This window comes from Glycine soja, chromosome 10 (genome assembly GCF_004193775.1).
Source record: "Glycine soja cultivar W05 chromosome 10, ASM419377v2, whole genome shotgun sequence".
Lineage (NCBI taxonomy): Eukaryota > Viridiplantae > Streptophyta > Magnoliopsida > Fabales > Fabaceae > Glycine > Glycine soja.
Genome location: NC_041011.1, coordinates 41,280,897 through 41,412,545, shown reverse-complemented (window position 1 = coordinate 41,412,545; position 131,649 = coordinate 41,280,897). Strand labels below are relative to the sequence as shown.

General features: G+C 32.5%; 12 protein-coding genes, 2 long non-coding RNA genes and 1 pseudogene across 29 annotated transcripts in view; 6 read left to right on the top strand and 9 right to left on the bottom strand.

Moving 5' to 3' along the window:
• Nucleotides 1–20,761: 20,761 nt before the first annotated feature.
• Nucleotides 20,762–22,773, top strand: LOC114371967. Its single transcript, XR_003658089.1, has 2 exons — nt 20,762–20,909; nt 22,183–22,773. It is a non-coding gene; the product is annotated as an uncharacterized LOC114371967 (long non-coding RNA).
• Nucleotides 22,774–25,853: 3,080 nt separating this feature from the next.
• LOC114371965 (phosphoribosylaminoimidazole carboxylase, chloroplastic-like) lies at nt 25,854–34,502 on the bottom strand. Of its 12 annotated transcripts, none has more exons than XM_028329313.1 (19): nt 34,376–34,502; nt 34,157–34,268; nt 33,031–33,203; nt 32,478–32,738; nt 32,092–32,307; nt 31,903–32,014; nt 31,642–31,704; nt 31,409–31,547; nt 31,155–31,210; nt 30,581–30,654; nt 30,263–30,410; nt 29,955–30,128; nt 29,493–29,580; nt 29,211–29,327; nt 27,780–27,877; nt 27,574–27,691; nt 27,401–27,495; nt 26,557–26,663; nt 25,854–26,439 (listed from the first exon to the last, which is right to left on the bottom strand). In XM_028329313.1, exons 4-19 carry the CDS (start codon nt 32,675–32,677, stop codon nt 26,343–26,345), a joined length of 1,902 nt encoding a protein of 633 aa, XP_028185114.1. In that variant the 5' UTR covers nt 32,678–32,738; nt 33,031–33,203; nt 34,157–34,268; nt 34,376–34,502; the 3' UTR covers nt 25,854–26,342. The 12 variants fall into 12 exon arrangements, with proteins under 12 accessions (XP_028185114.1, XP_028185116.1, XP_028185113.1 ...); XM_028329315.1 differs by having other exon boundaries at nt 32,478–32,790; nt 33,031–33,162; XM_028329312.1 differs by having other exon boundaries at nt 34,157–34,297; nt 34,376–34,496.
• Nucleotides 34,503–39,687: 5,185 nt separating this feature from the next.
• On the top strand, nt 39,688–40,443 carry LOC114371769 (annotated as a pseudogene).
• An 879-nt stretch (nt 40,444–41,322) lies between these two features.
• On the top strand, nt 41,323–45,380 carry LOC114372564. 2 transcript variants are annotated; one of them, XM_028330195.1, is made up of 3 exons: nt 41,323–41,643; nt 42,542–42,657; nt 42,806–45,380. In XM_028330195.1, exon 3 carries the CDS (start codon nt 42,907–42,909, stop codon nt 45,163–45,165), a length of 2,259 nt encoding a protein of 752 aa, XP_028185996.1. In that variant the 5' UTR covers nt 41,323–41,643; nt 42,542–42,657; nt 42,806–42,906; the 3' UTR covers nt 45,166–45,380. The 2 variants fall into 2 exon arrangements, with proteins under 2 accessions (XP_028185996.1, XP_028185994.1); XM_028330193.1 differs by lacking the exon at nt 42,542–42,657.
• A 962-nt stretch (nt 45,381–46,342) lies between these two features.
• On the bottom strand, nt 46,343–46,973 carry LOC114372567. The gene is made up of 2 exons (XR_003658220.1): nt 46,750–46,973; nt 46,343–46,596 (listed from the first exon to the last, which is right to left on the bottom strand). It is a non-coding gene; the product is annotated as an uncharacterized LOC114372567 (long non-coding RNA).
• A 669-nt stretch (nt 46,974–47,642) lies between these two features.
• Nucleotides 47,643–49,740, bottom strand: LOC114372566 (uncharacterized protein At2g34160-like). Its single transcript, XM_028330199.1, has 5 exons — nt 49,537–49,740; nt 49,357–49,405; nt 48,430–48,492; nt 48,272–48,336; nt 47,643–48,035 (listed from the first exon to the last, which is right to left on the bottom strand). Exons 1-5 carry the CDS (start codon nt 49,648–49,650, stop codon nt 47,928–47,930), a joined length of 399 nt encoding a protein of 132 aa, XP_028186000.1. The 5' UTR covers nt 49,651–49,740; the 3' UTR covers nt 47,643–47,927.
• A 10,806-nt stretch (nt 49,741–60,546) lies between these two features.
• Nucleotides 60,547–64,586, top strand: LOC114372565 (protein WVD2-like 1). Of its 3 annotated transcripts, XM_028330196.1 has the most exons (8): nt 60,547–60,788; nt 61,034–61,123; nt 62,057–62,534; nt 63,091–63,176; nt 63,413–63,503; nt 63,586–63,657; nt 63,784–63,894; nt 63,997–64,586. In XM_028330196.1, the coding sequence occupies exons 2-8, from the start codon at nt 61,098–61,100 to the stop codon at nt 64,297–64,299; spliced, it is 1,167 nt and encodes a 388-aa protein (XP_028185997.1). In that variant the 5' UTR covers nt 60,547–60,788; nt 61,034–61,097; the 3' UTR covers nt 64,300–64,586. The 3 variants fall into 3 exon arrangements, with proteins under 3 accessions (XP_028185997.1, XP_028185999.1, XP_028185998.1); XM_028330198.1 differs by lacking the exon at nt 61,034–61,123 and having other exon boundaries at nt 60,547–60,779; XM_028330197.1 differs by lacking the exon at nt 61,034–61,123.
• A 1,184-nt stretch (nt 64,587–65,770) lies between these two features.
• Nucleotides 65,771–66,717, bottom strand: LOC114372531 (histone H1-like). The gene is made up of 2 exons (XM_028330135.1): nt 66,527–66,717; nt 65,771–66,442 (listed from the first exon to the last, which is right to left on the bottom strand). Exons 1-2 carry the CDS (start codon nt 66,602–66,604, stop codon nt 65,948–65,950), a joined length of 573 nt encoding a protein of 190 aa, XP_028185936.1. The 5' UTR covers nt 66,605–66,717; the 3' UTR covers nt 65,771–65,947.
• Nucleotides 66,718–82,227: 15,510 nt separating this feature from the next.
• LOC114370946 (receptor-like protein kinase ANXUR2) lies at nt 82,228–85,542 on the bottom strand. The gene has a single exon (XM_028328350.1). The coding sequence runs from the start codon at nt 85,095–85,097 to the stop codon at nt 82,509–82,511; it is 2,589 nt and encodes an 862-aa protein (XP_028184151.1). The 5' UTR covers nt 85,098–85,542; the 3' UTR covers nt 82,228–82,508.
• A 1,735-nt stretch (nt 85,543–87,277) lies between these two features.
• On the top strand, nt 87,278–88,753 carry LOC114369407. The gene is made up of 2 exons (XM_028326639.1): nt 87,278–87,934; nt 88,243–88,753. The coding sequence occupies exons 1-2, from the start codon at nt 87,427–87,429 to the stop codon at nt 88,320–88,322; spliced, it is 588 nt and encodes a 195-aa protein (XP_028182440.1). The 5' UTR covers nt 87,278–87,426; the 3' UTR covers nt 88,323–88,753.
• A 3,345-nt stretch (nt 88,754–92,098) lies between these two features.
• Nucleotides 92,099–93,400, top strand: LOC114369883 (PRA1 family protein E-like). Its single transcript, XM_028327154.1, has one exon. The coding sequence runs from the start codon at nt 92,272–92,274 to the stop codon at nt 92,842–92,844; it is 573 nt and encodes a 190-aa protein (XP_028182955.1). The 5' UTR covers nt 92,099–92,271; the 3' UTR covers nt 92,845–93,400.
• Nucleotides 93,401–95,379: 1,979 nt separating this feature from the next.
• On the bottom strand, nt 95,380–96,994 carry LOC114369745 (probable prefoldin subunit 4). Its single transcript, XM_028326993.1, has 3 exons — nt 96,869–96,994; nt 96,655–96,765; nt 95,380–95,927 (listed from the first exon to the last, which is right to left on the bottom strand). The coding sequence occupies exons 1-3, from the start codon at nt 96,875–96,877 to the stop codon at nt 95,667–95,669; spliced, it is 381 nt and encodes a 126-aa protein (XP_028182794.1). The 5' UTR covers nt 96,878–96,994; the 3' UTR covers nt 95,380–95,666.
• Nucleotides 96,995–98,461: 1,467 nt separating this feature from the next.
• On the bottom strand, nt 98,462–103,922 carry LOC114372349 (E3 ubiquitin protein ligase DRIP2-like). Of its 2 annotated transcripts, none has more exons than XM_028329853.1 (7): nt 103,376–103,922; nt 102,657–102,756; nt 101,406–101,685; nt 100,691–101,193; nt 100,554–100,604; nt 99,704–99,776; nt 98,462–98,910 (listed from the first exon to the last, which is right to left on the bottom strand). In XM_028329853.1, the coding sequence occupies exons 1-7, from the start codon at nt 103,491–103,493 to the stop codon at nt 98,737–98,739; spliced, it is 1,299 nt and encodes a 432-aa protein (XP_028185654.1). In that variant the 5' UTR covers nt 103,494–103,922; the 3' UTR covers nt 98,462–98,736. The 2 variants fall into 2 exon arrangements, with proteins under 2 accessions (XP_028185654.1, XP_028185653.1); XM_028329852.1 differs by lacking the exon at nt 103,376–103,922 and adding an exon at nt 102,885–103,344.
• A 2,707-nt stretch (nt 103,923–106,629) lies between these two features.
• LOC114369657 (pathogenesis-related protein PR-4-like) lies at nt 106,630–108,766 on the bottom strand. The gene is made up of 3 exons (XM_028326896.1): nt 108,730–108,766; nt 107,309–107,526; nt 106,630–107,018 (listed from the first exon to the last, which is right to left on the bottom strand). The coding sequence occupies exons 1-3, from the start codon at nt 108,764–108,766 to the stop codon at nt 106,848–106,850; spliced, it is 426 nt and encodes a 141-aa protein (XP_028182697.1). The 3' UTR covers nt 106,630–106,847.
• Nucleotides 108,767–131,472: 22,706 nt separating this feature from the next.
• Nucleotides 131,473–131,649, bottom strand: part of LOC114369562 (pathogenesis-related protein PR-4-like) — a 1,043-nt gene continuing 866 nt past the window's right edge. The window contains exon 2 of the mRNA XM_028326791.1: nt 131,473–131,649. This exon is cut by the window's right edge and continues 224 nt beyond it. The gene's annotated coding sequence lies outside the window, so the exon portion shown is untranslated.

The window sequence follows — 131,649 nt, the reverse complement described above, 5'->3', positions numbered from 1 at the left end:
TATAGACATCCATGTGACACTAGAAAGAACAATGTTCGGGTAACAATGCATAGTTATTCATTTAAAAATTTGCTTAAATTACAAATAAGGTTCACGCAAAGCATTTCTTACCAGATCAAGAATTCCTGAACTTGGTTAGGCATCACATATAATTTCATGACTGTTTGTGCCAACAATATCAACCCGATGCAAACATATAGATTGAATCCTTTATTTATAATATGAGGGACCTATGTCGATCAAGTGACATTGATCAGGGCCATGGCTTAGGAATTAGATGAGATTCGTTTCAAATAAACATTTCATATACATAATTAAATAAGTATTAATTAATAAATATTTGTATAGTATCAACAAATAGTAGTTTAACTACATGAGATTCTCGAGCGGTGAGGTTAGACGAGAACATAGTCATCATCTGCTCCTCCTTCATGGTGGCTACTTGTTGTTGTAAGTACTCCTCTCACAATTACGTTCGCATCTCTTCCATTTCATCTCTTTTAACCATTGCTAGACTCGAATGGTGTGCAAGTTCACCAATGTATTGTTGGATGTTGACTATAAGGAGATTTCGATCTTTCTCTCCCTATAGTCACAAAGAGTATGTTGTTGTGTTTGCATTGGATGGTGGTGTTCAGCTTCCCTGAGAGCATTATTTTTTCAAGAGAATCTTATTAACATGCATGCAATTAATTAACAAATAGCATGCATTTCAGCAAAAATAATAATAATAATAATAATTTACGTTTATTACAATTCTCTCCACAACAAAACGAAACTCATTCAGGTATACTCCCCACAAGCTCTTTGGCATGCCTTTCTCCCTTTTTACTTGCTCCTAATCAAGATTGGAGAAGAAATAATATCAGATAGGTGAAACTCAGTTGTTGTTTGTTGTTCAAACTTCTCCTTCGTCATTTTTCTTCAAACAATTCATACCTCCAGTCCCCACAAAAACAAAAAAATTTGTGGAAAAATAAATCTTTACTCGATTCTTTAATTTTTCTTTTCTTTCCTTTATCCTGTCGTTTACTACTCTCACGAAACATTATGTGGGAATACAACAGAGACAAAGACAGTGATATTTAAAAATTAATAAATATCAATAATTTTTTTAAGATACAACTATATTTAAGTAAATTAATTTTTTAGTTCATTATTCTTATCTGAAGTTATACATAACAATAAAACATGGAAAATATAATTTATAAATGATTAGTATTTCTATTTTTTTAAAGAAAAAAAATTGATCTCGTGTTTGATTATCTTTCTATATATCTAAAAATTATTTTATAATTCTTTTATAAAAATAACAGGCAAAAGTGATTGATAAGCTTTTTGAAACAGTGTTGAGTAACAACTTATCTTCAATTTCGCCATGTCAGAAATTTAGTCAGTGTTTCTGAAATCAGCCCTCCGTTGGAGCAACACTCTATCTTTAATTTCTAACATGTTTGTCGCTATTAGGAAGCATTATATGAAAGAAGTAAAGCTATGCATGATTGAATAAATGATGTTGAAATCTAACATATCGGTGACCAGTGAAGAGGAGGAGGAAGGGCATCTTGAGGTGAGAAGGTGGAAGGAAATTTAACGTGTTTTTGAAGTGTTGGGGTTTAAGAACGTTGAGAAGAATAAGATACATAAAATATAAAATTTGTAGAGTTGCAAGGTAAAATATAAGGTGTGTTTAATATACAATCGGAATTGAATTTTTATCATTGGTTAGGTGATTTAAATGTAAAGTTAAAAATTACATTTTATTATAAGAAGACTATTTGAATGAATATATTGAAAGTTATTTTTATTTCAACTTTCACAATAAATTATTTATTATAGTTAATAACAATCTTCACTATAAATAGAGAAGATAATTAGTGGAAAAGATACATATGAAGAGAGTGTATAAGAAGAGAGATGGCTAAACAAAATAATTTTGTTGAGAGAAATTTTTTTTTATGTGTAAGAATATTATTATTTTTTATAATCATTGAGTCGAATTTGTAGAGTCATACATAATTTAATTTAATATGAATTACAATTTTGTAATCATTTTTGTAAAAATAAAATACTTTTGAGATGATTTCGTAAACTTAAAGAATGTCAAACCATATTAAATTGTTGTTTACGTTATTATTTTTCATACCATATAATTTTTGTTATCTTTTCATAATCAGTGTAACATTGATTAACAACAAAATTGAACCTTTCTATGTTTTTTTGGATTCTTGTTTTAATGGCTAATTCTTTTTTAAATTAATCATTAATAAAATTCTTTGTCAAATAAGTTTTTTTTTTAATAAAACTATATTTGTCGAGACATGATAATTGTCTTACAATTTTTCCATACAAACTAAATTTGATTTAGATAAAAAAAAACTATATTTTAAGATAATAAATATTTTTTTCTGTCTCAATTTAATTATTTGTTATTTAGAGTAATATACACATATATTATCGAGGATATAAATTAATTGATATGAAACTGTTTTAATTTATCAGATATTTCTAGTTGAAGTTCTAGATGTAATTATCTTAAACATTTAGATTTATTATTTATAATAATCTTATTTACATGAAAATTTTGTTTTTAATAAGTTTTTTTTTATAAAAATCTTATTCCAATTGAATAAAATTTTGTCATGAAAAATATTTATGATAAAATAAATTACCACCATTTTTTATGATAAAATATTTTTTTGTCGTGAATAAAATAAATTATTTTGTATCTTACTAAAATGTTATAATTCATAAATGAGTAACTGCACCTCTTTGCTGACTAAGTGACTATTACTAACTAGTGTATTTATTTCTTGAAAATATCATTGAAAAAGCAATAAAAGAAAAAGCATTTCCTTACTATTTTAAGGTAACAAATAATGCCAGAGAAATACTCTAAATTGTAAAAATGAGAAATAAAACAAGACTAGGAAGTCCATCTTTATTTTCCGATCCCTTTCTCAGAAAAACAAGCCAAATTAATAAATTATAAAGTGAATAAGTGATGGGGAAGCATAGGAATTTGAATCCAAAAATCTTCTCTTACAATAAACATGACACACTGTGCAGAGGGTTATAGGTCTCACACTTATTAATGTTTGATGATGACGTTGGACTTGTGTAAGAGATTCCCACTATTGCAATTTGCATCATGCGCTCCTCCTTCTTTAGGAATCACCGCTAATTAACCTTCAGTTCTTCACCTTTGTGCAAATCATCGCTAACTAGCCATAGCTTCCTAATACTTCATCCTTCTCATATGAATTCTACAGTTTTATCTTTTGAAAACAATATTATATTTTTTAATAAAATATTTTAATTTTCACTCTTCCATAAATAATATTACTATTGTCTTCTGAGACTTAATAACATATTTATTAAAATAATTACAAAATGTTACTTTAAATTTATAATACGTGAATAGTTTTAAAGAAAACCAATTTAAAATATCAATAAATGTAATACATAAATATTCTTTCTATTTCAAAATAAATATCTCACCTGAAGAAAATTTTATCCAAAATAAATGTTATAGTATAATATTAATTATTTTTATCAATATTTTTAATAAATATTAATTTTTTAGTATAATATTAATACTAAAATCTAAAATAACACTTGCTTAAAAAAATAGTATTCTCCTCTTTTAATATTGAGTACTACTACTATGGTTTCATTCTTAAAGATGCTAATTTTTTATCTAGTCAGACCCTTTTCTTCTTTAATTCCATGCAGATGTTTGTCCGTTTCATTCATAATCTCGAGTTTTTTTTTATTTTGGTGAATATTTTAATCTTGAGTTAGTACTACTTTAATCAATTCCCTTTCGCCGTTCGTCAATGGTTAAACAAGTATATTTGAGCGGTGATTAAGAGGCCTCGATAATTGGATTAATCAGTGCATGTATGCTTACTCAGATTTTCTTGGGAGAATTACTCTAATACAGAGTAAACCAATCAGAAACACATACAGAGAGTTATTCGAAAATTTTAAACAATCTTAATTATTTTAATTAGAACATCATGGCATGCTTTTCTTATAATATTTACTTTTATCGTATCGATGAATCACTGTCGCAATCCCCTCGTGCAGTCATGCTTGTTAATTTATTTAATTAATTTCCAGGAACCATTGTATAAATGAATGTAGTGCGGTGTTTTACTCCTCCCGACTCAATTATAACTAAAAACAAATAAATATTTCATATTTCTTTAAAAATTAATTAATTTGTTAAATTAAATCATTAAGTCTTTTTTAAAATTGATCCTTGGTCAAAACTTGATAACAAGTATCATTTTTTTTACCTTATTAAATAAAACATAAATACTTAAAATTTATTTCTATTCAAAATAAAAATATTTTTTTATTACTTATATCCGTGATTGAGAAAGAAAAAAATAATACTACCAATCGACAGAAGATACAGAATATTACTAGCTTGGTGAGATAGGTAGTCAAATAATTAATGTGTATGCACGTGTCACCTGTTCTCCCTCTTTCATTTTTTTTTTTCCTTTTCTTGTCAAGCGAAAAATATCACCAAATATACAAATTAATAATGTAAAAAGGTGAAGTAATAGATCCCTTTGATTTCTTTTAAGAACTGATTATTAAAATGAGTCTGATTTAAAATATATTATTGATATGGGCTTTTTTTTTTTTTTCTCAAAAGATTGAGTTAAACTGATAATTTGACAAGAGTCCAGATCAGCTTCACAATTACTAAAAAATATTAAAATTCATGTGCTTCTCTGATACTCAACAAGAACCAACAAATACAAATTGTTGTTTCAACTAGCAAATCCACTTTTTCATTGCTGCCACGTGCTGAAACAGCAAATAGAAATTTCTGGTCTCTCTTCCGTTGCAAATAAATTATACTAACAAAAATTGATTTTATCTTATGAATTTTTAAAGTAAATACTGAAATGTTTAGTCTTAAAGGGAGAAAAATTGACTTTTTTTAAGGAAGAAAAAATGGCTTTTAAGAGGCTTGTTATACTAAAAGAAATTGAAATATAATATATATTTTTTTAAATAAAAAAAAAGTGGCCCGAAAAGATAGTCGGATGAGTAAGAGCTATCTATAACAGTTTTTTTTTAATAATTGCTTTATTGTTTTTAGGGTTAATTAAGTTTTTAACTCTTAAATTATGAGAGTTTTGAATTTTTTATTTTTAAATTGTTTTTTTAAATAGTTTGTCATTAAATAATATTTTTTATTATAAATAATTTTTACCGTTAATAATAATCTTTGTTAAGTATTAAATTATCTATTTAAGTATCATAAATTACTCACAAATGATAAATAAAGAAGATAAATTATTGTTTCATTTCACAAATCTTTTCATGAATGATTATTATATGTTCACGGATATTTCAAGTAATAAGGTTAACAATATTTCTTTTTTTTTTATTTTAATAACATAATATTTAAATTATTTATCTAAATATAATGAAAATTTCCTCATATATATGTGATACCCCATCATTTAAACATTAATGATATAGACTATTTTTTAATAACAGTAAATTCTTTAAGGGTTAAATTTTTAAAAAAAAATAATATAAAAATAAAAAATTCAAAAATATTAAAGAGAACTAAAAATTTAATTAACTCTTATTTTTTATATATATATTTTGCTTCGACGTTCTAATCCAAACTTGCACCCGTAAAGATTAATATTTTGTAATGTTCCCCCAAACAGTAGAGACAGCCAGTGTTGTGAAAAATGTCCAATTATTAGTTAATTATATATATACATATATATTAAAAAATAAAAATATATATATACTATAATTAATAAATTATAATTAATTTATAATTTATAATTTAATATTATATAATTATTTATTATTAAAAGTATTATATTGGATATTATATTAAATTGTTACAAAAACTTTTGTTATTTTTCACAGTTAAATATAAAAATTCTCAAATAGTTATAAATAAATACAATAAAAATATATAAAACACATGAATATTAAATCTTATCAAAATTAAGATAATAATTAGTAGTTTATCATATATTATTATTAAGATTAAAATAATATTATAAGAATATATTATATATTAATATTTTATAATTAATTATTAATAGTTTAACATATTTTAGAAAAGAATTGCAAAAAAAAAAAAAAAAGTTGATTGATCGGATCAAATCACTTCAAGGTCATCGATTTTGGCTAAATCTGCGCATTTTTTGTTTGATAGCTTAAGCAGACTTGCTAAACCATCGATCGGTTCACAACTTTGGAGACAACAATACATTTTAATGATATAAACAAATTACTTTAATATTAGTATTAAAATTTTCCTTTTTAATTAACGGGTCAAACAAGAATCAACAATTTATCTTTGCTGTTTCAACGCATACCGTACTAGACGTAACTGAAAAGGTGGATTTGCTTGTTGAAACAGTAATTTATATTGTTATTTGTGTTTTAAAATATGTAATATTAGTGTTATTTATATTATTATTTAATTATATAATGTTAGCGTGACTTATATTGGTAAAGAAAAATTATTTAATTTAATTTAATAAAATATCATCTAATAAATTCTAAATATATTTAATAAAATAATATGATCTAATTATATTTAATAAATTAATATTTTAATTATTTTTTATTTAATATTAGAATAAATATATCTTTTATTTATATTAGAACAAGTATATCTAACAAAATTTGTTAATGTGATTATATTTGATTTAATTAATATGTAATTAAAAATATAATTAATCTTTTTACAGTGTAATTATATTTAATATGATAATAAATATTTCCAAAAATCATAATTAAAAGCATAATACTACATATTTAATGTGTAACTAAAAATATAATTAATCTTTTTACATAACTTTAATGTAATTATATGTAGTATGACACTAAATATTTTTTAAAATGATAAATATATATATATATATATATATATATATATATATCAAATACAAAAATACTAAGTACATATTTTAAAATTTATAATGTAATTAAACACATGCATGACACAAATATAAAATCTACTATTTATTTAATTTGAAATCCTATAAAATCATTTTTACTTATAAATCATATAAAATAATTTTATGAATAAATACTATTTCTGAATAATATTTATATTATATAGTTGAAATATTTATGCTGAAAATTAATTTAAATCTAATTAGTTAATATATTTATTATAAAATAATATTTTATCTCTATGTTTAATTAATAACTTTATATATGAAACTTTTGTTAACTAATATTTATAAAATAAGGTTAAATATCTTTTTTATAGGATTATATAATAAATTATAATATTAATTGATTAAATATATTTTTATTACAAAAATATTACATACGGAATAATATCATAAATTAAATTAATTATTATAGTGTTGACATTTTTTACATAAATACATTTAAATAAATTACATAAGATTCGTTTCTCATTTTTTTCCTTTTATTATAATAAAATATTTAAATATTTATAATTATCATAATTAAAACATATACATGTGTGATAATAATTAATTTATTCAAATTTTAAATATGAAGATATAATTGCTATAATTACCTTGATTATATTTAAATGATTTTTACGAACTAAAAAATAGAAAAAAATATTTATATTTTTCTAATAAATACATAATATTTTCCTCTTTAGCTTGTTTATTATAAAAAAATAAGATAAAGATAAAATAAATAAATATTTCAAAATTTTATTAGATATATTTATTCTAATTTTGATAAAATATATATTTGTTCTAATGTTGTATAAAAGATAATTATAATATCAATTTATTAGATATAATTAAATCATATTATTTTTTAGATAAATTTAAAATTTATTAGATAATATTTAATTACAACTTATTAATTGAAATTTGATTAGATAAATGATCTTATGATGATGTGAGTCAACGTGATATTATATTATTATTGAATAATATATAAGTCATATCAAAATAATGCCGTTTGTGATAATGATAAAGTTGACTTGTATTGTTATATTGTCAAAATTTCAGTTTGACTTGATTTGCAGAAGGAAAAAAATAAACAAACCATACAAGTAATATATTTTAAAATAAATCCATTTTAGTAATCAATTTCTAAAAGAAATCTAGAAGGATAATCACTCTAGAAAAGTGTTTGAAATACTAACATAAAATAATGATGTAGAAAGGAATTCATTATTTTCATGGACGCCATAAAGTAATATTTTAATTGAATTTCGTCCATAGTTATACTATTATCTAATTATGAATTATTATACAATTTAATATTTGTGATTTTTATGACATTGATGTTAAGAATTTAATTAAAAATTAATAGTGTATCAAATTTATATAATATCGTCTAATTATTAATTTTTATACGTGTTAAAATTATTATATTATATAATAATTACTTTAATTTTATTTTATTTTCATTTTAGAGACTCTTCTACCTATCTCGTTACTCTCTTTTCAGAAACTTCTTAGCCTACTGACTCTGATACTTTCACATCTTTTGCTCTAACACACATACATGGTGCATCCTCGATTTAGAGTCAACGTTGCCCCAAGGCTAATAGGGTGACCTTAGGCTTCTATCATGTTTTTAATTTTTTTATATATACATTTAAAATATTTTAATTTAAATTTTTCGACAATAAATTTTTATTATATTATTCGTACTTAGCTTATTGGTAAGATTATATGATTTTAAAGTTATTAATTATTTATTTTTTACATCCTGATTTAGTATGAATTAATCTATCAATAATACGTCCAATCATATTTTTTTATGAAAATAGATACATTGGTCTATTAACAGTGAAGTACTCCCTTCGGTTTTTTACTATGCATGAAAAAATTAATTAACTTTATATTATTTAATAAAATTATCTTTAAAATGTTTTTTATTTAATGGGACCAAAGATTATTTTTATATTTGATATCAAGTTTTAATACAAAGTAATTTAAAAAAAACATATTTTTATTTTGAGATTAACATAATTAAATGAAACTAAATAATTTTTTGATAAGTGTGAAAACATGTTATTCACTTATAACAGAGGAGGTATTTATTAGTGAAAAAGGTATTCCTTGAATCAAATAAAATATAGAGTAATTAAATATACTTAATGTTTTAAACTATACTGTGATTCAATAGATACTTTTAGAATACAATTTTAAATTATTAAATTAATTAATTAAACTATTTTTTTTATCAGTATTGATAAATGAATGATTTGCTTCTTTATGTAAAAGATGGGAAGAAGTATAAATGAATCAGTAGAGTAATTTTGAATCATTCATTTGATCCCATTAATTGATCCACATTCCTCGAGAGGGTTGGGACCCAAGGGCGAAGGTTCACATGGCCTATATTGAGTGTTGTCCAGTCCATTTCCAACTGTCATTAGAACAGGGCCCTCATTACGACTACAAAAGGTCAAACTGACCTTATCCTTATACCCACACGCACACACTCCTAAGCTATGTGATGTAATTGTAGGTCACATAAATAAAATCAAAGGGAGACACCATGCCAACATTTTTAAAAAAACTACTGAGACTCATTTGAGTCCTAACATCAAATTAATTCTTTAGGACCGCAACACAATCCTAATTAAGATCACTTCCCATAGTATTTATTCATAATTTACCGCGATATTAATAAATACAACAACAACAACGTATCTGTACCTTCCCACTGTAGCTTTTGGGCTGCCTTTCCATTTTAACTAGAGGCGAGGGTCCACTTCTTAAGATTCCCAGATCATAATAATGGATCATTAGAAAAACAGAACGAAAAAAGGACTTGGAAAAATAGTACATATAATATTGGGACAAATTACATGAGTTTGTCTCGAGAAGATAATAAATAAAAAACCTAGTTGTGCCAAAATAAATAAATAAAGTACACCAAATGTGGTAAGATATTTTTTTCGTGGATATGCCAAATTCAAATATAATGAGAGAATAAATACTACTTGAAAATATCTAATGATAATAGGTGTATAAATAATAAGTGGGGTATTTAATTATTATTATTATTATTCTAAAAAATAGAAGTACGATTACTACTGTATTGGTTATGAATGGAGTCAAATAAAAAAAAAAAAAGCAAGAAATGTGGTGCTCCCAGGTCTTGAAACATGATGGGTGGTTAGGGTGTCTCAATTGATTTTATGTGTGCATAAATCCCAATCCTGTCTTTTCATCACCCTGCTGCTTTCCATCCTATGTACCTCTCATCTCTCTTTTCCTTTCATGACGCGCCCTCCAAAGAAAGAAATATGCCAACCTTGTTCATTTCTTACATTAGATTTTGTTTACATTTTTTTTTTACCTTGTAAGAGAGAGGGTGTGAAGCAATAATTTACACTACTTGTTTTCTTCAATAAATTGTCTATCTTATATAATATATTTTTCTTATAAACATGAAAAAATATACATTATCATACATAATAAAAAACTATTTATTTTCTCCTTTCAGTTCAATTAAATAAACGTAGAAATAATTATTTTTAATTTAAAAAACTTCTTTTTTTTCTCTGACTTTTTTCGTTTACTTTTCTTTCCAATGTTTTTGCACGTCCTATAAGACCGTAAATATGTAAAGCTAATAACTTATTTTAAAGATATTATAGAATAACTTATTGATACATTTTTTTCAGTTAATATATACTAAATTCAAAAAGTTACAAAAAAGATCCATACTTTTTTTTTCTGTGAAAACGAAAAAATATATGATATACTATAGCATTTTGTGGATGAAGATAAATGTATGACATGTTTCTAAACAAACAGAATTTAATCCTAGAAGCTTTCTATATAGAAAGTAGGTGGAAATGTATGACATGCTTTTTTAAAAAAATAAAAAACACAACATTACTTGTATTATTTTATGAAAATGAGTAATTAAAGACCAACTCCCAAAATTTGAACCTCAGAATATTTGAAGTATAATAAAAAGAAATAGCTCCCACAAAATAGTACAGTATTTTACAAATCAGAATGCAAGGAAGTCTATTGAATCACCCGAAAAGGAAATTAATAATTAAATTAATGCAGTCAGTACTGTCGGTTGCACCCAGAACCATCATCACAATGAGGGGATAATACTCCAAAGCATGTAGAACATTTTATTTAAAAAAAAAGTGAAAATTTGAGTATTTAATAACTAATTAATACTTGTAACAGATCTAAATTGATTAACCAGTTTGAATATCCATCCCTTTTTCACGGTTCAGATTGAATATTTTTCGAGTAAGTCATTTTTTTCCCCCCAAAATCATACAATATACGTATAATAACGCGTGGGTTTGGTAGTGACAGCTGCTGCGAGAAAGGCTTTGAAGAATTATACAGTATAGTTTTAGGGGTACGTGTTGATGAGACGCAATTTAACGCGTTTGGTGTTGGTTACAATGGCAACAACATCAACCCATGACCTTTTTTGCATTAGTTACTTGCAGTGCACCTCCCAAGTCTATAGCTCTTTGCCTTGCCTTAAATGACTTTGCAATTATGTGTGGTACCATCGTAACCCCTGTCTTTGACCATGTGACTTGTTCATACAATTGCCCCCACACATTTTTGTCATTTTTCAAGTCTATGTTTCCATGTTACTTTGACGGATTCTACTGTGCCTAAGTGAATATATTTTTTTCTTTTTCTCTGTTTTTTCGGATATCTCTCACATTCTAATCATCCAATTTCAGTCAAAACTGTGCAGAATCGCCATCAATGACAATACCTCCACCCCTTCCTAATAGTAACACCGGCGGACCACTGCAATCATGCCACCACTATCAAACAACAACTTTCTTCAAATGCACACTTCTAATTTTAAGAATAATGGTAGTTTAAAAACAATGCACTACAAAGTAGATTCAAAACGGAGGATCCAAAAGAAGAACAATGACAGATCCAGAAATTAATGCAGATTCAAAAGAACAACAATGGAAGATCCGAAAATGAATTACAGTGAGAAAAGATCCAAAAGAACAACAATGACATGTCTGCAAATCAATTACATAGCAGATTCAAAAAAATCCAAAAATAAATCACATGGCAGATCAAAAGTAAATGGAGAAATAATCAAATTCAGAAAAAATCCTAACCAAACAAATAAAAAAAATCTGCTTGTTTCGTTTCTCAGTAAAAAAACGACGACGCGACATTTTGCTGCCGTGCTTGTAGGATCTCAACCCAATCGTGCTCACACCCAGAGGGAACCTCGACGATGCTGCACTCGCTCTTGCAATTACATCTCAAAAATAATTTAATAATTATTTAAATAAATATATATTTTAATAAAAAAAGATAAATTAAATTATTTTAATATATTAAATTATTATTTTTATTTTCAAAAGATGTTACTATAATAATATATTAGATTAGTTACAAATAATTATAAATATCGATTAAATAAATTTTAAATTATGTGTCATTTTTATATAAGGATAAATAGTTTCTTTTCCTTAAAATCATATACATAAAAAGTCTCTTTTATTATTAATGAGTTACTCAAAGATTGAAAGAAAAAAAAAAGTAGAAATTTTTTTCAATACAATTGATAGAGAATAAAAGAATAACAAAAAATATAAATTTCTTATTTTAAGGGATAAATAAAATAAGAAAATATGTCTTCTTGAATATTACTAGTTATAAATTAATACATTTATATTTGCATAAATTGATTCATGTGGTGTTTGCAAGAATTTAGGTTTCTTTGTTATTTTTATTTATATATGTCAGCGTACATTAAAAAGGAAGAATTTTAGATTTAGTGTTAGCGATTCCTTAATTGTGGTGAAAGGATAGTTAAAATTCATTTATATAAATGCATTACGAGATTCATGTCCACCAACATATAATTATCTTTAGATATTACATATATGTTGACATGTAAGATGCCTTAGAATTTATACATTATATATGCTATAATGTACTTATGTGTATGCATGGATGTTCATATATTTGCATTTTTAATCAGAAAGTATGAGGTCACATCATTGTGATGACTTTGAACGAAGTTGTTGAATTTACTTGATAGTTATTTAAATGATATTATTTTTATTATTGGGAAAGTTAGTTATTACTTTTTGGAAAGAAATGACATAAATATTTTATTCTAAAAGTAAAATAATAAATACCTTCATGAAAGAGATTATAAACATTTTTATATATTTATGATGGAAAAGATAATCAGACATTATTATATAAAATATAAGTTTATAAATTCTTTAAATAATATGATATTTATATTAATTTTTAGAATTAAATAAATGTCATTAAATTATATTTGTTATATTTATTTATATGTGTTAAAATATTGTCATTTATTTAAATATTTTATTTATTCAAAATGTTATGTATTATGATTGTTTTAATATGTTTTTTTTATTGATATATATATATATATATATATATATATATATATATATATATATATATTTAAAATTTATTGTAGATTGTGGATATCATGACTAATTTTTTGAATTATAGTCTCAATTAAGAATAACATTATTTGTAAAATAATTTTAGTTGTTTTATTTATTAATATTATCATCTCATTATAAATATTATTTTTAAAATATAAAAAGAAATTATTAAGTTTGAGAAGCTATTTTTTAATTATATTTATTTTAGTTTAATTAATGAGACTACTTTTATTATATTTTTAGTATTTATTTAATTTAGATATTATGTTTTGATGGTAATTTTTTTTATAAAAGATTTTTTTATTTAATTTATTTTATTATACATCAGATATTTTTAGATTATTATAATTTTAAATTTTGACATTTTTTAATATTTTATTACGGATTGTTTTTGCAACAAGGGTGGTACACACGACGCACCTCCGTGCTCTCATGGAGCCTCGATGTTGGCGAACTTGCGCTTACAGGGAGCCTTGATGCGGCCATAAAGTTCGCGCTCGCAAAAACCTTACTGTCACACCTCTTTGGGTTCCTCGACGAGCCAATCACGTAGAATAATGAAGCTCCTCCATGTTGTTTGGATCTTTGTCTTTCATTCTCAAATCTAAAAAAAATGCATAGATCTAACTAAATAAACTAAGTTTTTCACGGCATCTCCACACCAAGTCGCTTCTCTGGGCCAGCAACCCTTCGTGCGGCACTTCGAGGTCCGTCGCCTGCCGTGGAGAGATGATATTGCCGGATCGAAGAGGGGAAGAAGATTAAGGGAGAGAGAAGATAAAGGTAACAGAAGAGGAACAAAAAGGGAAAGATAATCAAAGAAAGATAAAAAAATAATAAAAGAAAAAATTTAAAAATCAGAATTGTCACATAAATACTAAATTAAATCGAACACTCAAGATACACCGTGCAAAAAATGTTTAGCTTTCGCACGATAAAATTGTCTGTTACTCAATAGAACTTTCAAAAACTGATAAAAGAAATAGAACTTTCAAAATAATAAAATTTTATATTTATTTATGGAACATTTAGATGGCCTAGCCCGACAGCTATATTCAGATCGAACTTACATAAGAAAATATAAAGATCGGGAAATTCTAGTCTTATAGAAAGAAGCATGAGAGAATAAGTAAATGTTAAAAAAATGCAACACTATACTATTAATATGATTTAGCGTTGGATTATTCTTTGTTGATATAGATTTTATGTAACGAAAAATAAATTATTGATACATATATTGTGAATTTTATTAATAGTAATATATATTATATTAATAAATAATTTATTGATATAAAATATTGATATATTTAAGAATATATGGTATATTTATATATACTACTTACTACTTTATAGATATTGTTAGTGCAGTTCTATAACAATTTATTTTCCATGAAAATTATAGTACTACTTAAAATAATCTCAATGCTTAAACAGTTTTTTACATGTTCATAAATGATTTGTTTTTAGTCAAATGAAACCTAGCTGGAGCTTCATCTTCCGTTTTGTGGAAGGGAAATTGGTTCCAATGAAAACAACGCATTACTCTATAGTTAGAAGTGTGCTTTTGCTGTCAAAGACAGTGTTATTAAAACTAGTTCCAACCTGTCCGAACTAGTTACACGATCCGCAATGTTATGGAACTGACATAATTTTATGTGATTCGTTAGGTTTTCTTAGTGAATTGATGGTGAATTTCTTTGGCTTCGGATCTTGCTTAATTTCAAAAGTTAAATTATAGTGACAATTGCTTTCTTTTATTTTTTACAAGAGAGTGAGAGTTCTTAAAAGAGAGGTCCTACTCGCTATTCAAGCATGATAATTTCTTTGGTCCAGTCAGAAACTATTTTAGTTATGTCACTATATATATATATATACTTCAATCGATTGAATCGGTTAGAGTAACCCAATATTTGTTTTCGAATAAAGTGGTATTGTAACTTTTTAAGTTTTTTTAAGATGTAATATGAGTTTTATTTATAAATTTTTAAAATATGAATCTTGTAGATTATGATTCTTTTGAAGAAAAATATCAACTTGTGCCATTCAATCAATACCTGATTCAACCAGTGACCTATCATATCTATATCGTGAGCGTAGGTCTGATATAATATTGGTCAAAGACTATACGAGATTATTAATAGAAAAAATTGTATCTATTCCTTAAAAGTGAGATATAAAATTCATTTTTAATTATGAGTTCATTTTAATCAAACAAATAAGTTTTGACTTAATAAAGAATTATTTAATATTTAATATTAATTACAATAATAATTTCGATAAACATATTTATTTTAATTATAATAAGATTGTAATTCATAAGATAATAGAGTACCTTTTGATAAAACTGTTTTTATTCAATGATTAGTTTCTAAATAATTTTGATAATAATAAAAAATATGAATTGAAAAGTCAAGTTTTGAAAATAAATAAAAATTAAAAAAATAAAAGATTTAAAAATGTGTACTAAAATAAATAGATATTAATTCACAAAAGTGAAAAATTGAATACATAAAATGAACTAAACCTTTGTAAATTTTGATATTAAGCTTGTTTGCTGGAAATTAATGATCAACAATTTTATTTATAGATTTACAATACTAACACTTAAATTATATTATTTTAACACGTGTTTTGGCATAACTTATCCATAACCATGTACTTAGATTTATTAAAAAATAATTTGTTTTTCTGTACTTTCCAATTCACATGCGTGAAATCATCCAAATGAACAATTTCAATCCAAATAAATTTCTTTGATTACACAATTAAATTTCTCAAATTTTTCTCAATTCTACTCGTTTTTCAAATCCATTCATCTTTAAGTAATTACATCAAGATTTCCATAATTTAATCAAAATTTAGATAATAACAAAAACAGGAATATGAACAAGAAGTAGAAGGACAAACTCAAATGACATCCAACGAATTCAAACACTTGGGCCAATTTGTGCCACTAGAAACTAAAAAGTGTCTGATTTTGTGTTTATTCGTACTATTCAAACGGACAATCCAAAAACTATCGAGTGCTCCAGCAGAAAAACAAAAACATACTATTATATTAGTTTTGTATTTTTTTCAGCTTTGTAAATCTTTATTTTTACATGATTAAAGTAATAATAATATATATAAATATTTAATTTATATTACTATATATTATAATTAAAATTTATTATCAACAAATATTTTTGAGTAAATAATTTGTATTTTAAATTTATAACAAATAATATAAAGTTATTTTTAATTATTAACAATTTTTTACAAAAAAATACTAAAATTCAATTTAGATAAAGATCAATTAGGTTAATTGAAAACGATAACAATTAACTTGTCAAGTATAAAGAAAAAGATATAAGGAGAGTGTTTTAGATGGTTGACAAATGTTTGTCTAGCTAGTTGAATAAATAGTATGTGAATTGTATATTCAAATGAGAAAGAGAGAAAAATACTAAAGATGTCTGATTAAGAGATTATGAAGAGTGAAAATCTTATTCTCTAAGTTGCGTATTATATTTTATAATATAAAAATAAAACAAATAAGTAGATAATTATATCTTTAAAGTATGTTTACTTTTTTTAAAAAAAATTGAATTCGAAACTTAAACAATAAAAGGCTTAAATATGCTTCGAATTCTTATGCTTTACTCACTTTCTATTTTTTTTTATTTCTTTTTAAAACACCCATATAATGTTCTATTTGATTGGTCTTTCTGGTTAAGAAGTATTGATGTGACTATTGAAGAATGATGTTGTCAAGTATTACATTGTGTAGTGTCACGTTAACAAAAGTGTCATGGCACCAATTTTGTATTATTATTTTATTTTCCAATTATTTTCTTAATTTATTTTTAAAATACAATAATATATTGCATAAACTAAAAGTATTTTTCTAAAGGAACTAATTTTTTTAAAATAAAAACTACAAGGGACTAAAAACAAACAAATAAAATATTTAAAATGATAAAAAAAATTAAACCTTAAACTAAACATTAATATGAAATAAAAGTTTAAATTGTAAGAGGATATTCCTATTTGGTATGAGAAATGTTTCGTACGATATCACGAATGCGTTTATTTCAGTTAAAATTCATTTATATATTTTCTTCATATTTTAATTAAGATGTATTTCAAAGAAGATTGTTGGTCGTAATTTATAATTCGAGTGTTTGGTCCTGCTATTTGGTTTCGTACTAAACAAAACTAGCTGATCTGAAAATACCTCCTATATATCCCCTCTCTGGCATTGGGCCACAAGAAACACTTTTTTGTACTTTGGGTTACAAGAATTGAACTTTAAGGCCTTGTAAGCTTGTTTGCTGATGTTTTTGTTTTTCGTTTTTGAAAATTATTTAATATAATTTTTTTATCTGTGAAAATTAAAGATAATACTATCAGATTTACAACACTCTGCTTAAAAAAAATTGTCATGCATCAGAATCCTCTTAAAAAATATTAACCTTTTAGCGTACTATTGTTTACGTATAATTCAAAAAGTAAAAATCTTCTATAGTTTGTATGGTAGTCTTCTAAAATGTTACAACATCTACAATACATAATTACTACTTAATGAGTTATTTATTATAATTTTGTAGGTCTTACAATTTCATATAGATTTAAATATTTTAAATAAAAATTTATTCTAATGTTAAAATTATTAAAGTGAGTGCTTAAGTAGGTTCTACAATGTTTAAAAATATGTTATTTATAATGTAATGTTGTCTATGTTTATATAAGCAACTCCACCTCACCTCATATGTTTTAATGGAAAAAAAAAACTTACAAGATTACTTGAAGCTAATCAACTCATATAAACATCCTCATTAGAGATGTTGTTACTAGTATTATATTATTCTTTCAAAAATCCATCCCGTCCCCATAATTAATTTAATCTCTTAAAAGACATTTAATTCATTACTTAGTTAATTCCTTTTAATGCCATTAGCTACTTTATCCTAATTATATAATAAGAATGAGCATGGTAATAATTTAGAATTTTCAAGAACTAATGTTCTGGTAGCATATTAAAAAAGAATTAATAACATAATGACATTTTATATATTTTGATAATCAGCAATCATTTAATGTCCAAATTTTATTAAAAAAATTAAACTCATCAAATGATGTGTGTAATTTTGAAAAAAAAAACAACTTATGCTTTTCCTGATATATACAAGAGTCGTGTATGAAAGGTGGATCGATGTTTTATGTTAAAGTCAACGCCTCTTTATTTAATTAAAGTAGCGAAAAACTTGATAGTTGTCAAAACTTATTCTAGGTCAAGATCAATTAGAATCTAACATGGCATGCATGCATGGCAGCCAGCAAATTTGACGGCAAGATCTATGGATGTAATGAAGACCACGGCACAAACAATATAATCAATAAATGTTAAAATAAATTAAATCGAGCGAGAGAAAAAAAATAGAATCAAAGTGGGAAAGCCAGAGAGCTAAGCAAATTAAAGAATGAAATTGTTTTATTTCAGTTAAACCAAAAAATTATTACATACAAATCATCCATAAAGAATATGGTACGTATGTATACATTCTATATTGTGAATGGAAAAAAAGAGAATTCCATAAAGATGATCAAATTCTTCAATAAAAATTAGAAATCAACAAAAATTAATAATTATGCCATGTGAATGTGATGGTAACCTAAAAAAATATTCTATATTCTATATATATACATACACACAAACTTTGATTTAATGAGAGAATTATCATAAGATATCGAGGCCTAATTCGATCAATCAAGAACTTGAGACATATTTTTTAGTCTCTCACGAGCTAGCAGTATATATATATATATATATATATATATATATATATATATATATATATATATATATATATATATATATATATATGAATCATAGTGTGGAAGAGGGTGCTGATCCGAACTAATTTGCATCTTCTGGTGGTGGTGCATGAGCAACATAATCGACAACGTTGATTTCAGAAGTGCAGCGTCCATTACTGCGCCCAGGAACGGTGGAGCATGGATTTCTTTCGGAATGTTGCACGGAGCCTCTTTGTAGTGATTGTATTACTAGCCTCTGCTTCAACCATTGATCCTCTTTTAATGGCCTAAATGCCCATATTTGTTGTAAACCCAATAGCAATATTGTTGTGAACACCATCATCTTCGAGTAGCGACCCATTAATTGGACTCCTATATGAGATTTTAGCTCTTGATCGATGGAACAAAAGTAAAAGAATTAAGAAGGTTTCTCAAATTCAAAAGAAGAGAGGAGATTTGAATGGTAGGGATGTGGCAATGACGGTGAAGAGTATTATGTATGAAATATGAATATGATGGAGTTTACAGATAGATGTTTGTATATATAAGGACACAATAACAAAGTATGTTTTGGTTTGTTGAACGTAGGTTTGGTTTTGACCCAAAACCCCAGGGTTTCAAGATTATCAGGAGAGTAAATTATACGGTTCAAAACCAATAGATATTTAAAACCAAACACATTAGCCCGAAATTTCCTTGAAATTTGCAAGTGCCAAGTCCTAGTTGGGTAGTTGAATGAGTCCCCTGATCCATAATTTAGTTTATTCACGTTCAACATCTAAACTTTTTGTCATGCTACTTTATCACGCTACAAGTCTTCGTTCGCCACGGACCCTACGACCAATGACTATGTCAACCAGCCAAGATCATTTTGTTCCCGCAATAAAAACGTACGTGAAAAGTTGGGCTCGGGCTTTTGTTTTATATAGCCCTTCATGGGATTGCCTCCATGAGACGAAACAAGAAAATGTAAATGTTTCCATTGTACAACTCATATTTACAACAACAATAATAATTGTATTTTCCATTGTCTTAAAAACATGGTTAAAGAATCAATCAATAATTCTTCTTTTTTTTTTTTAATTATTTGAGATCGCTGTAAAGATGCATTGATAACGTTATAATTTTTAATAAAAACCTTCGTTTGTTAGCAAAATAAAATAAATTTACCCAATAGGAATGCCTTGTGGTAGAAGTTGAGTAGTTTGCATAAAGACATGGGTTTTAACTTTATTGTTGCCATTCTAAAAAAAATAAAATCTAATCAGTACCTATTGTTCAATTTCAATCTTTTTTCCCTGAGATTAGGCTCCTCTAAAGTGTAGGCTACACTTTATAGGGTAAAGTGTAGAGATCCCAATCTTTTATTTTATTGACAGCTTAGATCATTCCATGTCATTAAAAATTACCACCTAGATTTATTTTTTAAAATATAACATTAAAATAAAATAAAAATAATAAAAACCAAAGAAATCCTTTTCTCTTTTTACGTTTACACCTTTTCCCGCGCTTCAGGTTCGTCTATGTTCTTGTTGGTTTGCATTAATAGGGGTGGGCATGCCTCAATCATACAACAATGGAGAACTAGTTATCAACGTTCTCAATCATACAACAATGGTGTCGTGTATTCAATAAATAATTACAAACTTCAATTGGGCAAGGAAGGAAGATGGATCCAGTCTGAAATGTAAGGAATTACTTCTACCGTCACACTCTATTCAATCATCTCTCAAAGTTCTACTTCTTTTTCATATTTTGAAATATAAATGAACTAGCTTTATAGTTAGATTTCATCTATTAATTAGCAAAATCCCAATCTCTTAGTATTGGTTATGCATATGATTTCCCATGCTTTATCCTTTTTATTTTGGTATTTTGAAGTCAATGGTCTAATAGTGGTGTTGGCGTGCTGTTATCTAATTAGTTTAATTCTTTTTTAATTTTTGTTGGCTACCTATTTGATAAAAGGCTTAAGCCATTAATGTCTTATTTGGAATTGTTCCTGAATAGAATAATGTGATGTTTCTTTTTTGCTTTGTATATTTGTGGTGTAATAGAATAAAAGAAGTAAGCTAGTATATAAGCCTCACAAAAAAAACTTGTCTTGGCTTCAACCTGTGTGTCGTATGTGTAAACTAGATGACAAAATGAACAAGATAAATGATGGGTTTGGGTTACCGGTGGAAAACTTGTTTATACTTTTTCACAATTTATAAAAATATAATTGGTTTTATAAGTTGTGTAAACTTTTCTTACTTACTATATTTATATTTGTTTTTTCTTCTTTAGTCAATTTCATTTTACAATTTGTCTGAACGCTTTCTTGTGTTTTTCCCCTTCTCCATAAGCCTTCTATGATTTCTATAAATATTTTAACTTGATTTTATTTAAAAGCTCGACAAGATGGTCTTTCAACTTTCAAGTTCATTATATTTGGTTATTTTTACTGTGCACGACATTTTGATTTTTCTACAATAAAATCCCTAAGGTTATTACAAGTCAACGTTGGTTTGTCCAGAATGTGGCTTGTTACTTGTTAGTGCTTCTGTGATTGCAATAAGAGAAACAACAAGAAAAACATTTATGAATTGTGGCTTGGTTGGAATCAACTGGAATTGGAATTTGAACTAGGTTGGCTTGGGTGAGTGAATTCCAAAAGATATATGAGTATCTTTTAGTGAGCATAAATTCTAATTGGATTTTAACTTGCTTTATAAGGATGTAACTTTTGTTGCAGGACAAGTTTGCTTAGGGGTCTCTAAAATTTTAAAACAAGTAGTGAAACTTCCATATTGTGGAACCATATGTTCCTCAATTCAGAAGAAAATAAAACATTGTGGACATTATTTTTTTTATCCATAGGTTGCACATCATGGGTCTGATGCCTATGTTGACTTGAAAAACCTTTTTTTACTATACTTACAAAGTTTAACATGCCCACATACATTTTCATGTTCTAGGAGTTTGCAGAAGAGGAGCTCAAATGGCTATCCAAAAAAGATGCATTTCCTTCTATTGAAACGTTTGTTGACCTGTCATCTATTCAACCTAGCACAACCAAGAACCAATAAACAACCCCAGTACTTGAGTGCAGGACAGGTAGTAGCAACATTAATAACAACACTAACAACATTTCCCTCCTAAACACCTATGGTCCCCTTAAGGTCTCAGTCTGTGCACGGAGCAAGAGTTGCAGTAGGCATCGCCCTAGCATTGCTGATAACTCTAGTCAGCTAGTTTGGTGAAGACAACCAAGTAACAAAACTTCCAAAGAAGACGAAGGGATGAAAATCTCACCCATTAGGAGCAAATGATGGGCGGTCCCCTTGGGCTGAAAACACTTTGTAATGCATGCGGGTTAGGTTCAAGTGCAAAATGACTCACAAATATTATAGCCTAGTGTTGGATGCAAATAACTTAGCTTTTACTTGTAATTTACAAAATAGTCCATTATTTTAATTTGGTGAACATGGTTGTAATTGACAAAGAAATGCGATTGTGTTTCATTATTAGTTGATTTATCAATGAAAAATGAAGTTTGTTTTCTTCCAGATTTGTGTGATATGATTCCTGATTATAATAAATTCATGTAATTTGGTTCTAAGAATAAGAAGCCTCAACTGTAAATAAAAGAAAATAACATTTTTGTTAGGCAAATTGAATTTATTGGATATGACAGCAAATGCAAGCACAAAGAGTGCCAAAACATAGCCAAGTAAAGAGTACACAACAATTGCACAGAAACACTGTATCAGCAAGAGTGGCCTGAGGCCTAAGTAGATCGACCAAGAACTCGAGACATATTTTTGAGTCTCACGAGATAGAAAGCCATTAATATATATAATGTAATATAATATAGTAGAAGCTGCTAATTGGCAACTTCTGGTAAGGTTGGTGCTGCATGAACAAAAGTGCAGCTTCTACGACTACTGCGCCCAGGAACGGTGGAGCATGGATTTCTTTCGGAATATTGCTCGGAGCCTCTGTGTAGTGATTGTATTACTAGCCTCTGCTTCAACCATTGATCCTCTTTTAATGGCCTAAATGCCCATATTTGCTGTAAAGCTAGTAGCAGAATTGTTGTAAACACCAACATCTTCTTGTAGCCACCCATTGTTGCCATGAGGGATTTCATAATGTTTCTCAAATTCAAAAGAAGAGGAGATAATTTGAATACCAGGTATGTAATATCTATGAATGAATATGATGAATTTATAGACGTGTTTCTATGTGTGTAACCACGTAATAAAAGTAGATTTTGATTTTTTTTTAATAAATAGGAATCAAAAGATAAATATCGAAGTTTATAATAACTTATATATTATGTTCACTTATAAATCTATATTGATAGGTGTGGGAATAATTGTCCTCACAAGATTTTTTTAGCAAAATATTTAACAACTTTTATTTTTGTTCTCATAAAAAAAGTAGTTTTCCCATAAGAATTTTAAACAAATATATAAAAGTTTGAAGAGATAAAAGAGATAATAAATTAAAATTTTATCATTTTATCTTTCTAATTTTTAATAATATTAACAATGAAAAAATATTCGACATTTAAAAAATAAGAAAATGTGTAAAGAGTAATTATAATTTATAAAAATATAAGTATTTTGAAATTTTTTTCTCATGACATTATGTAAATTATGTAAAAGCTTGTGATATTTTTTTCTCAAAAATATTATGAATTATTTTTTTCCTCACCAAGAAAAATTTATGGATTCTCTTTTAATCATGTATAATTAAAATTTATGGTTATATTAAAATAAGAAAAATATTTTATTTTAAATGGGAAAATTATATATTGAGTCTTTTTATTAACCTATATGACGTTTTTTTCGAATAAATATAAGCTTTTTATTGGTGAATCTAAAACTTTGGTTTAATTGTTTTACCCTTACATGATGTTGTTGATAGTAGTCTGGGATTAGATAAACGTTTTGAAGTTTGTGAGCAAATTAAGGCGCAAAACCTGTACATATATATTTTAAATCAAACACCCTTAAATTTGTTTGCAACAAGTCATAGTTGAAAAGTTTATTCAGATGAATTAACATCGTTATATTTCTTTGTCGTCATGCTACGTTATCACGCTTAAGTCTTCGCCATTGACCCTACGACCATGACTAAATCAACCAGACCAAATCATTCTGTTCCTGCGAGATGAAAAAAGATAAAGTAATTGTCTGATCTCGCAGTAGCGCGTGTTTGGTTATACATTCACGTCCATAAATGTAGAAGCTACTCACAGTAGTACTTTTTGCTTCTTTCTAATATTTGATGTGGAAATTAACAATTTAACATCGCTCCATTGTACACGTGATGTTAACTATAACAACAATAATCTTATTTTCAATTGTTTGTACGTCTTAAAAACAATGGTTAAAGAATCAATGAATTTTTTTGTTAGACATCACTATTGAGATGCAGTGATAAAATTAAATGTTATAATTTGAAAAGAAAAAAAACCCTTCAATGGTCAGCTAAATAAAAGAAATCAATATTGTACAATTTCAATCTTTCTCCTAGACGCTGCTTTGGTTTCACTGACGGGTGATGAAAATGTCAATTAAATAATGGCAACAAGAAATTTTGTTTGGATAACATATATATATATATATATAAAGAAAATAACAATAAATAGTAAAAAAATAAATTCATAAAAAGTTCTTTTGCTACTTAATATAGAAAAACATAAGTCATATTGTTATGGGTTTGTGACCCAATTTAAAAATTAAATAAAAAACAAATAAAACAAAATAAATAAGGATGAAGTATTTTAATTGGTAATGACTAAGGGTGTGTTTAGTTTAAAGGTGAGAAATAGAGGAGAGAGAAATGAAAATAAATTTTTAAATTAGAGTATAAAAAGTATGGATTCCATGAAATAAAATAAAAAATTTATTTTTATCTTTTTCTACATTATATTTGGAGGCACCGATATTTTCGGGATAAAAAGAGAGGTTGAGTGAGGTTGGGGGGGTATGATTTTTATTCTTTTGGGGTTTGAAAAGTATCAGGGAGACACGTTTTGTCCATTTGTGCACGTTATACTCAGCCACTCCCTTCTTACTTTTTCTTCTATTCATTCACACACACTCTGCATTAGGATGATAACAGGTAGGATTTGAGTAGAGCATGACACTAATTCTATAAAAAGATTACAATTATTTTTACAAGTCTACGTAAATTTTATATAAACTCTTCAACACTTGCTGGATTCGTTACCCTAAAAGCACATGGATACCCGTTATTAGTCAGGCCAATGTTTAAGGGTATTTTTTTTCTCATTTAATACTAACGAATGTTCATAAAATATCTAAGTGTTCCACTTTTCAGAATCTTAACTGAATCAATCTTCTAAAAAAAGCAAAAAAACTGAAACAATAATTACATCAACAAGCACCGAAACTGCATAGCCGAGTGATCCCATCCGTTGATGCTGGAAATCTATGTTTGAATCAGCGGCGAAAATAAAGTCAATTCAATCGCTTTATAAAGTATGCCAAAACATTTGCCAGAATGGCTCTTGCTCAGTGTCAGTGGACAACGCACTACAATGTACATGTAACCAAGCACTACCCAAGCTAGAGAAAGCTAGCAACTTTGAAAATGAGAAGGAAAAATAAAATCCAAGTCAAATAATAACCGGAAGATTAACATTTTCAGTATGTCCAAACATCAATACACAATGAAAGTTATGATTCATAAAACCAACATTGTGGATCAAAAGGAAAATATAAAACCAAAATTTGTTCTAAACTTAATCTAGCAACCAAATAAAATACAAGTTGTGCATTTTGGCTCATCATTTGCTTTCCAGCTGGTCAAATCGATCCCACGACACTGACAGGGACTTATTTTGATAACAGTCAATATCAATGTGAATACAAGGCTTTTCTGCCAGATTACACATTTTTCCTCTCTTGCTATGTTAGCAATAGAAAATAGAAAGCCTGTTGATATAGGTAACAAAACATATAGCTCGAATTATTCTTAACCTACTTATTGATACCCTGGGTCTATACACCATCCATGTGAAATCTTTTCTATCAAATTTTGTAGTTGACCAAAAATGAGAAACGAGCCTACAAAATAACCACCAAATTAATGGGGATAATTAACTATTGTTTAAGTAGGATTTCCAACCATGTTTTTCTAACTTATCTCCTTTGTCCAATACGCTTTCCTTTTGGTCCTCTTGATATCGACTCATCCTGCCCAATATTGTAAATGGAAAGTGAGATAATGTTTCAATTTCTTTTATTAAACTTTACTTCAATGAACAAATTTTATATCACAAATATACAGAAAGGACGAGGGGGAAGGGGAACCTTGACAGAAGATCATCATTGGCAACACCCAACATCCTCACCGCCAGTAATCCAGCATTAGTTGCATTATTAACTGCAACAGTGGCAACGGGGACACCTCTCGGCATCTGCACAGCAAACAAATGTATTTGTTAGAAAGAAAAGACTATGGTAGTGTTTGGTTCAATCTTTTTTACCTCTAATTTTGAGCTTTTGTTCATTATATATATATATATATATATTCCCTTCTTTTTGACTCAACTTTTTTCTTTTCTTAAAAGAAACTCAAAAACCTGAGCCAAACACTATTTCCTAAGCCCTACCCAATTGATGCAGTCACTGGCTGTTAGAGCCTAAACCAATTTATAAAGCCCAAAGGATCATCTGGTTGACTGGTCCAACAATTGTTACATGGACCCAAGGTTTGGAAGGTTTACACTAGGAGATGAAAAAGGAAAGTCAGGAAGGTGTGAGGTGGGGTGCTGTGTGGTAGAGAGAGAGAGGAGAGTAACTGTTTTTGGTTAACATATAAGCTGTGGGTGTGGGAGATTGTGTTGGTTGTGGATAGAGAGCAGTAGCTCTCTGTAGGAGCCTCTCTCTGGCCTTACTCATTAGGAATACTCTTCCACAGTAATTCCCTCATTTCATGAATAATACATCTTCCATACCTCTCTTGCATTTTTTACTGTTTAATTGATTTGGTGACTCTGGTTCACTGACACTGAATTTGGCAATGATTCCACTTCTTTGGTTAATTCATATCAGATTACTCAAAACAGATATAAAGCAAGGCAAAACAAGGGTAAACTTTGAAGATGGACAAAAGGAAACAAACTCTAGCACCAACAAGACTGAACCAACTTACCTGGACAATTGACAAGAGTGAATCAATCCCATCCAAGGTAGAAGCACGCACAGGAACGCCAATAACAGGCAAGGGAGTAAGAGCAGCAACCATACCTGAGATTTGAGGCTTAATTAATGGCAAAAAGGCACTACCTAAGGATAATTATATAAAGCAAAATTTAAATAATTTACCAGGCAAGTGAGCTGCACCACCAGCACCAGCAATAATGACTTGTATGCCTCGTTCATGAGCAGATGAGGCATAAGAAAACATCAATTCTGGAGTCCTGTGAGCTGAAACTATTCTTACCTGAAATTTGATACATATATACATTATATTTAAGGATAAACAACTTCATACACAACAAACCACCTCAGGGTAATTAGAACAATTTTACCTCGTGAGGCACACCAAACATCTCCAAGATTTCAGCGGCACTTTTCATAACAGGTAGATCTGAATCAGAACCCATTATGATCCCCACACATGGAGCAACTACAATTATAAAACAAAACAAAGTATAAAGTGTGAGAATAACAAAATTTTAACTTCAAATACAGCTCCTCTCCAGTTTTCTTAATTATAAGAGAATGGTTAACGGTAGTTTCCGATCTTCGTCAAAGAGTAGATACCAAAACAAAGAAAGGATGACTGAAAGCAATATAAGGATGAGACATAATAATAATAAAAATAATGTTTTTTTGATAATCTTATTTTATTCTTTGTTCATTAGCCACTAACAACTTTTTAGTGAAATATGAGGAAGAAACAAGTAATTTGTCTCATCAGAGTCATAACAAAATGCAGGTAACATTCAAATTTGTAAGATTTCCTTAGGAAAGTTTCACTAAGATAATAAGACATAATAATGTTTCCTCATAGGCTAGAAAATCAAAAAGAAAAATGTCAGAATACCAAATGACTAAAAAAGTGAAGAAAAAAACACAACTATATGCAAAAAGACTAATTTTGCTTTAATAAGACAGAAGGGGGCAAAGTTCAATAAAAAAAAAAGTAATCAACCTATTTTCTGCAATAAAAAGATATATTTTCTTTTAAAAAAAGATGGCAGTTAAGAAAACGAAAACTTATTTGGTTGGACAGGTAGTGCTTATTTTGATTGACTAGTGGAAGAATTGGCATAACTACAAATTGATAAGAAACACAAACTCCAACACAGACACTGGACACTCCAACATAGCTAATGTCCAAAATACAGGACACAAATGTGTGCGGGTGCATGTGTGGCGCACACTCAAGTGTGTGTGACCAAAGATCTGATTTGATAATCAAGATTTCATAATTCATATTCAACTTCTTAAGATAATGAGCCTCACCAAAAAGAAAAACAACTCATTATTTTCAATATTCTATACAATTTAAGCTGACCTCTCTGAATGTTAAAAAGAATTGATTTTTTTAAAATACCAGTGTCTTGAAGTGTTTGGCTGTACGGAGGTGTTTGCTCAAGTGTCCAAGTCAACAAAATATAAATTTAATAGGATGCCTAGTAAGAAGTGTCCAACAATGTCACATAGGTGTTGGGGAGGTATGTTAGAAGCATGTCTTCCACTACAACATCTAGAGCAAGAAGAGTGTTCGTGCTTCGTAAACTGATAGATGCTTCAAATATTACTCATATCCTTAGTCTAACTAAAGCAGTAATGTAGCTATGAACTACTCATTGTACATGTGCAAATTACTACATGAGTCGATTAAGATATTAAATGGAGTTGACTGTGAAAACCATCTTCCTTCAATGGTCTAGCACCATAAGATAAATAACTACAAAGATAAACTATAAGGGAATAAAGTCTTTGTCACTAACCTGCAGTCTTGTCATCTAATCTTTTCCCTTCCACCACTACAGCAAGATTGCTTTCAATATTGCTAAGGGAAGGCCCAACAATGGTTATATGGCCCATCTTCCGTTGCTTTCTCATTTCTGACAAATTGTCATGATGTGTTATTTACTAGTCGTATAAGTGATTAAATAAATGCCTTTAAAAAAAATACAAGTGATTAAATGCCTTTTAAAAAAATACAAGTGATTAAACAACAAACAAGAGGGGAGTAATCAACCAAAATTGCTGCTTAGCTAGAAGTTTACCTGGCTTATCATACCAATGAACAGTAGCCCCAGGGATGGTCAATGCCCTTTTGATCAATTGATGAGCTAATTGAAAACCAATATCCCCCTAAAATCATTTAGCAAATTTAACAGACTAGAGTATGAAACAATGGTAACTAAATAGAACGATCTTCTCAAATCAAGTAAATGAATTAAAGGGAGCACTCAGCAGACAGCAGCCTTTAATTGCATAACCATCATCCAACTATGAATCAAATATATAACACGAAAAAAAGTCAATCATTATTTTTCAGGTTCATGACAGCAGAAATAATAATAATAATAATAATAATAATAATAATAATAATAATAATAATCATAATAATAATAATAATAGCATCACCTCAACACGTATAGGAGAAAACCAGACTTTTTTTTCAGATTAATGACAAAGAAGGTGAAAGGAATGGAAAATGGGGAAATACTCTATGCTGATAGTACCTCTTCTTCACCTAATATATTGTACATGATAGCAGCTGGAGTTTTCAGTGATGGATCACCAAGTGGAAGACCAACAACAGCCCGCAAATGTTGCTCATATTGTGAGGTATAGCAAGATTCAATTGTGTGATGCCCACTATTGTGAGGTCTAGGCGCCACTTCATTTAATAAAATCTGTGAAGAAACACAGGCATGGTCACTATCAGGGGATTAACAAACAAATTTACTTGTAAAAAGAACTCAATACAGCAGTCAAGAAAAAAAAACATTGAGGCATATCCAGAGTTGATGAAGAAAAAAGTCAGAACCTGCCCATCCTTAGTCAAGAACAATTCAACTGCAAACACACCAGCACCTTCTAGAGAGTTAACAGCATTGAAAGCAACTTCAGTGGCAAGCTCCCTAGTCTTCCATTTCACATTAGCCGGAGCCTTAACTATGTGACATATGTTGTCCCTAGAACAAAACATAAATCTTAAGTAGTATATAAGGAAGCTGAAATGGTACATTGCTGATCAGAATAGTCAATAGTGAGATTACCATAACCGAGGTTTTGAATTTAATCTGTGGGAACTCTTTATTTAAAATCTTTCAAATTAATAGAATGTATGTGTTCTGCAAGTTACCTGTGTATAGTTTCAACAACAGGATAGCATGAAATTGAATTGTCTCTTCCTCTCGCCACAATAACTGCTAGCTCCTGTCATTATTTTGGGAGAAAAATATGTAAGGTCCATAAACTCATAAATAACATGACAAAATTGGGAAGTTTTAAGAAATAAAAGACATTTTTTGAACAATTGAAAGACATGTTTTAGATAAGTAAATTGCATGAAAGCACTATGAAGTATAATATAATTCTTTGAAAGGGAGGAGATTTAATAGTAAGAGAATTTTGCAAGTGAAGCAAGCATATTATGGCATTGGGAATAATTTACATTCATGAAAGGAAAACAGTTATCAAAGGTAAATACAGTAGAGATTATTATTGAAAAATAAAAAGAAGAGGGCATTATTATCTGATCAATAACCATAGCCAATAACAGAAAGAATCCTTTCAGATTCATAGAACTTAATAAATTGACCACAATATACAAAAACTCAAGATTTGTTAGCTTAGCACCAGCAGTATTGCCTCCCAACAATTAGTGAATCATGGAATAAAAAACACTATCAGCAGCAAAAATATATAGACTTTACCTTGACAAAAGGCGCCCATTTTTCAGCATATAAACCACGACCAAATCCTCCAAGAGCTGCAAAATCGGGGGGGGGGGGTACAAGAAGAAGTGTGAAACATGAAAAAGTGTGCGCATATCAAATAGGCAGGGAGATGTTTTACTTTTTTCTTTTGGCAAATGAAGGACAAGTATGAATTCAAAGATGAGTTTTTCCCTGTTTTCCCTTTATTGAGAAAAGAAAAAAAAAATACACCAGATAAAAAAACCAATTACCATCCACAGCAGAAGGAAGTTCCTCTTCACTTTTGACAACAAAATTTCCTCGCCCGTCATAAGCTAATCTCCTACTCTTGATCATAAGAGGATAGCCAAAGAGTTCCCCTACTTTCTTAGCACCTTCGTGATCATCTATCTGTTCAAAACATATTCACTTATCCTCAATTCGTATCCTAAAGATGAATTTTCAATTTTCAAATACTATTATAACCAAGATAAACAGTACAAACCTTCATAAATTCAGGAAGTGGAATGCCATGCTGGGAGAAGTGAACCTTTTGCTGATACTTATCCTATAATATGTTGAATAGTCAAGTCAAGGAAACCAATCAGATAGCATTACTCTTATCTTTAAAAATATTGAAATTATCAAGTCTATGTAAGGTGAAAATTATCCTACTACAATGGGCAGGCTTTGTGCATAAGGTGGAAATATCTAGTTATTCATTTTCTCAATTAATAACACATGCGAAAACCAGAAAAATAATCACCTGAATAATTCTTACTGTAGAGGCTTTGGGCTGACAGTCAACTCCTTGTTTCTCAAGTTTTTCCAATGTATCAACATCGACATGTTCAATTTCAACAGTCAATACTCCACATCTGAACATCATACTTTCCAGTAAGTCACATAGAAAATGACAAATTCAAAACAACATCAATTGCACAAAAAATTGAACCTCTTGGCAAATTCCTCCACTGTAGTGCTGTCATCAAAGCTTCCAACCATATGATCATAAGAAAGGGAACTAGCAGGGCAATTCTCCTGTGGATCCAAAACCATGACTTTAATGGCCATCTGAGAAGCAGCTTGACATATCATTCGACCAAGTTGCCCTCCTCCCAGAACCCCTACAACCACTTCAGTTAGTCCATGAACAGGTGACTCATCATTCCTGCACACACCAATACCAAATTTTGGGCTTTTCATGAGATTTTCAGGTTCAGAAACTTCTAATGACCAGAAATTTTACATTTATCTTCCTAAGTTGAAGAAAGCTGAGAAAAGGGTCAAAACCCCTACAACTAGAAAACAAGCGCCAAAAATAAAAATGCAAAAAATAACCTTAGAGAAACTGCATCATCCTGTGTTGTTGCTTGACAAGCAAGATGGGGTTGGTCACACTGTTTTAGCTTTAAAGGAGGAGACTGTTCCATGTATAAACCGAGTGAAGAGGTTGTCTTAATAGAGGGATTAGAAGGTCTGAAGGCAAAAGCTGAGATGGAGGTGTGCCCTGAAAAGACTAGGCGTGCACTGTGAAGCATATTCAAACCTTAGTTTTTGTCACAAACACCTTCCTTGTCTGTGTGCCTTGTCTTGAGCTGACTTTTTCATATATATAACACAAACCAAAAACCCATTTGGCTTAGAGGGAAAGCTGAAAAGTGATTCATTCCAAAATAATAATAAAATTATATTCTCTTTCTAAGTTCTAACTAAACAGGATTGTTAAGTTTCAACTTTATTTGCTACTGCTTACAATGATAGCAGATATAAAAGAGAAAATTCCATTTTCAAATACAAAGAGCTTTTAGTTTTTAGGCAAGCCAATGCATATAAATTTCCTTTATGATACCAAGCAAATTTAAGATTTACTAACAGGATCTGCTTCTATTACCTAAATAAGTAGTAGGCCAAGGCTAAGCAATGGCTGTAGGAATATAAACACAGAAGAGGTGGGAGGGAGACACGTAACTGATTGAAGTGAAGAATGTTACTATTGTTATCTCATGAACTGCATTAGGTGTATCTGCAAACAAGGGGAAGGCTTCAGAACCCTGTCAGTGGTGCCTGAAGTAAAGAGCGACATTATAATTAAACAAAATAACAACAGCTACATATATGTACCCAAAAAGAGGGAGGCTAAGACCTTGCAAACTACCATCTTATTAGAAACTATAAATGAGAGCTATGAGTTCAAGCTGTTTGTTGCAGCAATCATATAAGCCCTATAAATACTAAGACAACATGTTCTCCAAGTAAAGCCATTCCTTTTATCATTGAGACTGGGTGGGGAACTAGTAACTCAATCATCCAACTTCCTGCTGTAATATGTTCCTTTGTAGTTTCTATACATAAACATATCTAATAAACCACACTTGACTTCATCACTAGATTGAGAAAAGAAATTAAACTAGTACCAATCAAAGACATGGATTTGGCTCATTTAAGGATGAGAAAGTGTACTTCAGAAGATAAAGTGCACTTACAACAGTTGAGAGTTGTGATAAAATCAAACGCATACACAACAAACTCTGAAGTTAGTTACAATCTCATCTGTTGTGATTATTAATAAACTCCACTCCACTACACTCACATTAGATGAGTCAAATCCAAAGGTAAAAGCCCAGTTTCTCACTTCCTAGCATACAGTGTTTCAATAGGATTACTAAGTAAACTGCTTAAATCTAAAATAACATAACGTTGATCTCAAACTGAAGCAACCTACCCCAACCCAACTTTTCTTACTTGGCACAAGAAGAGTAGAGTTGCTCCTGTGATGAAAACGAGTTTTTATTAATCAAACCATAGTTTTTGCCTCAAACACCATTTTTCATATATCTAAACTACACAAACCAAAAACCCACTTGGCTTAGAGAGAAACCTGAAAAGGGATTCCTTCCCCAAAAAAAAAATTAGGGCATTTTGATTACTACCTTTAAAAATAGCTTTTAGTTTCTTTTTTAAAATTAAAAAAGCTTTAGACGAGAAGGTGAAGCCGGAGAGAATCTCCGGCGAAGTACCTGCAGGGGCAGCGGTCGTCGGCGATTAGGGACTGAAGGACGTAAGGTGGTTGGTGATGGGCAACGACGACACCGTTTGGTGACCGGTTCCAATTATATTGGGAGTTTATCACTTGCAGTCGCAGCAGAATACAACATTTTCTTTTTAAATAACCTTTTCTCAGCTCGTCAAAAATATTTTCCAACAAAGAAATATATATATTATTTCTATTATTTTACCTTTAGAATGATGCGTGGCTCAACTTGAGAGCTTGGCAACAAAAACAACGATTCCGTCCCTTCCCGCCAAGCTTTTGGTGTCCTCAAACAACGTTAATGTGGTGGTAGCTCTGCCTCTTAGCTGTGTTCACTTGTTTCATCGTAAATAATAAATAAGAATCTTATTATTTAATTATTTAACGTCCCTGATTCATTAAAAAATATTCGGAAAACATTGTAATTCACATCTTTTTTTTTATGATTCATTCTTTTTTAAAATAACTTTTGTTAACTATAATGAGACTAGTATTTTAGAATTTAGAATTTGTAATATACATGATAAATATTTTTTTATAACTGAAATTTTTATAGATAAACATTTTTAATGTATATTTTTAAAAAAATCAAATTCAATTTTAAAAATAATGATGAAAAGGATAAATTAAAATATGAGTTTAATTTCTATGCATTATTTTTTAAAAGTCAATAAACTTATTTTACATGATGGATTATGATTAGATAAATATATAAAACTTTTTATAATATGAGTGTATAATTATTTTTCTCTTAAAAGATATAAGCGCTAAATATATATGTATATATATATATATATATATATATGAGCTCAATTTAAAATAGCAAAAAAAATAGTTAAGCTAAATTAAATTAAAAATATATATATTTTTTAAAAATAAATATAAGAAATATATTGAACTAACATAATAACATTAAGGATAAGACAAAATTATCACATCATGATTCAATTAATGTAACAAACAATTAATTACAACATGATAAGATGGATAATTATTTTATCATATTCTAATCACACCAAACAAACATAATAAGAGACTCACCTTATAATGTTTCTTAACTCAATTCCTTCTCAAAAGGATATGAAAAAGTTTAAAAAAATTATCATATCCTATTGACATAACAAAACTCATATTGAGGGGAGTTTATTATTTAGATGTTGTCAACAATTATTTGTTTTGCACTTCGCAACTAATAGTGCATCCTTCCCGATCCTTTTGTATTACAGAAAGGTCCTCTCAATTATGGAATGCCCACATCAAATATGGACCGAATTGTTCCATGACATTTTGAACCTAGTTCAATTATTGTCTTAATGTGTGAACAACCCAACAATTGAAACATATAACAGCCTCGAGTAGTTAATGTGACACTCTCTACCTCACACATGTATGTATTAATAATAAAAAGAATAAGAATGTAAAATTAATTAAAATTTTTTGAAACACATTTAAATAAAAGTATTTCAAAAGGGTAAAAGATTCACGTTCATCTTTCTAACATCATAATAGAATGTGCCCAAATAAATAATAAAATCATCTCGGCTCAAAACAAGATCGTCCAATACTTCATGCAATTAATATAGAAACCTATATGCTCCAATGTCATATCCTATCAGGGCATTGTGTTTCAGTGTCCTCTAGCATGAAGTTTTCTATAGCCATCCACCTAACCATCTCCTCCTACAAACACAAAGTTCGAGATTATCATAGGATCCAAACACAAATAACACATAGGGAGTGAATATCACATTCTTAACTAATAGAGAGAAACAAAACAACATATATATACATATCATATAAATAAAATACAATTTACTTAAACACAACTCACGTCATTTCACCACTTATCGCGTGACATCACATCTCAACACTACATGTCTCACTCATTCTCACATTATTCATGTACTCATGAATTAAACACAATATCACTCAACCAATCAATATCGATCAATACACAAGCGTTATGCAACAAATGTACTAAGACTCAATCCTATATTCAATGCAGTATCATGTTAATGAAAAATCTCGTTGGGCACCTAGGAGTACATGACAAGACAAATCACACATTGGTATGTTAGGTCATTCTCACTAGGTAAAATCATAGGGGGATCAGTCAGGGTCACTCTGTTAAGCGAGAATGCTTCAACCATATGGGATCAACATAGGTTTCAAGGAACATTCAAACCGAGTGTATTTACCCCCAAGGCCTACACTCCGAAGAGTTCATCAGGGCCTCTCCCTCCTGATTCAGGTCCAACCCAGAAAATATTTTATCACACAGACTCTATTTATGAACTGTACAAAACACACGACTCCTCAATTATTCTCAAAATAATTTTATCTCGTTGCGCTTGTGATTAAACTCGTTGGGTCCCCACAATGGTTCCCATCACAATACTCATCGCGTATTAACTCGTCGCCCTTAAAGGGTCTTATAGTTGTATGATTGTATAGTTCATAGCACATAACCCAATTCATACAACATCTCAATATACATGTATATTACAATTCAATACATACTCAATTTATTAGATACATTCAATCTCAATCACAATGTCATAATTCCAAAGCAACATGTTATCACACGTCATGAATCATATACACATCACACAATATTAATATATACATGATACACACATAGACTTTACCTATGAAATATGCAATACACACAACTACACAATTGTTTTCAAAATCATTTTAACTCGTCGCGCTTCAAAGTGATTTAACTCGTTGGGTTTCCACAGTGGATCCCATCACAATACTCGTCGCGCAAAAAATCGTCACCCTTAAAAAGTCTTACAATTGTGTGATTACACAATTAATAGCTCATAACTCAATACATACAATATCTCAATACACATGTATCTCACAATTTATCACATATTCAATTTATCACTTACTCACATTTTCAATCACAATTTCATAATCCCAATATAATAATTTATCATGTTAATCCAGTAAAATCTTGTCCAAAATACAAATAAATTATACAAAAATATTTCTCACAACATGGGGAGTAAAACCCCTCAAACAATTTCACATAATTATATCAAAATCAAAAGAAGAATTATAATACAATAAACATCCCAAAATAAGTTCCAATTTGATCCTCTAAGGATTTCTACACTTGTTCATTCTAACCTCAATTGCGATAAACTCATTCCTTGCCTCTAAGCAGGCTCACATGTGTAGTCCGACAATTATAGCAACATCTCTAGCGATTTCCTAAGATTCTTTAAGTTTTTCCTACGGTTGCATCTGCTAGGGTTTCCAAGCATTATGGGAAGAACATTTCTCCCTCCACAGATATTATTTTGCAAATTCCAATGGTGGAGTTGTGCGTAAATGAATTCTAAACCCGGTATTCAAATTTCATGATGATCCAATAGTTAACGAGTGTGGGATATTAGTTTTACTAGGATAGATTGGAGTGCTTGCGTGAAAAAAGAGAGCCTGGTACGAGGGACATTTCTCGCACCACATACATTATTTTACAAATTCCAAACAGTGAGGACGTGGGAAAATGCATTGCGAGCCTCGTGTCCAAATTTCACAATGATCCAACGATTAACAAGTTTGAGATCGTAGTTTTACTGAGATAAGTTTGAGTGTATGCAGGGAAAAAAAGAGGGATTTGGGAGAGGAAGAAAGAAAAACGAAATTGAGAGGAAGAGAAAGCGTAGAGACGTATCGTTAGTCTGAAAACTGATCTAATATGTCTCTATTCATAGTTAGGGTACTCTCAACCTATTATTTACTTTTTTTTTTATTTTATAAACAAAAACTCTATTTTATTTCTATCAAATAAATAAATAAAATATCCTTTTTTTTTTCCTTCAAATCAATATTTTAATTAATAAATTTATTTCTCCTTATTTATTTAATTATAAAAACCTTATCATTTTTCTAAAACTATTTATTTTAAAATAAAAATCATTTTAAATTTATTTTACAAAAAAATGGGTGTTACATTTAAGAGTCGACACCAAGGTGCCAAACCTTTGATACGTGGTTGTTGCTAGCTAAGGAAATTTTGCACACAAAGACAATTTTTTCCATTAAATAAATCATTCTCTCATTTGTGAACGCAATGAGATCTTATATCATTGTGTCAATTATATAGATTTATCTTTAATTTAATTTGAAACTGAATAATATTTATTTATTTAACTCTAAAAACCCTTAAAAATCAACAGCATGTGGTATATCAATATCCGTAAAAGAAATTTGTATGATGTAGACTTTCTAATAACTTATTTAATTCAATTTTTTTATAAGATTAACAATGTGTAAGGCTTTGCAAAAAAAAATGTTTAAGGTAAAATAAAATTTTAAATAATAATATACAATTAGGCTAAATTTTATATTTTATATTGGACTTAAATATATTTTTCATACATGAAAAGTGGCTCATTTTTAGATTAATACCTCAAATTCACTTTTGATAAATTATGTACCTGAAATCCTTTTATGTTTTAACGTATTACCTACCGTTAGTCTCATTTTATTAAGTAATGATGTGACGGACAAAGTGTCACGTCATCAAGTCTAATCACTAACACGTCATTGTCATGCCATCTCATTCTTCCCCTTCTCCAATGAAAACCACCACCATCGTCGTCCAACCTAGTGCCATCACTATTGGTTGCCTTGTCAATCACCACCAACGAAAACCTAAGCATATGCTGAGGGAAAATTAAAAGAAAATAGTGGATAAATTGGATACTATTGGGGAACGTAAACCGACGTAGTAAGAAACCTAGTCAGGGCTTTCATTCGTTCATAGCCACAAGGGTGGAGGTTCGTTCAAGTTGATGAGGATGTTGTGCCTAATGAGCCCCAAAAACAACGCCGTTGGAGAACTCTCCATCACCTGAACTCCACCGCCAATGGGTATAGCTCTGTCGTGGGGATTTCGACGAGCAACAACAGCGATAGGTGGGAAAGGTTCTTGGGGCAGGTCAATATCTCCAAGAACAGTGGTGTGGAGGAAGTCATTAAGGACAAGGTTGCATGGGGGATGTGGTGGGGCTAGCAGTGATCAGAGGAAGGGACGCTGAGGTTGAGGTAGTGGGTTGGTGCCGGAGGGAAGTTTGTCTTGGCCTTGGCGCCACGAAGGGAGTGGGTGGCGCCGTCCTAGGTGAGGGTGACCTCCTCGGGAGTATTGAATGTGCCCAGCCAAACACGTGCCTTCTTCCACGGGTCTTTTATTTTTGCGGCATAGCATCCCTATGGTCGCTTCCTAACCCCTTTGTAGCGGTGGTGGCGATCGACGGCCCGGTCGGCGGCGGTGGCGTTGGCTTTGACGGTGCTGGTGGCGCAATGGTGGTGGTTTTCTTTGGAGAAAAGGAAGAAGGAGATAACATGACAATGACATGACACTCCGTCTGTTATATCACCACTTAACAGAATGAGACAAACAACATGTAGTACATTGAAACATAAAAAAATTTCAAGTATGTAATTGACCAAAAGTGAATTTGAGTTAATAATGTGAAAATGAGCTATTTTTCAGGTATGAAAAATATATTTAAGCCTTTATATTATTATAACAAACTAAAAAGGTTCATTGTCTTTCATCGATGCAACACTTGTGCCAATATAATTACATTTACAAAGACATCAAGTTCAATTCCATCAAGGAAGATGATGTTATTGGCAAGACATATATGGGAATAATTCAAATATTCAGGTTCTACTTTAAATGCATTAGTGCTCAGCTGAGGTTACATTCAGATTGTGTGGTTGAATTCGGTGCGACAGAAATTTTGAACCTTGGCGTGAAGCTAAAAAGATGGGAGGAGAGATGCTATGAAATCGTTGGAGAATAGAACCCCAAATTCTTAAAGGATGAGATGAAGCCAATGAATGAAGTCTAGCCATGCAACTGTCACTGTTGATGAAATGTTGGAGGCTCTGCAGCGCACAACACCTGACAAGGAAGAAGAAGATGAAGCTATGATAAATCACTTGTCTTTCATAATTCAGAATGTTATGTCAAAAGAATTCGTGAAAAATATATTGAAATTGAGGAGCAATTGAATGGACATGGCGAAACATCTAATTCTAGTCCAAGCAAACCCACTGACACTTTCACAAAAGCTACTCTGGATGATTATGGCAAACAAGAAAATTCATAACGGTGGAAAGCTTTATTCTTTAATGAAGATTTTTGTCATTAATAAACCGTCGACTTATAATGTTTAAAGTCCTAAAGAGCCACAACCAATATCATCTTTGTGTCGAAACTATGGAAGTGATGATGAGGATTAGTAGTCATAAATGTTGAAAGACTATTTTGTTTTCCATGTTGCTCTCATTGGATTGTAATTGCAAGAAGTTGTTTTTTTTATATGTAAGTTGCACTTGCAAGAATGAATGTCTTGTACATTTTTAGGAGTTTTCATCAAGTGATTCAATCCCATAAAAACTAAAAATCAAGTAAACCAAGAATCAAATGGATAAAAAATTTGAAGAATGATTTTTTATTGTATTGGATTAGATGAAATTTCACATTTAATTTTTAAAATTGATCTAATCTAATCAATTCGAATCAAACATGCACATATGTGTATATTTTTATTCATAATTCGATAATATCATTCAAGTTTATATTATAAAAGTACCACACAACTTACATCTATTTATAAAAAAATATATTTAATTAAAAATATTTTTATTAACTATTTGAGTTAAAATGCTTAAATAGAATAGATATATAATGACATATAAATACTTGGATATTTTAAGTTAATTTTATTATAATTCGTATCATCTATTTAATATTTTATCAAAAAATAAAAGTATGATTAAAATAAAAAATTAATGAAACTGAAAACGCTTTATATTGGATTAGGTTAAAATAAAATTTTAAACAAGATTAAAGTAATTAAATCAAATGATTTTTTTCATTGATCCAATTCAATCTACCAAAGACTCCAATTTATTATGACTAGAATAGTAAAACAAGGCTTGTTATCTTGTTTGAGAGGAAGGAGAGAATGAAAGAAAAGAAGCATAAATAGGCTGATTTATTTTATTTGTAAAAAATTAAAAAAATTAGAGATTACTACTACTAGTGTGGAGTGGGGCAAAACAGTAATTCGACGAAACAGAAAAAAAGAAGAGGTTGAATTCCTTTGACCTAAATACCCTCTTTTTGTGGATAGCCCCAAACCTGTATTCCCTTCTCAGCCCTCACAAGCGATGCTTCTGCTACCCCTCTAATTCCCAATCTTCCTCTCCTCTCCTTACCCTTCTTCTTCTAATTCCGATTTATTCCACTTCCCCGCCAATTTTTCTCAAACTCTTTTCAAATTTCTCTTCCTTCTCCTTCAATTCACAAAAACCCTTCGATCCGCTCTGAACCCTCGCCCCAGTACCCTTACGAGCATTACCCATCTCCCTTTTATGTTTTTCCAGATCCTAAGGCCATGGTTTCGCACCCTTTTGGGAAAAGGTGAAAGCTTTCAGGTAATTTTCCAATATTATGAATCTTTAATCATCTGGGTAGGGAAATTCTTATGGGTATTAGTAAATTCTTCTTTTTTTTTTCCAGTCAATTAAATTGTGGGTAATGGATGTGATTTTATGTTTTCATGAAAGCTTGTCTCTTTTTTGTTAGTTCACTTACCTGTAAAGCTGTTCCACATTACACTTCTTATTTTCCCTGTTCTCACCGTATCCCAATGAGTTACTATAGTCCAACTTAAGTTATTTGGAGTGTTGAGTTCAATGGATATTTTGTTTTTCTTGGATAGTGTACTTGATTTTAGTTTTTCATGAATGTTACACACATTTTCTGTAATTAAAAGGCGGTGATTTTCGTTCTGTGGCTTAGGAATTTAGTTTGTGTAATTTGGACTTGTTTCTGGATGGTTATGAAATAATAGAAGCGTGGATGCTTATGACATGGATAGCAACTGGATATCGATACTATTTCTATGTAACCATAGATGATAGATTTGTGGGTTTGCACCCCCAACTGTGCAAATATAATTGTAAGTGTGTGTGTTTTGGATGAGCTTACAAAATTGGCTTTAATTTGAATTGGTTTTACAGAATTGATCTTGAAGTGATGTGATTTATGTTTGAATGTATTTACTTAAAAAGCAAATTAATAGTAAAACTTGGTATATAAAATTTCTGATCCAACACAAAAGATACCTAAAGTTGTTTCAACTCAAAATCAGTTCTAGAATCAATTCACCCAACATGTGAACATTTACCTAAAGTTGTGTTCTCTGGCATTTCAATAATTCAGTGTGACTATGTAATTTGTGATTTATGATGTGCGATGGCACTTAAACTTGCTAAGGGCGTACAATGTTCCCCTTGTTTCATTTGAATTATTTATTTGCTGCTGTTTCAGTGTAGAGACCCGACACAATTTAGTTGATTGTAGCTGTCTAACTGTACATTTGTTGTGTACTTGAGGTGGCGTATTCGAAGAAAGGATAGAAAAGTGAAAACAAGGAGAAATAATTGGTTTGTTTCTGGCATGCTTTGTGACTGGTTGCTGAGATGATTTTCCATTATTTCTTTGTTTCTTTCTAGTGATGCATACAATTTAGGACTTTTAACTTTAATGGGCTGGACAGAGGATTAATATCTGACTAATCTTTTGTTATTGTAGGATCTTGCAACAGTGTCTCATCCATAAAGCCATTATTTAAGCTGAACAGCGGTTCTTCTTGTTGTTGGCTTGTCGCTATATATAATGATTTTATATCTTTGATGGCCAACCATGATTTGATACTCGGTCAAAGTCACAATTTAGCACTTGGTCATGATCAGCAATTGGTGCTGGGCCATGACCATAATTTGGGCCTCAGCCAGAACCATGAATTGGAAATGGGATCAGCCCATGAGCACCATTTAGATCTGGGACAAACCCATGATCATGAACTAGGCTTGGGGCATGCCCATGATGAATTGGGATTAGAACAGAACCATGAACATGAAGGTGATGATGGTCACACTTACGAGCATGAGCATGAGCATGAGCTAGCCATGGATCAAAAGCCCGAACATGATGACCACGACTTGCCCCTTCCTGGACAAAATCATGATTTAGTCCTATCAGAGAACAATGATTTGACTGTTTCAGAGAACCAAGATCTTGATGAGAACACGGCCCTGTCTGTGGTTCAGAACTCAGACATGGGAATTGATTCTGCAAATGATATGGATGTTCAACATCCACAGCTTGTGGCTGTTTCTACACCCCCTATAATTCAGGCTCGTACTGCAAGTCCTAGTTATGAATTGTCAGTGGGGCAAGAATTCCCTGATGTCAAGAGTTGCCGAAGGGCTTTGAGGGATACAGCAATTGCTCTGCACTTTGAGATGCAGACTATAAAATCTGACAAGACCCGCTTTACTGCTAAATGTGCTAGTGAAGGATGTCCCTGGCGCATTCATGCAGCTAAGCTCCCAGGGGTTCCAACTTTTACTATTAGGACAATCCACGAGAATCATACATGTGGAGGAATTTCTCATCTTGGCCATCAGCAAGCTTCAGTTCAGTGGGTCGCTAACTCTGTGGAGCAAAGGCTGAAGGAGAACCCTAATTGCAAGCCAAAGGAAATATTGGAAGAAATTCATAGGGTTCATGGTATCACCTTATCGTACAAACAAGCATGGAGAGGCAAGGAGCGTATCATGGCTGCAATGCGTGGATCTTTTGAAGAAGGTTATCGCTTGCTTCCACAATACTGTGAACAGGTGAAACGCACTAATCCAGGCAGTATTGCATCTGTTTATGGAAATCAAGCTGATGGTTGTTTCCAACGTCTCTTCATCTCCTTTCAAGCATCTATATATGGCTTTTTAAATGCTTTCCGGCCACTATTGGGGCTTGACAGAACATATTTAAAGAGCAAGTATCTTGGAACATTGCTTCTTGCTACTGGATTTGATGGTGATGGGGCTCTCTTTCCTCTGGCATTTGGAGTTGTTGATGAGGAGAATGATGATAATTGGATGTGGTTTCTGTCTGAACTTCATAACCTGCTTGAGATTCACACTGAAAACATGCTAAGGCTTACTATTTTGTCTGATAGACAGAAGGGAATTGTGGATGGAGTGGAAGCAAGTTTTCCCACTGCTTTCCATGGATTTTGTATGCAACACTTGAGTGACAGCTTCCGTAAGGAATTTAATAACACCATGCTTGTCAATCTTCTATGGGAAGCTGCTAATGCTCTTACTGTAATTGAATTTGAAGCAAAGATTTTGGAGATTGAAGAGATATCACAAGATGCTGCATATTGGATTCGAAGAATTCCACCTCGCCTCTGGGCCACTGCTTATTTTGAGGGGCATAGGTTTGGTCATTTGACAGCCAACATAGTTGAATCTTTAAACACTTGGATATTGGAGGCATCTGGACTTCCAATAATTCAAATGATGGAGTGCATTAGAAGGCAGCTAATGACTTGGTTTAATGAGCGCCGGGAGACCAGTATGCAGTGGACATCGATACTCGTACCATCTGCCGAGAGACGTGTAGCCGAGGCTCTTGATCGTGCACGCACATATCAGGTTCTTCGTGCCAATGATGCTGAGTTTGAAGTGATATCTCACGAAGGAACAAATATAGTTGATATCAGGAACCGTTGCTGTCTTTGCCGTGGCTGGCAGCTCTATGGTTTGCCCTGTGCACATGCTGTGGCAGCACTTCTCTCCTGCAGGCAGAATGTTCATAGATTCACAGAAAGCTGTTTCACTGTTGCAACTTATCGCAAGACGTACTCACAAACCATACACCCAATTCCTGATAAATCTCTCTGGAAGGAGTTGTCTGAGGGGGATGCCAACGCTAGCAAAGCTACAGAAGTTGTTATCAATCCACCCAAATCACTCAGGCCACCTGGGAGACCAAGAAAGAAGAGAGTTCGTGCAGAAGACCGTGGACGCGTTAAGCGAGTGGTGCATTGTAGTCGTTGCAATCAAACAGGCCACTTTAGAACCACATGTGCAGCTCCCATCTAAGTTGCTGAATTAATAAATTGGACAACCTTTAGTTATGTTATGTTCTCTTTATTATTTATTTAGGCTTGATAGCTTAGACTGGCGAGTAAATGATCTCTGTTATTTACTTTACATTAATGTGAATTAATTCGTACAGATGCTCTATGTGTATATCCTTCAGTAATTGGCATTGTTCTTCAATAACGCATATAGTAATTGCATAATTTTTGTTCTTACAGTTTTGTAGAGATGTTAAAAGGTGGAACCTTAATTGTTTTGGGGCTCTTGGAATAAGGCTTATAGTGAATGATCACTAAGCCGAAAGCCTCGTGACTTTTCTTAGAGCTGTTTTACTTCTGCTACATTCAATCCGTGAACTTTGTTCCTTTCGGTCTTTCAATATAAGTACTTGTCTGCATCAAATTGGTCTCTTAATATACTTTTTTAAACCAAATTAACCTTTAAAATGGTATGCAGCTGGTCTCTAAAAGCAAAATTGTTAGGATTAGGTTACTATTAAAAGAATTAATGTGTTATCACATGTAATTTAAAAGGATCAAAAGGATTAGTATTGACTTTGCTTTTTAGGTCGGAATCGTTATTTATTTATAATTTTTTTTTCCGTATTGAAGTTATGTTGATGCAAAAGAGTATTTAGGAGTTTCAATAAATAAAAACACGTCGCGTGCAATGATTCTCCACTGATAAAGCCAATAACCCAAATTGTGTGTTACCGCTTGCTGCAATAGGAAAACAATTGCAAATTTCTAACTGTATATTTTTATAATAATGCGAAAAAGTACATAAATTGTATAACCATTTTTCTCCAATCATAAACTGTTTTGGTAAATAAAAGAAGGCTAAAAATTTATCAATGTGGAGTATATTGGGCTTTTTTTCCTTCTGCTCCTCAAATCAGGATTAGAATAAGAGAGTTACTGTTGGCACTCACCAATGACTATTTAGATCCTCACCTCTTTAGAAATGAGTTTTTTTAATGAAAATATCTGAAGTTGGATACCTTGTAAGTTGTAACACAACGGAAACAAGTTTTTGTGATATATACTGAAAAGATGCAAAAAAAAAAAAAAGTTTCTGTTGTGTTATGGGAGAAATTATAGTTATATGATTTACTATTTATTTGTTTTTAAGAGTTTAATTAAACAGTTTCTTAAACTATGAAAAATAACTTGATAAATATAGATAAGGCGAAAATATATAATGAACCAAATTTAAATCATCATAGCTACACATCGCGATGTTGAATAACAAAATACAACTAAATACAAAAACGTAAATCATCGGAAAGTCTTCCTCCTCCGCTATGTGCATACTACTGAAGTGTTCGCCTATGTCGGCCTCAATACCCTCTCTAATCTCTATATCCTCATAAGTGTCAGTGCGAAGGTCACTTTCTGCAAATCTAATATTGTTTGAAGATCGCAAGTGATGCTTTCAAACATCGGCCACAAAAAATAATATAAGTACAAAGCAATAATATAATACAAAGAGTAGAGATCTAAAGATACTTTTATGAAATCATGCTGATCGTAATAAGTTTTTGTCAAATTCAAAATATGTATAAAAAAAAGCTTCAGAGCCCACCTGACGGAGATCTCGAACGAGCTCAAGGAAGATGACAATGACGAACAATGATTGAACATAACAAACTCGAACAAGCTTCAAAGAGGCATAACAATGAAGGCGACGACGGTAAGGGAGCTTCAAAGGAGAGAAATTGAGATATTGGAGGGTATGGAGGTTAGGGGTATGTGACTGTTGGTTTTCTAAAGGAGGGGGGTGTAGGAGAATGCGTGGGGATATATAAGTCTTTTTAGTTAGTTGGGCGGTTTGAATTGCAAAGATGGGGTACTAATAGTAGGATCCCTATATTTATGTTACGGGATTTGCTATGTGCTCAGCTAATGTCTGTTTCAAGAAGAGTAAAAAAAAAAAAGAGAGAGAGAAAAGATTTCATATATACAAATTGGGTTCGCAGCATTCTTTATTTTTTCTCGTTCTTGATTTATTTTGCTTTGTCTCTGTTTTGAGGCTGTCTTCTTATCTTTATAGATGCACTTTCTCTCCTTTTTCCTTTAATAAAATTCTTTTGCCTTAAAAAAACATTTCCCTTTTAGTTTGTGCTTATTGAGTAATTCAAGATTGTTACATGCAGTTATACTTATGAACAAATGAACAATGTTACTCAAAGAGTATATTAACAATGGTATTGGTAGACGTGTTAAGTATGAACAATGTTGAAATTATTAATCCAGAAAATCGTGTGTTAAAGAGTATATTTGTTTATAAACGAGAAAAATTAAAATCTGTATCACAGGCAAACTGCAACAGAATTATGTTCGCTTTTTATTGGTTGAGTTTACGAGATGACTAAATGAGTGGTTTCGTTTATTTTTGTTAACGTAAGCTCACCTCTAAAAAGTGATTAATGGGAAAAATCGCAGATAAAGTGGAAATCTCTGTAACACCTCAGAATAAAAAAAGCAGGTTGGCTGAACTGAATAGGATAATGAGCGAGCTTAAGAGTCACCCACCAGTCATGTACTCATCATCACAATCATATATGTGCAATGAAGAAATACATTCTAAATTGATGATGAAAATATGTGCTCTACAACTTTGACCACACACAATGCTGCCTTATCATTGTAAATTTACGACCCTTTTCTACTCCCCTATTTACGTCTATGAATGCAAACAGTACAAAAGACTCAGAATGTAAACTACAACAGTTTTACATTGACTGGACTGTCTTATACTTGTCACTCTTTTTTGTCATCATCATCAGCTGCTGCTTCTTCTGATTCAGTTGGGGCAGGAGGAGACATCAGATTGTCAAACTTGTCAGATTTCCCCAGCACAATTTCAATCTAAAACATCAAGAAAAAAGAAAGAGATAAAGCACCCAAACAAAGTGAACAGCTTAAGCCTTATAAGTAAGTAAACTAAGTGTGTGTTTGGTTAAGCGTTGAAACCACGTTCAATGGAAAAACAGGCATTCCAAGGCACACAATAGATAAAGCAATGTGAGGGAAGCTTTTTCTTCAAAGCGAACGCAACTGGTTCGCAAACAGACCCAAATGTCTAAAACTCATTGGGAGCTCACCTTTGCCTTCTGTACCAGACGACCTTTGTTCTCATCTTTCATGCCAACTGTAGATGTCAATACTTCTGTTCCATTGCAAGATTGATATTGATTAGAGTGGAGTAGCTACAATCATCATCATACAGATGTGAGTAACAGAAAAGAGGAAGAAGCCTTACTCTTCTCAGTGGCAAGTCCATTGTTCTTCAAAATCTCTGCAATTGTGACAACGGTAGCTATAGCTGCACACATACATGTCAACATTTTTGCAGAATATTATATCAGTTTTGGACTTGGAGTGGAAATAGATGAAGCAGGGAACATTTCATTTGTTCAATTAATGGAGGATGTTATATCAGTATGACAGAATGTGTGCAAATTAACTCATATTTTCAGTGTTTTAGTATCAAGCAAAATAAAATAAAATCATGTGAACTCTTGGACGTTATGCCAGCCATGTGCCATGATTTTGAGAAACAATTACAGTGAGATGAGAGGGTACAGATATAACTCCGAATGCATAAACATTGGACACAAAGTACAAAACAATACTAACACCGTGGTAAAAAATAATGGCATGCATGATAATTTAATCAACTCGATGAATGCCATTATTAGAGACTAAATCCCTTTTATTACATATACAGCTGAGCAAAACATACCGAGAGACTGCATAGACTTTTCAGCTTTAAAAATGCTTAAGAATGTAATAATATGTACTAAGTAACAATCAACCAAAAAGTCCAATAATTGGGCGTGCAAAATATCTCGCATGGGAAAAAGTTTTTTAAGAAAACAGTCTGCCATCGTGATTTTGCTCGCAAATTCAAGGATTTCAAGTGTCTGCATTTGCAACACGGTCATAATCATGGCCACATTAATCACATTTGTACAGAACTGCTAGCCGTATCAATAAATGAAATGAAATTGTGACCATAATTGCGACTGATATTTAAAACCTTGGCCGTAGGATTTCAAGCTCAGCTTTATTCAATTCCTCATATTTGAGTCGCTTACAATACGAAATTTATACAAGGAATGAGAAGCATCTTTAATTTTGTGTTTTGTCCAAAAGAAGGGAAAGGTGAGTTTGAGAAAAGAGGTACCCATTCCAAGAGCAGAAAGCTCAACCTCATTGTGCTGCTGTATGTACCTCTGCATAAAAAAAAAAAAAGAAAAATCATTTCAGCTAGCCATTAAATTGATCATAATTCATAACTCTAAATTCATGTACGTAAATGAAAGAAAGAGAAATGAAATTTCGATAAACATAAGAAAGTGATTACCTTGGCGAGATTGACGTAAAAGAAAAGAGGTTTCTTAGTGTTGGAAACCTGAATTCTGTTCTTCTTGTGGGAATCGTTTGCAGTTAAAGCAGGAACAGCAGCTACAGTCGCCATTGTAAATTGTACTTGTATTTCTAAACGGTAAAGTAGCGGAATGGGTTAGAGACTCACTTATATAGGTGACGATGACACAACACGTGGCGGCATATTAGGGGGGCGTGGACGGAGTAAGAGTAAACTGTAAAATTAGTTCCTTGGTTAAATGGTAGCAATTGAGACGCGAAAATCTGCATGGTCGTTATTTTCTTTGTCTGGGTTGCCGAAAATGCCCCTCACCCCAGTGGACCGATTCTTCTGCTCCCTTCTCCTACTTCACCACACAAGCATGATGGAGCCCTTCCACAGTTCCACCTCACCCTATTATCTTTTTGGTCACATTAGCATTATTCACGCAATGTTGTTTTGAAGAAAATATATTTTGGCATCATATATTGCAATTTGATAGATTGATACAGAAATTTATTACACCCATTACTTGTTTTCTAATTTATCTTTTTTTTTCTTTTCCTTCTGTCATTATGCGTGTCTTGCATGGTGTGCATGGCTACACCTAAATGACCATCAATATAATTTATGGACATACTTCATCTTTTACCAGATCCAAGATGAAGAATTATGTGAAGATGAAAGAGTTATTATTATTAAATAACTTTAATTATAGGAGAATATGAAATTGTTTTTTTTAAAAAGCAAGTAGGATTTGTTTCTTTAAAAAAATATAACAGTTTATTTTAAGTAAAAATAGTTTAGGTCGTTACAATCAACTAAATCATTTCTCATTTTATTATGTGATTCTAGTTCGTTCCTTATTTTAAATAACAATTCTAAGATATTTTTTTTCATTTTCTTGTTTTATTTTGTGATTCTACCTCGATATGAGTCATAAGGAAATTAGAGTTGTATTAGGTATGGTGAGACATGACTTAACATAAGTGTTTATTTTTTTTTTCTTTTTCAATTAAGTGAATTTTTGAAAATAGAAATCATTCATATCCTCAATATTGTTTTCCTCTTTATAAGAGAGTCTAATTAGTCAAATAATTGAACAATTTTTATACATAGATATATTAGTTGCGTAACATGATTAAGATCCTTTTCTTTTCTTGCATGTAAATTTTTTATTTTATTTATTGATAATGTGAAAAGAATATTAATCAATTAAATGATGCCATCTATTTGATTATAATTTTATCGACAAAAAAATTGATTATTTTTTGGTTTAAAAATATGATTATTTTAATTTTTATTTTTATTTTCTAATATTTATATTCGATAAAAATGTCTCCTTTTAAATTCTTTATTAGGAACTGGAATTTTCTAAAGACTAAAAGTAATAAAATAGAAATATAAATTAATTTATAAATGGCATGTTTTTAAGGATCAAAACACGTTTAAATTAAAAAATAATAATTACGATGATATTAGAAAACTTTATTTCTTAATAATAAAATAAATCTAAATTCACTTGAGTGAATGCGACATCTTCTTCATAATAATAGGCACACGTGCATTTTTTGGTAGAAAACACGTGCATATTTAATTTCACTCTTAATTTGCAAAACCTATTATAATCTTTTTGACAACTGTACATGCATGTAGGTCGTGCTGCCACATTGGTATGGTGGTCCAGACTACCTAAAATTATTCGCAGTATATCCATCACAAAAGAGTAGCGTTGTTTTAAATAGTTGAACAATATTTTTAATCCACATAATTGATATTTGTTTTTTATTTACTATTTACAAAAAATAATTAAACTTTTATATGCATAAACTTTTTTAATGTAATTCTTATCATTTATTGATGTAATAAAAAAATTAAAAACATATATTAAATAGAAATTATCTTATTTTCAAAACTTTTTAGAGACTAAAACTGAACTTCAATTTTTTTAAAGGGATAAAAAAATATTTTATCTTATTTTATAAAAACAAATTAATAGAAAATCAAATACATCTAATATATTTAAAATGTAGAAAAATAAGTATTAAATTTGTGTGTATTTATAATAACTTTTAAGATTTGTTCTTAACATTATTGTGACTTCATTCATCTTCTTTAATCTCCATAGGAGAGAATGAGAGACAATTCAAGATATTTTGATAAAAAAAAAACTAATGCAGAAGATAATTAAAATGAAATCTTATTAAAACATATGAAAAAAAAAAAATCAAAACTATGACTTGTAACTTGTAAGCAAAAAGATTTGACGGCAGAGGAAGATTCATAAATTGTTCAAATGTAGGGAGGGAGAGGATCTATTTCCACACGTGCGATCAATAAATAAATAGGATTATTGTAAAGCTCAGTTCCGTGGAAGCAAAGGCCTTTTTGCACTACTACTAGTCCTTTTCTTTGTGACAATTCCTCTATCTAACGAAGCTGACTACTGCATGAACATCGCCACCAGCTACCTTCACCATATAATTAAACACAACAACAACATATAGCAGAAAAAGTCAAATTTGGTAATATCAAAACGATTTGTCTCTCCCATATCATGCATAAATAAATTAAAGCCATTAGATATATGGGTTAGCTTAATCATGTCTAGCTTAATCATATAGCATGGGTTTTTTCCTTTTAATTAAACTTCTCAACGTGCTTGTTTGTTGATGGATAACCCAGTCAACCCACCTAAGCATAATTAAAAATGATTATTTGTGATAGTACTTAGACTATATAAGAGTTTCTAACGAAATCTTTGTTGCATCCTAGTAATTACACTCCTTAGTTTTTTTTTAATAAAATTAGTTTCTATTTTTCTTGTAATTGTTTATTTGTTTTTTTTTTAATATTTACTATAGGTATTGTTTGTGTAGAGATGGGTTGGTACTTTATCTTTTATATTATACCAAACTGATTAATACGGATTGCAAATAATGTTCCTATATTAATTAGTTCCCTTTAACATCAACACCTAATTGTGTGATAATTCATATCTTTTTTCTTATTGTACGTGCGATTGATTAGTTGTACGTGAGAAAAAAAACTGCTATTTTTTTTTTTTAATTTTAAGGACAAGTTTGATCGATCATTAAAATTTTAAGGACTAAATTGATTGATAAATTACAATTTTAATATTATTTTACCATTTTATTTATTTGAAGGATCAATTTGAGTGTTTATTATAATTTCAAAGTCTAAATTGATGGTTAATGTACATTTTTAGGGATTATTTTATTAATTTTAGGAACCAATTTGGTCTACTGTTATAATTTTTAGAACTAAATTGGCAATTCATTCTTATAATTTTGGAAAATATCTATAAGAATAAAATAAAATTATAAAAATTTAAGATTAACTTATATTTAACCTATTTATATTTTTTTTGTCTAACATTAGTAGCGGAAATCAAAGGAAAAATTGTATTGTTTGAGAGGTCATGCTTTAAAAGCAAAAAATTAAAAGATAATTTCTTTATTGTGAACTTACACATACAAATATATTAAAAGAAATTTGAGGTGGCTAAAACCCTTCCTTACCATTTTATTATTTAACTACACGTAATATTTATTTAACTTTTTCTATAAGTGTCTATAATTAAGAATCGGATATTTATCTCAAGTGAAAAACTTTCGCAAGTTAATTAGAAAATAATTATTGTCCATGATTCTCTTGAGAATTACATCTTTTCAGTTGAGCGATAGAGACGGTTGATCGGCTAAGACATCAGCGTGGGATACCTTGTTGATGAAATTAACTTGACAAATTAATTGCAGGAAAATTGATTGGCAATGGTTCCATCTTATAGGTTTGGCATATGTAAAATTTTATATCATTTTCCACAACTGTATAATCATTCATCGGTTAAGCTTTCATGTCTCGTCCTCATGATTTTCTAATTTACATATAAATATTAAATACGCATGTTTACGGGCATATATGGAGTACTATAGTACATGTATCATAGTATAAGACTAATTCGAGATTTAAAAACGTGTTATGACGACGATTGATATGATGATCCTCCAAAATAATGCATATTATCATACAATATTTTTGTTTGTTTGCTTGGAACATGCAGGTCAACCACAGCATAAAAGGTTTTTTTTTTATTTACAGTAACAACAGCATAAAGGTAATCTACATATATAAAATCAGGCTTTTTTATATATACAATAAGAATTTAACTACATAATACTCCGTATAAAGAGAAACCCAACTGTGCACAGATTAATTGAAATAATTATTCTATGATAAAACCTGTCCCTAATCTGAAACTATCATAGGGTGAGGGGTTAATTAAGTTACTGCACTAGCTAGCCTCCTAAGATCTCAAGGCATAGAAAATTGATTGAAAATAACATGTGTTGGGTGACACTTATTTGTCCATAAAATATTAAAGTAGTATATACAATTAAAACCCACGCGTTCCATGTAATTATTAACGAATAATGATGCGTTAGTATGCACTAATTAATTATACTCAAAATAGAAAAAGGAAGTGTCGGTTGCTTAGGAAATTCATTTGGAAAGCTAGTTGTTGTTGGTTTTCTATACTATTATATACTGAACTTTTTTTTAATACAGAGCATTTAGTGATTTTAGTGATAGATTTTGATAGAATTTACATAAAAAATTCTGACGCATCACTTTTGGTGTATTTTTTTTTCTTATTCACATTTTTTTCACTTACAAAATTTAAATTTAAAATCTTAGAGAATAAAATTAAGTAATATTTAGACCAACTATTTATAAGTTATATATAAAATGAAAAAAAAATTATATTTAATTTGAGTTACTTAAAAATACAATAAAATTATCTATTACTTTTTATATAAAAAGTATGTATAAGAAAATGTGTACATATATTTTTCTATATAGAAAAGTATTTATGCGAGAACAATTAATTAAAAAATAATATTATATTCTCCTACAACACCTTTTTATTAATCTTTAAGTACTATTATTATAATAAAGTTTTAAATAAAAAATGTATTTAATATCATTAGAAAATATTTAACATTTTCTTTATCAAGTAAATTAGATATGTGCTTGAATGTCATATTTAGCTAGTTTGCTTGTATTTGAGCGCTATACTTTATAAATAAAGTACATCCAGTGTTGTCAAGCAGACTGTGTTTCCGTATTTACAGATACTTACGTACATAATCTGATTAATCTCCTTTAAAACTCAACACCATCAAATCAACTTGAAGATTCACCATGCTTGTAGAGATGCCAAAGGCTCAACTATATGATCTCATACTATTATCGTAAACTTTGCTTGGGATCCAATTTGCTAAATACTGACCTCGCTCAACACTCTTACTTGGGCACAAAAATGCTACAATAAACCTTGAAACAAAAAAAAAAGTATATATTGGTTTGGAGTGAAGTTACATTTCCACTACACCAAAATAGAATAATATTTCTCTTTAGAATCGTTGAGTTCTGGGTTAGGAAATTCAACTCATTTCAACCTTCTCTCATTATAAATACAACAAATATCAACAATGTTAGGTATCTAATTACTATACACGATCAGTCTAATAAAAATTATTATAATTTAGTGTTGGAATACTTTTGCAAGTACTTTAATCTTTGCCACAATGCCATATCATATCTCACACGCTTTGGATATTAGAATTTTCGTATGTACACTTCACATCTTAATCACTGAAGGACGTACCTCGATTAAAACAATTACACAATTCAATCAAAATTAATCATTGTACCTCGGACATAACAAATAACATAGTATGTACATGCCATGGATCGTGAGGCTTAAGTTTATATATCAAATAATTTAAAACGTATTAGAATTTTAGAAGTTAATACTTAATAGCAATCGAAACCCCTGCCTACTTCTGGTTGATCTTCCAACCCCTTTCAGTCATCCATTCTATTGCTAACATAGACTCGTTGTTTATGCCATTAGTTTTGGGTGCAGAAAAAAATAAAGTAGTTCAAAGAGATCGTACATGAATAATTGAATCAATTAGCTTGTAGAGACAGAGGAGGTTCCATAAGATGGGAATTTAAGTAAAGGGAGCCATCCTATAACCTATAATTAATTCCCCATGACAACTTACACTTCGGAATTTTCTTCAATTATTTTCACACCGTCTAAACTGCTGTACATCACTCAGCAATTAGCCAATAAGTCATGTAGTTTGAATAGATTAAGGATAATTAAGTGGAAACGTCTATTAAATACAAACGAATGGTTCAACTTTTTTTTACTTTGTGGAAATCATGAAAGGAGAAAAAAATTGGACTATTATAAAGTGAGGGCCAAAAAGTAGGCTCGTGTTTGAAAATAAAGGTTAATTAAATTTGGTCAATACTTGTAAACTTATTTATAATATGCATTACTTTATACTATTAATATATGTTGAGAAAGGAATTTTTTTACGAAATTAAACGATTAAAATGTAATAGTATCAAACATTAAAATAATGAGTACCATATGCGAGGAAATAAAAAAGTAATAGGACAAAGCATCTTTTCCAAGTCTTCCTTTTCCTCGTCGGTGCAAAACCAAAGAATAAGCAGCACGGTAAAGCAAATCTTGGCAAATCATAGTATAGTAGCATACTTCATGTTCAAAGTTCAAAGGTTCTACATTGTTCCTAAGCTAGGAACTAGTTACGAAGAGAATAGATTCCCGTAATAGATAGACATTAAACAATAAGACACAAGTCTCTATAAATGTTCACAAACCACAACCATATGTAGAGATGAGGTACTAATACAAAACCATATCATAGATCAATAAAGAATGTCTAGAGACAAGTGACTGCGAAGAGTGTCTCATTGCCTCTTATTACAACCATTCTGACAGAAAGTTATATATTCGGTCTTTGATCAGTAATTTTGACCCTCTCTAGTTCAAAGATGATATACATATAGCAGCCGGAGGTTGATATTGGTTTCAAACTTTATGATGGTATATAACAATGTATGCAAGGCATGAAGTAAAAGCTCTTAGAATATAGGTAATGAATAATTTGGTCAATTAATTTAAGCCAGTGCAAGATGTTATCCATGATTGATACAATTTTCTACCATCGGGTCGATTGAAGTTTTTGAAGATCCACATTAAATAACAATATTACCAACATTATGCTATTATTAAACAAACAATTAATACGTGGGATTCGACTCATACTCTGCTGCCAATAAGGAACCTCCTTTTTTAAGGCTTTCCTATCTACCTACAAGTGCCGCAGTATGGTTACTAAATAATATGATCAATAAATTGATAATGAAATTATTATTAATAGTTCCCACTAACTAAAATCCACAAAGTTTTTAATAGGGGAATTTGAAATGGACGAGTATCAGTATCAGATAGATACAGTTACCTCCTTTGCACCTTCAAATTCAAAAGGAGAAAGGCGGTTTAGAAGATGAGCAAAACGAGAAAAAAGAGAAAAAGTGTCCTTGCTTCTGTGCTGCAACTATATAAGAAGGTGTGGGAGCAAGTTATAATGAAAAAGCGCAGAAGTTACCAATTGAGCTAGCTCATATTCAAAAATTGAACATACCTTGCGATATAAACTGCTTTGTTGGCATTTTTGTCCTGTGATTTTAAGGCAATGATGTAGAATGTTCATTTCAAATTTTCTTTTTACAAAAGCATCATTGTTTCTCATACTATATTACTTTTTCAAGGAACCAAAGTAAATTTCCAGTGTTAAAATTGTGTTTTTATAGTGAAGTATAAGATTAATTTCTAGAATTGATGTGTTAAAATAGTTTCGCATATTATTAAGTGTGTGAATTAATTGGTAAGATTATTTTAACTTAATAATTTTAAGTTTGAGTCTTTAAGTATATAACTGCGTCAAATAATTGAATATGTTAACTTATGTATAATTGTTATATATTTTAGTCAAATTAATTGCAACACGTACCGGTATTAAGAAATAATGTAATTAACAGCAAAAGTATTGTAGACTGATAGTGTATTAAAATCAAAACTCTTGAGAAGTAACATTCACCTTGATGATGCTTTGTTAACAATTATCGCAGAGAAGAAAATGTTAACTTTTGTTTACATTAATTTGGCAAATATCTTTCAACGTATACTCATCCGGAAGAAAACAAAATGGTGTGTATTTTTCATTGATTGATTATATACCTAACTAACATTAAACATTACATTTTCAAGACGTTACTTTTTATCTTAAGAAAGAAGCTTGGGATTTTTTAAGAGATCAAGAGGACTATGAATCAACCATCAATCATATATATACATGGAATGAAGGTTAACGTGCACTTTTCTATGGCAAACAGAACTACTGTCATATTTTTGTGTCACATTTCTATACATATCTTCTAAGGCTGGAACGCACGCATCTTTCAATTGATATCACTTGAATGACCATGTTAATGACATCGAATCTTCAGTTTAGTGGCAGGGTCGTTTATTGAGCATGATGCTTAAGTAGCTAGTAAGTGTCACGCAAATTTATCAAGCCTCAACCTTGTCCACACCCAGAGAGACACATTAGAGGGAAAACATAGGAACAGATTTCAGGTCCATAATAACAATACTCACGAGTTAGAAATGAAAGTTACATTTAATCTGTCACGTGATTTTACAATGTTGTTCCACGGTAGCATCCAGTACAAATTATTGGGTCTGAATTGCGTGAAAATGGTTGTAGCGGTTGAGTTGATGAGTATGCATCATTCTTAGTTAGTAGTAATTGGGTGCCTAACGTAACCTTTTTTTTTTTATTTTAATGTTTGGTCAAATGGCAGGACAGTTATTAAACAGAAAGAGAGAAGAGAGGGGGAAGTAGAACAAACAAACAAACACCCCACAAAAAAGAAGGGAAAAGTAAAAAGAAGGTTGATTTGCTGTTACTGTGGCCACCAGCTACCATTTTTTATCCCTTCCGAAACATACTTATCTTAGACAGACTGAGAGATTGTTGCTTAAACCTGTCCCTGAATATGATGACTTTTAATCATTATGATCGTCCTATCAATTCGCTTTACTTTCAAGAAACAAGGAGGTAGAATACCCAAACAAGAAATCCACTTCCTTCAAGTTAAAAGAAATATCTATTTTCTTTTGTTCTTTAATGTTATAAAATAATATCAAAACAATATATATCTAGAAAACTGAAGGATTGACGTATAAGGACCTGTTCATCTAACAATGATTTATTTAACCAGAGCATTACTTGTGTTTAATTTTTTCATCATATACAAAATTCTTTTAGGACAGTGGTATATGATCTAAGAAAAAATGAATATAAAAGAAAAATTAAAAAAGAATTAATTAATAAACCATAATTGGATGTTTATTCAAGTTTCATATAATGATTAGATTATTGTCAAAACTATTTAAAAGTAACTTCACATTTTAATGAATGATATACTATATATGATATAAAACTGAATTGAAGTTTATGTAAATGAAATACATAATTCTAATGAAAAATAAATAATTCTTTCATATATTAGTATAGTATAAATGTTTGTTTTTAAAAAATTATATTTAAGATTAGTTATTCAACGGCTTCATAACAGAAAATTCATTTCTCCTTTTCAACTACCTTTTTCTTTGCTCACAATTGATATCCTGTAATCACGGTCTTATACTTTATGTTATGATGTTGATACGACATTAATTTGAATGCCGAGTAAAATATGAAAATATAACATAACATTTAAATTGGGATATATCGCTTTTTTCTTTCAGATGAGCTGATTGTATTATTGAATAATCAAATAGGGATATATAATTAAGAAAGAAAAAAAAAAGCAAATCACATTATAAAACCACCTAACATGGGCATTAACTAATATAAATTTATTTTAACCTAACTCATTATTTGAATAGAATTGTTTTCAATAAAAAAATACACATTATCTATATCGAAAAATCTAATTTTACATAAATATAAAATGTCAGTCCCGTAAGATTCGGTATTTTTTAATGTAAAATTATGATTTTGTACTTTCCTCTCTAATAAACAGATTTAATTGTCTAAAAAAAACAATTTAATTATGTAAAGAAATCTACACTCTCAACCAAATAAGTGTAAGCATGACATTTTAAGAAGTTGTTATAAAAATTAATAAATTTATTATATATGTCAATCTTAACTAATAATAGCAAAAAATATTTACATTATTAATACATTTTGAATATTTAATCATAAATATAAAAATCTTTTAACTATAGACTCAAATGTCACATGGCATTTCATAATTTTTTATTTTTGTTATTAATGTGACAACTTTGTTTTTTTAAGAAATATGAGATCTTTGTTGATAAATGGTATACAAAATATCTTTATAAGTATGAATATCTTATTCTTAATGAGTTCCTCAGTCTTAACTCACCTAATGTTTCTACCTACTAAAAAATGGTATTTCATTGCTTTACAACAAAATGAGCATATATAAAACTAATATTTTTCAATAAAAAAACTAATATTTTAGTTTATTATTTTTATCTATGGGAATGAAACTTAGGCATTAGAAAAAATATAATAATTTGTGCATATTATTTAACTAACTAGACTTCTTTGGTACCAATATTTTAATTTAACTAAATATTGAACATATAACTAATTTTTTTTAAAAAAATAAGTTGATCGAGGTAACCATTATTAAGTGTGGAAAAATGTAAAAGAAATTGGAAGAAAGGATAGTGCATTATTTTTGTGCAGATAATGGTCTACTAGTCTATAATTGTTTGGCTATATCTAGGTATATCTATAAGACTTGAGCATAGATAGTTAGATACCTTATCTGTTTGATGACTGTATCATTCGTTTCCCTTTTACTCTACATTTTAATTTTCATTTGACTTTAACCTCACTCTGGTGAAAGTTCACCCCCACTGTGACACTGTCATTTAACGCCGTCAACTCCTCGGTTCCGACAACCAACAACGGAGAAAAGTGCCTCGGTGAAAAATCGCCGTTAAAAAACCATCTATAAATAACCTTAAACCAACGAAGGAACAAAAACACAAACGGACGGGGGAGAGTGAGAATAAAAAAGAAAGAAAAAGAAGGGTTTTGATAAAGCAAAAGAATATTATTGAAACATAAATTTTGGACTTTCTTTGCATTTGGCACCCACCCCACAACGAAATAAAACAAAACAAGCACACAACCAGAGACACACACACGCATATAGAGAGAGAGAGAGAGAGAAGAAGAAGGAAGCAGAGGAAGAAGAAGGAGGAGATCTTGAGAGATCAGGTCGCAACTGTAAGCTACATTTCTCACATTCTTAACTTATTCTGTTACCGTTTTCTCTTTGGTTTTATTCTGCTTTACAATGTGGGTGTCGATCTCTGTTGCACTTAACTCTGCTTCGCGCTACTGTGGACAGATTTATCTGCCATTTCCACTCTCCTGCGCTTGTTTCTGTGATTTTTTCGATGTGGGTTTTTTCTCAGCGTGTTTCCTTTCTTTGATCTTTCTTCTGATTCGTTGTTTTTGACACTCACCAGTACTTGCAGCTCCCGAGAACCTCATCTTCTTTCACCGCCAAAGTGTGGCCTTTTCCTTTTCAAAATGGGGATACGCGTATTGGGTCAAAAGTGGAATTCGATTTCCTTTTTGCTTTTCTATGTTTTTATTTTTTCACCTATTGTTATTTCTTCGGTTGATTTCTTCATTTGTTGGGTTCATGTTGTTTCATTTCTCTTAAAAAGCTTTGATTTTCAGGTTTATTTTCTAACTCGAGTTATCAAAACATGTAAATGTTGAATTCAGTTTATCGAATTAGTCCTTTTGCGTCTCCCTTTCTGTTCTTCCGACCAAAGGGAAACGGTTTTATTTTTTTTTTTCATTTTCCATTCACTTGATTACTCTACAATGTAAACATGTGTTTTCTTTTTCCTTTCATTTGAAGATCATGTTGGAGTAGCTTCTTAATTTTCTTTTTGGCTCTTAACATGAAATTTAATTGCGTTCTTCTGAATTGTTATGCAGTTATTTCGTAGAATTATGCCTTATAATGTCTCCTCTTGCCGTTTACTCTTGTTCCACGTCAAAGCTCATTTAAGATGAGGAGTTTTTGTAAAAAGGAATGGAAAAAATTAGCTCAACATTTGAAGGTTATAGGGCGGTTGATAAAATTATCTAAATCACTAATAATAGTGAAATATATTCATATGAACAACTTTTTCTTATTGAACCGGGTTCATTCCTGGATCTGTTTATAACTTATTCAGAAGCAGTAACTTCTATCTGCCTTTTAATTTTTTAATCTCTATAAAGATATTCAGTTCATTCCTGAATCTTTCACCTTCGCTTTAAGGGCGGTGTACTAAGCTGACCATAAACATATGAAGTAGCTTTTTGTTTGGTTTCTGGCAGGGCGTGTATATATAGTCTTCTGTTTTAATTGTGTAGTATTTCTTGAACTTTTAGTGCTGATAGAAGAAACCTATTCCTTTACAAGTAGAACACTTCTACAATAATCTTTGTCTGAGTCTTGTGTTACTCACCCTGTAAATTATATCATGCAGGATCATGGGGAGAGAAGTTACAGGAATGCAAGTTGTGGACAAGAAGCCAAATGGCGTAATACCAGCTTCAAATGGTAGTTCTAATGATAAAGTGTGCATTTCTCCTAAAAGGACAGCAGCTAAGGTTCAGGCGAAGGATCACGAGGTAAATGAATGTACCAAAGCTAACTCTTTTGTTGAAAAAAGCCAAGAGAAGATGGATGGTTTGAGTGCCAAAGCAACAAACTGTAATACTGACTTGCCTGAGGAGGAGATTGAGATATCTGAAGTGCAGAAAATGGGTGACAGTAAAAAGTTAAGCTCGCCTGCTGCAAGAAAAGAGCATACTAGTCACCTTGTTACACATCCATCTGATTTGGTTACTGAAAAGCATGGATCCCACACACAGATTGTTGATGCTGAAGCTGATGCAACTGGTCTGAACTTATCACCAAACACTAACAACATGCTCTCACCTATCTCATCAAAGAATTCACAGGTAATTGATGGTCCTGCTTGTTGTCATGCCATCACATGTTGATCTTGAAGCATGAATCACTTCAATTCATAAGTACTCTTTTTGACAGAGCCATGGATGCTTAATGAACCTAGCACATGTTGTGCGTTTAAGTTATTAATAGGTTGTTTCTAGTTTTACTTTTGGAATGAGAAGGTAAAGTTGTTGGCGAAATACAGAACTAGGATCTTCCTTTTTGTGTGTGATATGTGTATTAGACAGAGGATTAGTTTCTCCACCTGTTGTCATTTAAACAAGTAAGCATGCTAAAAGAATTTTTTTAAGCACAAAATGAAGATAATTTATAGGCCATTCATTAAAATTTGAGGCATGCATTAAGAAGCTCAAAATACCAGGCCAAACAAATACATAAATGGTTTTATTTGTAAATATTGCTAATTTGTTAAGGTTTATGTTAACAGATTTACCTATTTATATGTTTTGATGTTTGCCATGGTGTCATGCAAGTTGCCGTTGTGGCTATTTTTTTTTTTTTTTTTATGAGATTACTGACAAAATAAAAATTCCATTTTTTCAGCCAAACTCTCCTTTTTCATCAAGAAAGACTTTGCAACATGACAAGAAGAACTATGATGATGAAGATAATTGGTCTGTCGCCTCCTCGTATCCTAAATTTGGACATTTTGATGGCTTATTGTTAACAAAGCAAGTTTTACGTGCATTAGAACCATCTTTGATATAGTGACGCTTCTAAAATCTCAAACATTTAGCACTTATTTATGAGTTTTAATGGAAAATTTGGATTATGAAACCATCCAAATGTAGTCAAGACATTACCTACACATAGTATAATACAACTGTTATTCCATCATTATGTGTTCCTTAACCACAAATATTAGTGCTATGTCTATGCGCACAGCTAGATCTAAGGTAACTCATGGTTCAGCCCCTACATTTAGATGCTCCGAACGTGCAGAGAAACGTAGGGAGGTATAAAATTTACTGACAAGTTAACTCATTTCTATATTCTTTTAAGACAGATTATTGATCCATGTCTGATGTATCTTTCCAGTTTTATCTGAAGTTGGAGGAGAAACACCGAGCTCTTCGAGAAGAGAAAAACCAGTATGAGGCGAGGTTTAAGGTGCAGTGGTCTTTCTCTTGTAATTGCAGGACGCATACTTGTTTTATGTTTATCCTCCCATGTTACCTTTTGTTGAATTGATCAAACAACTTGTTTACTGTTATATTTCGTAATTAACAATGATAGGAAGAACAAGAGGCAGCCATCAAGCAGTTGAGAAAGAACTTGGTAATTAAAGCAAATCCAGTACCAAGTTTCTACTATGAAGCGCCTCCCCCTAAGACTGAACTAAAGAAGGTATGCATTTGTTGTCATGCATAACATTCATTTTGGGTTCATTCCAATGTGAAGAGTTTTTTGATTTAAATGATTCATTGAGTTTGGCGTGGTGAGTGACAGCTGCCACTGACTCGGCCAAAATCACCAAAGCTAAGTCGGAGAAGGAGCCTTGGGGATGCTCTGAACCCATCTCCTGAAGTTTGTAGTCGAGGGCGTCACAGCACTGGAGCTGTAGGTCACACCAAGGGTGGTTCAAATGCCTCTTTCCCTCACAAAAACAACATTCGACGCAACAGCAATGGCGTTTGCAAACCTAAAGAACGAACAAAAGAGGATAAGGAAACAAAAACGGCTCCTCCTAAGATCACCGACCACGCAAATGCAGACATTCCAGTTCAATCATGTCCGTTGAGACCGAAATAGCCTTCATCACTTCATTTTCATGGGGACTGACTTTTGTGACTTGCAATGGTGTATATGTTTTGTAACTTATAATATTGCTACACGGTATCTCTTCCTATTATATAATGAGAGTTATTGATGTAATATGATGATGATTATGATGTTTCCCAGACTAGTCCCATAAAGTAGCTGCTTTCTGCAGGAGCATTAGGGTTCTTATTATACGGATTTTTCTATGGTGCTAAAATTGGGTGTGTTTTGCGTGTTCTTATCATGTGATTATGATATGCACCTTTGTTTTTCCACAATTGGACATTTTCTTGTTTTTATGTTCTACGGTTTTAGTTTTGTATTTTCGAACAGAGACTAGGATTCACAAGAAAAATTAAATGAGATTACGTGTTCGAATCTTAGATTAGTATTGCTATTAAAAGAATATCACGGACTTATGAAGAATGAACACACACTGGCACATAAAACTATGCATATGCACTGGAGCTTGGGATGGGACCCCGCCGATACCAAGATTAATGACAAATGATGGTTTTTAATTGATCTTAAATAAGTTTTTGCACGGTTTAAAATTTAATCTCAAAATTATTAAATGTCATTAAAAAATAAAATGTATTTATAGTAATATAAATTAGAATTTTAGTTTATTATTATATAGGATAAATATTTTTTTTTCGTATAATTAAATTCACAATATGTATTGTTCAATAAATAATTTATATTTTAAATTGTTGCACAACTTGTGCTATGAGGTGGTTTTAATAAGATTTCTGGTGGCATTTTAAACAAAATCGTGATAACAATTTTAAAAAATTGTTTTATTTAAAATTAGAAATTGTAGATGAATTAAAAGAGATGGACGTTTATGATAATAATAAGTGAAATAAAGAAAATATTTTATAGTAATTGATAAGCAAATTTTAAGATTTAATTATTTCTAGGATAAATATTCAAAACAATTGATAACCGAAATAGTATTCACCAGTTGGTCATGTACTCTATTCTATTCATAGTATAATATTAAAATCTACATTTTTTTACTGGGAATATTATTAACAAAAAAGTAAACGGGCTACAAACTAAAAAAATACAGCAAACAGGTTGGGCAACAATGTTCCACTAGTTACCAAACGCTGCGATATTTAAGCCAAATATTCCTTGTCATCACCGCTAACCTTTGAGAGAAATTGTACACATCTTGCTTTTACGCTAACTTTTCTGAATTTCTGTTGCGAACGCTATATCTATTGCAAGATTAATTAATTCCTGCTTATGCCACCTGACTGCATAAAGCACATAACGAATAAATAACATTTGACTGTATTTTTTATAGTTTAAAAAATAATCATAACTTCAATTTATCGAAAAAACCATCATGTTTATCGGGGCATTATTGCGAACAATTGTAAATCGCCGCACACCGCTACTAAAATGCAACAAAGGATCAATTGGGTAAATCATAGATAAGCCTTCATACAACTTGGACGTAAAGAAAACGAAATTGTATTCAATGCAAACAAGAACACTTGTTGAATTTCTAGAAAAAGGAATTTACATCAATACTCTTCTAAAAATATATTCACCTATACTACTACGAATGAACCCGAAATGCATAACACTATAACGCCAAACCAAAACCAAACCCCAATCCAATTCATCACTTCTTAGTCTTAGCCTTAGTCTTCTTCGCTGGTGATTTCACGCTCTTAGGTTTCTTCACGACACTCTTGGGCTTCTTCACGGCCTTTACGGGTGTCTTCTTCTTAGCTGGCTTAGCAGCGACCTTCTTGGCCGCGACCTTAGCGGGCTTAGACTTGGGCTTGGCAGTGGTGGCCGCAGCTTTGGACTTGGGCTTGGCAACAGCCTTTTTCTTAGGAGTAGCAGCTTTGGGCTTGGAAGCGGGCTTAGTGGCAGCTTTGGTTGGCTTTTTGGGAGCAGCGGCCTTAACCGGAGCAGGCTTAGTCGGTGCGAGCTTAAAGGAGTTTTTCACCTTAACAAGCTTGCCAGCAGCAACAGATTTCTTGAGATGAACGAGGACAAGCTTCTTGTAGGTTGCAGGCAACTCCTTGTGCTTCCCTTCGATGTATTTGGTTATCGCGTATTGGCTCGAACCGGTTCTCTCTTTCAGACTCGCAATCGCCTCTGCTATCATCTACAGAATAATCACATTAAATACAATTGGAAAAGAAATAAACTAAGAGAATTGATTTTGAAGGAGAGCATTTTGGGAAAGTACCACGGCGAAGGGAGGGTGGGAGAGGGGCTTCTTGGACGACGCCGTTTTCTTGGCCTTGGGTTGCGCTGCGGTAGACATGATGATGGCTTGATTGAAACTCAAAACGAAAAAGGAGAAACCGTTGTTGAAATTGAAACAAGAGATAGATAGAAATTCTGAGAGAGAGAGAGAGGTGTGGATGAGGGGGATTGAGGTGCGAGGCGTTTATATAGAAAAGGATGAGAGGGAAATGGCGAGCGCTGATTGGTGCAAATCGGGGTTACACGGATCGGGAACGTTTCGCCAATTTTAAATGTGGGCCGTTTGATTAAGTCTTATCTACGGTCGAGAATCTTAGTCAGCGGTGGCACATGGATTCATAGCGTTAACTCGGTTAACCTCGCTCCAGTTGCTTTGCTTTTAGGTTTTGGGGTTATGGGTGTGTTTTCCTCTGATTTTCATTGCCTAATAACATGAGATTTAGCCCATGGATTTTAACAACATTTTTTATGTTCTCCTAGCGTTGCATCTTAGCTTTTTAATTGTTATCTGTTTGCCCTATCTGCTTTAACAAATTGGGAAAAATTTTCCCTGCAATTACTCGTGTTTCGAACATTAGGTTTTCTGTGAGAGTGGATTGTAATTCTTGATTTAATTCCTTAATACAAATCAATGTGATTTTGATCTATTTTTCTATTTTGCAACCCATTCAAATTATGCACATTCGCATGTTTCTAAGATTGAACGTCAATTGGTTCTATGAATTCCCCCCCTATCAAACTTCTGGATTTTGTTCACAACTGATCCTAGCCACTTAGTTTCACAAAAAGTATACGGTTGCTGCCATGGTTTTTTTATTTGTTCTTTGTGGCTCTTTCACGTGATGTTAAGTTATATTAAAAAAAATTTGAATTAAACATTGAAACCTCGAAATTGTATTCAACTCTTAGATATGATTTACTGTGTGTCTGTTTTACAGTTCACCTCAACATGACCCATTTTCATGAATAGAACGTATCAAAACACTTGTAATTAGTTTATGAATTGAACAGATCACAAATTTTTTGGTGACAATTAATGCAGATTAAATATCCAAATGAGAGTAAAAGGATAAAAATAATTGTTTATGATTTAAATTTTTATGTTATTAAGGAATAAGTATTCTTTATCGTCAAACAAAATATCAGATCGCTAAGCGTTCTTTAATAATAATAGAGATGTTGTTTTGATTGTCTCGTATTCTTGATTCTTGATTTAAACATACTTTTTTGTTGAGAAGCAAAAGGTTTTTTATGGTCATATTGGTACTTGTGATTATCCAAAATGAATTTCTTAACCAAGTTCAAGGATCTGACTTTAGAAAGATGTACACCATTCTCTTATCTATTTATAAGATTATCCAAATAAGTCTTTTCTTCGTAATCTCATTGGGGTATGATAATTGATAGGTAACATAATAATATCGAAACACAAAAAAATATATATTACTTGCATTTTCAATGCTAATATATTATATATTTTAAGAAAATGATTTGATGTTGAACCATGGTGAATATTTTTTTATTTAAACCATAAGTATCATTTAATTATTCCAAACACATCTAAACTTCATTTCCTATTCATTTTCTCATAGAGTAGACTTTAGAAAAGAAAAAAAAAACTGTCATCGAACTACCTTCAAATATTTCTTTCTTCATCTTAATTTTCGATATCAATTGCAAGAAATGATTTTTTTGCAACGTAAGATGTATTGTTTTTTTTACCAGTTAAGATGTGTTCAGTAATGTGAATTAACATGTTACTGTAATTATATAATCTTATTGATAAAGTTTCCATGAAGTCGACTTTAATGATTTTGAATCAACATGTATGGTGTGATACGAATGTAAGTTTAGATTATAAAATTATTACAAGTACATTGAATATATTGTAAGTGGTTGAGTGAAATTATAAATTTCTCTGTGATATATCTATTGTTTGAGTTTCTTACGTCATATTGTAAACTCGTCAAATATTTACTCATATATATTGTTTTTGTTGATAATGTATATTATTTCTTAGTCTATTTGTACTTGGCTTGCACAAATCCCACTCACTTTATTTTCGTAAAAATCATTAAAAAAATGTATAGATTAGCATAAGCAAGCAAGCTTTATGTCAAATTGCTTTGGTGGTATCAAGTTCAATTAATGATCTTTTATAGGAGTACTAGCACGGTATCTGTGCATTTGCACAGATTATTACATAATTTTGTATATTATTTAATTATTAATTTATTTAAATGTTTTTCTTATAAAGATTTGATAATTTTATACCCACGATAATAATTAGTAAGTGAATTTTTTCAACCAGTATTAGTAATTGATATAAATTTTAGCTCTTATAACATAGTCATTTTAAGTTGTCATAAAATCAAATAAGTTACAATCACACTTAGAAGAATAACATTGTGCGTTCCTAATCCCTTTAAACAGGGATGACAATAAGAATCCAACATGCATATACAGGCAAATTTCCCAGACTAGGGTTCATTTAGAAAATATTTTTCAGACTAGGGCTCTTTTTAAACAAATACCAGAGGGGTGCTGTTTTTTACGTAGGAACAGTGGGATTATTCATGCAAATCGCTAGCATGAACAGCGCCACACTCAGGCACGCGACACGTGGCTGTGTCGCCTCTGCCACTGGCGACAACAGTGATGTCGCCACCTGCAATGGCGCTTTGGCCATGCAGGGTAGAGTCGCTGGTCAAACCAGCGCTTCCCTATGCGTAGCAGGTGCAGCTTTTGCAGGTCTAGTGAAGGTGCAGTGCAGCAGGGAAAACGCCAGGGCCTTTGGCGATTTAGGGTGAAAACGCCAGCTGCCTTGGCGATTTAGGGTCTTCAAATATTTCGTTTTGTGCTTATTCCTGCAACTGGTTCATTTCATTTTTCTTGCAAACTACTTCATTTTCCTTTTCTTGCAATTGCCAGAGGTTTCATTTTAAAGCTATTATCCGTGTTTTGTGCTTATTCTTGCAACTGCTTCATTTCATTTTTCTTGCAAACTGCTTCATTTTCCTTTTCTTGCAACTGCCAAGGTTTCATTTTAAAGCTATTAGTCGTGCCTTTGAGATTGTTTCTGTTTTGTTTTGGTGGATTTAGCTGTTCAAAAAACTGTGTGGTATGAAATTTTTTTTAAGTTATTTTGTTAGGTTGTAACTTAATTTTTGTATATAGTATTTATTTATTTTAAAATTAAATTAACGTTTATATTTGATATGCTTGTTTAAATGTGTGTTTAAATGTCAAAAATAAAAGAAAAATTGTGTAACAATATTAATTTGAAGATAATTTTTTGAGTGAAAATAAAAATATTTTGAATATGAAATTTGTAATAATTTTTTAATTAGATTAGGTTGGTGTTGATAATTTGTACAGAAATCGCGTTTAATTGCTTCTATTTTTTCTTCCGTGAACAATTTTCGTGAAATAAATTTATTTACATCTTTGTTAATAAATTTATTTGGTTATAACTTTTTTTTTCCAAAATAATCATAGATGTTGATTAAACGTGTACATGAATTATTTGATCCATAACTAAATTCTTGCATCGTCCCATCGGATATGTCATATAAATGTGTTCTAGATTCAAAATTTGTTAGTATGTTAAAAATTGATGAATGTTTGAACTTTGAATAAAAAAAATTTGTAGATTATATTTATTTAAAGTAAATATTTTGAGTATGATTTTTTTTAAGATGAAGTTGTAGTATTTTTTAATTAGATTAAGTTGGTTTTTGGTGTGTTAAAAATTTATAAGCGTTCAACTTGAAAGTGTTAAATATTTTATTATATTTTTAGCAATTTTGTAATTAGTTTTTTCCATGTTAAAGCTATTAATGTTAAGATTAATTATTTATAATACTAACTTCGTTCATGAATTATTTAATTTTGTGTTAAAAATGAGTATCTTGAAATTGTTCATTTTTTTAAGTGTGTCTCATGAAAGTAATTTGAAGTTAATTAAAAAATTTTAAAAGAGAAATTGAATGTAAAGTTCCAATAAAGAGATATTTTGGGATTACACTTTAAAAGAGAAATCTAGTGTTTTCGTGTTAAAAATGACTATCTTGTAATTTATTTGACGTGTTAAAATATTTTTTTTGTAGGTACAGGATGAATTCGGTTATAACAGTGTTGTATTTCAATGGAAGTGTATATGAAGATAATGATGGTGTAATATTTGAAGGAAGTAAAAAAGCGATTCAGATTAAACGTGGAATTAGTTTCAATGCCTTGAAGAAAAAAATTGGAGATAAGGTAAAGTTACAAAATAATGAAATTATTTCAGCTATCAGCTGTAGATTTTTAGTGTCAGGAAAATATATTGCCTTGCAAATTTGTGATGACGAAGACGTTGAAACGATGTTAGAAAGTTTTAAACAACAAGACCAAATGTCAGTTTTGGAATTGTACATAGAAAAGGATGTTGTTGGTGGTTCAATGTTTCATTCTGCAAATTCGCTTACATCATGTGGAAATTATTTATCTAATGATGAGACACAACCGGCAACAAATATGAGCAATTTACATATTGACGAAGACGATGATGATGATGATGATTATCTTGTGTCTAACTCATACGTTGAAGAGTCTGTAGACGAAGATGACAGTGTTGACGGTATATCTGAAACAGACGATGAAGTCACCGACATTCCTCAACCAGTAAGAATTGTTCACCCAGCAGAAGGTATAATTTGCTGTATAAAAAAATTTGACAATACATTTATTATTTGATGACAATTGTATTTAATGGTAAATAAGTATGATTTGATTTTTTATTTTGAACTGTTAGGTGCACAACGAATTGAAAATCCATTTTGGAATGATGCTTTTCATTATAACAATATCAACTGGAGTTATCCTGATGAGGAGGACATTTGCGGTTTGGAGATGCCGTCGACCTTTAATGTTGGCCAAGAATTATATGTTGGCATGGAATTTGATAGTAAAGATGCGGTCAAAAATGCAGTCAAACAATATGTTATGAAGGTGCATCAAAGTTTCAAAGTTGTTGAAAGCAAATCGAACAAGTATGTGGTTTGTTGCTTGAATAAGAATGCAGAGTGTCCTTGCCCTTTCTATATGAGGGCAATTTTATCTAAAAAAACAGATACGTGGAAAGTCACACAATGGGGTGGACCACACACATGTCTGAATATGAGCATGACACAAGATCACGAGAAACTTGATTCAGATTTAATTGTCACTTGTGTAGTAGGTACGTATTTTATGTTCATATTATGTTCATTTATTGTTAATTGTCATTTAAATTTTGTAATGTTATTCACAGGCATGATCAGAGAAGACCCATCAATAAAAATTTCTTTGATTCAAGAGAGGATTAACAGTGAATTTGCGTACAAGGTGTCGTACAAAAAAGCGTGGTTGGCGAAACAGAAAGCCATTGCAATTGAATATGGCGATTGGGATGAGTCATATGCGAAACTTTCGTCGTGGCTAAGACACATGCAAAATCATTCTCCTGGATCATATTTTCAAGTACTACATGATGATTTTATCGTTGGGAATACGGTTAGTCGCGAACACCGTCAGTTTCATAGAGTTTTTTGGACTTTTGGGCAATGTAAAGAAGCTTTCAAGTACTGTAAGCCAATCATACAAGTTGATGGCACACATTTGTACGGCAAATACCGTGGGACCCTCTTAATGGCCACATCACAAGATGGAAATGGTGGTGTCCTTCCTCTAGCATTCGCGGTGGTTGAAGGTGAGACGTTGACAGCGTGGTCATGGTTTTTGGCACACTTGCGTGAACACGTCACAGATCAAAATGGTATTTGTCTGATATCTGATCGACACGCGAGTATAAAGTCCGCTGTCGCTAACGAAGCCCTTGGTTGGCAACCTCCCCACGGTTATCATGTCTACTGCGTGCGACACATAGCAAGCAACTTCAATCGGAAATTCAATAATGCCAAACAAAAAGAAATGTTGAAAAAATTGGGTAAGATTTCCTATTTGATGGTGACGTTTATTTAAGTTTCCTATATACTTAAAATTGTTATTCATAACTATTTTTATGCAGCCTACACTCCTTGCAAGCACATTTTTTATCAGAATTTACAAAAATTTCGTGAACTGAGTCCAGCCATAGCCACATGGGTTGATCGAATTTCAAAGGAAAAATGGACGATGGCTTATGATAGAGAAGGACGTCGATATGGCCACATGACAACCAACCTTTCAGAATGTATCAATAAGGTTTTGAAGGATTGTCGAAACATTCCCATAACAGCATTGGTCAAATCAACGTACAGTAGGTGTCGAAAATACTTTGTTGAGCGTGGCCGCCAAGCGCAAAGACAGTTAAATGAAGGCCAAGTATATTGTTCAAAGCTTGTTAAAGAACTAAGGAAAAATCAAGAACAAGCTTGTACGCACATCGTTCGCGTGTATGATATCCACTCCACACGATTTGAAGTAGAGGAGAGCTTCAACCCTATAACGCAACGTGGCGGACAAAAGTGGGCAGTAAACTTGAATGGTCGTCATTGTCAATGCGGAAGGTATTCTGCGCTTCACTATCCATGTTCACACATTATTGCAGCTTGTGGTTACGTGAGCATGAACTACTACCAATATATAGATGTTGTTTATACAAACGAGCACATCTTAAAAGCTTACTCCGCACAATGGTGGCCTCTTGGGAATGAAGCGGCTATTCCTCCTTCTGATGACGCATGGACACTTATCCCTGACCCAACTACAGTTCGTGCGAAAGGTCGGCCAAAATCAACAAGGATAAGAAATGAGATGGATTGGGTCGAACCATCTGAGCACCGAACAAAATGCAGTAGATGTGGAGCCGAAGGCTATAACAGGCGTCGCTGTCCAATGCAATCTGAGCATGGGAGTTGTTCAAATCATTGATTTATGTATGTTAGTCGAGTGACTTGTATTTGTTTACGTTATGTTCAATGTATTGAATTTTTGGGGTTCAATGAATTCGGTACTTTAAGCCACTAACCCATAACACTAACCCTAACTCATAACACTAACCCCTAACCCCTAACCCTAACTAATAAACCCTAAATTTAACCCATAACACTCACCCTAACTCATAACACTAACCCTAACTCATAACACTAACCCATAACCCCTACCCCTAACTAATAAACCCTAAAATTAACCCATAACACTAACCCCTAACCCATAACCCTAACTAATAAACCCTAAACTTAACCCATAACACTAACCCTAACTCATAACACTAACCCCTAACCCCTAACCCTAACTAATAAACCCTAAATTTAACCCATAACACTAACCCTAACTCATAACACTCACCGTAACTCATAACACTAACCCCTAACCCCTAACCCTAACTAATAAACCCTAAATTTAACCCATAACACTAACCCTAACTCATAACACTCACTGTAACTCATAACACTAACCCTAACTCATAACACTCACCGTAACTCATAACACTCACCCTAACCCTTAACACTAACCCTAACTCATAACACTAACCCTTAAACCCCTAAGCCCTAACCCAAAACCCTAACCCACCCCAAATCAATAACCCCTACTCCAAAACAGTAACCCTTCAACCCCTAAGGCTTAGCCCCAACCCTAACCCCTAATCCAAACAATAGACCAAAAACCCTAACTCCATCCCTAACCCATAATCCAATCCTAAGTCTTAACCCTACCCCAAAACCCAAAACACTAACCCTAAACCCTAACAACTAACCCTAACACTAACACTAACCCATAATCAAAAATTGATGTTTCTTATCCCTAAAAAAAAATGATTCTAAAATCATTCGAGGTTAAAATGAAAGTGTACTTCAATATTATTTGTTTTGTATCATGTAATCAAAATCTTAACACTCTTGTTAAAAATTAGTTTACCCTCAACCCTAAATCCAAACATTTCATAACACACCCTTTTTAGTTGAGTATATTTAAGAATAAAATGATATACAAAAATAATCTGATTGCATTTACATTTTTTTGTTTTAATTATTTACAAATCTAAGTCAATTCATATATAGTTAAATTTGAGTGCATTCAATTCTACTTTAGTTTAAGGATTGATATTTTTGTCCTAACTGGTTAAAAACCCTTTCACCCTTAACCATAACACCTAATGAAAACCCCTAAGTCCTTACCCTAACCTTACCCCAAAACCCTAATCCAAAACAGTAACCCTTAAACCGTAACCCCTAATCCAATCCCCTAAGTCCTATACATTAGTAAAACTACTTACTTTTTCGTTTGTGTACTTTACTTTTATTTTTATACTTTGTTTATTATTATACTTTTATGCGCCACATAAACTCTATACATTAGTAAGGCATAATAAATGACATGCGATTGATTAATTGTCAAAATCAAATGTCTTACAAACAACAAAAAATTTACACAGAGACATAAAAATCAGTCATTATGGTGTCCGCGATGTCGTGAGGATGTGCCACACGGTCGATCCCATCTTCGTGCTTGACGATCAGGATTTCTTCTGCCGCGTTGTCTCCCCGCTTCTGCTTGCTCAGCCTCAGCAGAAAACTCCTGACGCAAATCAACACCTAATAAGTCGCCCATATCAGGTATTACTCCGGGTACATTCCATTGCGGAGCAAATGGGGCGTTAGGTGTTGCCATGGGGGCATCGTGCTGCTGCGAAGGAGTCATAGTGGGCCATGAAAAATGAGCTTGTGTTTCCGCAACACCACCGAACGAATGTTCGCTCGCAGAAGTATCAGTGTGATGACCTTCAAAGGGATACTGATACATCTGTGAAGGATATTCGGAAAATGTTGCTGGCGTGTAATACATTCCATGACCACGCTCCATCATTTGTTGCGAATATTGCTCCGCTTCAACAGGCTCCCTTCGTCTGCCTAACCCCCGAGTTTCAACACTTGACTGAAGAATGTGAAACTCTGGTGCTGGGAATTCACGCTCTGATGCTGGACCATGTGACACTGGCTCAGTGACTCTCTCTTGCTCTTCTGATATAATCGCCAACTTATCCACGTAAGGCACGAGATCATCAACTGTCCATGTGTTCCTCCCTTGTGGTGACACCATATACTGTAAAGTCTCCACAACTTCACCCTACAATTATTAGCGTCAACAAATTAATGCTCACGCTTAAGAAAATTATTAGAAGTTAAACATTGAAAAACAAATAAATACCAATGCAGCTGTGTTTGCATTGTTTGGGTCGACAAACATCTTTGTTTTACGCCTATACCACACCATATAGTCCGAGTTAAAACCTAGTAAGCCCTGCTGTCGAGGATAAACGTCGACCCTAAACTGCGCTGCATTGTTCCACTGACTAATGATTGGGGCCAACAGGTGGAACCAATTCTCATCTTGTTTGCCTTTGAGCGTTATGCCATGGAGATTCTGCGGTTGCGAAGGACACCCGGGAATAGGTTGTTGCAATCCATATTGTCGTAAAACCCTATCGGGTTGGTGCCACTCAACAACATGAAAACAAATCAGTGGCACCACCGCGAACCAGACTACACTTCCAACCACACAAATTTGAGGCAGCGCTGCCATCACAGTTGGTGTGTATGGCTCCCAGACAAACTGCATATAACAACAAACTTGTCAATTTTCAGTCAAACATAACATATTAAAATATAATTTAACCATTACATTACAATCTTCTTACCTCATGTCGTTTCATCAGATCCAATTTGCGACGGAAAACTCTAAGATCATCATTGCCGATATGCTGATTTCCACGTCGTAGCCACCTACAATAAAAATGAAATCATCATTATCAACATGTTCCATCATTAAATATTTTCAATTCAAATGTAATTTTTTTAACGACAAACCTGTGTCCAAGTGGTTTGTTTTCTATGACGGGAGGTGTCCTCTTTGGAGCTAAAGTGGTGCATCGTTCCCATGCCCACATTTGGATTAAGATGCACATACCTCCGATTGATTTAACTTTGTAATCGGTGGCGCTGTACATCTCTCTATATAAATACGCAAGCACGGCAGGTCCCCACGCATACGTGCTGCACTGTTCAAAGTCACGTAAAAATTGTAGGTACCTTAAGGAAACTCTGCTACTACTTTTGTTAACAAAGAGGACACCTCCTATGAATCGAAGAATCCACGCACGGGTAAACCTTTGTAATTGTTCAACGTTACCCTCATCAATATTTATGTGAGAAAAATGGTGAGCCAGCCAACTTAATTTGACCACACTGCCTTCAATTTCGCCTTCCTGTGGTCTGACTCCTAATAATTCTTCACACAAATTGGCCCAATCAAGATTTGTCGAACCAATTAATGGTGCCCCGTCAGTACGCAGACCTAATAAAATTGACACATCTTGGAGAGTAATGGTAGCCTCTCCGCATCTCAGGTGAAACGTGTGGGTTTCGGGCCTCCATCTTTCAATGAACGCACTAATTAAGGCCGCATTTATCTTTAGGTATCCCATCTTCATGATCCAATAAAACCCACATTGCCGAAGTAGAGGAACAATTTCCTCTGGTATTTGTTCTTCACCTTGATATGTCGGCACTGCTCGTCTAATGTGTAATTTTCTATCTGGTTCCCCATTCCAAACATGTTCTGAAACATGCTTGGGTTGCATCCACAAGACGTCACCATCAACTGGACCAGACCTAGTTTGTATGCTCGATGAGCATGACGACGAAGATGCCATTGATCCTACAAAATAAAATATAAAACAATTCATTAACGATAAAATTTATACATTAATTATACATACACAAATTAAGTATATTTACAAAAAAACTTAATTAAAATAAGGAAAATTTAAATGTATTATACAATCACGGAAATTTAAATGTATTATACAATCACGAAAATTTAAATGTATTATACAAAATAAATTAAATTACATCCAAAGACAATTTTACATAATTAATAAATTATATTTTTTTAATTTCAATAACAAAATATATTATACAAATAACCTAATTCATATATATTCTATAAATAAATTAAATTACATACAAATATAAATTTCAATATATAATATAATATTTATATTTTCGACTAAAAATTAAAATAATATATATACAAAATTAATAATTAAATTTTCGACTATTAACTAACGTAATATAAAAAACTAAAAATTAATAACTAAAACTAACGTAATATAAAAAATTAAATTCTAACCTAATTTAAAATTAATAATTTATACTACATAAAATTATTCTTAATCTATGAATAATTTACCATATACAAAATTAATGACTTTAAATAATTACGAGTAATATAATTTAATATACAAAATCAATAATTTTAAATACGTAAAACTACTATAATTTAAACATAACATATTTTGTCTAATAATTACTAAAACTAACGTAATATAAAATATTTCATTCTAACCTAATTTAAAATTAATAATTTCCCGTACATACAATTTTTCTTAATCTATGATATTAAATATTTAAATTAAATGTAATCTACCATATACAACATTTAAACTAAAGCTAATCTATAATTATTTCTAATCTATTTTAAGGAAAATTTCAACTAAACTTAATCTATCATATCAAAATTAAAAATATTCCTAATCTACCATATCAAAATTAAAAATATTCCTAATCTACCATATAAAATTAATAACTTAGAGTATGTAAAAGTATTCCTAATTTATCATATAAACCTAAATCTAATCTACCATATAACATTAACAATTCAAACTATAATCTTATACTACCTAAAACTATTTATTTATCAAAATATAATCTAGCATATATAACATTAACAATACAAAGAGCCCTATACAAAATTATTATCTTATACTACCTAAAATTATTCATTTATCAAAATATAAACATGTACATAAATAAAACATATAAAATATATTGACTTATACTACCTAAAATTATTCATTTATCAAAATATAAACATGTACATAAATAAAACATATAAAATATATTGAATATATAACTTACAAGCTTTTATAAAATGGAAGAAGACAACAAACTGATCAGCACCACTCTCAACACTCAAGCAACCACCAGCTACCTCTCTCTCAACAGCAACCACCTTCTTTTTCACCTTCAACACACAAATTTTACAATCAACCGTGAACTGGAGCCTCCCTTTCAACCACCTTCTTTTAAATCCCACTGAAGCTGAAAACGCCAACATCACTGGCGCCTCCCTCTCACCCAAATCGCCACCTCGAGTGGCGCCTTCCAGCTACGACCGCAGAGCTGCAGCTGCTGCAGCCTACGTTTGCAGAAGTGCAGGTGCTGAAGTCGCTGGTCAAACCAGCGCTTCCATGCACCTCTGGATGCGCCAATAGGACCTGCGATATGCAGTCCTTTGTCGCCAGTCACAGTGGCGACATGCCACGTGGCTCTTCCCTGTTGAAGGCGCCATCTCCACTGGCGCCATGCACTGCTGCTACGTAAAAAACAGCACCCCTCTGGTATTTGTTTAAAAAGAACCCTAGTCTGGGAAATAATTTCTAAATGAACCCTAGTCTGGGAAATTTACCTGCATATACACGTTAAATCCATTCCAAACTTTAACGGAAAAAATAACCTACTTTAATAAGGGACGGGTTCGGATACTTGATCCTTTGTCCATGCCTCCATACTCCCGAGCTATACATTCACTACAATAATATTATTATATATATTATATATAATTAATTTCATACTTTTTTATAATTATTAAAAATCTAAATTAATCATTTCAATATTGTAATAATAATTAAATAAAAAATTAAAATTATACAGTTAACTAAAAATATAACTTAATTCTTAAATACAAGTTTTTAATTTTTAGTAAATTATATATAATGGTTATATATATCGTTTTAATTAAAATGTAATTTATAATTTAATTTATGATTTATTTCAAATTTAAAATATACAAACAAACAAAAAATTAAAAAGTGTAGGATGTGTTTCCACATGTTTTTCTGGTCAAACACAAAACATTTTGGACAAATTTGAATATTGGACGAAAATAAGGATTTTTTAAAAATAAAATGATTAAGTAGTCTCTATTTTTATCAAAATTATAGATTGAGCCAAATTAGGGAACCAAAATTGTATCTAGAGCTAGACATTTGGATTTGGGCTTGTGAACAACATGAGTAACCTGAAATTTGCACAGTATATGGCCGTGATTTTTTTTAACTCATTTAAATTGTAGGAATTTTGCTCCGACTTGCAAGTTAAGCAAACTTAAGTGCGGCTTTAGTGAAACTTAATGTAAAATAAAAATGGGCTAAAAATAGAAACTAAATGCCTTGATTTAGTATTGATTGAATAGTGTTTGAGTATCCATGAGCTGCTTGTTAGGGGTATATGGTTCGGTCTATTTAAGGCTCGACTCGGTTTGCCTTGTTTGCTATAAAGGCGAAACTCAAATTTTTTAAAAAGTTTTTTTAGATAAAAATGTCAAAGTCAAATTATAAAAAAAAACTTGTTAAGCTTGACAAACCGACTTGTTTAAATAATAATAATAATAATAATAACTATTATCTATATCATTCTTATGGCATTATGAATGACAAGGATGAAGTGACATAAAGTGCTTAGAGAGTTCACTTACATGTGGACAATTTTCAAAAAGAAAAAAAGTTCAAGTTAAAAGGATAATGCAATCAGATTAATACTTCTAAAGAAAAGAATGTTTTGTAAAGACATTTTTAGACAATTTAAATATTTTTATTTGGCTATATTAGTATAAATGATCTCTAATCCACATATTTTTTAATATTATGCTCTTTTTTTTCATTTTCTTTTGATATACTTTGTGTTTAAATAACTTGAATTCAATATGATTTTGTTTATAAATTATTTTTGGATTTGTACATTACTTATGCAGAATTTTATAAGTTTCTTTTTTTAGTTAGTATTTTACTAGGTTTTAAAACAATTAATTGATTAAATATGTCTTTAAACAGACTTTTAAATAGGCTCGTAGGCCAAACCAGCCAAATCGAGCCTTTAAAAATAGCCTATAACAGGTAATGAGTCAAACTCAAACTTTGTGTATTTAACTCAAGTCGAGCTCAAGTCTAGTAAAGCTTGGTTTGACTTGACTCATTTCCACCCTAGACTTTATGTTAAGATTCACAAATTTTCACTGAACATGCAACGTTGGAGATATCATACGGAAATTTACGTTGGAAGACATCAAGTCGCAAATTTTTCTCTGGATACTAGCAAATTTTACATTATGGATATCTTTGAACTTATTGAAGATTAATTGCAAATTTATATTGGGTAGGAATGAAGAAGACTATCATGGTGTTTGTGAGATCTTGTGACATTTGTCAACGACTAAAATATATGGGCACGTCCCCTGATGGTTTATTATAATCCTTACCTATCCCACTATTTATCGACCATCTTGCAATGGGTGTTCCTAATGGTAAACAGTATTTTGTACGCAATGAAATGTGAGTTTTGGCACTGAAAATGTTTTACTATCTTTTGGAAAAACTCACGTTTTTTTTCCCAAGTGTGTAACAGGAATGCTCCACAAAAAATAAGCATGAAAAGGACATCTCGAAGAATATTGGAAGAGCACTCTAATGCTGCCTCTGCTACACGACTTGCTAATTTCTTGCATAAATTCATCATTCTCATTATTTCATTTATATTCTTCATTATCAGTGAGCATCAAAGATGTGAGATATCCATGAATTACAAACACATTTGCAATGAATAAGCAACTTCACTGAAACCCACAAGATTTCACTTATCAGTTCTTGAGGCAGATGGACGATCTAGTTTGTGGTTTTGGTAGAGCTGGCAACCTGCCTCCAAGCATGACCAAAGTAGGTCCACAAATTGACAATTGTGTGCTGCATCTCGACCTGCACCTGAGGCATGTAGTACCAAGGTGCTTCCAAAGAAGGGATATGTCATCCATATAATTTCATCTTCATGCACCTCTATCAAATTGATTAGACTGTAAAAGGTAACTTCAGGCACCTTTGCCTTTTAGTGTTCTTAAGTATTGCTTATAAATGATCATTGATTTACAGGCGTCAAAATTATTTGTATTATTAGTGTAACCTAATGTATTTTATGCGGAGAGCGGACTGACTATTGTATGAGTCAATAATGTTGTTACTTTAGCAAATACTGCACCATTATACTTTAGAAGATCTACACTCTTCTTATTATTAGGACCAAAACATTACCCTCATATATTTGTTTTTTTTTAAAGAAGAAAAAATAATATCATATATCATATATATTACTTTTTCTTTTCTTTTATTTTTCTATTCCTTTCATCCAATCCACCCACAAATATGATATGAAAGTATAGGTTTTAACTCTGTCTATCCTTCATCTTACTTTTATGTAATTGTTTTCTTATATATTTTTTTCTATTCCATTATTACTTATTACATTTTTGTTTTCTCTCTCTCTAACTTTTTTTCCTAGTTCCTAGCACAACTAACACAATTTCAAGTTGTTTATATTTTTTTCACATTTCAAGTTGAACTTAGGCAAGCAAAATACAAGAAATGAAAAAGTAGCGTTACCTACAATTCTACCACAATTTACTTGATGGAGTGATATAGATTAAGAAGGAATCCGAATTCCCAAGTTCTTTCCATTATTACAGTTCACATATACATAATCTAAATCCTGACAGTGCTGATTTTGCAGAAACAATACTGATTCTGATAAACTGTAAATGATATTATATATATCAGCTATATTGTACATAACAAGCAGGGTGAGCTTGATTTTTCTGCCTTTTTATACAACAGGTTGCTATTATGTTATACACAACCAGACTTAATAAGCTATTTAACGTGATAACAAGGGGGAAAAACAAAGAAGAAGAAGAAGAAGAAGAAGAAGAGGCAATAAATGGAAAGAGCAATAAAACTCTGTATACTCTTTGTAATCTTGAATTCCCTGGCTTCCTTAAAGCATGGAGCTTTTTGTTATAGCAAAGCGATCATTTGGAGCATTTGTGATTTATCTTCATCGTCCTTTTGGATTGGCAATTTGCGAGAAGATGGAAGCATGGTTATCACTACTGGACTCGTGGCTAAGGTCATGCTCACTTCCAAGGCTAAGGTTTTTGTAGTGAGCTGCCATGTCATTGTTTTCCAAGTTTACTTCTTCAAACTCACTTTCATCAAGACGCGGTTCGTGAGTTTTACCATCGGGGTTTTGTTGCACATTGAGAGCAAATTCGAGATTCCACAAGAGATCATTCATGGAGGGGCGTTCGAAACCAAGATCAGACACACACTTCTCAGCTGCATCAGCAAACTTTTTCAAGCTTTCAGGGTTGATCTGTCCTTTGATGTTGGGGTCAATGATGTCCTCAAGTGTTCCTCTTCTTTTGTTGTACAATGCCCATTCCGCAAGGCTTACCTGTTCCTTTGCAAGGCTAGGATTGAGAGCAGGCCTTGAACAAAGTGCCTCAAACAAAACAACCCCAAATGAGTACACATCCGATTTCTCAGTCAACTGTTGCCTCCTAAAATATTCAGGATCCAAGTATCCAAAGCTACCCTTCACCACAGTACTAACATGACCTTGGTTCATGTTTGGACCCGTTTTGGAAAGTCCAAAATCTGAAACCTTGGCAACCCAATTTTCATCAAGGAGAATGTTGGTTGTTTTGACATCTCTATGAATGATGGTGTACTTTGCACCCGTGTGAAGGTAGTGAAGGCCTCTTGCAGCTCCAATGCAAATCTCCAACCTTTGCTTCCAAGATAGTGTGTCTAATGGCTTGTTTCCCTTGTAAAGGTGTTCCCTCATGGTGCCAAGTGCCATGTAGTCATAAACCAAACACATCTCATCATCCTCCTCGCAAAAACCTATCAAGGACACCAGATGCTTGTGTCTCAACTTGGACAACATCTCAATCTCAGTCTGGAACTCGTTCACTCCTTGTTCTGATTGCGGGTTCGATCTTTTGATTGCCACTTTGAACCCATTATCAATAACACCCTTGTAAACCTTTCCAAACCCTCCTACCCCTATCACATTGGACTCGTCGAAATTCTTGGTCGCTTCCTTCATCTCTTGCAAGGAGAAATAGCGACACAATCCTTGAGCCATGGCTGATATGTTGGCACTGCCAACACTCTTCCCTGACCCTGTGGTTTTGGTGCCTGCGGTGTGCGTATTCCCATAAATAGGTAGCCAGCTTGATGTGCTGTACGATCCCGGAGCTCTCTTTTTCTTTTGGTGTTGAACAACAACAATTATTGCAGCCATTAAGGCAAAACCTGCAGCACCCCCTGCAGCACTGCCAATAACAAAAGTCTTATTACTACCATGTTTGTTTTGGAAAGTCTTTGCATGCTCCTCATGTTCAATCAACATCTCCGAAGGTTGAGGATTGGGACCAGATAAATCCGTGTCATTGAGCTTGAACACCTCCACCCCATTAAGTAACGAATCATAAAATTCTGGCTCCGTTTCAGGTGCAGGGTGCAAAGCAAGCCAGAGTTGATCATCACCTGCCTCATCTTTCACATATATCACATAATCTTTATAAGTTGCCACTCCTTTACCTCCTGTCCACCCAATCACATCAGCTTCAGCCTCCGCTGTTTGATTGTTGATGAAGATTTTGAAAACAATTTCATTCACCTTGGAATAGTAATAGTCACAAAAATGCAATCGTGTAAGGTACATCGAACCCGGATCAACATGGAAGATCCACGTGAGATTGAACCCCATGTTGACGTCCTTATTGTTCCCCATGGATCTTGAAGTAGAGTACACAATAGGAGGAGCAATGTTCTGTGGCATGGTTTTGTAGTCAATTTTGACATCCTTGGTAGCGTGGTTGGTGACACCAGTGGCAGCACCGTATAAATAAGGTGTATCATCGTACCACATTCTGCTTAGACCAGAATCTTGTTTCGGAGATATAAATTGTCCACCAACATTTAATCTGAACATTGTCTGAAAATGAAAACTTTTTGTATCCATGGTTTGGTCGGAGTACCCCACCATAGGAGCCGAATCAAACAACTCCGGCATTTCAATAAGTTGAATCCCATTAACAAAAGCGAAAGCACCATTCTGTTTCCCAGAGGGTTTGAAGGTAAGGGAGAGAGTGTCCGAATCCAAAGGCGCGAGGGAATACTCTCTGTCGAGGTAGGCTTGGGAGAGAGCTTGGCATGTGATGGAGGCGCTGAAATTGGAAAGAAGCGTAACGCTGTTTGCTGTGACGGAGAAATATGAATTGACGGGGTCGAAGGTGTTGTAAACTGCAGGGTAGAAATGGAGCCTGAGCCAGTAACGTTTGTCGAGTTTAACGGGGAACTTGTAGGTTGCTTCGGAGGTGAAAACACGAGATGTCATGTACGGAACCTCGGACAAAAGCGAAGGGTCTTGGAAAGAGGCTTTGGAAGTGACGGAATTGCCACCAGAGAGGTATTTGTTGTCGGGCGTCCATTGTCTTCCGTCGCTATCTTTGCCTCCACCTTCGCCTAATCCACACCCCAACATCAAGGAATCGCCGCCACCTTTGTCGGGGGGTACGGCGTTTAAGAAAACAGGGAAACATAACACCAACCAAAGACACACGTGGATGTACATGGTTGAAAATGAATGGAAAAGTGTAAAAGAAGATCACACACGATGGGGCGTACAGGAAAAGATTATGGGTGTGATGTGACGAGTTACGAGACGAGAATGAATGAATTAAAAAAAGGGGTTTTTCCTTTCCGTTTTCCTGTACGCCGGCAATTAACAACAAGCTATGGTTGAAATCAGAAGCATCGATCGTTCACGCAGGTGTGAAACAACCTACCTGGATTGGTGGGAACGAACCAAACCAGGCAAGAGGAAAAAAAGGGTTGAGTTTTATGATTTTAATTATTTTTATCTTTTTGGTACTACGAGGAGTTACTATGGTTTTCTCTTTTGTTCTGAATTCGGATTTTGGAAGTTTTTTTTTGTTTTGCCCCCTGTGACGAGTAACGATAACGTTCATGGATGAGAGTTACGACAGGGAGTGAGAATAGTAAATGGTTGTAAATGATTTGTTACAATTTGCGATATTCTTTGAATCCAAAACTGGCGAGCCTGAGCCATATTTAGCATTCCATTTCCATATAATATGGGGGAAGGAGTGACAATCTATCATTTCCCGCTAGGATTGGGATTCTCTTCATTGATGAGATTCAACGCTATAGTATCAATCGAATATATACTTCAATTCATTTATTATTTGTGGACATTATTTTATAGCATTTTTTTTATAAAATAAACTAAATGATTTCATTGGTTAAAATCTTATCCAACGAAATATGTCACCGGAAAAGACCTTAATCTTTACCTCACATTGAATATGAAAGAAACAAAATAACATACCTAAGCTTCAACAGTACTATGCAGTTTTGAAAATGCTTGATCCAGTATAACAGGAGTAGCTATTAACAAATTACCTAATGATGAGCTTAAATATAAAGTACAGTAATATCAATGTCTAAAGAAACGGAAAAAAATGAAAAAATATAGGATATATAATGTGACAATTAAAAAAATATAGAGAGAAGAACTAATATGAAATAAAATGTTTGTATAAAAAAGAGATGTTTATGCATAATTACTGTAACATATATAGACTTATTTTAAAATTGATAGCTAGCTGAAAGAACATTACAAAATAAATAAGTATATAAGTTATTATAGAATGTGACACTTTTTTTTTCCTATAAACATAATTTACGATATAATACTGTGACACTGTTTTTTTTCTTTTTTGTGTGTGTATGTGTGAAAATGGATATAATAAGAAACTAAATTCCGAGAGGGAAAGCTATAGAAAAATAAGACTTAAAGGGATAAACTATATATTTGGCAACCCACAATTATTTTTTTTCCATCATAATTTTTTTAAAAAAATTGAATTAAACAACATTAGAGAATAGGGGTTTTAATTTCATACTATAATAATTGACTTTTCGGACGATATAAACTATGTATGGTTTTGAATCCAAAAAAATGTATGGTAATTGGTAGTGATAGAGAGTTAAAAGTAATTTAATTATAATTTTAGGTAAATCATTTGAACTTAATTATTTTCATGAAAAGTATAAATAAAAGATTGAAGATAGAATTTAAGCTTAATCTTTAATGTATAGAACTAACAATTGGATCTGATTGCATGAACAGAGAATCGAATGACATGTTCTGTTTTTTTTTTTCTTTCTAATTTTACATGCCATGTGCTGAACATGGAATTTGCGAAAATATTAAGGTCCAATTCCATAGAATTTGACATGTTCAAGCCTGGCCTTGTGGACTCCTTTTGATCTAAAAAAGAGAAATCAAAAGTGCTTGCTACAATGATTCCATGCGCCAAATGGGGTATGTTTCCTTCCTTTATTGTTCGACGGGTATATATTTCCCTACGTGCATGCAATTTCTATTGCATCATCATGCACGTGTAGACATAGTTAGAGACATCTTGTGCTTAAGCGATAACAACACTAAATCAGTCGAAGCACCATTAGGCACGAGTGGAATAACGGAAACCCTATTAATTAATTATTGTTAGTACATCCCAAAGATTTTCACCCGAATGTAGCTGTACCCTTCAATAATGAAGCACAACGACACACAACATAGCCTACTAAATATTGCACACCTTCTTCCTACAATGTCGTTGCTGACAGTTACAAATGGACGGTGGAATCTCAAAGTCACAACTCAAACCCCCCAAATATTAGAACACACTATCCCCTCCCTTTTCCATGCATGTTCCACACTTTCCCTCCATTATTTCATTAATTATCCACCCTAACCCCATCATTCCTTCACGGCGAGGCAACGCAAGGTGGGTCCCCCTTGCTCTGCTTCCGCCGTCACCTACTCATCATTTCAAAGAATATTATTATTCATTGACGCCCCTTTGTTAGCTATGAGCGAGGAAAAGCATCAACATCATGACACCGTGTCTTCTTCTTCTTCTTCTACTACTACTTATTTTTCTTCCTCTTCTTCTTCTTCCTCGCCGGGCGAGTCGGAGGAGGAGCTGCAGCACATGCTGTTGGCGCCGCCGTTGTGGAAGAACAAGAAAAGGTTGTCGAAGCAGTTGTCGATGTGCGAGATGCCTCGGGACATTGCATGGGAGAGAAAGCGCATGCAAGAGCAGAGAAGGAGTTCGACCGTGTGCGATAATGATCTCACGGATGAGGACCTGCATGAGCTTAAAGGGTGTATAGAACTTGGGTTCGGATTCAACGAGGAAGATGGTCAGAGACTCTGTAACACCTTGCCCGCACTTGACCTTTATTTCGCTGTTAACCGCAGGTTGTCGCCTAGTCCTGTCTCCACCCCTCAGAGCCGTGCCTCTTCCCTCGGATGCCGTTCTTCGTCGTTTGGAAGCCCTAGAAGCGACGCTGACTCCTGGAAAATTTGTAGCCCAGGTTTGTTATATATGTTGTTCAATCAATGATGGTTTTTTTTTAACATAAAATTTAGATGAGTTGGATCTCGAGAAAAACCCAGATTTTAAGGTTCAACTAAGGCCTAATTCAATCAATGATTATATATATAAGATACGATGTTGTGTTTTATCACGACAATCTTAAAATTAGTGTTTCATGTTGATGTAAAATCGGCCTAATCTTAAAACTTCAATTCTGATCCGAGAACAACTTACCAAAAGTATATTATAAGTAACTATATTTTTTGTTATTTGGTTAATGTGTTTGTGTGTATGTGTGTGATGCAGGGGATGATCCTGAACATGTGAAGACCAAGTTAAGGCATTGGGCTCAAGCCGTTGCTTGTTCTGTGATGCAGTCTTCTTGAGAAAAAAGTGTGGGATGTTTGTTTGTTTTGTACAGAGAGGGATGGAGAAAAACCAGAAAAAAAAAAGGGTCTCCGATTATTCCTGGACAATGGTCTATACTATAGCTAATTAAGCACCTCATTTTTCTTCACATTTTTTCTCTTGGTGTTGTTTTAATCTCAAGCTGTCTGTCTCTCGCAGGGTGTATTCGTCGTATAGTAATTAATTTTTGGGTCACAGGGTAAAATATAATTGCATTCGGGTCGGGGGGGTTAGGATATGGCCTCTCCTTAACATGTATTGTCAAGATAATCAACAAGAGACGTCACATCAATCATGAGTATATATTGTTTAGATGAGTTCTACCCATCTTTAGCTTAGGACATCATTTGACTTGTCGTGACTTGACTGTAAAACTTGCAAAATGTAATGGCTGATTGTTTCACTCTAATTCTCTCTCTTTCCCCATCCCTATCTCATTATCCTTATTTTTGTTTTTTGGGATTCTTTAGAATTGGTGGTAAAAAGAAAATTTTCTTCTTGATAAGAAAAATGAATTGGTAGTTGAGTTAAACTCTTGATTTTTATTCACATTTATTTTCAATTTAGTCCTTACATATTTTTTTTTTTAAAATAAAACAAACTCTACGTAAAATTGTTTCAATCCACTCTTGAGCATTTTATTTTATATATAGTCACTTTGATTTGGTTTCACTAGAGTAAACACAAATAAGTAATTTTAATTTTTGATGAAAAAAATAACTATTGACATTCTAGGACACTATTTGCTATTGTAAAAAAAAAAAAAGCATTTGCTTTGCAATATCAAGACGGTCAATTCTCAAAGCATATGTATCGATTTTTTATAGTATAAATTTGAATAAAAATTCATACCATAATTATCAATTCTCAAAATATATCATCCCAAATTTCTAATATGAATTTGGCTAAAGTTCATATAATAATATCATCAAATCCATCAATTATCAGTGTGATAATACTATTCAGATTTTTAAGTATGAATTTCAATAAAAATATATAAGGTAAAGATGAGTTTTATTAATTTTATTAATAAAATGAAAAGGAGGCTGAAAGATAATTCAAAAGATGTGATATATGACCACCCTAACAAACAAACAGAGAGGATGACACAGTAAACAGAAAACCTTATAAAACAAAACCAATCCAGTAGAACAAAATACTAAAACCCCACATACAATACAAACTAACATAAACCTATAGCGATGAACATATTATCAGAATATGGAAAACCCCACATGTTATGTCATCTTTGAGATATATTTTTTTTACTACTTTTTAATGTTTATCCGAATAATGTTGCAAATCAAAATAATAAACATTTTGTTTCTTCAATTAAATATTTCAGTTTTCAGTAATTGGAAAAAAATCTTTTACTTTTCTTGTTTGCACTTTTCTTTCATCACCATCAAATTATATCAATGCCTCTTGTTAAAGTCTATGACATATACGCATCACACTTATTTTTATCAAATATTTTTTCTTTCAGTTTTTGAGAGAGTGATTAAAGTTAATATATTCGTAAAAGAAAAGATTAAAGTTGATGTATGACAGCACATGAATTTTAAAAGAGATTTCTTTTTATCAAACTTATTTAAATTTATAGAAAATAGTTTATAATACGTAATTTTTTTAATTTATTTTAATAAGTTTTATGATCAAATTTATTTTTATTTGATAAGAATTTACTGAATATATACTTAAACAAACCGTTGATTCAAGTCATAAAGTTCAAATATTATGAACGTAAACAAAATGTAATTGAAATAAGAAATTTCATTAAATTTATATAGTTAGATCTCCACCTAATATTAAACATTAGCCGTTAATAAAATTGATATTTCACATTAATGTCGTAAGTAAAAAAATAAAATAAAGATAATATATATTAACCATTATATATATATATTTTTATCACTACAAATAAAAAACATATTTCCAATGGCCAAAATCCATAAAAAATGTTAAAAATTCGTTGGTAATTGAACATTTTCGATGGATAAAAATCCATCGAAAAAATGTTCGTAGATTCACAAAAAGTTATAAAAAAATGGTAAATAATTTCATAACTAACCTTCAATTGGATTTGGAATGGCATGATAAACAAACTGGCCCAGTGTCATACCATAGCGTCCCCTCATTTTTCATCAAGTTATGAAGGAAATGCTGGGCAGCACCTACATCTACAAGCTGTGAACGACACCGGAAGAATTTGAATAATCACATAAAGTTTTCGTCCGTCGACGGCACAAATGGGGGAGGAGGGAGAGAAGAAAGAGGAAAATACCAAGTGTTTCACATACGGCTAGGGTAGTCGTCTTTAGTTTCCAACGGATCATCATTCCTTTGCTATACTCCGTCAGAAATATGAACTTTTTCGACGGAAATTTTTCCGTCTATAAATTTCGTGAGAAAATTTAAAATTTCCGACAGAATCTTTTTTGTGAGAAAAATTCGGTCAGAAATAAATATTTTTCTTGTAGTATCATTAAGTTATTCAATTAAATTATGAAATGTAGATATTTTTTCTATCAAATAACTTTCTTTAAAAATGAGTTGTTGAATCAAGTATATATATGCATTTCTATTACCTTATATATATATATATATATATATATATATATATATATATATATATATATATATATATATATATATGTGTGTGTGTGTGTGTGTGTGTGTGTGTGTGTGTGAGAGAGAGAGAGAGAGAATTGAATGAAGGTTCTTTCAAATAAATTTATCATGTATTTTCAATTAAATTATATCTATTAAACTTTTTTTACCTTATATACCTAAAAGTGATTAAAATTTGAGGTTATTATAAGAAAAAATATCATGAATGTGAAAATAAAACAAGGTATTTTACTAGCTTTTGGTAACATTTTTATTTAGTGCAGTGTTTGAGTTTTTTTTTCTTTCTATTTTTATCTTCACTGTTTGATTAGAAATCCTCTCTCAAACCTTTTATGTTCAAACACATTGAAATTCCTTAAAATGCATAATTTTTCTTACTATCATCAATTATCATTTTTCTACAATTAAAACCGTCAAAATTATAATATAAAATCATTTACATTATCTAAATTATTTAATAAAATTATTTTCAAATGAAAATAATTTTTAAATAAATTATAATAATCCAGGTTTTAAAATAGTAAATTATTTACAATAAATAAAAATATAAAAATAAAGAAGGTATTAAATTTCTTTAAGAGTAAATTTAAAATTAATTACACTTCATTCGTACCATTCTTTTCTCTTAATTCAACAATAAAATGTGAATTATTTAATGTAAGTACTATTAAAATTTAAAAAATGAAATACAAAAATAAAGAGTAATTCTTTTAAAATTAATTTTAATTTTTTTATTCTTCTTCTAAAAATCATTTAAAATACTATAATCCAACTTTTCAGCAATTGTCTTTAACTTTCTAAAAAATTTCTCAATCACATGTCCTAAAATTATTCTAAGTCAAATACACTATTTCGTAAGTGCTGGATTACTATCCCTTAAAAAAAAAGTGACGGATTACTAAAATGTTAAAACATTTTATTGTTATAAGTGATATTAATATTTTCCTTCAAGTTATTCTCCCAATTGCACCAATAGATCATCTTTAATAGTAAACTAGCTTAACAATAATATCTTAAAATAAATAACTCATTAACCAATAAACTTGTTGGTGTTCTTTGAAATCAACTGTTATTATTCCAACATATTTGATTCTTTATTAGGAAAATAATAGAAAAAGGCCCTATTTTGAAATAATGAAAAAAGTGAAATGGGGGGCAAAGCAAATTAAACAGCCCTAAAGAGAGAGAGAAACCCGGCCATCAGGGCAACACCATTCCTTGGTCTCTGAATCTCAAAATCTCAATCAAATCGCATCCCATCCATGTACAAATTTCAGATCTAACCAACACTCCCAAATGTCCCACATTCCCACCGCCGGCTACGGCACCCTCGCCGGCGCCACTCCCACTGGAACCACCACCACCACCACCACCACCACTACCTCCTTGGTGACTCCCCGTCCATGGCGCGAGTTTCTAGACCTCTCAGCCCTCTCCTGCCCCTACTCCTACGACGACGCCATGATCCGGGTCCGAAGAAACCTGAGCCACTTCCGCTTCAACTACGCCGCCATCACGCTCCTCATCGTCTTCCTCAGCCTCCTCTGGCACCCCGTCTCCATGATCGTCTTCCTCCTCGTCCTCGTCGCCTGGTACTACCTCTACTTCTCTCGCGACGGCCTCCTCGTCGTTTTCAACCAAACCCTCGACGACAGAACCGTGCTCTGCGTTTTGGGTTTGCTCACTGTCGTTGCGCTCGTCTCCACTCACGTCGGCCTCAACGTCTTGCTCTCGCTGATCGTCGCCGTGGTTCTTGTTGGCTTGCACGCCGCATTTAGGGTTACCGAGGATTTGTTTCTTGACGAGGAAAGTTCGTTGCTTTCCGTTGTGGGAACTCAGCCTCTCAGAACAAATTATACCCCCATTTGATTATATTATGTTCGGTTCCGCAACCATCATCGAGTTTTTGAGTTTTTACCCCTAATTTGAGAAGGGAGAGTTTAACTTTCGAAGCTGGGTCACTTGTTTTGAAGGCTAGTCACTTAATGAGGCGGTGTTGTAATTGTGTTTGTGGTGATGCATTGGCCAAAATTGAATTTGAAAGTGGAATTAGGTGTGTTTTATCAACTTATGTCAGAGAGACACGGGGATTTTCTGAGGAACTGAATTCGTCAAATTAGTGACTCACAATGGAACTTTTTTGCTTGTTCATAGTGTTGTTTTTCAGTTAATAAGTTTGAGTCTCGCTGCATAATCTCATTTTTTTCTATTGCTAATCTGTAGTGTAGTTAATGTATCTCACTGATGATTCTGTTTTTGTTGGCTGCTGTGTTGCCCGTGGTAATTTTGATAATTTGCTCGACCTTGGATGGATGGAATTCATTGTGAAATGCTGATTGTATTTTACACTTGTAGTTTTGTAAATGTTCATTTTCTCAAATCTGTTACAGCGGCCCTAGCGTGTGGCTTAAGCTGGCTTGCCCTCTGTTGATTGCATAGCTATTTATATGTCAATTTTCTGTAACAATTTTCTCAACTTCAACTACGCCGCCGTCACGCTCCTCATCTTGCTTCTTTAAGCTAAAAGTAAGAGAAAGTGAAAGTCTTGCTCATCATTGTTGACCGTTGAATGTTGATGGGAATGAGGGAAAGAGCACACAGTATGGGGTAAAAGAGGATTTTGGGATGAAAGCTATAAGAATATTATAATGAAGCGTAGTAAAAGATGGGTGGATGATTATTATATGCGGATTAGTATGTGTCGATGCAATGATGACTGATGAGTAGCACATGTCACCCTAGAATTGGAAATCAGCTTTGCTACCTCTGGGTTTATTAATGTTTATGTGAGGAAAGAAGATCAATGCAATCATGAACGGTGGTGTGAGAATATCATTTTCTGCCTTCAGTTTTTTTTTGTTGGTGATCTTTAGATGTGATTATTGATTTTTATGCTACTGTGAAATATTGGAATGAGACTAATTTTATACTTGATGTTGGGTTGTTTTGGAGGGTGCTGGGCTGCGAGTCAAGATGCACAGCTCTGAAGTGTATGCGTACTCTCGGATAACATGCTTGAGGTCCTGTCCCACTGTAGTAGATATTGGGCTGTCCATTTTAAGTTTCCCAGTTTATGATGAATGCTTGATGTATACATCTATTTGGCCCCTGATTGTGCTCTTGGTATGCTATGGTAACCTTGGTAAATTAAGGAAGAATAGTATTGGCTTTTTGGCTTATTTACGTCTTTGTAGATGGTGATTAACGTATTAAGTGTGGAAACTGAGCCATTGATTTGAGGTATGGACACGATAGAAATGTGTTTGAAAAATGCACAACTTGAACCTATATTTCATGCTGTCGTATCAATGGTCTATTTGCACTTGCTGTGAACTTTCTCAATTGTGGAGGATTGCTTTCAATGATAAATCTATTCCTGCATGGATTAATTTTTTTTTAAAATGGTGACTAGGTGATGCAGTGCTTGTGGAATAAGGTCGGGAGTCATTGAGAATAGAGAATTTGAAATAGAAGGAAAGGGATATTATGTATAATTTTATTCTATGAATATATCTTAAATTTTAACAATGATGCCGAAATGTTTAGTTTCTAGTATTGCACATTTTATAACTTCAAAATAATTTTTTTAGCTTAATTTGCAGGTATTTTCTGAGATGTAATCCTATTTGAATAGGATAAAACTATTATAAATAACAAAATTTTGACACAATTTTCTTATTTACAATTAGAACTTGAGATTATTAATTAAATAAATTAGAATGATCTTGCATTGATCCACGTGTTTGTACAACTTAATTGAAATGGTAACAAATATTTTAAATTTAATTTGTATGGGCTGGGTATTTTAATTACTGAGATTTTTAAAAAAACTGTCATTTGTATTTGTCATTGTAAAGTGTCATTTAGACATTTACCTTGATACTTTTTTATGAAAAACTACATAGAAATAAACTAAAAATTACAAATAATTTATTGCAAAGACAGAAATTAACAAGATTTTTAAAATTTCCGGCACTAGTTTAAAACCCCTGAACTATATAATCTCAATGACTAATATAAGAATTTACTCAAAAGGTAACTTTTTTTTTTTAATGTGTACTCAAATGGTAACTAGTAAAAGAATCGTTTGAAAATCACATTTTATGTTAATACTCAATAGAGTATATTTTATCCTCGAGATAATCATTCTTCTTTTATTAAGTTTCTGAGGTGATTGTAAAGATTTTCTAATAAAGAAAATTGCTATATAAACAAACAACTAAAAATTATATAAAACTATTATCTGTACCCAAAACAATATAAAACTGTTATAGTTTAAACAAAAAATTTATACACCCAACACGCTCTACTATGCTTTTTGTTTAGATAGAACACGCTCTACTATGGTATGCTGTTTTCTCTTGATAGTTAGTATTAGTTAGTTATCACTTGGGCAGCAAAATATCTGTTTTCATCCATTGTGCACTTTAATAGAAGTCAAACATCTTGATATTCTCAAACCAGAAAGGCAATTTCCCCCCTTTCAGGACACAATAAAGGGAAAATGAAATTCACACAAGAAGCCAAAGAAAGCAGAAACAGAGGCCAAGGAGTGAAAGAGGTTCAAGCAAGATAACATACATCCTAAAATCAAATGATAAGAGACAATATGACTCAAAAATGCCAAATGTCCATTAGGTCATATTAACAAGAAAACAACAACTAGAAATCTATCAACAAGAAGAAAGTTACTAATCCTCCTCAAGATTGATCGAGTCATTGAACTTCGCATACAAAATTTTCTTGAGTTCAGCCATCTGAGCAAGAATAGATTCTTTCTCCTCTTCAAGTTTTGCTAATTTCTGGCTTGTCACCTCTTTTATCTGTTCTATCCTGTTCTCAACTTCATCCTTTGGCACATGAGCAAAAACCTCTCCTATTTGAAACCGAATGACCTCTTCATCTGTGAGAATCAACTCGTTGCTTGCATCCTCCAAATTATCATTTGTTTCCTACAAAGATTGAAAAAATAAAACCTTGCTGTATTTGCATCATAATGTGGAAAAAGAAGCCTACAATGGATCTTGCCATAGCAAAGCCTGGATAGCAGCAAAATTAAAACAACAGGAAATGCAGAGCAGATACTTCAACAACTAAATCTCATTAAACCAAACACAGAACCAGAGAGCAGAACGGATGAATTAAAAAACTCTAAACCTTATGTTTGTGTTTAAAGGAAGGACTTGAGTAGCTTACTCAAGCAAACTTAGAATTAATTTGGGAGAATATAATGATGTAATCGTCTTCTATTTTTCCTGTCCTCCCTTTTCCCTCTAATTTAGTGATGAATTGGGACTCAATCTTTTTCTTAACTTCACACATTGCATAAAAGTTCTTTTTAGTCCACTGCTAAAAGAGTGTAGGCAAGATGATTTTTTTCTTTTTTGGCGAATGATATGATTAATTCCAGATACAACTCACACCAAATGTTCCAGTCTCTACAAAAGGCACGTAGCCATGTATATTATGTTTGACCAATGAAAAGCAGCAAAATAAATAAAATCAGGACACAGAGAAGTTTAAGTCTTGGAGCTTGTCCTAAGTTCTTAATCTTAAGCATACAGTGACTTAGGAGTAATATATAACTAAACAAGAAGTAAATATCATTTGTGCATGCCCTAATGTTCTGTGTGCATAATACACTAAACACGAGTGGAATGAAAGGGTTGAATAGAATACCTTTGCGATTTTGATCTCATCCTCAAGCTCGTGAAAGCGATTATTCAACCTTCCGAATTTGTTGATGTTCTGCTGGTCTTCCCATGTTACTTCCGTCTCAGATCCTCCCCCCTTTTCGGATCACAAAAAAAGAAAAAGAAAAGAGATCAGCTTTCACATGAATCCGTCGAAATAACAAAGTGCGATCTCAAGAATTATTAGGGTTTTTCAATACCTGCTGCATGTTGTGTATTCGAATTCAATTTAGGGTTTTCGATCCGACAACAGTACCAGTACCACTACCAGGTTGACTAATAATGGCCCCTAGCGTTTATAGGATTTCGTGGATTTTTACAATGAAGAGGTGTACAAAAACGTTTTGTTTTTCCATTTATTTTTTATTTTTTATTTTTTAAATACTTGCATAAAAAAAGTAAAAAGTTTTTTTGTTTTTATTTTTTTATAAAATAAATCAATAAAATAAAAAATAAAAGTATATTTATTATTAATTTAAGGTATTTTTTCATTTATCTTTATAAACTTGAACTCACATACTTTAAATCAATAAAATAGATTTTTTTTTTAATTAATTTGTCATTGGTTTGAGTCTTATAGAAAAAAGAAAATATCCTATTAAAAATGATTAGTCATTGATAAAAATTAGTCATAATAAAATTAATATATGTTTTATATCAATATCATAATGGTCCAATATATTTTTAAGAGAATTGAAAGTATATTAATTTTTTTAAAAAAAATAATCATAATACACTTTTTTATTTCACCTTACATATTTTTAAATCTGATTTATCAGTACAAAAAAAAAAACGGATTTATAAGCACCAGCGTCAAGAGATCTTTTTGTTTGGAACATGAGTTTTTAAATTATTATTTTGAATGGTATTGAACAAGGAAGAATGATCACTTTGTTAGAAAATTATAAAACCAAACGTTATTTTTCTTACATAATAAGTAGTCAGTAGGGACAAATCCCTTTTAAATTGAAGAATAATTTATTTTGATGATACTTTTCCAACCTAATTAAGCACAATTTTTAATAATTTTTTTAAGAATCAATCACTTTATAAATCTGGAGAAATTGGGCTCATAAGGCCCTTCATTAAGAATTTAAAATTTGATATATTATTAAAATTTTACATCATTATTCAATTCTGTAATGATATTAACACAAATGTAGCGTTTGAAATTTTCTATTTTTACTTACTTATTTCATTTTTTAATTACTAACAGTTCTTCCCTTTTCATTTTCCTCTTGTCCTAAATCCTGAAGTTCCTTTCCCATTTCTGGCGTAAGCATGCTAATTATCAAACAAACGCATTACTCGAGTAGAAAATCATGATGGTTCAATTCTTTTTTCATCAAAATATACATTTTTTATCCGAAACATCACAATTCTCATTTCAAAATAACCTCAAGATTTGATTGTATTCAAATAAAAATAAATTATACTATTAACTATTTAATATTAAGAATGTTTGCATCTTGGATTAGAGAAATTTTGGTAGAGTACTAGTGGTAAACATTGGAAACATCCACAATTCAAAGAGGAAAAGCGTCTTCAAGAGAGCACTATGTGAAATCTGTTGAGATAACATAATGAGTGAATTTATTTAAATTTAAAAATAATAACTTTAAAATAAGTGTTGTTGAAAAAAGTATTTTTTTAATAAGCGGATTTGTTTCTTGAAATAAGAAAAAACTACTTATTTTAAATAAAAATAGTTTAGATAAACACATTAGAAAAACATAAAACTCGAAAAAATAAGCTTAAAGAAACTCACAGAATATCATAAAAATGTGACAGTGTGAACAAAGTTGAGTTTTTTTTTCCCTGATTTATAGCCACTCATTTTGATCAAAAGGAAATGACAAGTGTATCATGATCCAAAGAATAACAGCAAATGAAGCAGAAGTAAGAAAATTGAAAATAGCTGGCTGTACATATTCAGTCATGAGCAAAACAAAATCATATAGATTCCTCGCATGGTACTAAATGAACAAATCTCTAAGCAGTAATATCGGTGAGACTGCTGTCAAAACAGTTGATTGTGTATGTAAAATAGATAGAATAGGGAACTTTCTCAAGGAGGCAAGGCCTTTCGACAATATGATAAAACCATCACAAAATCTTTGGCTGAGGACCCCACTGATGCTGGTATCTTTTTTGAGGTTGATGCTGTCCGGAACCATAGATCTACTAAATTATGCAGTTGTAAAGATGGGAGCACTGGCTGACCCCGGCACATTATTTCCACCTGCGCAAAATTACAAAACAGCATCAATCTACAGCACCATCCAATAACTTGAATTACTATATTTTTGATTTGGAAAGAAAATGTGTTGATTTCATAATTTTTGTCAAAATAGAAAAGTTCACATAGATCCGTGTGATATTAGGAAAAGGGTTGCATTGGAGATGACAAAATTTCCGACCAATTAATGGGAAATTCAGGTGTTGTTTTCACCTGGTAAAGCTTGGACCCAAGGTGAAAGGACCAAGGAGTCATTATTTCAGTACCTTCAATGTTCATTCAGTACCGAGTGCCTACTTGGTGACTTGGTGTTAAAACTTCAACACAATAAATTTGTTTCCAATATTTTCATTTTCAATACATAGCAAATCGGATGGGTGCAAGGGATCGTGTCAGTGGAGACTCTATTTCTCTTCTAGTCAGTTGTTCGTAGTTGTGCATTTGTAATATTTGCTGTTTTCTATTATGTAGAAGCATACAAAGTTTAGAAAAAATTCTCAGGCAGCCCATAAATTCTAGCTTTCATAGTTGTAGTAATTTCTTAAGATAGCCTCAGACAATGTCCACAAGGCTTGCACTATGTTGCTTGGCTTCCTGGAGCAATTTATCAGTTCTCACAAACAACTATAGACACACTAGACACACCTTATACAGCAAAATGATCCAAGGACAACAAATTCTTACTACAACTACATCCTTAAAACCAAAGTAAGAGAAAACAAGAAAACAGAAAGCAGGAGAGAGAAAGTGCCAACCATTCTTATTTCTTAGAAGGTAGTGATTATAATTTACTCACCTCTGCTTCACAGGCAAGATTAAGTTTCTTCACAAGGTACTTCTGAATAAATGAGACAGGCACCGCACCATCCCTGTGATGAGGTAAGAAACAAAGAATTACACAATTATCACCTATAAATTCTTATAAGGGAATATATTGAAGAAAATTAAAAGAGAAAAGAAAGAGGACAAGGAAGTAAAGCAACAATAGAACGAAAGAAGCCAGAAAAATCCAACACATTTCAAATGAGTCAATCTAGAAGCTAAGTTTCCCTTTAATAAAACTGTGATTCAGACAATAATCACCAATGCATGCAACTGCCATCTAGAATAACACAGCAAAATCAAATCAACATATGACGTATAGCCTGTTTGGCTTCATGTCACAAAAGACTCATGTTTAATTCCCACTTAAAGGGAGAAGCTATATAGATTAGCATTGGTTTCTGAGTCTCTTATGTGTGCTGTAGCCTATGAAACCCAGAACCAAACAGGCTGGAAGACAACGATCTAATCTGTGGATTTTTGAATCTATGGTTGTTCTAAGGAAATTAGTCAGTCCAAAACTAAGTTACAAAATATGGAAGATTAAATTTCACTATTTGCTTCCTGGAAAACATGGTGAATATACTTTCTTAGAATGCAGCATGAAAGTGTTTGTTTGAACATCCGTCAGCCATATATTTAAATGCAGTAACACTTTTTTTTTGTCTTATTATTGCTTATTAGCTTAATTTTGACACCAAAATTAGAAAAGTTATATTCTATTCAATTCACAGGCCAAAGTCATAGTAACTTAACATAAAAATCAAGAAAAACTAAAAACAAAAATAGATGAACAGAATGGCAATGAGAGTCAGAAGAATTACTTTATTCTTAAGTAACATGCTGAGATCTGTGGCAAGGGAACATCTCCTTTCCTGAATAATAACATCAATTTCTTTAATAACTGCAGAAGCTCAACATTTTATAATTAGTACAGTTGTTGTATATATAAAAAACTTACTGGTCCTCTGAAGCAACTAATGAAAACCAAATAGGACTGTTTTTCCTGTTGCACTTGCCCCCTGTTGTATCTAGTGGGGCTGGGGAAGAGGCAGACATCTCAGATGCAGCAACTCTTTTCTGACCAGCAGGACGCAACCTTCTTCGCTTCCCTGGTCCTGAAGGCAAGCTGTTTGCATCCTTGTCATCTCCAAATATTGTTTTATGTCCAGTATCCTTATTTTTGGATTTTGGAATGTTTAATTCACTCTTGGCAGAAGCAGGTAGGTCTGTTTTGGTTGTAGTTTCAGATGTATCTTGTCCACCATGAGGAGTAGTTGGGGACTCTAATTTGGCAAGAGGAGTTGCTTGTGAATTTGACCTGGAGGACTTTGTTCTGTTGGCAGCTTCAACAAGACAGTTCAGTGGTGTCCAGAGATCAACCTTCCCTTCTGTATGTTCCACATTGTTCTCTGTATCTTCATGGGGCTTATGCTTCTTAGAAGGTTCAGGCATGGAAGAATCCTACAATATAGTGAACCAATGATTATACATAACCATTATCCACTTATACATGACCATTATATGAAACAGAGGCTTAATTAATGTCACATAGAAACCGGCAAAAGTCAAAACACAAATAGAAAAGTAACACCAAGTCCTGTTGTCCCCATAGCCCACACCTGACTTTCATTTTCAGAAGTCATATTTGATGAATCAGGTAAAATTGAGCATACCATATTATCGTCACCATTTGCTTGTTCCTTCTTTATGGATTCGTCAAGAAGGAAACTGCATCCACGTAAAGCGGCAGCCTTTCTTGTACTGTTTTTTGTTCTCTTTCCTGTAAAGCCAGGTTGCATTGAAACTTTGGGAGCACTGACTACCAATGATGAAAGTGATCTTTCCTTCCTTTTTGCAGGCAATGATATTGAAGACAAAACTTCTTGGGCCTTGATCTTTTTTCTTTTAAAAGGGAATATTTTTGCCCTTATGTCATGCAAATTATGGTCTGGCCTGCATATAATTAATAGGAACCGTTGATTGTTTTGCAAAGATCTTCCTACAGATTTATGACACTGCTGGTTTTTAAAAATCTACAAAACAATTTATGCATGCAACCTCTAAGAATAACTCATTCAAATCTCACATGCTTGAATATGGGGACGACATCACTCTGATTGGGGTTTTCATAATGAAGATCCATTATATAAAAATATTAGTGTTCACCAAAAATCACAAGCTGTAGATGAAATTCACATTTAAGACACAATCTAATTGAAAATGCTAAGCTATTGGCAGTCTTTTAGGCTTAGGAAGATGCCCTCTAAAATATAATAGATACTATTTTTACTAAACAAAATTTTGTGTCTGCATTCTGAAAGGTCAACAGTTAAACAATTATCTGTGAAACAAATTAAGACGGATGCAACAAATAATACTTTGTGATTAAAATTTCTGAAAGTAGGGAAAACAAAAGTAGAAATCTTACTGAAAGAAATAGAATGAGTTTGGCGAAGTACTTCAGCGATACATTGGGAAAGATATTTAAGGCAATGTTATCAATGGCAGATGTCATAACACAGTGGAAGGCAAAAATTCTGCCATATAAACATACAATTGCGGCCTCTAGTGCCACAATAGTGGGCCTCCCTTCACAAATTGCCTATGGCGGTTGGCAAAAAAACCGCCACGCCATTTAACACTGATGGCCTCAACTTTCATTTGCTCATACTAGATAAATATGTTTTATAACAAGAAAGAAAAAGGTAGAGATTGATCATGAGCATTGGTAAACATTTACCAGCATGTCCTCTCATACAAGCAAACAACAAATACTAATGAGAAGGAAGGAGAAGACAGAACAGAATAAACAAAGTAACAAATATTAATTTATCTCCAACCAGAAATTGCAGCTGCATGTTTGTTCAGTCCAGTTCAAAGAAGTTATAAATCGCACAAATTGCAATATTAAGTTGGCAACCGACCTGAGTTTCTCCACCGGAAGGCAGCCTAAGTCAATATTGCACACAGGACAGCAATCCATCTCCTCATCCGAGAGTTTCTCATATATGCATTTCCTGCAAACTGGTGTAGGGTTCATAGTTCAGTGCATTGCACAGAAGATCCTTGAAAGTGTCAACAAATGAACTCAAAACATGAGCAAGCAAGAAGGTGCAAGTGTGTGATTCAGGAATGTCACAAATATCACGCACTGCTCGAATCAGACAACAAACATGTTTGAAAGTCCACTGCATCCTCAAGAAACTTCATAACAGTACACCACCTCAAGACACAATTAAGATGATTCCATTCCTTACGCGTCAAATCACAGAAACCCCACAGAAAAGTAAAACATGTAAGCTCAGCTATCATGTCAATCGTATTGCTCTACCACAGTAACAAAAGAATTGTTTGACCTTCTCTTCACGCAGTAGCAATGATAGGAAACCAGATCATTGAAATCACCAATAACAAACTATTAAGGAACCGCATTGAAAACCCAAATCAAGAAAATCCAGGCAATTGAATATAAATTAAAGAACAAGAACAACGAGAAGCAAGAACGCAGATGGGGGGTCAAACAAAGAACAATGCGTTGCAATTAGCGGGGGTGGATAAACAAGAGCAACGTCAAAATCCAAAAGAGAGAGAATAAAAAAAAAAATCAGAAGCAGCATCGAAATCGAGTGAGAGAGAGACGAACAGGTGTGAAGGCACGTAGAGATGGTGGTGGCATCTTTGAAGAAGTTATGGCAGAGAGGGCATGTCATGCATGGTCGTAGCGTATCTCTTTTCACTTTCACCAGCTGACTTGACACCATCTCTTGTGGCTAAGATGATTATTTGTTAGTATTAATCAATCAACCTTTGCATTCCAATCTTGTCCAATGAATACACCGCACCTCACCACAGCAGGATTCTACGTACCGATGTGGATCTGGGGAGGGAATTCAACTCACTGGGTTTGGGGGGCGAAATCGTCAGATGGGGTTTGATTGTTGCCACAAAAATTACTTAAAATGAAGCCGACACCCTTCAATGTTGTTGTTGGGTTTGGGTGTTGTTGGATGTTAGACCAAGACAAAGAAAAGAAGAGAGCGTGAACAAAGACTTAGAGAAAGAGAAGCGAAGCAATACACACGCCATACATACACTACTAACAAACCCAACACTTCTCTCATATTTTCAACTCTCTTCTTGTCTCTCTTCTCTTCTATTTATTTACTTTGTAGTTACAAAGTTCACCCCAAGATAGCAAAAAATTCTGTGACCTACATGTCTGAAAAACATAGAAATCTTTTTGTTTTCCCAAGTTCTGACATTGACTTTTCTTGTGATAATAAATTGCGTAAAAATAAATAAATATGAAATACTATTCATTATTAGTATTAGACTATTAGCATTATTTTGATTCATTATCAGTTTTTACTTTTTTTACTTATGGATAGTTCTTGTAAAACTGGATGCAAGTAAATGAGTTGTCGTTGGGATGTTTGGGGCTAATACGGTGTAACATATTACTTGATGGATACAAACAGGAGTGTTAGATAGGTGGATCAAGAACATGCAAATTTGGGTTCAAAATATTGATAGAAATGGTCTAAGAATCTCTAACAGAGCAGTTGACATATGAAGGCTAGATCCTATCTATGCATCACGTAGAATAGTTATTTATATATGTGGTCGTAGTTAGTAGACGCTAATTAGCTTTTCTCTTACCCCACTAATAAGGTACTCAACTAAGCTAACGGATTTATTTATTTATTCATTTACTTAATTATATTTTTAGTTTCTTTAATTTCAATTATTTTGATTTTCATCTTTCAGAACATTTTTAACATATTAAATATCTCTATTTTGAGGGTTTGTGGTAAATTTGGAATATGAATTAATTTTAAAACTTATGAAATTTGATAAAACCTGAAGGATTTTATAAGATGTGAGAATATAATTTGAAGATTTTTTTTTTGTGAAATTTCATATTTTAGTTGGTAAGTTTTAAGTATATTAATATTTAAAATAATTTAATCCAGTCATTTTGTGCAAATTTTCAGTAAAAAAAATAATTTGTGAATTTTAAGGAGAAAATATATTGGTAAGACTAAATTGTCCAATTTTAAAAGCAGGGGAGCTTAGATAAACTTAACTGGAAAGATTTAGGAGATCAAAATCATATACAATCAAAATTTAAGGAATCCAAAGTACAATAAAAATTCATTTATACTCCTCTATAAAAAAAACATTTATTTATTTATTATCGTATTAATCAGTACTTCATAAAAAATAAAATAAAAACAAAACGTAGATATGGCAGAAATATATTACAAAACCGGTAATGCTACTGCTTATTAGGCTAAGTTCTTTCATGAGAGGAAAAAAAATCACCCTTTATTGCATTAGATTTATATAATTATATATGGAACAAAATTAATTGACGCCAAATGTTAAATTTTTGCACTTGCATTACCTTACAAGATTTTTTATAATACAAAATTAACCAATTTAATTATTAAATTTAATTTTTTTATAAAATAGATAAAATTTATAAAACTTTATGTTAATAAAAAACTAATTAATTGTGCTTCGTTACACTTTTATTTTAATGAATAGTATGTTATTTGAGATATAAATATCTGTCTGTTACTAAATAATATATAATAAAATGTATAAATTAAGTAAAATTTGGTATACTTAATCAAAATGATAATGTCAAATAATTTAATAATAGAAATTAGAATTGATTAATTTTGTATTTTAATAATATCAATTACTATTAGACTTGTCTCATTATACATTTCAAGTCAGGGTGGTTACTTGACGCATTTGGTTTACTTCTGGCTTTATTATATGCCCTATGAAGGGCAATTTTGTTTTATTTGAAACCATCTTCTTTTACTTTAGTTATTAAAATGTATCAGATGAATTATTGTTTAACCTTTCCTTGCATCTGTGTGTTCTTTGGTTCTGAACCCCACTGAGTAATTGTAAGAAGATTGTTTGGTATTAAAAGATACATACACAATATGCAAGATGTGGTCGTTAAGTATTTCTGCAATCAATTAATGCTGTCACCATTCATGGTGAAGCTAAGGTAACTAATCACATGCAATATATCTATCTATACGTATAATTATGACCATATATGCAAAATGGACCTTTACTCCTTGCCAGCTAACAACTTGGAAATAAGCATATGTGAAACAACATCCCTTGCTATTTCACTCATAAACTTATCAATTTAGTCTTGTTTTATCCAATTAAACTTTGTGCAGAACGTGACCTTATCATTAAGTTGTTTTGGAGAGCAGAATGGCTGAGGGGGGGACAAATAAAAAAGAGAAACAAACAGGAAAAAGGCCAAATTCCTCGCTTGTCTGTTTCTAATATGATGTTATATATATTCTTTACTAAAAATCGTTTGTGGCAACTGATTACAACAGAACAAAGAAAGCATCTTGAATGATCAGATCACAATCATACATACGGCTACAACATAGATCAGAGTTATCATGCATCATTGACATGTCTATATTAAGACAAAAGAAATAGTCGAGTTCATCCAATGAAATTACAAGCCCAGCTCCAGCAAGTCCAAATGACAAATATTATGAGCCCACCTTCATGGCCTCACCGCCTCAACACAATTTTGTCTGTGTTGGATGGGTGATGTAAGACTTATGCATGTACGGTATTCATATTCATATATGCTTGATGTTCTTATAACCACCTCTTTTTCTTTTAAAAAAATTGTTAATAGTTAAAAGGATTATATCAAAATTTTAATTATTCATTATAAATTTAAAATATAATATATATATATATATATATATATATATATTAAAAATATTTATTTATTATAACCAAAATATACACTTTATATATGCACCCGATATATTGCAACTTTGATTTCAAGCTCGAAAAGAGAAATAAAAGGAAACGCTTTAGAGAAATCCACTTTAGACTTTTATTATGAAAAATGCATGAAATGAAATAAAACAACAAACGACAACATTCTTACTTACAATTTCATGCAATTGGTTTGGTAACTACCTAAAATAACTTTATTATGCTCATACTTTTGCTAAATCAAGTAAAAATAAACAATCCACGGGAATCAATTTTCCTGGACTTGCTAGCTAGTCGTTGCAATATGAGCTCAATTAACAACGACATGTTTAGTCAGCACAGTCCACAAACTCATAGTGAACAATAAGATGGCCTTGAGCATTTCCATTTCCGTCAGAGTCAAGTCTTTGGAACACACTAACGTCCAAGTTAAAACCTCCATTTGTGCATTGATCTACAATTCTAGCTATTTGTTGATCTCCTGTTCGAGTGTTTGTCACCTACAACCCCCCATCAACAATATATAAATTATTATGCTTTCTTGATTATTCAAAAGCAAAAGGTAAATAAATAAAAAAGAAGAAAATAATAATTACTTATGACATTTTTAAGTAAATTGAAGTTAGGAATAAAAATTAAATATGATATTATGGGATTTACAACACTCACACACTTGATTCAATCAATTGAATTAAATCCTGATACACATGTACACTATTGGGGAGAAGAGGAGATTGCCTAGTTTGTTTAGTAAGATATGCATGGAGTGGGGCAATATATATATACGTACCATCAAGCACTTGCCACAAGAAGGTGGGCCTTGAGGCCCAACAGGTCCACAAAATGCTGTCCAACCATATTTGCTTCGCCATGAGAAGGGTTGGTCTGCATCCCAAGTGGCACAATATGCACTCACAGCAAGCAAGTCCCAATTATGCTGCTCAGGTTGGTACAAATGATAAGTAGACTGCACAATGCTACTTTGCGCAGTGGCCAAAGCAATTACACTGGCGATGAATCGGTAAGTGCATCAATTTGTCCAAAATAATAAAGTTAAATAGAATATTGAGATTTTATTTGTATTTAGGTAGATAAATATTTTATTAATAAAAGAGATTAAAGAAAATTAATTTGAAAAGATTATGAAAAAATAATAATTTAAATTGATAAAAAATTAAATCAAACAAAAGGAGAAATTAAATAAGAATTTAAATTAATTAATTAAAAAATATAAAGGAAAAAAAGTCAATTATTATAGAAGTTAAATTTAAAAGATGAGAATGTTGGGAGCTTAGCCTACCAGAACTACTTCTCGATGTAATATTAATAATTTTTCTCTATTTATAATTATTTTAATTTAAACATGCATCTACTAATATACTCTAACTTTGGTCCCCGTATGAAAGAACCTAATTTATTTATTTTTCCTCTCTCAAATCCTTTTGTAGAGCTAAAATAATAAATTGCATTAATAATAAAGATGTATAACAGGCTAAAAAAATTTAACTTATCCCTAGACTTTATTTATATACAATTTCCCAATTCTATTGAAAAATAACATACACTAACGCTATCCCTAAAATTTACCCTTCAAATGGGTGATCAAACCACAAATAATAATATTAAGCACAAGAAAAAATAATGCAAATGTAACATTCATAAATAGATTCATAAATAGATAGGAAGAGAAATTACATTAAGAGTAGTTGACTGTCAAGTTCCCAACAAAGGGGGTTTAGTCTCTCATTGTCGTAGAGGCTTTACAATTACAAAATAGAAATATTTAGTAAAGGAAGAGGGAAGGAACCTTTTTCTAACCTTTGCTTTCTATAAGGAATTGTATTCTCTTGAAATTTCGATGTGTTTTTTCCTTTTTTCCTCTTCTTTTACAGTTGCAGATTAGCTTAGTGCTAAGCGTACTTCTCGCGTTAAGTCCACCTTTACTTTCCTGAATTAGCCTATTTTTTTAATTATTCTATATTTCTTAATTAGCTTGTTTTCCTTAATTATCATGTTTTCCATAATTATCCTTTTTTTTTACTTTATTTTACTCATTAAATATCATAAATTCACCACTTTTAATATTTCACATAAAAAACTTAAAAATAATGTTAATTTAACAATTATTTACTAAAAAAATAATTAAAAAAATTAAAAAAATCTATATAATTTAACTATAAAATATACTCATAACTAATCATTATTATAGAGACACTAATGACAACACGAATAGGATAAACTTTGCCATCATTGTTAGTATTTTTGTTAAGCTTGATTACTTTGACACTTTGCCTTGCTGTTGGTTTAGATGTGTGCTTGCATTTATAGGCTTCATTGGGGCCGGCACCCATGAATGATGATAGTAAAAATCAAAGCTTATGCAAACTAATTTTGTTTCCTCGTATAGCATTGGAATTACATTGCAAATTTACAATACGCATTGCATAGTCTTTAACACAATTCATGCCTGACATCTTAATTGCATGCATGATAATAAAATATAAACTAATTAAAAATGATTTGTTGAATGCATCCGTAATTAGTTATCATCTTAGCTGAAAGGAAAATTGTTAACATGCATATGTGTAATTATAATTTATAAAGCATTAATCTATTAGGAAAATGCTCTATTTGTTGATTAAATACTTGTGAAACCATTCTGAATCAAAGATCTTCGTTGAAAATTATGTGGAAGAAACTGATTGATGACGGTCACCATAAGAAGTTTATTTACTTTGAATTTCCGGCCTGTAATAAAAAAGATATGATTTATAAAGCTCAATTCAATACTACATATTATTGCATGCACACAAGATTTGCCTGTCAATGCCCGTGTATTTTGTCCCTTAATTAAATTTCGCAATCACGCACGCACATGGGGCTTGGACAATGTTTCTGCATTAATCCTATCTGCGATTGACTGGTTCCACTTTTTGTACTTTATATTTACTACCTTCTAAAGCATGAAGCAATTCTCAATGGATTGACATTGGACAAATGGTTCAGACAGAGACAAAAATAAATTAGAGTTAGCAGCAAATTACATGGGCTCTTTTTGTCTTTAAAATGAATAAAAGATTTGACACAAACCCAAGGCAATGATGTCTTGTTCAGATATGTGTAGGGGGTCACTTAACCAAATACAAGAGCTTGGATTTTGTTTGCCATATCTGAAAATACTCGACTGTATTAAGGTATCTAAAGCAGGCCTCCTTTTGGCCTTCTTCTAAACTTGTAGCTCATAAACGTTTTATTTTATTTTACAAGACACAGCTGGTTTACAGTGACATATAAAGACAAAGTATGAGTTCGTTTTTTTTAAACTAGTATTTTTTTTTTGTTGAAGAAAGAAATTGTTATTTAGAAGTAAGTATTGCTAACCTTCATTAAAAGACTTCTAGTTTAAGAATCAAGAAAATTACTTTTTTTAAGAAACTTAACCCCTCCTGGAGCAAATAGCTATTCTAGCCTTTAGAGTCTACTTAACCCTCTTAGTCATGCATGGGCCACAAAAGGGCATCATGCTTAATAATTGGGTTCAGTGGCAGCTCAATGCGGCCCACAAAGAATAAGAGAATAAAGAATAAAAAATAAAGTAATCCATAATAATAACATTTGAGAACCCATAAATTGCATTAATTAGCAAAAAAATACAGGTGTCACCACTTGGTGAAGCAGAGGAAAAATTTGCTTTTCAAAATTGTATCTATTTTAGAAAAAATGCTACTCAAAAGCACTCACCAGCGGATGAAAGTGTATTGGTTTCGTTCAGCCCAAAGTTTCAATGGAACAATAATGTTTTTGAAGCCCACTTCCGGTCCATTACATACAAAGCTCATTTTGCTGGCTTGCTTTTGACAAATCACTTGCGATCCTTTGCAGACATATGTTGGTCTGCTTTATTTGCGTGGAGGAGCATAACACACACACACAACAAATAGCAGTTTTTGAGAGAATGACCTTAAAGTATTATCTGCATACACCTACAAGTAGAAACCAACAAGGACTATCACACACCAAATTTTGGAAGAAGGACTATCACGCACCAAATTTTGGAAGCAGAGAAGGAGAGTCTAAGCCTTTAGAGTTTACAGTATCATGTAATTGTCAATTTTGGAGGTCAGCATACGTTAATTGTACAGGGCAAAATTATAAACTGATTTCTAGATCCATTTTTCCCCAGACATCCTAGAAAGTTAAATCATATGGAGATTGGAGAGGAATCCTTACATGATCTAAGAACATAGCAGAGTATTGTTATATCAAGTAGTAAAAAACAAAAACTACTATAATGGAAATTAAATCCATAAAAGTAAACATCCTATTATGTCAATTACAATGTCAATTTTTATAGGAAAAATCACACTATTTCTTTCTTATTTATTACCTAGCTGATGAAGCCCTTTGTTCATGGAAATCAAACGTATAAACATGGCCTGAAAGAGAAAATGCCCTTGCAAGTGAAGTAGTCAAAGATCCACTTCTAGCTCCAGATTCAAGAACCAAACAACCAGGAACAATCTCCAAGTACATGATAACAAAGATAATATCTGCAATATAGAGAATTTGAGTCTTGTGATTCAATACCAGGTCGACAATTCTGGTGTGGGAGATAACAGGAACACAAAACCACCCTTAGTGTCAAATCTGAATGCTTAATACCAAAATGAAGTGAGGGAAGACTACGAATTATGTTAACTTGTTGGCAAGTATACCAAATTTGTCACAAGTAATAAAGTACTCGGAAATCCGAGTGTCGAATCCACAGGGATTTTGTATTGTACTTATCTTGGATACTTTTCAATTTATAAGAAAATAAAAGAAAGAGTAGAAGACAGAATAGAAGACAATAATAGTAAATAAAAAACAGAATAATTAAAGAGAGAATTTAATGGAATGCTAATGTTAGGACCTAGCATGCCTTATTTGCCTAAGATGTATGTCTTTATGATTTTTCTTTATCAATTTAGGTGATTCTATTCTACACACATCTGTTCATTTACTTGCTACTGATTTCTCACGATGACAAACCTATTTTATTCATTCTAGATGTTTGCAAGAATGCATGGGCATAAAATTATCATTCTATTCCTAGCAATTACTTTCTTATGAAATCCTTTTCTTTTTGTACTATTAGAAGTTACCCTCTTTTGAGTGTCTAACCCCTAAAAGGATGTAAAGATGAATAATGCAAGATAAAGACATAAAAGATAATAGAATAGAAAAATCTGAAAAATAATCTTTGATAAATATAAAGTACATCATACATCTCTTTGGTTTTTTAGGCCTACCAGGCTCTAACTAAGAGTTTAGCCACTCATGACCATTGAGGGCTTACACTGGAAGAGGGTGGAAGAAAGATTATAAAAAGAGAGAAGAGAGTAAGAATTCTCAGGCTTTAAGTAGTAGTCAGAGTACTCTGAGACTTGGTGTCTTTTCTCCTGCCTGACTCTACATTTATAGCTGATGAAATAGACTTTGGCTTGATTCAAAAAATTTTCCTTATCTATCTTTTTGATATCTTTTGAAAATCTTATCTTTCTTATATCTACAAGTCATAGATAAGAAAAATATCAATTCATATCTTTTAAGTCGGAAATAACTACTAAATAAATATTTTTAAAGATATTTTCAAATTAGCTCATATTTAGCTGTTATCAATATCTTTTAAATCTTGTAATCTTATCTTTTCACATCTGCAAGTCATAAATAATAAAAGTATCAATTCTTATCATTTAGACAAAAAAATAACTATTAAATAAATATTTTCAAAGATATTTTTAATATATTTTTATTATAAAATAACTCATATTTAGTCGTTATCAAATTAACAGGGAAATCCATGAGTTTAAAACAAATTCCAACTAAGAGAATTCAATAAATGAGAGGAAATTAAGCTCTAACTGGACTTTGAATGGAATGAGTCAATCCCTTCCTTTCAACGCTCTCCCTATTCCTTCCATAATCAAATAAAAAGCAATGCTTACACAAGATTGGATGTGCTCCAAGTGCTTTTCTCAAACTCTTCTACGTGCCACAAGACATTTTCTTAATTTAACTCAATAGCAAAGACGTAACGACAAAATGCGTCCTTAGACGTATTTAAAAAATAAATAAATAAATAAAGGTAATGCAATGTAAATAGAATCAAATTGAAGGAGAAGAACTGCAAGTGAAGGAGTAGCTTCTCAGGCACAAGCAAAAGCTCGGGCTACAGTTCAAATTGGGTTTACCTAGTGAAGTCTTGTTGCGGTTGATAAGAAGAAAGCTTTAATCAGAGTAGATTTCTAAGAAGCTTACAGTGATAGCCAGAGATGGATTTAATGGTCATAGCTAGAGTTTGATCAAAGCTTCGGTTGTAGGAAATTTTCTTAATTGGGACTTTGATATAGATCAACTAGATGAGGGATTCTATACATTTAGATTGAGAAAACAAGGCCAATGGTGACTGAAATCAGTGATGGCGACGACGCAAAGAGAAGAAGAATAGGAGAGAGAGAAGAAAAAGAATATCGATTTTAATGATATGTCAAGGGTTTCTAATTTGCTTTTGAAAGTTGAGACAATTTTTCTTTTCAAATGATGTCCTAAGTAAAGAGTGTGAGAAATACTCCAAAAGCTTTGAAATTTTGGCACATGCGAAGTCTCAAATGCTACATAACGGAGTTTATAAGGTTAAGTGAAAAAACAAAAATAAAGAAGTAGCCCTAAAACAGCATTTTCTGGCGGTTTATGATGGCCACCACTAAACATACATTTTTTAGTGCATTGTAATGAGTGCTTTTAGCTTTTTAGTATAACCTTCCAAATATTTTTACAAATTTCAGTTACTTTGGGTTACAAATGTGTTTACGCTGAAATCTGGTAAACAATCGCTAGTCTAAGTTAATTGCTTGCGAGATCAACTAGTGAATCTCAGGAGCATGTCATTTGTGTGTTTGCTTTAAATGTAAAGCTTTGAATGTTCATCATTGCAACAAACCTTTATTGGTTCTGAGGTTTGCAGAAAGTAAAATTCTTTGAGAGAATCGAAATGCTGGAAGTAAATTAACAAGGGAAAGGTAAATTGCAGAATGTAAAGGAGCAGTGAGTTCATTCGATCGAATGAACCATTTAAAAGACAGGAATTATAAAGTAAAGCGTAAATTGCATTACATTCGAAATGTAAAGTTTACAGAAACTTAAAATGGTTCACAATCATACATTTTCCCTGCGTACTCGTTTCTCTCTGCGCTGGGTACTTTGAGTATATAAGGATTTGTAAAAATGATTTGCGACCCCGAAATCTGACCAAAAACTGCTATATATAGACATTTCGAAAATAAACTGCCCTAACGGTCGAACACTATCCTAACGCCAAGTGTCCTGCTACGTACACCTTGCATGCACATAACTGCTTCCTTAGAACAGTTACCCATATTGCTCGAAGTCGAACTAATTTTGTGAAGTTCTGTCAGAAATTGCGCTAAGTCCAGAAATCTTGCTGCCTCGACTTCGACTCGACCATACGCAAGCTCGATTCGCCCAATGATTCGAAGCCCTTCTTTCTTGTCTTAGCCTTATACTTTCGTAAATACTTCCTTGAACCTGTGAATCCCTTTCCATAGACTCTTCTTTCTCTTCGATTCGAACAGAATCTGACAAAATTCGTATTTAGAGCATATTTTCAGCTTATAAAAAATATGGGCTAACAAATTGCCCCCAAAAAATGTCTGCTTCGATTCGAGATCGAAGGAAGATGAGAAGTTGACATTTTTTCTCTTCTACCAGTTTTCCTGAAACGGCGACATGATGGCACGTTTACTGGTAACCGTCGCCTCGATCTCCCACTACCCATCATTAATTCCACCTTTCTAGGCAGAGTGGGACACGTGTCATGCTGGGGAGTCGGAAGGGAAATCTGATGTGATTGATTCTTGACCATTGATTATTATTATATTGTTTTTCCCCCTTTTTAAAATGAAACTTCATAAATAGCGCCAGAACTTCCAGAAAAAACCCCTTCAGCTTCTTCCAAAACCTTTCTTCTTCTTTGCTTCCGAAACCTTTTCTTCTTCTTTGCTTCCATTATTTCCGGCGAAACTTTCTTATTTCCAGATACTCGTTATTCCTTTTATCATCAACCTCACCGCATTTCCGAACTTCGCCACTGTTCTTTGTGAATCCAAGCTCTTACTCACTGATTCCAACAACTACCAAACCCTTCGCGAGAAAATCATCCCTTTTCAGATTTCTTACAATGTCGCAAGGACAAGCAGTTCCATTTGCTGGGAAGTGGCACCATTTTACAGTCAGGACTGATGGAGAAAAGGTGGTTCCAGAACCACATGGTGACGCCGAACAAACAGAAACCTGGGAATCAGAGGTGATGATTCCTTTCGCAGTGGAAAGAACAGTTTACGCTTTTGGTGGACCCCTGCCAGACCAAGCATCACTTTCGAGTAAAATGAGTAAGGTATTTCCCTGCTACCCAACTTGCGAACCTAGGATTTTTGATAGTGAGCCTTACAACTTTAATTGTTTAAGCAAACCCAACAAACTCTTTCGATCCGCCCCGTCAATAGCCCATAGGGATTACCTACCTTGGCTTGATCGAGTCGAACAAGCGTATGAGGATTTCTGGAAAACATATGGCATCTTTGATTTGATACAATTCTCTCGATCTGGTCCTGAATATCGACCAGAAATGCTGATAGCAGCTATGCACTTTTTTGAGTCTTCTACCAACACCTTTCAGTTTAAATGTGGTATGATGACCCCCACTCTCTTAGATGTAGCCGCCCTCACAGGCCTTAGGCCTAGCGGAGAAACTTATGACCCCACTAATTCTAGTGATAATATCAAGCTAGTATATAAGGAGAACACCTTTTCCAAATATATAGCTGAACACAAAGGACCCGTCGAAGAAGAGGTTTCTGATGAAGAGCACGTAGCCTTCTTAACCCTGTGGCTATCCCACTATGTCTTCTGCACGAAATCCTTGCAAGTAGCCAAAAGATTTATTCCAATGGCATTACAAATTCATGAAGGTCAGAACTTTGGATTTGGACGCCTCTTGTTAGCAGTGCTATACGAATCGCTTGGTGAGGCATGCGATGATCTGAAGAAATCGAAGGATGGGTCTTCCTTCTTAGTGTCCGGGCCTATGTGGCTTCTCCAATTGTGGCTTAATGCCACTTTCGAACAAGAAATGGGATTAATAATCCCACAAGATTATGCTGAAGAAGTTGCCAATCGCTCGATCGAAGGCCAGAGAGCACTTCGACTAACACCCAAGACCTTGGATCAAAGCTCGCAAAAGCTGTTTCTAAAGTATATGAGGATTTTCCTAAGCTTTGACAAGTTTCTTTCCCAACATGCTCCATTCATTGGTCGAGAGGTTGGCCCAGCCTGGTTCACTGACTATTTCCCTGCTGTCGATCCGGACAATGAAGAAGAAGTGAACGAAATATGGTCATTTTACTTGAATCCACAGATCCTGTCTTGTCGTACAGGTGTTCAATCGAACTATTTAGGCCTGGTTGGATACCAGCCTAATTTGGTTTCAAGACAATTTGGCCTCTCGCAAATTCGTCCTAAAAGCTTGTTCGAAGATCCTCAAGACGTCATAAGAGGGGCCAATCTTTCGGAAAAGACTTTTAAGAAGTTTTTGAAGATTTCTCTTGATGAAAACTATAACCTGCATCCTTTTGAGTTCAACCATTCCCACTTCTGCACCATGGGGTTTATTACCTGGTGGGAAAAATATTATTCGACCCGTTCAGTTGGAGACACTACTATCATGATCTCCAGGCTTGAGAGTGGTTTTACACAACCAACGGTCGAGAATATTCGTTCAAACCTTCAAGCTCGAGGTATTAACTTACTTTTGACTTTCTAAATTGATATGTATTTTTGCCTTTTCTAATATTATTACTTTCAGGCAAAACAATCATGACGAAGAAAAGTGCTGAAACGTCTCGAGCTGATGTGAGACCCAAGAAACCCACTGGGGTGAAGATCCAAGAAGGGAAACAAGAAGAGAAGGTAACTCTTCTGAACTTATCTTTTAATCTTAACGTCTTGCCTCATATTTCTTTATTTTTCAGAGTCAAAAGAAAGATGATAGTACTGAGACAACCACGACTTCCAAACGCTCGAAGCATGCGGTCGTCGAATTAGACGAAGAGAAAAATGCAAGTTTTATTTCTAATGTTAATATTATAGCTTTCTTTCAAGTCTATATTCTGACAATTCTTTACCCTCGTAATGCAGGAAGAAGAGGAAAGACCTCTTATAAGAAAAAGAAAGTTACCTGCGACTTCGACCAAGTCTGCTGAACAAACAGAGGCAGGCAATTCCCAGGCTCAAATGCCTAAGAAGAAAAAGAAAGTGAAGCAGGTCGAGCCTGAACCTTCTGTGGCTGTTGAGGGTGGTGAGCCAATCAAGAAGAAAAAGAAAAAGACCAAGCCTTCAAAAGAACAAGGTGACAATCAACCTGTTGACGTCCAACCACCTTCGACCGATATTGACGGCACTGAAGTAGAGGCTACTCCTTCTATTGCTGAGATGGGCAACCCTGTCGAACAACCGAACTTACCACAAGAACAACCTGCCGTCGAGGTATCATTCTCTTAATGTTATTTTAATCATAGCTTATACGAAACTATTTGTTAACCTTTTTCCATGACAACTCGAATCAGGTACAACAAAATGTTTCTGCAGAAAAACTACCCTCGTGTGCTCGAACATCTCCCGCTCCTGAGGCGGATGCAGTGAATGTTGAGGAATGGGGTGAAGGTCAAGGTATTGGATCCAGTCGTCCTCATGGTTGGGCAGAGGTCGATAACCATCATGAACCGAACCAGTCAGATAATACCACTCCTCATGAATCGAGTCAGAAAAGTTCATCTGAAGAGAACTTTTTTGATGAAGACGCCATAAAAGAGGCTGAAGCTGGAGGTTCGGACATTTACCCGGTGTCTTCAACATCTAAGCTTTCCGCTAGCATAGGGATCGCAGAAGATACATTCATTCAAATGCAAGACGAAGACCCTGCTGCAGCCCTTCGACTCCTGCTGAACACAAGTCAAACCAATACCTCAAGTGACAAGATTCCTGGTGCTTCGTCCTCATCTGATGCTGAAATAAACTCTTCAGTACGCCAAGATTCTCTGCTCTTGAAGTTATCAATGGAATACGCACGGAAAGATGTGCTTAAATCCATTGAAGAGAACCCCTCTGCTGCCTTTGGGCATTTGAACTTTTTGAAGAAATTGCACAACCCCCTTACTTCTGATGAAACTTTAGGTAAAGTTATCCAAATCGAAGCCATCATCGACCAGTTTGCAAGTGCTGTGCAGAAAAAACGCGAAAATGGCGCAAGACTAGATGCCCAGAAACAAGCACATACCCTCCTGCTCGAGAAAGCCCGAGCTGCTCAACATGAAGTCGAACGTCTCACCAAAGAAGCCAAAGAAGGATCTTCTGAGATCAAAGAGTGTGATGATAACATCTCCTCCTGGGAGGCAACTATTACGTATCTGCTGTTTCAGGTCGAAGATTTAAGGCAGAAAATCGTGACAGAGCAGGCCAAACGCAAGGAACTCCAGGAGAAAGCCGCTAACTCGATCCAGAAACTGATTGCTGAAAAAGGGAGGGAAGGCCTGAAGGCCTTTAGCGCATCTCAGGCTGTAGTAGATGAGGCAAGGGTTATGGAGAGTGCTGACCAGGTCTTAACTAAAGAGATGTCCACCTTGAAAAAGCTATATGAGGATTTGGTCATGAATTAGTAAAACTAATGATTTTTTATTTCGAATTCTGTATTTCGATTCTACTTTTTGATGTAATATTGACACATGCCCTTTTGTGGCAATTTACTGTTATCGCCATTTTTATGTTCCCAGTATTTCTCTTATTCTATGCTTATTTTAACTTCGAGCAACGTTGGTTTATATTTTTTCAAATATTTACCATTTATACTCAAAGTACGTTTCTGAGGGGTTAGCTCCTCCACTTCATAAGCACCATTCGAATAAATCTGAATTATTTTAAACGGTCCTTCCCAATTTGGGGACCATTTGCCCAAGACTCGATCCTTACTATCCATGGGCAGGATAACCTTCCAAACTAAATCTCCAATATTAAAAGTTTTTGACTTCACTTTCTTATTATAAGCTTTAGCAACTCTTTCTTTTTGTTTAGTCAAAACTTCTAATGCTCTTAATCTCTCCTCATCTAAATCAACCAACTCATCTGACATCATTTTCCAATAATGGTCGATTGGAATGTCCATTTGTTTTTGTACCCTGGCTGATTGCAAATGTATTTCGACCGGAAGTACAGCATCATGCCCATAAGTCAGTCGAAATGGGGTAGTATTAGTTGATTCCTTAGGAGAATTTCTACATGCCCATAGAACTTGATCTAACGTTTTATTCCAATTTCTTGGCTTTTGGGCAATGTGTTTTTTAATCAAGTTAATTACAATCTTATTGGCTGCTTCGACCTGACCATTTGCTTGCGCGTAATATGGTGTTGAGGTTAATAATCGAAAGCTAGTTTCTTTGGCAAATTCTTGCATTTTTCGTCCAGTAAAAACTGAACCTTGATCAGTGGTAATTGTTTCAGGAATACCATACCTATAAATAATATGATTTTGAATGAAACTAATTACTGCTTTCTGATCAACATTTGGCAAAGGGACTGCTTCGATCCATTTTGTAAAGTAATCGATACCAACTATAATATAACGCTGGTTCTTAGAAGAAGCAGGCTTGATTTCACCAATTAGGTCCAAAGCCCATCCTCTGAAAGGCCAAGGTTTGATTATGGAGTGTAACTCACTAGCAGGTACATGCTGTATCCCTGCATGCTTTTGGCATTCCTGACAGCCTTTAGCAAATTCTATGCAGTCTTTTAACATCGAAGGCCAATACAAACCTTGTCGAAATAAAAGCCATTTCATTTTATGGCCTGCTTGATGTGATCCACAAGCCCCACTGTGAACATGGGAAACTGCCAAGTATGCTTCTGATTCACTTAGACATTTCAACAACACTCCTTCTGCAGTCTTTTTAAACAAATCATTTCCCACAATCACGTAATTTAAAGCCCTATATTTGATCTTTCGAGCCACATTACCTATTGGATTTTCCAAATATTCAACAATGGACTTTCTCCAATCATTATCTAACATATTGTCAATGGCCAAAATTTGAATTTTTCCCTGGAGATCATCCATGCTTTCATCTTCATTATTTTGTGGTGTAATTGCCCCCACAAGTTTTGGCATTGGCAATTTAGTACTTAATGGCTCTGGTATCACCAGTTTATCTTTTATTTCGATCAACTGAGTTAATTTTTCCTTCGACATTTTGTACCCTGAAGCTATTTGAGCTAAATCATTTGCTTCTTGGTTTTCTTGTCGAGGTATATGCTCAATGTTAATGTAATCGAAATGATTCAGAAGAGAACTCGCCATAACAAAATATTTTGCTAAGTGTTCATTAACACATTTGTATTCTTGTGTTAATTGCTTCAACACTAATTCTGAATCACCCCTTATGTTAACATTTCTTGCCCCCAGGCTAATTAAAATTTCAAGGCCTGTAATTAGAGCTTCATACTCAGCCTCATTATTAGAACAAAGCCCTTTGATTTTATATTTGAACTTAGTTGGAACTTTATTGGGGGATATTATTAAAACTCCAATTCCAGTTCCATGTTTGTGTTTCGATCCATCGAAATACAAAATCCAAGGCTCTGTATCGACATAGTCTTGCGGCATCTCGATCACTGAGTGATCTACAATAAAATCTGCCACAATTTGACCCTTAACAGATTTCAAAGGCTTGTACGTTAAAGAATATTCTGTTAATGCTAAAGCCCATTTTCCAATTCTACTGTGTAAAATAGGTTTTGACAACATGTGCTTAATAATATCATAATGAGAATACACATAAACATCAACAGGCTTTATATATTGCTTAAGTTTTGCACAAGAAAAATACAGACAAAGACAAAGTTTTTCTATGGCAGTATATCTAGTTTCTGCATCATTTAGTACACGACTAAGATAATAAATTGCATGTTCTATGCCATCATCATCTTCCTGAGCCAACATGCTACCAATGGTCTTGTCAGACGCAGCAATATACAACTTCATAGTCTTATTTCGACTAGGAGGCATTAACACGGGAGGCTTGATCAGATATTCTTTAATTTCATCGAAAGCCTTTTGATGCTCTTCATCCCATCTGAATGGTTCATCTTTCTTGAGTCGAAGTAATGGCGAAAAAATTTGAGCTTTGCCACTTAGATTCGAAATGAATCGCCTCAAGAAGTTGATTTTTCCTAGCAAAGACTGAAGCTGTTTTTTGGTCGAAGGAGGCTTCGTCTCAAGAATAGCCTTTGTCTTGTTTTGATTTATCTCAATGCCTTTTTTATGCACCACAAAACCAAGGAAATCTCCTGCACGCACACAAAAAGCACATTTTAATGGATTCATTTTTAATCCATGTTTCCTCATTCGTTCGAAAGATTGCCTAAGGTAATCCAAATGGCTATCTTCTGAAGAGGATTTGATGATTATATCATCAATATAAACTTGCATAAATGTGTCAATAAAATCATGAAACATGGAATTCATGGCCCTTTGATAAGTGGCCCCAGCATTTTTCAACCCAAAGGGCATAACCACCCATTCATAAGTGCCTAAAGCACCTGGGCATCGAAACGCTGTTTTTGACACATCACTTTCAGCAATAAAAATTTGGTTATAACCAGAATAACCATCTAACATGCTTAAAAATTCGAAGCCAGCTGCTGAATCTACCAACATTTCCGCTACTGGCATAGCATATTCATCTTTAGGTGTAGCATTATTTAAATCCCTAAAATCTATGCATACTCTAAGAGTTCCATTCTTTTTAATGACAGGGACTATATTTGCTAACCATTCGACATACCTGGCAGATCTGATGAATTTACACCTCAGCAGCCTTTCGATCTCTTCCTTAATTTTGGACATGACTTCTGGTGCGAATCTTCTTGGTAGTTGTTTTACTGGTCTTTTTCCTTCCTTAATAGGTAATTTCATTTCGACCATTTCTCTGCTTAACCCAGGCATTTCGTGGTAATCCCAAGCAAAACAGTCTTTAAATTCTCTAAGAAGAGGCACCAGCTTTTCTTTTAGACTTGAGGTGATATTGGCACTGATATAGGTTGGCCTTTTTATCGAGCCATCTCCAATGTCGACCTCTTCCAAAGGATCTTGAGCCTGCATCTTTGGCGCCTCACTTATGGGATTTTTCTCAAAACCCAGTGGCTCATCATCATAAATGCAGTCCAGTCTTCGATCCTTTGTTTCTTTGTTTTCATGATCTTCGATCTTGGCTTCAACTGCCATATTTTGTTGAAATTCAGCCTCAAGGGCCGTATTTAGTCTATTTTCGGCCATATAAGCCGTAATTCTGGCCCATGCAGTGGCCTCAGTCATATTAATCTTCATATATATTCCACCCAGTTGATGGAATGACTCCATCTTCAGAGGAAACAACATCAATTTCCTCTCTCTCCCATATAAACCCATAGGTAGGATGGAGTTTGACAGAGTGGATAACATTGTCATTTGACTCGAAAACAGCCTCCTTGTCACCACAAGGTGCTATGTTAGCCAAATTTTTGTCAAAGGTTTGTGGAGTAACATTATCAACCTCTGACTTATAGAAGCTTTGATCTGCCTCTATATTTTCAACAATCCCATCCTCCCTCCAGATAATGAGTTTCTGGTGGAGAGTAGACGGTACAGCCCCAACTCCATGGATCCACTCCCTTCCTAACAGCAAGTTAAAATTAGCCTTGGACTGTATCACCAGGAATAGGGTTGGTCGAACTATACTGCCTACAGCAACATCTACTTGAATGGCTCCCAAAGAATAGCCAGTTTTGCCCTCATAATTAGAGAGCACAATGTTGTGAGCAGATAGATCAGTGTCATGTTTCCCGATCTTGTAGAGCATAGATCGAGGCATTAAGTTGACAGCCGCTCCTCCATCTATGAGCACTTTGTTGATTCCAACATTCTCAACTTTTGCCCTGATGAAAAGAGGTTTGAGATGACTTTTCATCTGAAAATCTGGCTTTTCGAAATAAGCTAATTGTTCTTCCACACAGCCATTGTTCATAACATAGTAGCACACTGGCTTTGGGTCAGCCATATCAAAATGATCGAACTCACCTTCGATCTCAGTAACCTCAGACTGTACATCATATTCAGATGGCAAGATAGATACCACACAGATGACATCAAAGTCTGGATCAGAATCCAGTAAATCCTCATCTTCCATCTTATCTTCATCCACTGGAGGCAGGAGTCTCTCTTTTACTGGCCTCCTAGACACTTCTTTATACTGGCCCGTTTGCAAATTCTGTTGGGCCAATTTCTTCTTACGCTGGAACCTGCGCCATTGGGTCCTCGTCATAGGATTCTTTCCTCTGTAATTGTTCCTATAAGAGTACCTATTAGCCTCCTGTGGGTCAATTTGCTTCGTTCCACTTGAACCACCTACTTCCATGGCCCCTTTGTTGAACCTTATGAGTCCCTGGTGCATCCATTTTTCGACCGGAACTGAACCAGGAGGAGCGAAAGTATTCCTTCGACCAGACTTCTGATTAGTGTTCGACTGCACCATAACTCTTTTGCCTTTATCGAAACGTTGGTTCTGCATTGCCCCCTTGTTAACAACTTGGTATTTTTTGAGGCCCTCAGTAGCCTCCCTATCACATACTGCACTGCAGCGAGGGCAGAGCATCACAATCTTGTTTTCGAGTTTGCATCTGTTCAAGAAATCAATTAAATCCTCCTCAGCCTGAGGATACACAACCTTCATTTGTTCGTTGTAATCCTCTTCAGATATGTCCTGAACTTGCACCTGAGACAACTCCATTGCCTCGACCATCATTATTTCTTGGGGCTCTGCATAAAGAGTTTCAGCAGCTTTAAATGTTTCAGCATTTGCCTGAGCAGCCTTTGGTTTCTCACCAAATTTGAGCCTCCCTTCGTTGAGAGCCTTTTGAACCAAATCCCTGAAAAGAACACAACGTGAGGTTTTATGGCCAAGGAAATTATGAAATTTACAATAACCCCTTTTCTTCTGTTGTTCGATTGGGGGTACTTTCAAGCCCTTAGGAACAACAATTTGGCCATCTGTGACTAACAAATCAAATATTTCATCACATTTAGTTATGTCAAATGTATAAGTTTTAGACACAAATTTATCATTTTTAGGTTCAACAGGGTTTTTTCCATTGGAAGGTCTAAGGAGTTTACAAACATAAGGAGGTCCAGGTTTTAATTCTGCTAAATCGACCTCATTGTCCTCGATATCTTCATAAATAATATCGAACTCCTGGTCACTGTCATTGGTTTCAACATATGCAACCTTTTCCTTCCTGTGGAACTTAGAATTTCTAGCCTTTTCAGCCTTCAGTCGTTCGAGTTGTCGAACTCTATCAGTCAATTGAGCCATATCCCTTAAATACTGGGTATCTAATTTCTTTCTAATCGAATAGTCTAGGCCACCAGCAGCCATTTCGACTAATTCATGTTCAGGGACTTGGGTGAAACACCTTGCCTTTAAGAGTCTGAATCTGTTCAAATAATCATCAATTGATTCAGGTGCCTTACGTCGAACGCTGGCTAACTCTTTAAGGCTTATCTTAGACTGTCCCATATAGAATTGCTCATGGAAAATCCTCTCCAATTGGTTCCAATTATGTATGGAATGAGGAGGAAGAGTTGTAAACCATGTGAAAGCATTTTTAGTTAAGGAATTAGGGAAATATTTCATTCTTAAATTTTCATTATTAGCCAAATCCCCTGCCTCGACCAAATATCTAGCAATGTGTTCGACAGTAGACTCATTTGTCTCTCCTGCAAACTTAGTAAACTTAGGGATTTTCACACCCCTTGGTAATTCTGTCTGTAACACATACTCAGATAATGGAGACACAACATTCGGCCTGTGTAAGCCCAAGTTCAAACCATTTTGTACTAAAATTGTTTCGACCATTTGGGCCAGGTTATTCTGCCTATCGAAACGGTTTTGTTGAATATTCCCTATTACTTCATCAGCATTTTGGTTTCTATTTACCAATACTATACCAGGGTTTGGTTCGACCTGTTGGGCTGGTGGCTCTATGCGTGCCACTGGTTGTGGTGCTTGAGCCATTTGCATCCCTGGATTGTTAGGCATCTGTATCTCTTGGACAGGCGCCTGTATTTGGATCTGTCGAATTGGTGGTTGCTGTATGGGTGGTGCCCCAAAAAAGTCAGCAATTCGACTTATTTGATTTGTTAACATTTGGTAACTGTCATTTGTATTTTGAATTAAGGGGTTAATGACAGTTCCTATTTGTTGTGTTAACACATTAACCATATCATGGTTACTTTCATCCATTTGCTGTCTGAGTGACAAAACGGATGTATTGGTTAAATGTTGAGGAATTACCCTACCTTGATTGCCCGCTACAGACCCTGATGGAGAGAACGTATTAAGATTCTCTACATTTGGTTGAGAGTTTTGCAGCCCTGCCATCAAAGATGTAGGCATGCCATATAGAGGGTTTTGAAGCGGTCGAAAGGGACTTCCACTGGGATTCCCTAAACTGGGGTTATTCCATGGGACAAAAGCAGACGCTGACGTGGTCGAACTTGCCAACGTCATGCTGGTCATGGGAGAAGTTACCCCTGTCTGATTCATAACCGTCGAAGCGGTCGAACTTATCGTGCCAACAGTTTGGTCAGGAATTGCTCCTATGCCAGAATTTATATTGGCATTACTGACAGATGTCTGCGTTGGTTGCCCCTCCATATTTGGAAGGTCATTGTTTCGATTACTTGGGGGTGGTCTAGTCATCCTTGTACGAGTTTTAAATTCTGTTAAGTGTGGAACAGATTTCCCACTTCTTAAATGCATACAAGATCAAAACAATTAAGAGTGCAATAAATCAAGAACACTGAATAAAACTTTAACAATAATTTAAAGCAGAAACACACAATTGACCGGTCCCACCGAGCGTGCCAATTTGTTTACGCTGAAATCTGGTAAACAATCGCTAGTCTAAGTTAATTGCTTGCGAGATCAACTAGTGAATCTCAGGAGCATGTCATTTGTGTGTTTGCTTTAAATGTAAAGCTTTGAATGTTCATCATTGCAACAAACCTTTATTGGTTTTGAGGTTTGCAGAAAGTAAAATTCTTTGAGAGAATCGAAATGCTGGAAGTAAATTAACAAGGGAAAGATAAATTGCAGAATGTAAAGGAGCAGTGAGTTCATTCGATCGAATGAACCATTTAAAAGACAGGAATTATAAAGTAAAGCGTAAATTGCATTACATTCGAAATGTAAAGTTTACAGAAACTTAAAATGGTTCACAATCATACATTTTCCCTGCGTACTCGTTTCTCTCTGCGCTGGGTACTTTGAGTATATAAGGATTTGTAAAAATGATTTGCGACCCCGAAATCTGACCAAAAACTGCTATATATAGACATTTCGAAAATAAACTGCCCTAACGGTCGAACACTATCCTAACGCCAAGTGTCCTGCTACGTACACCTTGCATGCACATAACTGCTTCCTTAGAACAGTTACCCATATTGCTCGAAGTCGAACTAATTTTGTGAAGTTCTGTCAGAAATTGCGCTAAGTCCAGAAATCTTGCTGCCTCGACTTCGACTCGACCATACGCAAGCTCGATTCGCCCAATGATTCGAAGCCCTTCTTTCTTGTCTTAGCCTTATACTTTCGTAAATACTTCCTTGAACCTGTGAATCCCTTTCCATAGACTCTTCTTTCTCTTCGATTCGAACAGAATCTGACAAAATTCGTATTTAGAGCATATTTTCAGCTTATCAAAAATATGGGCTAACAAAATGTCACCTAGTTTTTTTTTTAGATTTATTCACACTTAAAGTACTATCACTTTTAAATGATGTATTTTATAAAAATCAAACTTAGATCTTTTTTCATAAGTTTGATGTGTATTAATATTGTGAACTAGCTAACCACTCCCATTAAATGTGAAATAGAGTATACTTTAGGGTTTTTGGCAGCTTGCCAAACCGTATGGCTGGAGATCGATGCTACCTGGTAAGATGAAGTTGGAACATTAAGAATCTATATATGAAACTATTGATTGACAACAAATCAACAATAAGCTTGCCAATAACACCCTGACCCTGTTGCTCGTGATAGAAGAACATATATTTAAACTAAGTTTCATTTTCTTCGTGATCAAATCAATAAAAGGACACTTGCAGTTGGAGTACTCTTAGTTCATAGACTAGATTCCAGACATTTTGACAAAGCTAGCCCTTAAAATCTGATAGATTTAGAGTAATTTGGGATATGTTCTGTGTATCATCTTTGACTAATCTTGAGGTATATATGCTGAAGTGTACTTCAGTTTATCTTTATTTATTACTGCTTCTTTTTTCTTTTTTTACTGCAATACTTATTACTGCTAACGTTGGTTCCATTATGACTTATATAGATAGGTCATAATTTTTGTAATAAAAGAAGCTAGACATCAATTAGTGTGAGAAATAAATACCTCACTTCTCTCTTTATAATATTTTTTTGACACAATATCTCTCTCTTTATAAATAGTTTATATAAATCTTTGTAAATGCAAGAGTGTGGCACACAGGCTATATTAAATGGAAGGAAATTAAAAAAATAGTCACTAAACAACATTATAAGTATACCCAATAGTGCAGATTGATTTACTTCACGAGTGTCAATACGTTTTTTAATTAATATAGGAAAACGTTGAATTTTACATGTTAAACTTAATCTATTAATTATTTTTAAAATAGATTATTAACTCATATTAGAATCAATTTTATAAAAGCTATTCTTGATTTACCTTCATCAAATTTATCGTGCCATGAGTTTTTTTTACCAACAAATATTGATTATTACTTCTTAATATTATTAGTTTTTTTATATAGCAAAATTCAAGAACTCATGAATCTTAACCCAACATACATATGCATCCGCTATATTGCAACTTTAATTTCAAGCTCGAAAAGGAAAATAAAAGGAAAAACTTTTTAGAGTTTAGAGAAATTCAAATGACTTTTTACATTTATTATGGAAAATGAAACGAAATATAACAACAGTCTTCCTTCCTTCCAATCACATGCAATTGGTAACTACCCAACATAACTTTATTACGCTTGTACGTATACTTTGCTAAATCATGCTAGTAAAAATAACCCACGGGAATCATTCTTCTTAGACTTGCATGCTAGCTATAGCCCCTGCAATATATATGAGCTCAATTAACAACGACATGCATGTTTAGTCGTCACCGCAGTCCACAAATTCATAATGGACGATAAGATGGCCTTGAAAATTTCCGTTCGAGTGTTTGTCACCTACGTACAACCCCATCAACGACAAATTATTGAACTTTCTTGATAAATCAAAAAGCAAAGCAAAATGTGAATATATAAAAAGAAGAAGAAAATAATTAGAATATGTATGTGTATATATGCATGTAATTATTAGTAGCTAGAATGTATATGCATCTACATGTACAACTAAGGAGCTTGCTTAATTTGTTTATCATAAGGAATGATGACGGAGTGGTGCATAGCATACCCTTAAACACCAGCCACAAGAAGCTTCTCCTTGAGGCCAAACAGCTCCACAAAATGCTGTCCAACCATATTTGCTTCGCCATGAGAATGGCTGGTTTGCATCCCAAGTGGCACAATATCCACTCACAGCAAGCAAGTCCCAATTAATTATGCTGCTCAGGTTGGTATAAATGATATGTAGACTGCACAATGGCACTTTGTGCTGTGGCCAAAGCCAGTATACACATCAAGGACGACACGCATAGGGTGACCTTTACCATCATTAATAATGTTATAATGTTACTTGATTAGTTACCTAGTTTGCGTTGCAGTTGAAACTACATCTGTTTGCATTTATAGGCTTCATATATTGTGGCCGGCACACCATTGATATATATAGTAAAAACCAAAGCTTATGCAAATAAATTTTGCTTCCTCGTATAACCTTGCAGTATATATTACATAGTCTTTAACGCAATTCGTGCTTGACAACTTCGTTTTAGAACAACGGATATTCAATCTTCAGATCGAATATGATGAATGCGGTAATTAAATTTACCAATCCAAACATAAGATAATAAAAGAAAAAGAAAAAAAAGCATCAGAGTGAAATATATTATTCTAATTAATTAATTATTGATGATAATCTTTTGTGTCAATATAAATTTGTTTATTTTTTAAAATTATGTTATGAAATAATTTTAGAATAACAATGAATCAAAACTAAAATATATAATGGTTAAATTTCGCAATCATGCACATGCTGCAATGTTTCTGCAATCCTATCTGCGATTTTTCATTTAAACATTGAATGATTCCAGTTTTGTAGTTTATAATCTCTACCTTCTAGAGCTAAACCTATGACTAAGCATGATGCAATTCTCAAGGGATTGAGATTGGAGAAACAGTTCAGAGACAAAAAGAAATTAGAATTAGCAGCAAATTGCATGCGCATTTTTTGTCTTTAGAAAGCATAAGGATTTGACATGAACAGGTAGTTCTCCAAGGCAATGCTGTCTTGTCCAGTTATGTGTGTATGGGTCACTTAACCGTATCCAAGAGCTAGGATTTTGTTTGTCTTATCTGAAAATACTCGAGTTTATATGGGATCTAAAAGCCGGCCTCGTTTTGGCCTTCTACTAAACTTGAACCCGATACACCTTTTATTTTGTTTTATTTTACAATTACAGTGACGTATAATAAAAAACTTAATTAGTTTATCTTCTGTTTTATTTATTTTTAAAATTAACATTATTTTTTTGTTGAAAAAGGAATTTTTTAAAAAGTATTGCAAACCTGTATTAAAGTCCTAGTTTAAAATAAGAATTATAAAACCTAATTTTATCTAAATGCACATCATATATTTATTATATTAAAATTATAACAGAGACAGCCAAGGTGAGTGCATCAACATCTATTTCTAATATTAACTTATGCGAACGAATAATACAAAGTCCACATAATCCCAAGTCAGGTTTCAATTAATGAAAATTAAAACAAGCCGCTAGATCGCAATGATGAAATTGGCAAATGTTAGTATTTTTATTGTATATCTTAGTATTGGTAATATTAATGTTTAAGTGCTGTTAAAATAAGATTTTCTACAACTTGGGTTGAGTTTGTTTTTTTATTGTTCAAATAAGTGTTTTAACGTAGCATTTTTGTTTCTATGTATTAATAGAATCTCTCAATGGTGAAGAGACATTATTTCCTTCACTGGTGAGCAGTCTAGGTCCTCTTGGTTCATGGATAATCTGGGTTGTAAAGTAGGGAGAGATGATTAATTTATAGGTTCTGGTTGGATGATTGGATAGGAAACGGTTGCTTATCTAGGTGGTATCCACGATTATTTTCCCTTGCGGTTAATAAAAAGTTGCTAGTAATGCAGCTGGGAGAATGACAACAATCGAATTGGGTTTGGAAAATTGATTGGAGGAGATCTATTTTGCCTCGTGAGGAGGAAACTGTAGAACAATTCTTTACTGACATCAATCAAATTCCTGTGAAACAATTTGAAGGGGACAAATGGTTATGGAAGAACAATTTTGAGGGACTATTCACTGCTAAAGATGTCTATTCCTTACTGCATAATGCATCTTCTGGGGTAGTGGATAACTTATTTTCATTATTGTGGAAACTGAAAGCTCCCTCTAAAGCTATTGTTTTTACATGGAGATTGGTTCTTAATAGAATCGAGACATATGACCAATTATTGAAGAGAAACATCATCACTTATAATACTGACTCTACATGCGTGTTGTGTGGACTGATGCTGAAAAGTGCAAATCACCTTATTTTTAGCTATGACTTCTCTTATCATATTTGACAACTAAGCTATAGTTGGCTTGGATTTCAATGAGTTCTGCCTACATGTTGCTGTGGGCATTTTTGGAGTCATTATGGCTTGGTTCAAGGTGTAAAGTCTCGAGGTGTACTTATGCTATTTGGGTTGCAGCAATTTGAAATCACCGAAATGCTGTCATTTTTCGAAACCAACAGCCTTGTGCAGAGTATGTCATTAAAGAAATTAAATCTAAATCGTGGGGATGGATTAAAGCTAAATACAAATGCTTTCATTTTTCCTATTATGAATGACATTCTCAACCTTTCTTATGCCTTCTGCAGGTTGTATAACTGGTTAATTGCTTCCACTTCCAAGTCTTCTCTCACACTCGTTGTGGGCTTGCACTGTTCATTGCAGCATTAAATCTTTCAGCTTGATTCATGTATACAACTTTTTCGAAGTATTATAGATGGTTGGTTTTTTTTTTTTTTTTGGTTTGCTTTTTCTTCTTACGAGTAAACTATTATACTTTAGTTTCTGAATTTGTATGACACTTTCATATTAGTCCTATATTAAATTGAAGGAAATTAAAAGTAGTCGCTAAACTACATTATACATATATCCAATTACGCAGAGTGATTTACTTCATGAGCGTAAATACTTTTTTTTAGAAGGAAAATGTTGAATTTTACATGTTAAACCTAACTTATAATATGGATTATTTTTAAAATAAATCATCAACCTCATATTAGAATCAACTTTATAAATGTTGAATTATTACATGGTAAACCAAACTTATAATATGAATTATTTTTAAAATAAATTATCAACCTCATATTAGAATCAACTTTATAAAAGGTACTCTTGATTTGCCTTCATAAAATTTATTGTGGCACGATATCAAAGCCAAATGCATGAACTCGTGAATCTTAACCCAATATACACTTTGCTTAAAAAAAACAAATATACACTTTATATATGCATCCGCTATATTGCAACTTTGATTTCAAGCTCGAAAAGGTAAATAAAAAGAAAACACTTTAAAGAAATTCACGTAAGACTTTTATTATGGAAAATTAATGAAACGAAATAAAACAACAAAAAAACAGTCTTCCTTCCAATTTCGAACAATTGGTAACTACCTAACATAACTTCATATCCAATTAGTAAAAATAATCGTGCAGCTGGAATCAATAAATCCTCCTTGACCTGATAG

Bases quoted from the DNA above. Each gene is read 5' to 3' on its own strand.
- LOC114371965 (XM_028329313.1), bottom strand. From the start codon at position 32,677: ATGCTTCACAGTGCACGCCTAGTCTTTTCAGGGCACACCTCCATCTCA. The intron at 30,411-30,580 runs GTAACTTGCAGA...GTTTTGTTCTAG, and splicing joins GTTGTTGAAACTATACACAG to GGACAACATATGTCACATAG. The intron at 27,878-29,210 runs GTTAGTGACAAA...TTATAATTGTAG, and splicing joins ATTAGATGACAAGACTGCAG to TTGCTCCATGTGTGGGGATC.
- LOC114372564 (XM_028330193.1), top strand. From the start codon at position 42,907: ATGGCCAACCATGATTTGATACTCGGTCAAAGTCACAATTTAGCACTT.
- LOC114372566 (XM_028330199.1), bottom strand. From the start codon at position 49,650: ATGGCGACTGTAGCTGCTGTTCCTGCTTTAACTGCAAACGATTCCCAC. The intron at 48,337-48,429 runs GTAAGGCTTCTT...GCAATGGAACAG, and splicing joins TGGACTTGCCACTGAGAAGA to AAGTATTGACATCTACAGTT. The intron at 48,036-48,271 runs GTGAGCTCCCAA...TTGATGTTTTAG, and splicing joins GTCTGGTACAGAAGGCAAAG to ATTGAAATTGTGCTGGGGAA.
- LOC114372565 (XM_028330196.1), top strand. From the start codon at position 61,098: ATGGGGATACGCGTATTGGGTCAAAA. The intron at 62,535-63,090 runs GTAATTGATGGT...CCATTTTTTCAG, and splicing joins TCTCATCAAAGAATTCACAG to CCAAACTCTCCTTTTTCATC. The intron at 63,895-63,996 runs GTATGCATTTGT...GGTGAGTGACAG, and splicing joins CTAAGACTGAACTAAAGAAG to CTGCCACTGACTCGGCCAAA.
- LOC114372531 (XM_028330135.1), bottom strand. From the start codon at position 66,604: ATGTCTACCGCAGCGCAACCCAAGGCCAAGAAAACGGCGTCGTCCAAG. The intron at 66,443-66,526 runs GTACTTTCCCAA...ATTATTCTGTAG, and splicing joins CCCACCCTCCCTTCGCCGTG to ATGATAGCAGAGGCGATTGC.
- LOC114370946 (XM_028328350.1), bottom strand. From the start codon at position 85,097: ATGTACATCCACGTGTGTCTTTGGTTGGTGTTATGTTTCCCTGTTTTC.
- LOC114369407 (XM_028326639.1), top strand. From the start codon at position 87,427: ATGAGCGAGGAAAAGCATCAACATCATGACACCGTGTCTTCTTCTTCT. The intron at 87,935-88,242 runs GTTTGTTATATA...TGTGTGATGCAG, and splicing joins CTGGAAAATTTGTAGCCCAG to GGGATGATCCTGAACATGTG.
- LOC114369883 (XM_028327154.1), top strand. From the start codon at position 92,272: ATGTCCCACATTCCCACCGCCGGCTACGGCACCCTCGCCGGCGCCACT.
- LOC114369745 (XM_028326993.1), bottom strand. The intron at 95,928-96,654 runs GTATTCTATTCA...CAATCTTTGTAG, and splicing joins ATGAGATCAAAATCGCAAAG to GAAACAAATGATAATTTGGA.
- LOC114372349 (XM_028329852.1), bottom strand. From the start codon at position 103,044: ATGATAGCTGAGCTTACATGTTTTACTTTTCTGTGGGGTTTCTGTGAT. The intron at 101,194-101,405 runs GTATGCTCAATT...ACTATATTGTAG, and splicing joins CAAATGGTGACGATAATATG to GATTCTTCCATGCCTGAACC. The intron at 99,777-100,553 runs GTAATTCTTCTG...ACCTCATCACAG, and splicing joins GCATGTTACTTAAGAATAAA to GGATGGTGCGGTGCCTGTCT.
- LOC114369657 (XM_028326896.1), bottom strand. From the start codon at position 108,766: ATGGCAAAGTTTATCCTATTCGTGTTGTCATTAGTGT. The intron at 107,527-108,729 runs CTCTATAATAAT...GATTCATCGCCA, and splicing joins ATTCGTGTTGTCATTAGTGT to GTGTAATTGCTTTGGCCACT. The intron at 107,019-107,308 runs GTACGTATATAT...GGGGGGTTGTAG, and splicing joins CTTGTGGCAAGTGCTTGATG to GTGACAAACACTCGAACAGG.